The sequence below is a fragment of the Archocentrus centrarchus genome, chromosome 22 (assembly GCF_007364275.1).
Source record: "Archocentrus centrarchus isolate MPI-CPG fArcCen1 chromosome 22, fArcCen1, whole genome shotgun sequence".
NCBI classification, from domain to species: domain Eukaryota; kingdom Metazoa; phylum Chordata; class Actinopteri; order Cichliformes; family Cichlidae; genus Archocentrus; species Archocentrus centrarchus.
The window spans coordinates 16,627,132-16,769,492 of NC_044367.1; the positions used below are offsets into that span (position 1 = coordinate 16,627,132).

At 40.6% G+C, this 142,361-nt stretch overlaps 11 protein-coding genes and 1 long non-coding RNA gene across 13 annotated transcripts in view; 9 read left to right on the forward strand and 3 right to left on the reverse strand.

The window, feature by feature from the left end:
* Positions 1-10,751: 10,751 nt before the first annotated feature.
* lbh (LBH regulator of WNT signaling pathway) lies at positions 10,752-20,217 on the forward strand. Its single transcript, XM_030719676.1, has 3 exons — positions 10,752-10,940; positions 15,260-15,362; positions 18,333-20,217. The coding sequence occupies exons 1-3, from the start codon at positions 10,912-10,914 to the stop codon at positions 18,561-18,563; spliced, it is 363 nt and encodes a 120-aa protein (XP_030575536.1). The 5' UTR covers positions 10,752-10,911; the 3' UTR covers positions 18,564-20,217.
* A 5,566-nt stretch (positions 20,218-25,783) lies between these two features.
* Positions 25,784-39,802, forward strand: lclat1 (lysocardiolipin acyltransferase 1). The gene is given in 7 exon segments (XM_030719223.1): positions 25,784-26,098; positions 33,655-33,822; positions 34,238-34,388; positions 34,391-34,438; positions 34,829-34,975; positions 36,369-36,485; positions 37,414-39,802. Coding segments are annotated over 6 exon segments (1,158 nt in total). The 5' UTR covers positions 25,784-26,098; the 3' UTR covers positions 37,941-39,802.
* Positions 39,803-42,845: 3,043 nt separating this feature from the next.
* LOC115772931 (protein yippee-like 5) lies at positions 42,846-44,281 on the reverse strand. The gene is given in 6 exon segments (XM_030719384.1): positions 42,846-43,848; positions 43,851-43,991; positions 43,994-44,029; positions 44,141-44,152; positions 44,154-44,230; positions 44,233-44,281. Coding segments are annotated over 6 exon segments (363 nt in total). The 3' UTR covers positions 42,846-43,800.
* Positions 44,282-49,553: 5,272 nt separating this feature from the next.
* Positions 49,554-62,932, forward strand: plb1 (phospholipase B1). Its single transcript, XM_030719239.1, has 43 exons — positions 49,554-49,641; positions 50,323-50,378; positions 50,491-50,554; positions 50,741-50,804; positions 50,961-50,995; positions 51,718-51,784; positions 51,871-51,919; positions 52,727-52,792; positions 52,886-52,951; positions 53,036-53,091; positions 53,209-53,281; positions 53,381-53,488; positions 53,635-53,688; positions 53,981-54,049; positions 54,189-54,266; positions 54,360-54,420; positions 54,505-54,563; positions 54,774-54,847; positions 54,957-55,000; positions 55,389-55,497; positions 55,608-55,659; positions 56,866-56,946; positions 57,121-57,186; positions 57,274-57,374; positions 57,453-57,534; positions 57,843-57,947; positions 58,105-58,200; positions 58,285-58,356; positions 58,449-58,526; positions 58,643-58,703; positions 58,782-58,840; positions 59,334-59,401; positions 59,501-59,544; positions 59,700-59,799; positions 59,969-60,020; positions 60,185-60,265; positions 61,088-61,153; positions 61,328-61,422; positions 61,828-61,909; positions 62,011-62,115; positions 62,256-62,351; positions 62,455-62,529; positions 62,620-62,932. The coding sequence occupies exons 1-43, from the start codon at positions 49,581-49,583 to the stop codon at positions 62,899-62,901; spliced, it is 3,312 nt and encodes a 1,103-aa protein (XP_030575099.1). The 5' UTR covers positions 49,554-49,580; the 3' UTR covers positions 62,902-62,932.
* An 898-nt stretch (positions 62,933-63,830) lies between these two features.
* ppp1cb (protein phosphatase 1, catalytic subunit, beta isozyme) lies at positions 63,831-78,140 on the forward strand. The gene is made up of 8 exons (XM_030718340.1): positions 63,831-63,958; positions 69,672-69,803; positions 75,124-75,354; positions 75,429-75,533; positions 75,645-75,716; positions 75,975-76,126; positions 76,879-77,013; positions 77,107-78,140. Exons 1-8 carry the CDS (start codon positions 63,907-63,909, stop codon positions 77,209-77,211), a joined length of 984 nt encoding a protein of 327 aa, XP_030574200.1. The 5' UTR covers positions 63,831-63,906; the 3' UTR covers positions 77,212-78,140.
* Positions 78,141-80,944: 2,804 nt separating this feature from the next.
* Positions 80,945-82,187, reverse strand: LOC115773106 (uncharacterized). The gene is made up of 3 exons (XR_004019069.1): positions 82,091-82,187; positions 81,287-81,462; positions 80,945-81,138 (listed from the first exon to the last, which is right to left on the reverse strand). It is a non-coding gene; the product is annotated as an uncharacterized LOC115773106 (long non-coding RNA).
* Positions 82,188-82,302: 115 nt separating this feature from the next.
* Positions 82,303-88,155, forward strand: manea (mannosidase, endo-alpha). Of its 2 annotated transcripts, none has more exons than XM_030719616.1 (5): positions 82,303-82,697; positions 83,101-83,704; positions 85,291-85,400; positions 85,542-85,618; positions 85,702-88,155. In XM_030719616.1, the coding sequence occupies exons 2-5, from the start codon at positions 83,203-83,205 to the stop codon at positions 86,333-86,335; spliced, it is 1,323 nt and encodes a 440-aa protein (XP_030575476.1). In that variant the 5' UTR covers positions 82,303-82,697; positions 83,101-83,202; the 3' UTR covers positions 86,336-88,155. The 2 variants fall into 2 exon arrangements, with proteins under 2 accessions (XP_030575476.1, XP_030575475.1); XM_030719615.1 differs by having other exon boundaries at positions 82,303-82,566.
* A 469-nt stretch (positions 88,156-88,624) lies between these two features.
* fut9a (fucosyltransferase 9a) lies at positions 88,625-96,359 on the forward strand. The gene is made up of 3 exons (XM_030719497.1): positions 88,625-88,908; positions 92,178-92,411; positions 92,562-96,359. Exon 3 carries the CDS (start codon positions 92,570-92,572, stop codon positions 93,650-93,652), a length of 1,083 nt encoding a protein of 360 aa, XP_030575357.1. The 5' UTR covers positions 88,625-88,908; positions 92,178-92,411; positions 92,562-92,569; the 3' UTR covers positions 93,653-96,359.
* Positions 96,360-101,101: 4,742 nt separating this feature from the next.
* Positions 101,102-103,243, forward strand: LOC115772471 (four and a half LIM domains protein 2). Its single transcript, XM_075074345.1, is given in 7 exon segments — positions 101,102-101,147; positions 101,150-101,245; positions 101,248-101,261; positions 101,436-101,610; positions 102,022-102,207; positions 102,369-102,557; positions 102,690-103,243. Coding segments are annotated over 7 exon segments (858 nt in total). The 3' UTR covers positions 102,842-103,243.
* A 724-nt stretch (positions 103,244-103,967) lies between these two features.
* Positions 103,968-112,704, forward strand: LOC115773054 (transforming growth factor-beta receptor-associated protein 1). The gene is given in 17 exon segments (XM_030719559.1): positions 103,968-104,492; positions 104,495-104,704; positions 104,843-105,037; positions 105,209-105,363; positions 105,896-105,965; positions 105,968-105,977; positions 106,608-106,946; positions 107,091-107,135; positions 107,220-107,379; positions 108,097-108,231; positions 108,306-108,357; positions 108,360-108,403; positions 108,406-108,457; positions 108,539-108,627; positions 108,629-108,961; positions 109,061-109,160; positions 112,646-112,704. Coding segments are annotated over 17 exon segments (2,520 nt in total). The 5' UTR covers positions 103,968-104,020.
* An 18,316-nt stretch (positions 112,705-131,020) lies between these two features.
* Positions 131,021-135,841, forward strand: col10a1a (collagen, type X, alpha 1a). The gene is made up of 3 exons (XM_030718692.1): positions 131,021-131,124; positions 131,517-131,634; positions 133,697-135,841. The coding sequence occupies exons 2-3, from the start codon at positions 131,532-131,534 to the stop codon at positions 135,535-135,537; spliced, it is 1,944 nt and encodes a 647-aa protein (XP_030574552.1). The 5' UTR covers positions 131,021-131,124; positions 131,517-131,531; the 3' UTR covers positions 135,538-135,841.
* Positions 135,842-140,521: 4,680 nt separating this feature from the next.
* The window catches only part of marcksb (myristoylated alanine-rich protein kinase C substrate b), a 2,949-nt gene continuing 1,109 nt past the window's right edge, over positions 140,522-142,361 (reverse strand). Inside the window, exon 2 of the mRNA XM_030718799.1 lies at positions 140,522-142,108. Within this exon, the coding sequence (XP_030574659.1) occupies positions 141,542-142,108 (567 nt within the window). The 3' untranslated portion in view covers positions 140,522-141,541. The remainder of the gene's footprint in view (positions 142,109-142,361) is intronic.

Genomic DNA, 142,361 nt, shown 5'->3' on the forward strand with positions numbered 1-142,361 from the left:
CAAAATAGAGGATTATCTGTGGTGTGAAACCACATGGCACATGTTTCACAGTTAGAACCACTCCTCTTTCAGAGTCATCAAAATGCAGACAGCGGTCTCTCTCATCTCGAGGCTTCAGAAAACAATGGGTGGTGTCATCTTTTAAACCGCCAATGATTCAGTGACTGCAAGGTTTCCAGGCCCCGTGGCTGCAAAACAAGCCTAAATCATCACCCCCTCCAACAATTGGTGCTGTTTTGGTTTTGCCAAACATGGTGCTGTGCAATATGTCCAAACATCTCCACTCTGAATTCCAGCCAATCTTCTGGGATGTTCTTGAATCTCAGTTCAAATCAACGTGTAATTTTTTCCAATTGCAGTCATTTTTTTTATTTTGCATTTGTTTTAAATTTTGGAAAAAGTTTAAGTTTGTGTTATTTTACAATCTAGACACATCTGGAGACTAGATTCCATTTGAAAGTTGGGTGAATCTTTTAAACCGCTCTATTTCTAATTGCATTCAAATCCGCCAAGTTTTGGTGAGCAACCAAAACTGACTGAAACAGAAAAGCATGCAAAGAGAGAAAAGTGAAGTGACTTAGTTTTAGTCTGATGCTTTCAGCTGTATCACATGGTTTTGATCAGTAGATGAATGTTGCTCAATTGCTTTGGAACTTTCCAGAATGAATTATTGCATTATTAATTGATTAGTCCAAAGCCAAAATGAACTACTCAAGTCCTAAATATGTTCAGAATAACGAGGTAATTTGAACTGCTGATGAAGACCATGTGATAAATGGGTCCTAAGGGGAGATTGTTTTGCTGTTGTTTTAATGGTCTACAATAAACTGGCGAGGTCACAGGCAGCATGCTTACTTTGTTAATAGCTTAGTGTTGCACAAAAGTGGCATCTGTGAGAAATGTTTCCACCTTTTCCTGAAGTGTTTAAACTACTTCACTACTCTAAAAAGACTGTTTTTTTTTCTCACCGTCCGTGCTGCCACTGCAGCAGAGGATATCCACCTTTGGTGTATTCAGGTTTGTCTCTTACTGGCCATTAAGTTGTGAGTGATTTTATGGCTCTTCTGTAGTTCTCTGTTTTCACAAAGGAAAATCATATATTAACTTGCTCCCCTGTCCACTGAGGGGTCAAAGTCCCAGATCAGCCACAGATCAGCTTGCCTGGAGCTGCATAAGAGTTTGTGTCTTGCTCAATGACACTTCAGCAGGGCATTTGAAGTTCACATAGGAAAAAAGAGGACTCCTAAGTGTTTTCTGTGGTGATTGTACGTTAGAATGTGTTTAAAGCACCAAAGTGCACTTTGGAAACTATAATGTGGAATTTAAAAACAATCCTTCAGGCCCGGCTCTCATCTGAACGGTACTTTAGGCTCAATGCCACAGTGAGGACTGAAGTCACAATAGGAGACATCACAGAGTCACAGCCTGTAAATGTTAGCTTTAGTTTCTTTTACATCAACAATTTACCCATCCCTAATTGGAACACCCCCCACCCCCTTTCCTCTTCTTTCTATCTAAACACATAGATATGTACACGGACAGGCACACACACACACACACACGCACTCACTCATCCAGATATACACTGCGCTGTGCACATACCATACACAACCGGTGGAGTTATGGGAACATCTGGAGGAGCTCATCCAATGCACAGACAAACGTTTCCTGGAGAGCACCAAAAGAACCATCGAGGCATCTTCAAACAGCTCGCCGCTGCTAACGCAAACATGCTCACAAAGCTATATATACATATACACCTCCTGGCTCCTGAGGTAAAGGTCAGATCAGATGAATCAAGGGAACAAAAAGCATCTCTTTGCACTCTGTGATATTACAGCACTTAAGGTTGACTCTCTGAGCACAAGGGCTGGCTTTCTTCTCCACCGGGGTCTCAGACTCAATAGGATGCATACAAAACCGCGAGGCATGAGGAGCTTCTTGTGAAACAATATGAGTGCATCAGGGTCAGTCTGTCTAGCCTCTGACACTGACACCTCATGTGCAGTGGGGAGGGATAACCGTTGTGCTGCATGCGGATGTCTGATAATAGAGGCTGTTTATCACACATCCACATACAGCATGGGGTAGATTAGAATATACGTTTACTGTCTGTTTACTGTGGAAACAGAGAATGACAATGTAAGAAAGAGACAAGCAATGAGCAAAACAGGAGCATATTCAATGTTCCGTTGGACATTTAAACTGTTCATGTAAATGTCTGTGGCTTGCAGTTTTATAAACACTCATCTTGTAGAGTATTGCCAAAAATTTCCCATCCAGGAGCACTCGAGCTGCCAGTGAGGAATCTGCTATAACAATCCTGGTTTCTAAATATTAAGTCACTTAGATGATCTTGTTCTTTCTTTCCATTTTCTCCATCTGTCTGTCGGGCACGGCAGAAAAACACAGTTTATCTTTATCACCCCCTCTCACCTGAGACCTCACCTCTTGTCTCCCCTCTTGCTCTACTTCCTGACACCCCCTCCGTCCACCCGTTGGGCCCTTTCACCCTTTCTCTCCCCTGCCACTACCCATCTCTTCACACATTCTCTCCTCCCCTCTCTCCCCCTCCTTACCTCGCTACCACCTAGTGAGCACATTTCCTTACTCCCTCCCTGCCAACAAAGGGGAAAAAAAGCTTTTACTCATTAGCGGATGACCTTTGCCCCTAGGCCACATTTTAAGAGGCTCTACTTGACTCCTGACATGGCCGTCAGCAATCAAAACCCGCACATTCAGCGCATATAGACCTGGAAAAACAAGGGGAAAGGCCAGTGTGTATTGACGCTTGCCCCAATGTGTGTGTGACAGCAGTTTGACAGCAAACAGACAGGTTCACGAACTATCGCAAGCTCTGTGGTGGTTCTCCTGTCCCTGGGCTGGACTGTGAAGGTTACCTACAATGGAGACGGATCACTCCTTTTCTCTTTGAGCCTCGTGTGGCTTGTTTCGCAGGAGCCCCATTAGCTTTATCACCAATGTGCGTGTGTTTACTCATTGGGAAAGGTGAAGGGTTTAAGTCTAGCATGTCAAAGTCAGTGTGTAATGTTGTCGATGCTTTTCTAATTGCTCACAGAAGTTGGATGGTGTAAGCTTGTTTAAGATCGGATGTGTTTGTGTTTCTAATTTCACAGACAGGATGCAAACACACACATATGCTGTTAATAGTGCTGTTGTTCTCTTTCCCTTTACCACGCACACACATTCTTCTAGACCCCCCCCCAAAAAAAAAAAATTCAGATTTTGAAACTTTCGCTTCATTACTATAAATAACACCAAGTCAGCAACAGTATGTGAAAATGTGAGCTAGCCTGAGGATTCTCCTGTGCAGGTCAGTCCTTTAATGATAAAGCTGACAGCATATTCCCAAAGGCTGGGTGCTGCTACTACAGTAATAGCCCTTCATTGTTGACAGATTCATGTACTCTCCTCGTTTGAAGTGGCTCCCTCCTTCTGCTTTAACCTCAGTTTGTCTGCTTTTGAAAGGTTTTTCTCCAAGGAAAACTGAGCTTTTCAAACCAAGCAATTAAGGTCTTCTTTAGCCAGTTTTACTGTGTGGTAATGAGACGTACCTCTGTGTGTCGCTGACGCTAATGTAAACATGTCTGCTCTTAATATGGGAACAGAGGGCTGGCATTGTTGCTGATCAACACGTAATTATTCAACTACAGTGCAATCAATAATTGTGTTTTACAGCACTTTAAAGGAGTTTAGATTTGAAGCAGACTCACAACACGAATAGCGAGAACATTCCCAATTATAATCAGATTTCTAAATTCTTAAATATCAGGCTGTAGCACTGCACTAAACCGATTCATGGATATTTTACTGAAATATTGACACATTCAAGTCATTCAGACAGATCTGAGTCGAAAGTTTGAAGATCAGGGTCGATCTTTGGCCCTGAATGCTGACGAAATCTTAGCAGAAGCCTGTCTACATCCGTCCACCACCCCATCCCTGTATTTGGTTTATCTTCGGCCTGTGTGCTGAAGTTTAACACAAAAAACTGCAATATCCAAGCACTGAACACTACCAGCGACATGTGGCCACCAGACTCCTTCGCTCTTTCTTCCACTCCTCCCCACCCCATGCTGCTCCCGCTGTTCCCCTGAAAACACTGTGTCCCATGGCATGAGCAAACATGTTTGGCCATCTTTCCTGTGAACCTGGGGAGTGACTCCCCTCTTTGCAAAGCCCATAAGACATCCTGACCGCCTCTCAGCATAACTCAGAACTTGTGAGACAACAAACCTTGAAGTTGGATTTGGGTGACCTTTTAAAGGTATTTTAACAAGCCTATCTACCCGCTATTGAAATATTTGGTGGGGTAGGGTAATTTTTGTCTATGTGAAGTGGGAAAACAGCTAATCCTGTTTGAATAGGCTACCCTCTAGTGTTTGAAGTCATTATGGCTCACAACAAGGCCATGAAAGTCACCTTCCTCCACACTAACCAAGATTAATCATGCGGTGCCACAAATCAACAACCACACCAAAGCTGCATCTCAGAAAAGACTGTCATAACACTGCTGCTGGCTGGTTGTTCTCTCTTGCAGTAATAATAAGCATACAACTTTTATAGTTTAGTATAGTTCAGTTTTGTTTTTTTGCTGTCTTCGTGCCCTTTAGATCCAGATGCAGGAAAAGATTATTTGAGTTTTACAGCTTTGTTGTTTTTGTTTTTGAGGTCACTTTGCCTAACCCTTGCCTCACTTTCATCCACCATCTAGATTTAAAAGTGTCCACCAGAAGATTGCTTTGCAAACATGGCTATTTACCCATATCCAAAATAGCCAGTGTACAGACACTGCGAAGTTGTTGTGAAAAGATTTTTTTTTTTTTTTTAAATTAACGGGGATTTTCTCTCCATTCCCGTCATGCAGCGGTTCTTAAACTTTTTCTGGCATGACCCACTTCAGAAGCGGAAAAAAGTTCAAGATCCATATGCTGCAACTTTAATAGATTTCTTTTCCTCCAATTAGGATTTTTTTTTTAAAAAAAAGAATCCAGGTTGAATTTTTCGGGAGAAAAGGTCTGCATGGTAGCATCGGCAAATTTTATTTTCTACAAAAATCTTTTTTGTTCCTCTGGTAGTCCACCACCTGCATTGGCTCCACATCCCACATAGAACCATTGTCCTAGTGTCACTGTAGAGTAATTTTAGGGAGTAAAGCTTAAAATAAATCCTAACATCCCACGCAGTCTACATTAGACATTCTATTGAAAAGTTTTATCCCCTTATATCTTTCATGAGGACTGACCTGAGCCGCTGAAGAACAAATAGGAAACTAATACCAGAGCAAATACAGTTCACATAAATTTCGCTCTTACTCAGTGTGGCTCTGACCAGTAGTGGCTGCAAACTGAAGCCAAGCTAGTCAGATTCTTCAGATGATGTAAATAATGATATGTTTGGGGTTTTGATTGTTTGGCTGGTTTTTGGTGCCTTCTATTTTATTTTATTTTGTTTTATTTTTATATGTTTCAGTTTGTAAGGTCTCCTGTCCTGTTATGTAAAGATGAAATCTGGTAAAATACATATCTTTATATCAGCATGCAAAGTGAATTAAAGAGCTATTCAAAAAACAAAGGGGAAAGCCTGTATAATCCCTGGTTTGTGTTTGCTTTGCTTGCTCTCCCATGGATGTTCTCTCCCACGGATGACTGTGTCACATAATCGAGAATCAGGTCTCAAACCAGGTGATGACAGCATTATGGTAGTTAGGTCCCTAAAGGGTTATAGTAAGTGTGTTAAAACATTATATAGTCCTCGACAGCTTGAGAAGTGAGCAACAACTCTTTCACCTGCTCTACTCACAGCTCTTTCTGGAAGCAGCAGACTCCCATGGATGTGTGAGGTCTTGATTTGTCTCCCTAAGCACTGATAGCGGAATACAGTAAACAGCTGAGAGAGTTATTGCTGGGATTGGATTAATTACATGCAATCTTGAGTTTCTGTAATGCATCTTTTGTTCCCAGACAAGTCACACAACATTAACAAGCTGTCAAGCTGTGAACTGAAATGGTTTGTCTCGGCGACTGAGTGTGTGTGTTTCTTTACCTCTGTGTTTGCACCATTAAAGAACACACACTTTAATGGTGCAAGCAACACATATAATCATGTCTTATAATTTTCATATCCAACTGGAGCTCAATTTGTGCACAAGATGGAAAAGAGATGTGAGGAGGGATGGGGTGGAGGGTGGGGGGTAATGGAGCTTGACTAAACCAAGTGCTTGTACATAAATTGACATGTGCAATTAGGGAGATGTATACAGTCCCCCTGGTCTGTTTAAGATCTGGAATATTTTCCTAACAGTTTCAAGATGCCCTGTTTTGGCTTTGGTTTCAAATCTAAATCGGGTTTGACCTTGCTGAATAATGGTGCTGGTGAAGTTCCTTCTGTTCTCGTTGGCTGAAGTCCAAGTCCACACCATACATGACGGCAAAAACAGAACAAGGTTTGCCCTCGCTGGAATGTGACGATTGGAGAAAGAAATTCTGACCTGAGTTTGAAATTCCTGACACTGGATTTTGCGAGGTGGTTATAAACACTTTTGGTTTTGGTTTCCTGTTTATATGGTGTATAGAGGTTGGAGGGGGGCACTGAAACTGTTGGAGCTGAGGGTTTAGCTCGCATGCTCATATACTCAGTCTGGAATCTCTCAAAATGAAATGCTTTGGGGAAACTCTTGCTGTTTTCTCTTCTCTCTCTCTCTCTCTCTCTCTTTTTTTTTTTTGGTCTGGCTTTTTCTTGGCTTCTACTTTCCTATCTCCAGCACACAACTTCTTCTGTCTGTAAACCAATACAAGTTCTGGTAAGTTACCCGACCTTTATCAGCAGCCTTTGCATTTCACACAGGATAAAATGGCAGATTGTGAAAACAGAGCAGCATCTCACGGATTAAAGACAGCTGCCAACATCTGTAGCTGTGGTTAGCTTTTAATTGTGAGGCCCAGCAAGCGAGCGAGCAGTATGGTGGAGTGGGAGCTGGCAGGCTGCATATTTCAGCCGAGTGTTCACAGAGCAGCTTTCTTTTGCAGGCCATGTGGACTCAATGATGGCGTCCAGGGGTGTACTCTGCTCCTATGAAATATTAAATGTGCTCGGCCCCTAAGTGCAGACAGACCACCTGCAAGCAGTGTGGCGTGCAGCAAGCCCGGTGATCGGATGTCCCCAAGCAATACACATACACAAACACACGTGAATGCATACGAAAGAATTATAAGCACTCATGTTCCCAAACAGGGTAAACCTACAGGCACACACATGCTTACACTAATGGGCATAAACACATAATATAAAAAAAAATGTGAAAATGGAAACACTCAGGCTGATGTATGGAGGGGAGATTTATTCTGCTAAAACATATGTCCTGGCTGTAATACACAGAATTGCTGCGCATTCTTAAGACTAAGAAATAAGTCTTATTAGCCTTTTTTTTTTCTTTTTTTAACGCATGGTGTTTCTCCAGTAGGTTTCTGTTCAAAGCCATGTTACATATCAGCAAATGCAGGGAACCGTGATGATGAAAAAGAGAAAGAAAATAAATAAAAGAAGACCATGACAGATGCAGTGTTACTTGGTATGATCATAGTCCAAGAAGAAACCTAAGCCTACTTTGAAAAGCGGCCAGGAAGACAGCGGGTGCTTGTTGACTGCCGTCCCCTTCAGGGCCTCGTTCATTTACACATTGTGCAGTCGGTCCTCAGCCTCCCCTCTGCTCCACTGAGACATCCATGACTGGCCAGATGTGCAGCTGTTTTTGTGGCGCTGTGAAAAAAAAGAAAAAAAAGAAAAAGCAGCTGGTCTGCACATCCAGAAAATTAACATTGGGGGTCGCCATTCTCTTGACTTTGTGGTTTTTAAGGGAGGGAACCGATTGCCATAGACGTATTATCCATTACACTGTGTTTTTGGACTTCTCAAATAATCAGATTTAACTCTAAATGGATGGATGTAGCAAGACAAGTTTATTTAATTAGTCCTTAAGCATTTAAAGAAGCCACAGCAAAATTATGAGAGTTTAGTTTTATAATTAAAGTAAAATTAAAAAACATATTGAAATATCCTAATTACTTTACAGTCAACTAGTTGTAGTTAGTGTCAGTATTGGGGCTAAGAGAGGCATTTCTGCAGAAAAATCAGCAAATATTTTGTTTTACATAGTGTACATGTCAACTAAATCATCTGCCATTATTCATAAACTGTGCTTTATGTTGATGAACAGTGTAATGTTCACTTTACAGATACACCATCACAAATAATTTCCTTCATCTTTTTATTGCAGTTACTTTGATAGGCCAGTTTTCTGGAGTTCTATATTTAAAAAATAAATATTTGTCTATTGTTATAGAAAAAGATGCACAAGGACAGTAATAAGAAAGAACTCTTGTGTGCTAAACTTTAAGAACATTTAGCATTAATGATATTATTTATATTTATACATTAATAAATCAAATTAAAGATTTTTTTTTTTTTTTTTTTTAACTGTGAAAATAATCTATAAATAATCTATAAACTGATTATGACTGCACTGGAGTGTGTTTTACAGCACACCTTCCAGTTTTACTTGCCACCTTACAGATATATTTTTCATGCATTTATTGAGAGGGCTGGAAAACAAAAATTTTGTTTAAATGAGTTCATGCTATGCGCACTCATTACTGAATACGAGTAACAGCATCTCCTGTAGCATCTCATTTCGTTCAGGCCCTCCTGGAGACTTCTTTGACACTGGTGACATCATGTGGACGTTTTGTGTCGATGAATCATCAATTTTGCAATCTTAAGTCTTGTTGTTTCTCGATGTCTCGTTAGGGGGCGCCAAACTCTAGCACTGCTGCTCGTGACATCATGTGATGATGTCAGTGGCTGAGTCACTCACACCCAAGGCAGCTGCTAATAAGGTGCAGTGACACTGAATAAAGGTATAGAATCACAGGGTATTAACTGAAAATACCTGTTTATATTTGTAACAATATCAGTGACATCAGTGACAAATACTGCTAACTTTAGCTCCAGTTTATTCAAGGTTGTGAATTTTAAAATCCATGGCTTTTTATATACATTGATATAGGGTTTTTGATTTTAATATTTACAGTCCAGGCCAAAATTATTTGCTCTATATTGATTGTTTGCGTTTGAATATGTCTCACCCTTGAGTACCAGGTCTAAGCTTTAACTAAAATATAAGTGTGGTGAGATATGCAGCCCTTTAAATACCCATAGTGCCCAAAGTGCAAGGGCTCAAAAGTAAAAAAGTAAGCACTTCTTGAGCAGCTTTGTGCATGCACCAAAGAGCTCCTGCATGGTTCTGCTGATATGTGGTTGGGGTAGATGAGCTATATTGTAATACTCAGCTTTCTATCTGTTGTGAGAACTGGGTATTAGCCTTTACCCAAATCTATTTAAAAAAAAAAAAAAAAAACATGAGCTGACCAATGACAAGTATAGCTTATAAAATTTAAAGGCATCAGATCCTCCAATATTAGCAAATAGGCCATGCCTGTTGGATTTGAACTTGCTTCCGATAAGATGATGGGCCAAGAACCTACTGAACATGGTTTGTTTGTTTGTTTGTGTGTTTTTAATGACAAAACCATATTAAAAATAACTGTAGAAAATCTGGTATGTTTGGGGGGCAGTATGATGGCACTGTTGCCTCACAGCAAGAAGGTCCTGGGTTCTAAATCCACTATCTGGCCTTTCTGTATTGAGTTTCCATGTTCTCCCTGGGTCTGCGTGGGTTCTCTCTGGCTTCCTCCCACAGTCCAAAGACGTAGTTAGCAGGGTTAGGTTCTGTGAATGTGAGGGTGAGTGGTTGTCTGTCTCTCTGTGTTAGCCCTGCAACAGACTGGCGAGCTGTCCAACTTACCCATGACCCACCTACCCGCACGACCCCAGAATTGGATAAGTAGAAGAAGATGGATGGGCTGATATCTTTTGACCATTATAGCGTGATTGGTGCCACTAATGACTGTGTTATAATAGTACTTATTTCACCACCAAGGCAACAGGAGATGTTTTTTCTTTTGAATGAGTGGGGCAACAAAGCACTTGTTCCTAGTTGGTCACAAGGTGGCAGTGGAGACCTACCTGCGTTATATCATTAGCCCCTAAAGCGTGCACCTGCTCTTTCTGAACTAAATGTACAGCACGGAAAAATCAAATAGGCACTCTGTAAGGTGAAGGTCGACCATGTGATGTTGACCAAAACTTGAGCATGGTCAGAATCCTGCTTGTTGTGATTTGATAACAATCTGCGGTGGACACGATGCTCGTTTTGTGCATGCATTCTTTGATATAATATATTAAACTCTTGCAAGCCCCTGCTGCGTTGTTGCTGAAATATCCAGACATTGACTTGCCCTTGGAATATATTTGTGAATGAGCCTTTCTTTCCTCCTCATTTGGATAAATGTCACGAATAAACTAGCGGGCGAATCAGAGTGTTTTTGTCATTCAAGGGGAGGTAAGACTGTCACTTTGTTGCCTTAGAGACTGCAAATCATCACGCAGCATCTCTCCGCTCGTCCCCAATGAACGGCTTCGGTCGCGTTTGCCGTCATCAAGGCTGGAGGCGGATGGGTTCGATTCACTCGTGCTCCGATTGGTTCTCGCTGTTAATGAGCTGCCATTGAGGATTTTTGGCTCGTGCTGTGGGGAGGTGTGTCTCCGGCTGCGCGAGTACACGCCTCTCGCATAAATACTAAACCACAGCTGTGGATCTGATCAGACGCACCAATTTGAAGGGCAGGCTTTGAGACTCGCTGCACAGTGACTTTCGCTTTGCGTGAGCATCCCGTTTTGGTTTTGTGAAGACAAAGAGAAAAAAAAAAATTAGAGAGAAGTCAGCGGCAGTAATTAGATCCCCTCAGCAGAAGTGACGGCAGGTGTGAATTCATGTCTGTATTTTCACTGCGGATATACTGGTGAGTACTCTCTTTCCCACTGGTACCTGTTTCTGTGTATGCGAGCTGTGTATCTTCTTTGTTTATGCATTTTCATGATATTAACTAATCAAATGTCAGACACTGGATTTCCCGACTTTGCACCTGGCAGGCAAGAACAATGAAGGATTTAGTTGTGGTTCATTTAGCATGGTGATTTCCCTTAAAATGAGCCACCTTTTTTTTGCTACACCCACTCATGTTTCCTTTGTGATTTTCTGTGGGGTGTTGCCCCTGAAATTGGAAATGTCACAGCACTCAGATTGGAAAATGAGAAAATTCTAGGTCTCTACTTTTTTTTTCTTTTCTTTTTTCTTTATCAAATAGTTGCCAGGATATAGATTTAAGCACTGCTCAATGCACCAGTTTAGGAAGGTGCATTAGTCACACTGTGCTATTTTCATTTTCAGCTTGTTTCAGTCTATTTGAGAATAAATGTAATTTGATCCCTATATTTTCAAGCCATTTTTGGAACCTCAGAACATGTAGGCTCACCTTACTGCATGTGAATGCAATGAGACTGCACATGCAAAAAAGAGCAACGCACCCCATCTATTACTAATATTTCTTATCAGTGTTAAATTTTCCATAGCTGGCAGTCAGTAGCCTACCTTGACTCCATAATTCACTCTTTGATACACAAATAGGGAGTGTAGCTCTGTTTGTTTGGGCACTTTTAATTCTCTGCTGTCAAATGTTTCTCTTTCTGTAGAGAGGATATGCAAGTTGCTTTGAAAAATTGTTTTGCAAGCACTGTTAAAACCTCAGTAGGCCGCTGTCTGTCTCTACCAGGAAGTTCAAAATCGACCTCTTTGTTGTAACCACATGCTGCTTTCTCGCCTGTGCTTAGTTACAGTAGGCTTAAGTTTCTATCTTTCGTCTATTACAACTGTGAGAAATCATCACCACTTTAGTTTTGTCAGTAGTGTAACTAGCGTAATTGTTTGAGAGCATGAGATTTTTCCACTGAAATCTTTGTCTTTCTACGTGTGAACAGGAAGACATTTTTCTCACAAGAATGCCATCATCTTATTTAATTTACCATATAACATCACATGTATAGTAAAAGACCTTCCAGTAGTTGGGGTTTGTCCAACAATTGCCTGTGAGTAAGCACTTGGCAACAGTGTAAAGGGATCATTTTCCACACACATCGTAGAGGACACTGATCTATGATGTGTTTTCAGTGACAGTCGACCCACAGGAATCTGGATTCAACCCATTCATTCCTGTTCACTCCTGAGGGTCCTACTCAGTCACCCCCACCCACATACCTGCAGAGCTGTGTGACTTTGCCGGTGGAAAGCACAGCACTGGCACTGAATGACATCAGCTTTGCCTTGTGTTTGCCACACTGCCTGAGATTTATGACAGCCATAGTAGTAGTAAGGACTAGGTGGAGTGTCACAGGGGAAACTATGTTAATAATGTAAGTGAGATTGTTGCAAAGACCATTTGGGCTCCAGCCAGCAGCACTACTGTATAGAGAAGTGAGGAACTGGCCTCTTTATAGTCCTGGGACAGTAGGATGAAACTGGTGTCACACCTGCTTAAAGACTTTCAGTTTTTGTTCATGTTTTGAAAAGAGTGATTTTTGACAGCTATGGGCAGGGCTTACACAGAAAATGCCTTTTAGAGACAATAAAAAGTACTACTTTTTAATATGTCACGATATCTGAAAGGCATTAGTATAAGGTCAGTGTTAGGAATTAAAGCAGAGCATAACTGATACAGTAAGCCCTTTAAAAAGCTATACTTGAAAATGAAACAGTACAGCAATTAACTAATTAACTCTGTTCCTTTAAATTTTGGACACATGGTCCAAAATGTATCAGCCATAGTGGCCTGGTGAAGGTACCTGCCATTCATGTGTGGCCTGGCTGGCTGAGGCATTAGGAAGCGGGCAGGACCAGGTATGCGTTAGGCTGACTGGGTCAAGAGATGAGATTTCCTGCCATCTGCACCGTCAGCCTCACCAATTAAACATTTGCGGTCCTGTATCTTAAAATGTGTTTCTTCCTTACAGAACTGGGCAGTCTGGTTCTTAAGTCTGTTTGGGTCATCATCACAGTCAAGGGTGGTAGTTGTATTCCATGCTGAATGTATGCTTGGATAACTGCTGGATCCTCTTTGCTGACAGAGGGACATATTGTTGATCCCTCCTTGACACTTGAAGTGGTAATTCCATGACTATTGGTGTATGTTTGTTTCCTCCCAGGTTGACTTGTTACTTGTGCACCCCTACTTCCTCCTCATTGTGCCCCTTTTGTTTTATTAGCCTGATGTTCTGTTATTCTTAGCAGAGCAGGATGTTTATAGATCCCCGAACAGAAATATGACTGGCAAGTCCTAAGTGTTTATCTTTCTTTTCCTTCACTCCCTCCACTTTCCCCTCTCCTCCTCTGCTGCTCAGGTCTTCACTGTCACCGTTCATCCCTCTGTCTCCACCTCTCCTGTTTTTTGCATGTCTGCCTCACGCTCCTCTGCACCCCAGGATGATATTAGTTAAAGAATAACCTCAGCTGACATTTTTTTCCATGTTAAACCTTGCATATCCCTCAAGCCTCCTCATTTTATTTTTGGATATCCAGCTATTGTTTTTTTTTGCCAGTTGTCTGACTGTTGCAGGAAAGGTTACTTACAGTGATTCAGATGGAAGCGTTTTAATTTTAACATAATCAGAGCCACTCTACACCCTGCCGTGATGCCAGTCTTTCCTCCTGAAACAAGAGGTTCTGTATATTTAGGGATGGAAAAATTGATTAGTTTCTATCCCCCAGGGGTTAAAGTTCTCCTGCTACTGAGTGACTCATATCTCATGATTCAGTCCTCCTTGTTAATTCTCCTTAATTTAGGTTACATGAAAACTGCAGTATACGTAAGTGTGTTACTATCAAAAGTGGATGGTCCTGATAAGGTTGCAGATACACAATGATGAGGCTTAGAAATCCTGGGTTTTTACCAGGGATCAGTGAACTTAGCGTGGTTCTAGCATGCAGTGCTTCTACTTTTTAAAGTTAGGTACTCTCTTCTGTGTGGGGTAGTGTCATTTTGACAATTTGCCATGCAAAAACAATGATCAACAATAAAAATCTTGTTCAATTTAAACATGGAGGTGGAGCCTTGCAGAGGGGATTGTCAGGACACTGCGCTTTGTATGAGTCATACATGGAGACAATAAGGCAGAACTGTACTTTACACAGAAATTCCACAGACTATATTTCATGTAATGGCAGATGAAGTGAAAGTGAGGGTTTGACGGTTTATTGTGAGAGAGACTTCAGTTTGTGTCCCCTATTAGAGAATTCATCAGAAAGCACATTCCCCTTTTTTTTTTTTTTTTTTAAACCATCATTTTCACCCTTCATCTAAAAATAAACCTTTTTTTTTTTTTGGGTTTTCAGATTCAAAGTAGGTTAAGTGAAGCCCACACATCTCATCCCAAAAGATAAATAAATAAACAAGCCCATCGAACTGGATAATGTGAGGATGTGAGTGAGCTTCTTGGCGTGCTGTTTTCTTTGTCTTTTTTAGCCAGTGACCACACAAACCGCAAGCCTGTGGCCACTGACCACTAGGCACCAGGCTTTAAATAGAGAGCGTGAGAAGGCCGCTCAGCATCTTGTCTCAAGCCGGCATCTATGCGAGTCTTGGGACCTGCTTCGAGCGTTACTACGACAATGCTGGATAGTGAATGCACTGAGCTTGGATAAACAACCTCTTGCTACTTTCATCTAAAATGGAAAGTTTGGCCAAGCTTTGATGGAAATGAGTGCATCAAGTTCCTCCCCAGTCAAATACCGCAGCACGCCCCCAGCACACTCTCACAATGACTGTTCTCTGGTTGCTAGCGCAAGAGCACATCACTCTGTATTGAGAAACGGCCACCTTATGCAAGCCACATCACGAGCTGTGCAGCTTTGCAGTGCATTAGCAAAGTAGATGGACTGGATGCTTGCTGTGTTGTGGTGGAGATGTTCAGAGTGTAAACAAAACTGTCAAACGTGTGCAGGGAAGTAGATCAACCATAACTCTCAGACCTGATAAGTGTCGTGTTTTTTCATTATCACATGCTTGTGTTAGTTACGGCTTTTTGTCCTCACTGTATATAACTTGCCCTGTAGTATTTCATACAAAATGGATGGGGATTACATTCATATTAACTGAAAGAAATTTGATAATTCAACACTGCAAATGTGTTTTTGTTTAGTTTTTACATTTTCTCTGCAGATCTCAGGCAACTGTGCTATGATCATTGTTACATCTAATCACATTGCCTGTCTTTTTTTTCCACCCTACAGCCCAGTACTTGTGCCCAGCCGAGATATGACTGAGGTGATGATCAACAGCACCCCCATGGAGGACATGAGGCTCAGTCCCAGCAAGGACAGACTCTCCTTCCAGGTAGGACACACGTACATGCTGAACAGATAAATAGCACTTCCTTTCCAATTCCCAGCAAATTTTATGCAGCAGTGCCATTTTTATATTTTGTATTGCCTTCATCCATTTGTTATCGTGAATTGGACTGACATCAGCATGGACGGGAGGGAGCTGCCGCTGCATGTTGAGATTTGAACACCGTCTGCACTATGTGGTGGTGGACCTAAACACAAGATAATATCTGAGTTTCATCTAATGATGTAGTGATTTTTTTTTTTTCCCTCTCCACTACCATTACAAGCTAACCAAATATTTTGTTGCAGATAAAGATCAGTGTATTAAGATAAAACAAGAATGTGCATTTGCAATTTTTAAAACCTAGATACTGAGATTACAATGGTAAGACAACATTACAGCAAAACTGCACAGCCCTTGTATTTTTTTTTTTTTCCCTTCCATTCTAATATGGTCGGGAAAGGACATTGCAGATTATAATGGTTACAACTTCAAAGTCTGTGTAGAGCAGATTCACATTTTCTGTGGTCTGTCACAAAAATAAAACCGCAACAGATCAGAAATGAGAAAAGCAGCCATCAGGTGGTTTTGACAAGTTGTAGCCAGCAGCTCTCTTTTACTGTCAGCTGAACAGGGTCATCTCGGAAACTAAATTATTTAAATGCACAGCTGCTTAGCTAGCTTAGTGTCAATGAATTAAACAGCCTTCTCTCAATACTCATTCTATGGGGAAAAAAAAAATTAACAAGAAGATGGAATAATTACCAAAGAGGTTATCTCCAGTTAAAATATAATTTTTGATAAATTGCAATTTCATTACAGTGTAAAAGCCTGTGTTCGATGCATTTATAAGCCTTATACAACAGCCTGCACATGCTGTATGATAATACAGACGCTGAGAGGATGTAGACTGACCCAGAGGAAAAGACCGGCTTCCTCTCAACTCAATTCACACCACAGCTGTGAGTCTGTCAGAGAGGGACCAAGAGAAAAGGAGGGTGCCAGTGTGCCACTCCTGCACTCTTTCTATCCTTATCCTGCCCAGTGTCCCAGGCTCGCCGTAGAGAATCCCTGTATGAAGCAGCGATGCTCCACCAGTAACGTCCTCTATTATGAGTTCTTAGGACTTTGACTTCAATAACCATAACCATGAAATCCCAGATGCATTTACAAAAGCTATTGAAATAAATATGAGCTATAATACCAGATGAGAAAAGTGAGTAGATGTTGACTTTCTGAATCATTTTCACAAGGCAATGTCATGATTCAGGCATACAGTGTCCCCCCTCCACTCCTCACCCCCCCCACCCCCACCCCCCCCACCCCAATCACCCAACTAAACACACGAGAAGAGCTTAAAATAGCCAACATTGTGCCTGGGTGATGTGTCTTCACATCCTGTCATTGGAAGAGAAACAAGTGATTACATGTGTTAGCTAGGGGTCCAAAGGCAAGGTCACTCACTGCCCAACTCCCCTTGATGCTGACGCACAGTGAGGATTAGTGATGCTGGCCAGAAATGCAGATACAGTCAAGTATTACACATAAATACGGATGTGCTTGCACACATAATTACATGGCATGTACTTGGCATGGTTTGTTATGCACCTGGGTTTGAAGAATGTAACAGCAGCTAATGGACACGTACAATCTTTTATAACCTGGGAGATTTTCCTCATTCGCTTTTGTCTTGTTTTTCCTCCCCTTCTCATCTGTCTCCTATGGAATTCATGGAGACTTGGACACAGCTGGATCTCCTCTATCTCTTGTCTCACTTTCTCTCTTGCCCCATCTAATGCTTTCTTTCCACTCGGCTCTTTGCCCAGACAGCAACATCGCCCCCACCCCCCCCAAACGTCTAGGAATGAAATATGCAGGTCTAAAAATATTCATCCACTTTATCCAAACAACAGCCAAAAAAAAATCTGCTGTTCTTGGACCAGGAGTGGCAGGCTTTTTTTTTTTCCCCCCCTGGGCCATTCCTCCTGTTCCTGAGAACAGAGAAAGTCGGAGGTTGATGTCAAATCTTGCCAGGACAGGGAATGCATGTAATCTCTGCTGTCAGTCTGTCTCTCATGCCCTTCAGTTCAGATCCAAATATTTTAGCGTGGTGCTCTGCATTTATCAGCATACATGGATTTGCAGATAACTCAACAGATTTCATGTTCTTTCCTAAACCATTTTTGACTTTACATCCACAGAAATGTACATTATTCAAAAGTTGTTACAGGGATGGATATCCTAATTATGCACAAATCATGCCTCAGTGTGTGTGTGCAGGATGTTTATAGTGTGTGTGTGTGTGTGTATATATATATATATATATATATATATATATATATATATATATATATATATATATATATATATATATATATATATATATATATATATATATATATATATATATATATATATATATATATATATATATATAATTGTTTTTTTTTTTTGTTTTGTTTTTTTTTACTCTTGGTTTAAAATGCTATGATTATGCTCTTGTATAATCTTCTGAGTTGCGGGTGACATTCATAAGCAGCTATGAGCTGCTTGGCACAATTCCGTCCAAGACATTGAGATTAAACATTTGGCACCATTTATCCTAAGTCCTGCCTCATTTATCCATACGCAGACACTTGTGCAATATCTATGCGGAAAGCCAGTATAACTGAAGGAATGTGGGATGTGCAAGAGCAGGTATGCCACTGGGATTTTAATCAAACAGTTCTCATCACAGATGTTTAGTCTTCACATCCCTTCCTCCTTCGTTTAACCTTATGATGGTACCTGCAACACTTCTGCAAGACTTAAGTTCTAGAAATCCAAAAGCCTTCATCACCATTCCAAAATATGTTTGCAAATAACTTTTTGCATTAGTGGTGGGATAGCGGACTCTCTCCCACATTTTGGAACCTAATTTGTATTAACTTTCACTTAACGACAGATTAATAACCATTTCTTTACTTGTTCTTATAGATATTCCCAGACCCCTCAGATTTTGACCGTTGCTGTAAGCTCAAAGATCGCCTCCCATCCATTGTGGTTGAGCCAACAGAAGGAGAAGTTGAGAGCGGAGAGCTTCGCTGGCCTCCAGAGGAGTTTCTGGTTAGTGAGGAGGAGGAAGAAGAAGAAGAAGAGGAAGAAGAGGAAGAAGAACAGAATAGCAACATTCAAAATGGACTGCCAGCACAGAACTCGCAGCACTAGAGGCTGTGTTACAGCACCCATACACTCTTCCTTCTTTCTGATGGACTTTCCGGTTTCATACACTGGTTATGCTTCACCTCAGCACTCTAGCTCACTCAACTGACACCATCTCATTTCCTCCGACACCAAAAAAAATTTTTTAAATGAAATCACTCCCACAAGAGAAGCAATATGCACACATACACACACTTTTATGACACAGTAACTTATCCTCCTGGACTGCAAATCCACCAAGAACAGGCTTGAAAAGATCAGCACACCTCTAATCTTCACCTACTTCTTACCACCATGTGTGTCTCGGCCCAAACCGGATGTCCTGTTGGACAGCGGCAGCTCAGTGCTTCATGGACAGGTCTAATACTGCAGGAGGCTACTACTGCTCTGTACTTAACTTCAAAATGGCTGGCGTCATGACCCCAGAAGCTTCCTCCTTGTATACAGAACTATTGTGGTACACGTGGGAATTATTGTACAGTACACTGTCCATGTGTTCAGAATCTGGTTTGCTATGTTGTTGTTATTGTGATTGCCACTGCTGTCTGTAGAGTTGTCTGTTCCAGAGGTTGAAATTTTGTGACTTGTCTTTCGGATGAGTTTTGTGCAAAATGTTGGGAATTTTTATTATTTTATTTTTTTGTCCTTCACTATGTCAGGCACTCAAATTAAAAAGGAAAAATAATAGACGTGATCTAAAAATGAAAATGGTGAAAGCTGGTATGCATGATAAATATATGTGGGTTGAATTAATTTTACCTGTTACGCACCAAAGTCAAGTTATGCTATGATCCCCTTGTGACATTGGCCTCCTTGAAGCCTTATGATGGACAGCGCTTGGATTACTCAGCAAAATCATATGACTCTGAGAACAAAATGTGCCGCAAACAGGCCGCTGAGAAAAGCTGAGTAAGGATGGAAAATGCTAACTTTTGGAAAGCACTTGATAAAGCAGTGTACAGACTCAATGAAGGATATGTAAATACTTGTTTCTAGCAAGCCATCCCCCAAGGCCTTCTAGTGGACTGATCGTGTTTTTCTTGATTTTTTTTTTTTTCTTTTTTTTTTTTTCTTTGTCTTTCTAAAAGGTAAAAAAAAAAAAAGTCACTGAACTATACACATTTGACTGTCTTTCCAAGTCTTCCTGTTCTTTTTGAAAACAGCCATACTTTGAAGCAACACCATGAAGTACAGGTTGTAGAGAATTCACACTGTGGGACGCAGTTTGCAGATATATAGGCAATACCTGAAGAAATGATCTTTATTTGCAGAAAAAACTTCTGATATTAGTCAAAAGCTGTTAATGGGGAATTCATATTGGTTCTCTGGTAGTAATGTCTGTCAATTTATTTGCAAACAGTGGGGGGGTTTTTTTCTTCTTTTTTTCTCCACTCAGTCATCATGACTTACTATTTGTGGTGTAAATTTCTAACTGTTGTAGAAGCATGGCTGAGATATGTCTATTTGTAATATCTCATTTGTGTGGCATTAGGGCTGTGTACAGAGTATCTCTCTCCTGCAGATCCCACGTTGTTTTTGTAAAGCTCAGGGAGATAAGCCGCCATCTTTCTATTTTTTTTTCCTGTTATTTTTGTATTTAGACCACTCTTCTCAGTGATGATTATAAAGGCTGTAAATAAACATTTGAATTTGCTATCCAGCTGTGTGAGTCTGCCATGGCTTCCATGTTTATGGTACAAGTATATAACTATTTTTACAGGTGTAATCCTCCAGCACATCTGAAGTACTTTCCAAGAGGCTTTGCTTCTGTGTTCACTTTCATTTTCCTTTGTCAACCCCTACCCCACTTTCTCAACTCACTTAACTGGCACTGGTTAAAGAAAAGCAGTATTACTTCCTGCTCAGCATCTTTCATACACAGAATCTTTTTCTTTCTCTCTCTCTCTACGAAAACAGATGCATGTATCAAGTGTGTGTGTGTGTGTGTGTGTGTATATATATAGAAGCGAGAGCAGGCCACATGCTACTTCCTGTCTACAGCTTGCACACAGTGTTACACCTAGTTAGAGCAAAACTTCATTCCTGAACACTGAACAGCTTTTGTTTTTCTAAGTTCTTTTAAAGAGAAAAAACAAACAAACTGTGCTTTTGAAATATATGGAGACTGATGGGTTTAACTGCCAGTCTTTTGAAGGACTTTAACATTTCTGAAAAATTAAGGCTAGAACACCATATTACCCTGAGGAAGCAGCTCCTCACACAGTACCCGTAAACACTTCACAATGAAACAAGGCTATAAAATGTGGCTGACTGGAAAAGCTAAAATTGGGGGGGGCGGGGGCTTATGGGACTACACAAAAAGCTTTCTGATCACTGTTACAATGGAAACTTCTCAGGTGATTTGCTGCTATGTGCTGTATTTGTGACCCATGAGGTCAACTTTGATTGTCTAGTACTGGGAATAGTTCATCAGAGTTGCTGCGGTAGGACCTTTGGGGGCCAAGGGCCTCATATATTGGCCAAGGTGGTACTCTCAGGGCCTTAGGGTCACTTCCCGGAAATGGAACAATGAAAGGGCATTCTATCCCGCTTCCTTCTTCCTGGAAAAAAATGGAGCATAAAGAGTTATTAATACCCCCCCAGCTGATAATGGTAGTAGGCAGCAGAATGTGTATGTCTCGCCCAGGAAGCTGGTGTGTCTGGATCTGAATAGACTAGAAAATGAATGTCCTTTGTGACATTCTTAATAGCTGTTCCTTGATCTCAGTGGAAAAAGTCATGAGATCATGGAAAGAAGAAATCACAAGAAGTTAGAAAAGGATAACTACAGCCCTTAGAGAGGCTGACTGAACTTCTATCCAGCTACGTAATCATATGACGTCAGTCAGAGACCTTTGAACTCTACACCGTCTTTCAAATATTGCTGAAGAAAGCAATATACTTCAGGTTTAATAAAGAAAGGTCTTGTGTTTCTGAGGTTAAGGGAAATATGAAAGTGGGCCCTGCGGCATCTTTCCATGGCACTTTGACATTTTGAGCAGTTCTTATTTTCAGCTCTTTTTCTTCAGCCACTTTGCAGCTGATTAACTCAGTAAGGAAACTTTGAAGTCAGACTTTTTTTGCATCCCTGTAAAATGTATTTATTTACTTATCCCTTTAAATCACATGGTGAAAACAAAAGTGAAAGAATTGACAGAACAATTAAAAGCTACCCTCATCTAGGCAAGTCAGGATTTGACTACAGGAATGCTTAGGTGTAACACCTTAAAATGTTCCTTTAAATGAGTTAAAGCTATTTCCTCATTCTTGCATACTCTGGCTAATGCTGAAAGGTAAGAAAGTGACAAAAGCACAAATTTGAATTCAATATTTTGAATCTGTGTGTTTGAATCTCTGTGTGTGTTGCAAAGTCACTGTGAATTAAACCCACCAATAAGCACCTCTAGGGCTGACAAACATCTCAGTGGCTGAATCTGCAGAAAAACAGTAGCTAAGTCAGCCCTGGCTTGCTTGGTCATGTTTTTTGTGGTAAATTAAGGTAAATATTTCTCAAAATGTCTATCTTTTCTGTTAAACTCTAATAAATATATCCCATGCATACATTTCCCCTTACATTTAACAGTGGCTTGTATGAATTTAACCACCTTCATCTTATGTCTCTTAGGTCAAAGTAGTTCCTTTGCACTGCAGATCTTTCTGTTAACTGTAGGATTTGTGGTCAGAGGCGACAGCATTCGTTTTGCAGCTAGTAAGATGACTGCTTGGTGAGAGTCACTGAGAACCCGGTGACACGGGGGAACGGAGTGTGTCTCGCACACCATTGTTGGCATGAGACGCAGTATCTTTAAAAGTGCGAGAGAGCGTGTGTGCCTGCCTGTGTATTAAAACTGCTGTCAGAGTCCTCTGAGTGAAGTCACTGATAGCTCTTCTAGTTCATTCTTGGAATTCTTTCCACTGGAAACAATCCTATTGCTGATCCCGGTGTGTCAGCAGAGTCTGACCTGCCAACCCCTGAGTTCTCCCTGACTCCCATCTACAGTCCATATTAACACTGTTTCACTGTCACTCCTCTGTGCATATACTCATATACCTAACCCCTTTATTTCCTGATACACACGACACCCCCCCCACACACACACACACACACACACTTTCTGTATGTCACGAGGAAAAAAAATGCTTACCGTTTCCCCAGCACTGCTTTATGTTTTCCCTTTTTACTCCATTATGATTGTTTGCTTGTTGTTTTGCTCTCCTGTACTTTTATCCTATTCAGTTGTTTCAGCAACATTCTCATACTTACACAACAGTAGAACTGTTCTCTGCATTCCCACAGTTCAGGTTTTGTTTTATTATAAACAGTGCCCTTGCTATTTTAGCAATGCAACCTTACTGTATAAGCCACTGCATTTTATTCTTTGTGCTCATGCCTAACCGTGCCTGTGTGTTTGTGCTACGCTTGCAAAGGGGTGCATGTGCTTGGAGGTTTTTACATAGAACTGTCTGTTATTGTGAGTGCCATGTGCGTAAGGGAAAGATTCTTTTCCCATGGTTCCTCAAGTGTGAGAAGAAAGTAGAGCTCTCAGGACATGAAGCAAAAACTCCGATAGTTATTTATAACCTGTCTGGAGACGGCCCACCAAGCGTAGACATATATCTGGCACTGTCAGCAAGGGAAGAGTTAGAATAAGATACATGGAGAGGCATACAACAAGAAGAGAGGATTAAGAAGTGAAGGAGTCATGCGAGTAAAATGATGGATGTTGAGGAGGGAGAGCATAATGACACATGCACTATGACATTACTAAATCACAGGTTAAAGACTTTTCATCTCTCTCGGTGGCCAATTTAAATAAGCCTCAGTGAGATGTGGTAATATGCAACCGTAGTAAAAGTGACACCTGTGATCTTGCTCAGCGCCATTATGCCCCAATAAAATGTAACCAGTGTACTTTCCAAATTACACCACACAGATTACAACACCACAGATGCATGTGATACATCAGTTGATAACAAAAGACCATAAATCCTGCATCCCTTCACAGGTAACTGGAATCAAACGTGCACGACACTGAAAATCCGCTCTCTAAAACTCATCAGACAAGACATAATGCAACATTTGGGTTCCCAGCCAAAGCCCACAGGACTGACACTCTGGGGCTCGGCTCTCTGTTTAACAGTGATGCAAGGTGCATCTCCATCTAAAGCTTTTAAAGCTTTGATGAATACAAGACCGCTGGCGTCCACTTTGTGCCATAGTTTTGTGCTGCTGCTCTTCCATAGAGACCGGAGTGGAAAAAGTGAGGACAGGGTCAGAGGTGACATGTAGATGAACACACAGAAAATCAAAACGGAGTGACAGCAATGCGTATGCGGTGTTACAGATGTAATGCTGAGACATGTCAGTGTAGAGAGGAAGTGAAGTGAAAGGGAAGAAGATTTAGGTCTAACCATTCCCTCTTTGAACAACCAAAAAAAGCACAATAGGTCACCAGAGGCAAGAATGCTATATAAAAAACAAACCAAATGGTTTTTTTTCTTTCCAGTAAAACCTAATTAAAGAGCTATCAATAGACTCTATTTAAAATAAACCAAAACACAGCGTACTATGCCTAAAAAGTCACTCTCTCTCTCCCACATGGGCTTATGTAAGTGGAAAGGCATTTCTAACTTAAATCAGTGTTTTTGCTCATGTCAAGATCTATCAGTTAATTTGATCAGAATTTTCACTGTAAAAAAAAGATGATTTACAGTAACCATGTTAGTTGTCTTTTATCAGCAAACAAGTGTTTGTGTTTTAACTTTTCCGTGGATTAAAAATACTTGAGCTCTTAGATATGGGGAATTCTCTAAAGGGAATATGATTAGAAGTAAATGAGCAAAATTCTTTTGCTAAATTTTCTTAAACAACCGTCATTAATCTTGTGGTTTTGCTGCTTTTTATTCAAAGGTGAGTTGCCACCACTCTGAAAAAACACAAAGTTTTTCCACCGTCCTCTGAAGTGATGTATTTGACCCTTGAAAAGTTTATACTGATAAAGCTATACAGTTCAATTAGTCTCTCAGATAGAGTGCATGCCACGGGGAGCAAGTCATGGAAAAGTCTTGAGTTTAACTAAGTGCACTCTCTCTTTTACTCTGTCTGTCAGTCCATCTCTACCTCACTCCCCAAGTGTGCACATGCTCGCGAGTGCACAGAGCATGCTACTTATGCATGCACAGATACACTAAGGCACACTGGCCAATCTGCGCACACACACACACACATACATCACTCAATGCTGAGGTAATTTGTAATAGTAGAACAGCCCATAACTGTGGGTAAAAGAAACAAATGACATATGCTAAGATTTACACTACTTTAAAAGGCTATGTTGGAGGACTTGAGATGTATATCATCAATACCTGAATGAGTTCTGATACATGACTAACAGGAATCCTGCTGAAGAACGATGTAACATGAACAAAAACATTTTAAGGTCTCAAAAGAGATTCAGTGTGTGCAAAGACAGTTACATATTATGCCATTATTTATCCAATGAATATTTATTTTAGTTATTTAGGCTACTGCAAAGGTTCCACATACTGAAAGTAAGTTTGATCCACCTTCAATAATGAACTTCTTCTGAGTGTACTCTGGACTTACCCTGTTTACTGTTAACCTGTTTTAATGTTTAAAGGAACAGTGTTTTGATTTGTTAATCAAGGTGTCTTTTTAAAAATGTTTTCCATTGGTTATTGCTGCTCTGACAGGTTGCTTTTCAAATGATCTGTTCTTACCCGTTGTTGCCTATGACTGTTGGTTTGTTAATAATGCGCTGAGCCTACAGGGAACATATAAGTTGCTTTAAAACATGAATTGCACACTAAAGTGGCTGAAGTAGTTCAAGCTACAAACAAAAAAGACATTAATCCATCCATAATACTGATCAAATAATAGATGCATAATAATAATATATGTGGGGCATATTGTGCACAGAGTACTTTAACTTGCATGGAGTTTTTACCCATTGTCTACCCCTCTCTTTTTATACCTCTTCCTAAGACTTCAAATGTGTAAACTAGTTTGTCTGCTGCTAAAAATATATATTTAAAAAAAATGCGTCAACGAAAGTCATTATCAGCATGCGAAATCTACGTAGCGTTCACTATGAGGGCACTCCTTGGCAAAATCTGCTCTACATGGCGCACATGCGGTTTCGAGACATTTACTCAATGAAAGCCTCGTGTGCAAACAGCACCCCCTGTTGACTCTTGCCTGTAAAGGCAGGTGAGAGGTAACAAGTTGAGAGGTCGGCTTAGCTAGCTAAACGGTAAGGTCGGTGCTGCATGTTTGTGTTTTCATAGTAAGTAAATACTATCTTATAAAGCGAAGTTGCCTCGGCTCCGAACAGGTAATTCCTCACAAAAACAAACCGGGTGCAAGGCATTGTCGGCGGGCGGCACCTTTCATGTTCTGGCGGGGCTCTTCTTGTTAATGTTTGCAAGTTAGCTGCTTGTTGGCTTGCTAGTATGTCGCAACAAAGTGCTTGGACTCATCGGAGCTAACGTAACTTGATTGTGGAGGATAAACACGAAAGGTGGGTATGCCAAAATTGTATGCGTTTCGCAGTACTCTATGCATAAGCCGTCACCATTAAAACTGTAGCAGCTTACGTTAAGGTAGCTTCTTAATATATTTAGCAGTTAGCATGTACGTAATGTGGCTGTGTGTGATCACCTGTTCTGCAGCCAAGTGATTATAAACGCAGTTTGTGAACGACACAGCTCACGGTAGAGATGTGGGAATGATGCTTGCTTGTATTTGATGGTAGGTTATCGCTGCTACCACAGGCATATCCGGTGCAAGAATGTATTCGCCGCAACAGAGCACACACGGAATGTAAACATTAGCTTCTTCATTAGCCAATCCATGTGACTCTGCAGTAATGCATCCTAGTTTATTTGTATTAAAGACTTTTGCTACGTAAAAAATTACGAAGCAGCATGTTTATTAACAGAGAAAACATGGCACATTTCTTAGCTTAAACATAAGCCTAGGTTAATCAGCGCTGTCTTTCTGGGTAAAGTCCTTCTTCTTTACTCGCCCCACCCTGGGATAGTGGAAAAAGTATATGATAAATGACACATTACCTACTTTTATTGTTACATTAAGGTTGCGTGAGTTGCTTATGGGTGATATTCATTAAAAGATATTGCAGTTTGGAAACGCAGGTTCACTAAGCGGTACCTACTCCCAAATTAATAACATATCAGCACTTAGATGTTATCACAACAAGCTGAGGCGATTGAACTTCCTCCGTATCTAATACAAAGACTTGTTTAACGTGCTGTAGTTAATGATAATGGTAAGCTTGCCCCTCTTCTTATCAGTTTATCCATCCTTGTTCCCTTGCCTTAAGTCCTTGCATTTCAGCTGATCCCACCAGAGATGCCAGAGAAGCAAGCAAGGAAGAAGAGTTGAAGCAGCCTGAATCTAATAGCAGTGTCAACTAAATAAACATCATCTGATGCTTATTTAGTTGACACAATCTGTACGATTGGCATAATAGTGATCAGAATGACAACTTGTGTATTTACTAGCACGTAGTATCAAAACTAGTAAGGTTCTTCCTCTTTCAGCTGCTCCCTTTGGGGGTTTCCACAATGGATCATCGGCCTCTGTCTCACCCTAACCCTAGCATCCTCCTCTGTCACACCAACCCTCTGCACCTCCTCCTCCATTACATCCACATTTCTTCTTTGTGGTCTTCCTCTTTTCCTCCGGCCCGGCAGCTTCATATTTAACATCCTTTGTCTATTGTATCCACTATCCCTCCTCTGCACGTGTCCAAACTATCTCAGCCTTGCCTCTCTAACTATATCTCCAAACTGCTCAACTTGAGCTGTGGTTAAGTTTATACTTTGTCTTATTCCTTTTTGAGCTTTCAAATTTAATGGTTTAGTGTTTGTAGAGGCAACTCATTGTCCTTTTTTCTTTGTTTAGCTGTTTACAAAGCACTTTTTTCGCAAATTTTTTTATTGTTTTTTTTTTTTTTGCGTGTTTTAAATAAAGCAATCAATTAATTCACAATGTGGCATAATGTCACAAGCTGCTTGCTACACCTCTTAAATGCCTCACCGGTGTGGAGAACACTTCTGCTTCCTTGTGGTGTGCTGAGATCAGTAACCGGGTGACTGGCAGAAGGACAGGGAAGACAGGAGATGGTGGGGCACAAAAAGAGGGAAGTGAGCAGAACCATTTGTCATTATGTCTTACCCACTTGTGTGAAGAAAGCACGCTTGCAAAAAATGTGGAAGTAGTTTGACACAAAATGTCACTAAATTTTAGACCAGATTTTCCGTTACATCCTTCTTGACAACAAACTCACCAGCTCACTCTATGAAGTCCTCTGTTATCCACAGAGGTTTTGTCACAAACAAATGTATCTTGTGCATTGTTTTATGTTTAGTTGCTCTCCTAAATACTTTCTTTTTCTGCCCTTAGAGTGAACATTTTGGTCACTCTTAGCAAAACCGATTGTGCAAATTTGCTCAGTCATGCAAATGAATTTCAGTGGAACTCCAGTAAAATGTTGGGAAACTTGTTTTTAATCTTGCAAGGTAAAGAAATTGAATCAGTTTCTTAACTTCTTGGCATGTTTCAGCTTGCCAAGTTTGCTCATTGTGTTTTAAAACAGGACCTGAACTTAAATCGTTAGCATTACCTATTTCATTCCTCCTCTTTTCCTCTCTGTCTCTTAACAAAAACACACACCACTTAAGCTCATTGTTTAGCCTTGACATGCTTGACCTCTTCACTCTGCTTTGCTCTGTTGGGATGTCTGGTCTTAGCTTGAAGCTAGGAATGCAAAATGATTGCCAGAAATTTCAAACTTGAAGAGTATGTTGTGCTGTGAGTGTGTGTGTTGTTTCTTTGGGGAAGTGATTTCAGGATCATTACCATAGTGATTAAATAAATGTTAAATCAACCAAGTAGATAAAAATAAATCAAACTCTCAAGTACTGCTGGCCCTGGAGTATGAAAACAAGTTTCCCTGGATGCTCTACACAAATGGTGTTACCAGGCCCCATGTGTATGTGTATACCAAGCGAAGAAAGCATGTTATTTAACAGTTTAATTTTCATAATTCCACTCACTTCTCATATCCATGGCTCCAGGTGTGTCAAGCCTTTTTATTGCATGTATGAATAGCCTCATCTAGTTGTTCCAGCAGCCACCCAAGGGTGTGTGTTTTAATTTGTGTGTGAGTGAAGGGGGACATAGCCTAATTGTGCTGAGCAAGCCTGTTGTCCTCACCTCTCTCATGCTTCACATTTTCCGTTGTTAAAACCAGCAACCCTTAAACCCTTACTGCCAGCAGAATCGTGCACAAACACTCTTGGACTGCTTAAATGCACCTTCTGCCACTTTGGTTGGTGCCATGAGACTTGCTGTGTCATGATGCCGCAGAGGGTGTTGTCAAGGGCAGGGATGATGAAAGTGTAGGGGGGCAGGTAGTCTGAACCAGAGGCTTGTACAGTCATAACAGTAATTGAGGTGTAAAGGTGAGAACTGAAGTTCATGGAAGAGAGGAAAACACCTGCTGGAAAAAAAACTGCTCGCAGCAGCATGAGCTCAGGGGTGCCAGCGTCAGCAAGGGACTTGCTGTGTGTCGCCTTTAAACCTTCTTCTTAATAGTAATTGACCTGCTTTAGGGCTAAACTTAAAACTAGTAAATCTTACAGATTGTCAGGGTTTCTGCACCCTTTTACAGTAATCATTTGACCTTGTTTGTCTCATTGAGTGTCAAATCAGGTTTGCCTCCCAGCATGTAAAGATGCAGCACATCGAAATGTCTGGCACTCAAGTCACTTGCTTAAGTGCAGTTTTAGTGGGTAAAAAACTACTAATACAGGAAAGCGTGTATTGTCTCAACTTGCCCATCTTCAGTAGGCTTGTTCAAGATGAGCAAGGCTTGCGTGGAGGTGATCAAAAGCGATCCTTTGGAATGTTTACTGATTAGATTTCTGTCTGACTTTATCCTGACTCACGCTGAAATCATGCAAATATTGGTGAAGATAACCACCCAGTATCCAGGTGACTGCACCTTTTTTTTTCTTTTTTTTTTGCTACCCAGCAATACCTTCAGGTGTGGTGGAAAATGTCTGACTCAGCCTTGTCAGCAACACGAAGTTTTGATTGTTTTAATCTTTGAGTCCATTCATTGTACCAGCATAAAACTCAAAAAGCAAAATACTCAACAGCTGTGAGATCCCTTTCTATTTCCCCAGCAATGTTTAGTGTACAGCACACTTTAGAAAAATACTTGCATGAGGGGATAACACATCTTTTAGCCAGTACTTTGACCATTTTCCTGAAGCCATCGTTATTCTCTGTGTTTGGTGGACACTTACCAAATGCAATGTGTTGGTGATTTCAGTGTGTCGTGAGCTGTCGCTCTGTACAGGCTCAGTTTTATGGATGTCCGAGTTGATGCTGGCATGTTAGCAACCATTGCAGTGTTTTTCTTGGCCTTCATGCATTAATTATACTGCAGTTTGTTCTGTGTTTTCAGGCGGTTGAATAAGTTAGCTGTGTGGTTTTGCAGTGCAGACACAACTCTACAGCACTCTTTGCATATGATTTGTTCCTGATTAACATCACTTGCTCTAAATCCGCAGTGTTTCCGTACAACAGATGATTCTTTTCGAGGGACAAGCTCGTTTGAATTTTGTCGTGTCTGTCTTTTAATGCAGTTTTACTCGTCTAGACTAGTCTATGAAACTTCAAGCTGCACCGTGGAGGGGACAGCTGTGATTGGCTGATGCAGGCACAGTGACTGCTTCAGGGGACTGCTTGATTTGCATTTCTGTTCTTTTAATTGTGGGAAGCCAAAATTGTGATTGAGATTAAAATTTGATTAATTGTGCAGCCCCTACTGTCAAGTTATGCATAGACTGTATAACATTGTACAGCTTCTACTTTATTTATCTTTTTTTTTTAATTGACACATTTATAGCAAAAGAAACAGGCAGCTAGTGTTAGCTACTCTGAAAAAACAGACACTGTTTGAAGCTTGATATCTTGCAGCCAATCCCCATCAAAAAATGCAGAGACCTCAGATCATAGTGCAGAATTTCTTTTTTAGGCCATCTCTTTTGTAAATGTAATCTGTGCATCTCTGACTGCAAGATAGGCGGAATCAGCCTCACAAGTCATAACAGTCATATAAACTGCCAAATAGGCAGTAAATGCTGCCACAGTTTACTTTCAGCACTATTGGGACACAGTGTTGCTCCTTCAGCATGACTGCCTGACAGATCAATAATGAAAACTCTTGTTTTGTATTTAATCTAATCAGTTTAGTTATGTAGTATGAAAAGGATAGGACCAGCATTTAGTTTGGCCAGGTGATTCATTTCTAGCAACTGGTATAATGCCTGCTTTATGTGGGAATTATAGCCCGTATAAACTTCCATGTAAAATTTTTGTGTAAAATAAAAGTTGTAAATCACAAATGTCATCATGATCATACTGGCTGTGTAGCATAACTGATCACCCTGGCGTTTAGGAAGTGGTCATTAAAATAATGATCTGAGACTGTAAACGAGCTGTTTAGTTTGACGCTATGTAAATGTTGTTGTGAACTGGCTCTGACAGGATTCTTGTTCTGTATGCGCTTTTACAAGAGAGGTTTAGTTAAGCTCAGATTAAACAAATATTTTGGATTGATTTGGATTTGATTGATCAAAAAGCAATAGACTTTTTTCTTTTTTCTTTCCTTTTTTTTTTTTTAAGAAAGGTGTTTCTTTTTTTTTTGTTTGTTTGTTTTTTTTGGCTATATTGAATTGCTATGTAAATGCCCTGCACAGTAGCAGGTGTTTTAAATTATTCAGGCTAATTAAGCCTTTTCTCAAGCTTGATGGAAACATACTAACAAAGGTGGAGGTCTCCAGTCTTGGTACTAATGCTGCCTTCAGTGGAGTGGGAATCCGTTATCTCTAACCGAAAAAAATTGAACAATAGAGCCTTATTCTCATGTCTTTCTTCAGTTAAGTGATGGACCTTTTTATTCATAGAGTAGAAACAAATTAAACCAAAAGGCAGCCAAGAAAATACGTAAATCAGTGAATTCCAAAGAGATTCCTAATTACATGTTCCAACTTTCCATTTCTGAGGTGTCATTAATGCAGCATAAGACGGTGCAACAAATCAGGTGGAACAAAATGAACAGGGGTGGGAGGGAGATTGCAGTCAAGCATTTGATCTTGAAAAAGGGTGTAATCAGGCAAACTAAGTGAAAACACCTGCGTGAAACTTTTGTGGTTAGCAAAGGCCTCGTCAAGAAGCATAAGTTACCATTCAGTTGACAATTACCATTTGAAGCTGAAGTGTTTACTCCCCTGTCTCTGAAAAGACAAGGACCAGATTAGCCCTATTTTAACTTTGTTAGATTAATGTGATTGAGTTCTATATCAACTTTCAGTTTTGCTCGTGTTTGCAACCATGTGAGTGATAGTTGGTACACGGGCTTGGAATGGGCTCCCAGGATAATTTTATCAACACACAATAAAGTTTAAGTGTGGTTCCACCAGATTTTCCATTCGTTTATTACCACGTAATGTTTTAGTGCCTCTTAGCGGGGTCAGTGGCTCAAAGGTTCAGTTACAGCCTCAGGGTACTCCAGCTTCCTCCAACTGTCCACAGACATGCAGTTAGTGGGATTAGGTTAATTGATGATTCTAATTGGTTGTAGGTGTCAGTGTAAGTGTGAATGGTTGTCTGTCTCTTTGTGTTAGCCCTGCGACAGACTGGCGACCTCTCCAGAGTTTATCCTGCTTCTTGCCCTGTGGTAGCTCGGATAGGCTCTGGGTTGCATAAGTGGAGGAAAACAATACAGTGCAGTACAATAAAGTTTAAGTGTGGTTCAACCAGATTTTCCATTCGTTTATTACCATTTAGTGTTTTTAGTGCCTCTTAGTAGCAGGGTCATTGGCTCAAAGGTTCAATAACAGCCACAGCTTAAGATGCAAGTGGTCTTTCTTTCACCATAGAGGCAGATTTTTGTTATTTGTGGAGGGTTTTTTTTTTTTAAATACCACTTCACCAAAAGCACATTTTTTTGTATTTAAATATAATTAACTATAACCACAGGATTGGAAATACACAAATGAGTGTGTAATCCTCTTTGTACCTGGTAGATTAGACTTTCAACATGCTGGATTGCTCCACACAGGAATGAGTAACATGGATAATGTCCCTTCTTCCACTATGTGTACAATATTGTGCAAAATTCTTGAGCCACCCCTCATTTCTTAATATTTTTGCTTTCAAGGAACCAGACTTTCCTGTAATTTTTGAAGTGGTCTTTCTGGTCTTTTCTTTGAACATTGGCTGCTTTTTCACTCCTTTCATTAAATTCCTAATGACTCATTCAAGGCAGTGGCTTCATTATTCAGTATGACAGTGATCCTAAACACACTGCCAATGCAGTAAGAGCATCCCTAGTCTACCTGATCAGTTGGGACTTTCAATCTAAAATTATCAGATTTCCTTGCCTTCTTTTTTTTTCTTTCAGTGGCTTTACACAATTAAATATCAATATTGCCATACTGATTACATCCAAGTTCCTGTTACAGTATTTTAATTTTGTAAATGGCAATGCAGCGTGTTCTCTTCCTGATTATACTTGAACAATAGTTTTTAGAGCTTCACTGGACAGCGCCATTTTATTAAGCATAACGGAAGTTTCTCCAGCAGTACATTCAGTGAATAATTCCGAAACCACAACAAAACGTGATTTAGTGACCATGCAGCCGCAATCTGTCACCCACAGTCCAAAGGTTCCCCTATTTACATTCCACCCTAGGAATGTCTGCCCTGGTTTTTCCACAGTTTGTGGGCAAATATATTAGAAGAGCAACAGAACTGCAATCTTTGCTTTTGCGAGACTGCTGAAAAATCACATTTGTTTCATATTATTGATGATCTCCTTTTTAGCTTCTTTCCATAGCAGAGATCCAAATCTGGAATACTGTGCCTGTTGTCAGTTTTTAATCCTCCAACTTAATACAACAGTGTTTCCTTAAAACCATTCTATTTATTCAGAATAAACTTGTACTCAGCTAATCTTGTCTTGTTCATCTCTTACAGATGGCTGTGTCGGTGCGGGGCCTGTACTTTATGGTGACCCTGTTTTTGGGTAGTTTCTTCGGGAGCGTCTTCATGCTGGGGCCAGTTTTACCCCTCATGTTGTTTTCTCCTGCTTGGTACCGCTGGCTCACTGATCGAATTGTTGCTACCTGGCTCACCCTACCTGTGGTGCGTACACCAGCTTACCCTTTGCTTAACCTACTTCTGTGTGCGACAGATGGTCTTGAGTTACCTGTGCTTAAGCTGATGATAATGTGCGTCATCTCAGCCTTATTTATGCATCCTCAGATTTTAATTTGTCACAAGTACACTTCATTTATTCCAATCATGCCTGAGAACAAGGCAAATAGAGTTCTTGTGTATCATGACCACAAGAATTGATTTGTTTATTTTCTTCTCACTCTTTTTCCTCTTTTATTTTTTCTTACCACCTTTCTTCTTCCCAGTCCCACCTCTCCCTTTCTATCATTTTTATATCATCATTCCTGTCTCCTCTTATCACACCCTCCTCTCCATGTTTTTGTCACTCTCACTTCCCTTTCGGTTCTTTTACACTCCCTCCATCCTTCTCTCTCTTTTATAGTCCTTGCTGGAGCTAGTATTTGGGGTGAAGGTGGTGATAACAGGTGATGGTTTCATTCCCGGGGAGCGAAGTGTGATCATCATGAACCACCGTACCCGTCTGGACTGGATGTTCCTTTGGTGTTGTCTGCTCAGGTACAGCTACCTTCGTCTGGAAAGATCTGCCTCAAGGCTGCACTTAAGGCTGTGCCTGGCTTGGTGGGTATGCAGTGGGTGCCCTGCCCTTTCCTACACACAACAGTCACTCATGCATACTTACACAATCTATAATGTAATATATGCTTTGCAGGGCATTTCCTCAAAGGCAAAGCGGTTTACTGAAAGAGGAGATAAAATCATTAAGTCTGACTTGGCTAAATGTAAAGTTAAGAGGAACAGAATGATGTAAAGTCAGAGCACCAAAGTGGTTGTTCAAAAGCATAAAGTGGATATGATGGAAAAGCTAGATGTAGGGTGATTTTCCCTGCATAAACGGGCCCTATCTATTTAGGTCCTATTTACTTTTTACAGTCTTTTTTTAAGCCACTATAAAGTCTTACAAAGGCAGTTTATCTTGATTAGCAGACGTGAAGACTTAATATGTGCTTTGCAGGTTGGGCGATGCAGGTTGCCTGCTTTGTCTTCATTCAGCGTCGTTGGGAGGAGGACAAGAAGCACTTGGAGAACATGCTGGACTACTTTTGTGACATCAGAGAGCCCTTGCAGTTGCTACTGTTCCCAGAAGGCACAGACCTTACCGGTGAGGTGCAAAACTTGCAGTGCTCCATTCATTCATGGAGCAGTCTGCCCATCTTTCAGTTATTATTCTGAAAATGTGTTACCGACCAATCAATTTCCAGAGCTGAGCGTAGCCCTTACACCTGTTGCATGCCTTTGCACTGACACTGTTACGCAAACACAATTTCAGAGTGATAAGACATTTCTAAATCCCTTGTCACTGTCATTTCCACAAGAATGCTCTGATCTCTTGGTCTAAGCAAGAGTGACACTTGTGCCTAAAGGCCCTTCAGATCCCAATTGAGCCAGTCAAGGTCCTGACTAGATTTACTGGTAGAAGCTTAACATCCATTTACACATCATGATGTCATGACGAGCTGAATGTAGTTATATCATATTAGCCTGTACGCTTTAAATATTATTTTACCACTGGTGTTGTGTTTGCACCCTTGTGTGTGTGTTTGCAAGTAAGCCTCTGAGACTTCACAGCTTAATTTGATGCAAGAAACAAGGGGATATATAGATGTTCTGACTTCTTATGTGGAAGTGGGTCTGGTCATTACTCCCCCAGTGCTTATTCTATCGGCATACAGACCTCCATCTAGAGGATTAAATTCAGGGCACACTTAAGCTGTAAAACTTCCATGACCCTTTTTAATAAAGCCAGTAGAACTCATGAAATGAGTAAGGGATTGTGTAGGAATGATGAATCACAGCTTTGTTTAAGAGAACAGGCCTGATCAACAGAACTGTGTCCATCGCTTTTTTTTGTCTGAATAGTCCGTCTGAATTAGTTGCTTGTTGCATAATATGACTTATGAGTCATGGTATAGTTTACATGTTCCCGCAACAAGTTCCAGAGGAATGTTTTGCTAATAAATAGTCACCTTTCCTGTGTTTATGTCCCCCATGGATTTTTGTAAATGGATAAATGTTTATTTTTAGTGGATATATTTATGAATCTAATCATAGCCTCTAACCCGTGTTGTTATTGTTACTTCTATTTTTATAATGGTACACTGGAATTTTATGATTATGTGTCCCCTGTCAGCCGAGTTCTGCTGTTGTTATTAAGGCTTTCTAATATGGACAAGATTAACTGTTGCATGATTTTTTTGGTTTGACAATAGAAATTTGATTTGTAAAACTGCTCTGCAGCTCAAGCACAAAGTCAAAATGACTATAGACAGCTAATACTCTTAGCTCTATAAAAGAATCCTTAATCTTTTTTGTGCCTACATGAAAGTTTATGCACTTTTCTTCAACTTAAAACATAAGCATACACACTGTTGATTGCGTCCCAGTAAAAACATTTACCCTGGGCAGCATGTGTAATATGAGTGAAACAAACTTTGAAAAGGGAAAAAAAAAAAGGTATTTAGAGCTACAAGAATTTTATCATGTGTCTCCTGCAGAAAATACACGAGCAAAGAGCGACGCATTTGCTGCACAGAACAGCCTGCCGAAGTTGGAGTATGTTCTTCATCCCCGCACCACAGGATTCACCTTCATTGTGGACCGACTTCGAAAAGGTCAGCTTCGAAGCACATTAACAGCTTCTGAAATCATCTGTATTAATTGTAATAGACATGTTATAGATAGTTGGTAGTTAGACAGTGATATTTGTTCATATGAAAATAACCAAGACACAAAGCCTTGTCTCAGGATGGAAAATTTTATCTCTAAAACCAACTGAAAATGACATGCTGCTATGATGACTGTACTTATTCCAGTGACGCTGCTCATACAGGAGGGATTATACCAGTTACTCTTCAAAGTCTCAGACATAGGCTTCATCCTGCTCCCAGTCATTACAGCTACACAATATTCTCATGTTTCTGTATGAGCTCATTCTGGCAGAACTCCAGAGGTCTTAAATACTACCTCTTGTCCTGCTGTCTCACCCCCCCCCTACCCTGCATGCTCAGCAGTGACACTAACTCTCCAAGCAGGTGTTGTGAAACACTGTGATATCATCAGACTAAGCCAATTCTCATCTCTCCTTTCTCTGTCACTGACATGCTCATCCTGCTCATGTTGTTTCTATCCAAGTCCACTGTGCTCCTCTGAGCTCTATTTTTACTGTGAGAGCAGGCGCTTGCAGGTGTCATCCTGTACTTTTGATAATCTATTTTGTTCCTCTGTGTATACAAGGGCACTGTAGATCAGTGATGACGGTAGTTTTGAAGCAGTAAGTCACAGGATAATTGGAGGTGTGAGTAATAGGGCCGGTGAACTGCGCCCATAACTAGTGTGGTTTTGTAAAACAGTAATTTTCCCCACAGTGGCTTGTCTTGTTCTAAAACCGCAGTGTTTAGATTCACTGTTTGTGGGTCTGTATTGGAGGTTGAGTATTTGACATGGTTTTTAATTAATTCACTGCCTTCATTTTTTAAGATAGTAAGTGGCGTTAAAGGATTCTCCTGGTGATAATTTGAAATTTTTATTTTTTTTCTGCAGGTGACAATTTGGATGCCGTCCATGACATTACAGTTGCGTACCCCAAGAACATCCCACAGACAGAACGTCACCTCATACTGGGCCATTTCCCACGTGAGATCCACTTCCACGTCCGGCGCTATCCTGTGTCTTCACTTCCCACTTCTTCCTCTGACCTAGAATCTTGGTGTCGGGAGCGCTGGGCTGAGAAGGAGGTCCGGTTGCGGGACTTTTACTCAAGCCAGCCCCGGGCCTTTGACAGGGATGGTGTTGCGCGCGTGCCACCCTGTAAGTCAGAGTTGAGAGTAACTCTGATCAAAGCGGCCTCACTGCTGTACTGGAGCAGCTTCATTGCTCTGTGTTTCACTGGCCTGTGGCTCTGGGCTCCTTTCAGGCTTTACTTCCTGGTCATGGTCGGAGTGTACACAGCACAGCACAAGCTGTTTGGAGGGCTTGAGCTGCTGGAGATGGCTTGCCATCGATACTGGAAGTCAATGTCTGTTGATGTTAGTGAGAAGAATAAAGTGCTAGATGGGAAAATGCAGTGAAGATGAAATATGGTTGTGAATGAACAGTGACATGTTACCACCTGTACTCAGCAAAGACTGAGGACTCATTTGTCTACACTTGTTCAGTCCGGTGAGCTAAAGGATCCCTTTGTGGAACCTAGTGCTCCATGCCTTAGAAAGAGAGTAATAAGTGCACCCTTGATGGTATGCATGGCTTCAGTGGAAGAAGCTTTTGGGGGGGGTGTTGGTTATCCACATTTATCTGTGTTGGGTTTAGAGAATTCATCATACATGATGTATCACTTGCCCTTTGTATGTCTCTCCTTGTATAGTCACTGTTATTTAGCTTGCTGTCTGTGCATTTTATTAGTTTTACATTGTAGATGTTTATCATGGTTGGTTGTTCAGAACCTCAGTATGAATGTGTGTCATGAAATTATTCTGTTATTTGTTGTACTGTTATTTTTTTAAAAACTGGTTTTATTCTATGCTGTGAGGATTTTTCTTTTTTTAAATCATGAATGGAGAAGAGCCATAGTACAGAATGTGCACATATGATGACTTGACTCTAGCGAATATTCGTACTAGCACTGTTAGCTGGATTACACTGATGGGACTATTTAAATCAGTCAGTTTCTATTCAAAGTGTTCAGCAAAGAAAGAAAAGGACATCTAAAATTCCCAGAGTTAAAGGCATATATGAGTACAGTTGTTTACGTTTAGTGGGTATAATTACCCTTTCTAAACAAATTAGGGAATTCCATTTTTCATTGTGATTCTTAGCCTATGTGGTGTTTCACTGTACATGTCTCCTTTGCACAAGAAGCTTTTCCAGGTAAAAGCCAGAGGTAAGAAAAGCAAACATCAACTTTAAAAACAAAAAGCAACCAAAAAGAATGTAGTCCATTTTATCACGAAGCGGTGGCTCCACACCTCACTGAAGGATTGCCTCTAGATATACTGAGGCAGTACTTGTACTATCAGAATTACAGATCTGACTGATATGTCTGAATTACTGTAGAAGCAGATGAGCTTTCTGCTGCCTTTCTGGGAAGGAAGAGATGCCTTGTAGAGACAGGATGTAGGTGGTGCTGGGGTGGAAGAATGTCCTGTTGGGACAACGTTACCCCTCAATGTGCAGGGTGGCACAGAGAACCAGACTTGGAGTGGAAAACTGGCCCTGAACTTAACCTAATCCAAAAAAGCCCTGTAATGCCCACCTCTGCTGGTGTCCCTCTCCAGAGGACTGGCATTGATGCGCCTGCTAAACTCAATTAGCAAATGACAGCTGAGAAAGCGACTCCAGTTAAGCCAAAAAAGGAGTGAAATTGAAATAAGATTGAAGCAGTGCTTCAGCTGCAGGTTTGCCTCTTGTTCTCCTTGCCTTTGCTCTGGGTTCAAATTGAATTAATTTGTACTTCAGAGAGTAAAGGAACAGTTCAGAGTTTGAAAGTCCATAGCAATTTATGTAACACTGTGCAATGTATGATCTAGGTGACGGCTTCAGTCCAGTTTTGGAGTACACATTTGTCTGCCGCACAAAAGTCGACAAAAGGGTCTTTTTTTTGGTTTTGTTTATGCAAATGTGAAGCCCCTCTAGTTTAGGTGTAAAGGGGCTTTTTCTAGTCACTGTGATATAGTGCTAACAACTTTATCATCAGCATGTAATAGTTTACCAAACATGGTACTATATTTGTCCTTCAAGCCACTTAAAACTCCCAAACCAGCTGGAATATCTGTTTCATCTGTGCTGTTTTGTGTCGGTCATTTTTATTACATTTACTTGCTGATGCTGGACCTCTTTAAAAATCACTGTCCTCAGGTAAATACAGTGGACACTGTTATGAGTCGGTCTTTAAATGCAGAAATATATATCTAAATAAATATGCTGTATCAACCCACTGGCGTCTCCGGTCTTTTTTTTTTTTTGCTTTAGTGCTTACAACTTAAGTACTAGTGGAGCTTTTGATGCTGTCACTTGATTGACAGTTTCATTCATTGCATTTTTTCCCACTGCGGTCCTTGTAATCTTGAATGTCCTGTAACAATCACTATATTGCAGTGGATGAATCAACAAGACCAATGCTCACATTGCACAACATTGAGGCTGGAAGACAGTCTGTTTTGTGCGCGCACGCACACACACACACACACACACACACACACACATTCTAGTCTACCATAGACAACCAAAAAGGTCAGGCGCTTTGAAGGTGAAGTGCAGTCACCATAGTAACTAATGTTGACTCCCTTGTCTCCTGGCAACAGTATGTGGAGTGATGTCAATGGAAAGCATGCCATTTTCTCCCGGTGACAGAATGATGTCACTCCTTTTGTGGTGTGAAAGAGGGATGGAAAAAGAAGTTTATTTCTATATTATACATCTCTGCTCTCCTGTGGCGGCGGGTGGGCACATCCAGTCGAATTAAAGACGGACAAAAAGCGAGGACATACTAAATAGCTGTTCGGGGATGATGAATCATTGGCCAATTACGAATGCTTTATCCTCCCCCTTTTTTTTGCCCCACCCCCTCACCCCTCGTCACCCGCCGATCTGAATATAACTTCAAAATTGCCCTGATAGGTTGACAGTGGGTGGAACGAAGATGGATGATGCGCATAGACTATACGATCCCCCCCCCCCCCCCCCCCCCCCCCCCCCCCCATCCCCCCCCCCCACCCCCCCCCCCCCCCCCCCCCCCCCACACCCCCCCCCCCCCCACCCCCCCCCCCCCCCCCCCCCCACCCCCCCAGGGTTAGATTAGCTTCCAGAAGATGAAACTCCTTATTAGCACAGTACTTTGATGGATGTGTAGGAGGTGCCTTGGGGTCAAAGTTTTCTGGAAACTCAGTGTCCCAAATCTCCCCTAGAGAACTGTGCAAATAGAAATACGCCATCTTACATAAAGACTGTCATATCTAGACTGTCCTATGTCTATCCAATTGCATGCAGACTAATAGGATCAAGACAGCGTAATTATCCTTATATAGCCAGATGGCTTTTTCAATGAAGACAGCAGCAGATAATCCAGAGGTTAGACAGAGCCAAAGTCAAGACTACTGAATTATAAAGTAGCACAGCGAGTTCTCTGGACATGAGTGCCTCCTTTTTGCCTCTGGTTATATCAAGAATTTAAATGATTTCTAAAACCATAAAGCCTCATACATCTGTAAAAAAAAAAAAGAAAAGGAAAACAAGCAGTGGGTTACAAAAATAGCTGTGACCAGAACAGTTTAACTACCTTAATTAATATTGTGTGAGCTAAGTTTAGTGCTGGGTGTTCAGTGCAGTGTGCCTCCAGGAGTGACTGCAGAAAAGCGACCTGTTGTTGATTCCACCACAGTGACACAGACCATAACAGACACACCAACAAAAAAGCCCTCCTACAGGATCCGAGCTATAAAACTACACCTACAGCGGAGCTGCAATATTAGTGGGTGGATTAGAAGTTAGCCGTCACTTCCCATTTATAACAAATAGTCAGATTTTTGCATCGTGGGTGATTCACAGTGAGTGCTGAACAGTTGGGGATTAAAATGGGACTTAGTTTCAATATGGTACAGTCTTGATTTTGTTTTTAATTGCATTTTCTGTAACGGGTTATTAAATTTGTCAAGTGTCAGACGTCTAATCAAATAAATATAATTTTTGAGCTCTCTCATTGTTTCATCTGCTTCAGGGAATAAGATTCCTAACATGTCTTTCCAGACTGCAGTGAAGCTCTACAGATCTTGCCAAGCAGGTTTACGTCAGAGGCAGCCAAGGGATTCAGCGTCACCCTACCAAGGAAATCTTTAACCTGTTTCTCAGTATTCTGCTGCCACCTAGGGGTTTACTCATGATTACAACTTTCCAAATTCAAGTACACTCATGTCCCAATGTGTCTTAAATATTTGGAATTGTTTTTTGTTTTTTTTTAAAGCAACTACAAACACACAATTGTCAAACATCTGCCTTCTAGACGAATTAAGATATTGGAAACTCCCCAGCTATAGATTTAAAATGGTATTCATTGAACACTGTCATAAAGAATTTAACCCAGCAAGACTACATGTTTATTTAGAAATCATATCAGAGAAAATCTTGCCATAGCTATAGAGGAAAACAAGTATCAATTAATCCCCCAAACAAGAAAATATGTCATAAGATAAACATAGACAATCAATAAAACAATAATCATTAATGTAAGTAAAAACATCACTATCAATAAAACGCTTAATCAGAACAAAATTATGGTATTCTATTGTGACCACTAACTCACACTGCACGACTTTGCAACATTGTTTCAGTGTCCTGTATATTTTAAACTTTTGTTTGCTAGAAATTAAAACTTGCATTGTAAAGCATGACCTTGCAAAGACATGCAAAACATTAACAGTGTCACTAGTGAAGGCTGGACCATTTTGGTAACCCTAAGGCATAAATAAAGTAACGCCAGGACCGTGTAGCTGTGCTGCACCCAGTCCCAAATTAACCTCAAATGTCAAGTAAATGATCTATTTTATTTTACAGTTTGACAATATAAAATGGCAGGCTCTGGTCTAGTCCAACAGCAAGGGCTGACTTTGAAGATAAATACTCTATTAAAGCTTGCCTGGTTTTGTGCTCTAAGAAACAATTTGTCTTATGACCAAATATGCCCCAAGCCCAGGATTATAAAGAGGATGGATCACTAACCTGAAAGCAGCTCAGCAGCATCTGCGTGATGAGTTTAAATATATCTAAATACATGTAGAATATTCAAACACAGGATTGATTTTGAAACTATTTTTAGATTTGAGAAAATGCTGTTTACGATGAATGCCCACTGCATTGTGGTTTTTAGTTATTCCTTCAGAAACCTGTTAGCTTGTCCCACACAATCACTTAGCGACTTTCAAATATGACCCATCCTCTAAAAATCCTGTCCTTAAGCTGCCACGCTTAAGGAGAGAATGCAGAGAATGTCTCTATCGTGTTTCAGGCGGCATTGTGTCACACTGAAATGAACGGTTGAAAAAAACATGCTCCTGACAAGTCACTAAAGTGACATGTTGCTCTTCACACCAGAGGCACAGAATCCATGGTAAGGTAAAGACTGGTGGAACTGAATTAAGCAAATTGTCTACTCTGTTCATCTGAAATACATTGTCATCAAAATAATGAGCCTAATCTAAAGAAAACTACGCCAAGCACAACAATGAATACTTAAATATGACATCAATCTGTGCAGTCCTCACTGTATCATTGGGATGAGAACACAATTACATCCACTACACTGCAAGCTAAGAAAGGGTAACTGATATCAACTATCGTGGTCTTGAATGTATTCAGTGCAAGCACATTTACAACACAAAAGCACAAATACCACTAAAGCAGCATGTTTGGCTCATTTAACAGCAACATGGAGAACTGGCTGGTTGCTTTGCCCATGTTTGGATGACAATCATACTAACCTCCGCTGGCTACTGTTACACAGGCAAAAAAAACAACTAGCTAATATTATTTAAAATGTGACTGACCTGCATATTATCATGCACATATTTTAATTACCATGAAAATGTGGCACATGCCTTGTGGAGCTGTGATGAAAACTGTGTGTGACAACGCTTAAACACTTTAGCGAATTCCCTAACAGCATTTCCAGCTGTTTTGAGTGACTGCCCTGTGATACATAAATCATGAAGTATTCTGGGGAAGTCTATTCAGCACGAATAGATCCAGCACACCCAATCTTTAATCAGCAAAGATCTAAGATCATAGGCCAGAGAGAGAAGGGGCGTGGGAGGGTGAAGTCGAAACTTCACTGACCACTAAGTCTGCAGGTGGTGGTGCAGCGCAGATGCAAGGGGGCAAAGGAGAGGAAAAGGAGGGCACAGGCGTGAGCCTTCCCACTCAACTTAATACCACCTCAGGGACTCAGGAGTTGTCTGAGGGCACATGCTCTTCAAAGCCCTCACTCACTCTCCAACCAGTGCTCTTTCCAGGATGACGCGACCCTCCTTGTACCGCTGACTGTCCTCAGTAGCAAATTCGTAGATCCAACCCAGCTTGCTGTTGCAGTTCTTGCAGCTGACGTCCCTCACCATGTGTCTGCCGGTGAGCATCACACTCTGTCCTGCACCTCGCTGTACTGGAGGTTGACCACCTGTGGGGATGAGATACAAGTTTGAGAGCAATGAAATAATGAGTGTGTGCAGCCCATTTGGTTTAAGAGTACATGTCACAGATGGTGCATTCATGGCTAATTTCACTATACCTTATTGAAAAGGGAAAGCTCTGCCTGTGGCTCCGTGAATCGTGTTGGAGATTAGCTCAGACCGGTTAGTCAGGATTGTGTCACAGTTTGGCACAAGAGAAGACGTGTTCCGCCAATGTGGTCCAAGAAGATGCGCCCCATTATCTGATCTCTGGGACTGACTAAATTATGGCTAATACATGAGAGAGAAAGACCTATTAGCAGGCTATTTATTCTTGGAAAGTTAAAAACCAAACTGACTCTAAACAGTACAAAAGATAGCAACCCCTTATAAAACCCTAGAGTTGACCAAAACAATAACTATATCAATCTAAAACCTTTTTTCTGGCATGTCCCACACTCCTCAATTGTTTTAATGAATCATTAACAATCCAAGTTGAAACCACATTAATAAAGATGTCAGTTCATCAAATATAAAAAAAAAAAAAAACCCTCCCACCTGATCATCACATATTGTCCTGAAAAATTCCAGAGAAAAATACACTTTTACTAGGATGAAGGTGCAGCTGTTTTTAGATTTTTGTTTGTTTGTTTGTTTTTTTGAGGACCATTTTAAAAGTCTAGTACCTAGAAAACTACCTGACCTCACCCCTTAATTTTTTTAGGGTAAATATCTGATACTATGCATCTCCACAGCATCATGGTTTACACATTCGCCTAACGAGTGAAAGATTCAGTTCGATTCTGGGAGGAGACACAAATCCCTTTGGGGTGTTCAGGTGCAAAAATCTGCCAAATCAAACATGGAGCTTCCTGCTGTGGCGACCCCTTGTGAACAAGGGAGCAGCTGAAAGAAGGTACAGCTGCTGCATCTGATACGATGCCTCTATGAATGTGGATTCTCAGCAGTGTAGCTCAATTTAACATAGAAGGACAGATGCTTGAAGTACCTAAAATAATAATAATAATAATAATTCTCTCTCATTTCCCCCAGTCTGAATTGGGAAAGATGACCGCATTTGCTTTAGATTCATAATTATGTTTCAACAGTACACATTATTCAATACTTTGGCAAAATTTATGGTATAGTCACTGAAAGAGTATGAGTAAAAGCATGCATGTTTTGGTTAAGGTACTGCTACTGCTTTCTCTGTTCCCCTAAAGCACCACAGCTGCCTTTGACTTAGTATTTCTTACTCCAGCACCAAGAAGCTTGAGATAAACACTGTCTTATAAATAACTGCTGCAGCAGCTTCATACATATATGTTTAAAGAATAGCTATAAATAGTACAGAAACACCTTTTAAGAGTTCACATACTTATTATGGTATACATCGGACTATACTCAGTTTCTTTTTTTTTTTTAGGGCGGAAAAAAGTTGCTGACACTGTTAGTGTTTTGTTTTTGTTTGTTGAGATTGTTTGTTTGTTTTGTTTTTTTTAGAGGGGGGGGGGGCATCATACGGGGCATCAGTGCCCCCAAACATGCTTGAATTCTAACTCAGTCTGTTGAAAAATTAATTGGCAGTCATTTTTTGATTTGCAGGCTTTTAATAAACTGTCATAGTCAGTAACGGTGCAGACTGACTTTAGAGAGGCTTTTTTAGTATTCTCCCTCAGTTTTTACCCTGATTATTATTTTAATCAATGCCCAAATGTTTGCCAGTTCCGATGTTGTTTTTATATTTTTGTGTTGCACAACACAAGTTTTTTTTTTTTAGTGCAACATGTGAAAACTAAGATAGAAAAATACCTTACCCAGAGCGTTCATGTGTTCCTGTTAGCTCGTCTTACCACAGCCGCTCCCTCTTTCAACATTTCAGTTGCTTCAACCATAGAAGTACTTCTTTGTTCCTGGCTGGTTTGTTATGACTAATGCTGACTGTAGATGAGAGCTGGATTTTGAATGGTGATGAATATCAATGCAATTACGAAGAATGGAGACTAAACGAAGCAAACGTTTTCCCCAGCTGCCAAAAGGAAACACTTCAACTGTTTTTCACTGGGGTTTTAGACAGCTTAGCTGACTGATTTTGTACAAATTCAGTGAGCCAGCGAGTCAATGGAAGCTAACGACAGCCTAGCCACTCAGCTAACAGCGTCAACAAGCTACAACAAAACAGATAATTCTGCTAAACTCCAAATGACGACTGCCTACCTTTTCAAATTCGTTCTGGTGGGACAAGATGTCCGTACCCAGCGACGGTGTCACGGATTTTTTTAAAGTAAATTTTAGCCGTACATCTGCTGTTTGTTACCGTCGTCGTTCGTCGTGGCTTTGTTTTTCTTTTTTCAGCTGTTTCCTGTCCTCTGCGCTGCGCCCAAACTAGTATCAACATCCGGTTTGTGACGTATCGCCCTCTGCAGCAGCACAAACCCACGAGTTCTCCGCCAGGTGTCACCAGATCGAAGCAAACCTACACGCGTGCATATTTTTTGCACACACGCACGTCTTTGAGAGCAGGTTTTAGCAAACCAGAGTCAGATCAGCTCCATTGTTATCATAGGATTTTTTTGGCCTTTGTCAGTTTTATCACAGTCAGCCTGATGAGGCATTTATTTATTGTGACTTAGGATCTACACGACTGTGAGCTAACTGCCTTGACAAAATGCATTGTTGCATGTACAATCTATTCTGAACGTCTGACAAATATTATAATCATTAAAACGCTCATTAAAAAAAAACTAAACTGAAATCAAATCCTCTCTGGAAAGAACTGAAATTAAACTGAATTGAAAACAAAAGTTCAAAACCAAAAATAAATACATTAAAGAATAAAAACTAATTTGAAAATATTAAACCATAGTAACTCTGATCGGCTCCTACCAAACTTTTTCTGATTGACCAAACAAGCCAGATACTGTCATAATAGACAATAACAATAGTGGTTATTTATGTAGCAATAGCATCATCAACCTTAAAACTATGGAATATTGTAACATACAGGGGTTGGACAATGAAACTGAAACACCTGTCATTTTAGTGTGGGAAGTTTCATGGCTAAATTGGACCAGCCTGGTGGTCAGTCTTCATTAATTGCACATTGCACCAGTAAGAGCAGAGTGTGAAGGTTCAATTAGCAGGGTAAGAGCACAGTTTTGCTCAAAATATTGCAATGCACACAACATTATGGGTGACGTACCAGAGTTCAAAAGAGGACAAATTGTTGGTGCACGTCTTGCTGGCGCATCTGTGACCAAGACAGTCTTTGTGATGTATCCAGGGTAATGTCAGCATACCACCAAGAAGGACGAACCACATCCAACAGGATTACCTGTGGACGCAAGAGGAAGCTGTCTGAAAGGGATGTTCGGGTGCTAACCCAGATTGTATCCAAAAAACATAAAACCACAGCTTCCCAAATCACGGCAGAATTAAATGTGTACCTCAACTCTCCCGTTTCCACAAAAACTGTCCGTCGGGAGCTCCACAGGGTTAATATACACGGCTGGGCTGCTATAGCCAAACCTTTGGTCATTCGTTGCCAATGCCAAACGTCAGTTTTCAATGATGCAAGGAGCGCAAATCTTGGGCTGTGGACAATGTGAAACATGTATTGTTCTCTGATGAGTCCACCTTTACTGTTTTCCCCACATCCGGGAGAGTTACGGTGTGGAGAAGCCCCAAAGAAGCGTACCACCCAACTGTTGCATGCCCAGAGTGAAGCATGGGGGTGGATCAGTGATAGTTTGGGCTGCCATATCATGGCATTCCCTTGGCCCAATACTTGTGCTAGATGGGCGCATCACTGCCAAGGACTACCGAACCATTCTGAAGGACCATGTGCATCCAATGGTTCAAACATTATGTCCTGAAGCGGTGCCATGTATCAGGATGACCAATGCACCAATACACACAGCAAGACTGGTGAAAGATTGGTTTGATGAACATGAAAGTGAAGTTGAACATCTCCCATGGCCTGCACAGTCACCAGAATCTAAATATTATTGATCCACCTTTGGGGTGTTTTGGAGGAGCGAGTCAGGAAACGTTTTCCTCCACCAGCATCACATTGTGACCTGGCCACTATCTTGCAAGAAGAATGGCCCAAAATCCCTCTGACCACTGTGTAGGACTTGTATATGTCATTCCCAAGACGAATTGACGCTGTATTGGCCTGTAAAAGGAGGCCCTACACCATACTAATAAATTATTGTGGTCTAAAAACCAGGTGTTTCAGTTTCATTGACCAACCCCTGTACTTGTAATGTGTCCAGAACAGTAATTGGGCAATTTGCTTATCATCCTCTACTAATTTGTTTTCCTGTTTTGATACATGTCATAACATTATAAACCTAAAAAAATTTGCTGCTTGATTGAAAACTCCTGACAACTCCAAAACATCAAGATATCTTGATGTATTATTCTGTACTGATTCCAAGGGTCGGCGTTATCTGCAGAGACAATCTCAAACAACAAAACTCATAAAGTATCTAATCTAATCTAATAATAGTAATCTAATCATATCTCAAACATCTCCAAAGGTGAACTTGCTGGCTGCTAGCATAAAATTATACAACCTGGGTGAAACACATGCAGCACCAGGAAATCCCATTAATTGGTCATTGGTTGAGAACTGTCATGTGACATAGTGAAGCATTAGGGTAGTTCTCAATTAGAAGGCAGCATATTGAAATACTTTAAAATTCTCCCCAAAGCTAGAAAAACAAGACTTTAAGCTCTGATCAGGAAACAGAATTTTTCTCAGGTGTTTGAGCCTTTAAACCACATGAGTTTTATTGTGAATCAGAAATGCAATCATCTCCCCTGAAACTCACTCTGGTTACTATCACTGTGTGCACAAGCCCCATCCATGAAATAATGGAGCAGCAGCTGATAATATGAAATTTTTCCTCTATCATTTTAGAGCAATCTGTTTTGTTTGAAATAAGCTAAATACACACAAAAACTAAAATCATCAGATATAGATTTTATTCATTCAGTTAATTCACTAATATGGTCAATATGATAGTCATTGTTACATAAAGATATTTATTCTCTGACCCAGTAGTGTCCAAAAATGTTATTCACATTAATCATTAATTATTATTTTCACTCATTAAATCTATGATCTCAAGTTTTATTTTGTGTTATGGTAATATAATTGCCCTTTTGCATGGTTCTTTGATACAAGTACCCTAAAGTGATGCAGTATAATGACAGCTACATAGATAGAAGGGGATATGATTGATTGTGCTATCGATAAACTGATAAGAGGGAGATATAAAAGAGAATAAAACCAGAGGTGTAAAGGACAAAAATAGCAGGAAGGACTATTTATTTCTCTACTTGAGAAGTTTTCCTCTCTTTTTTCTTGCCTTTTTTGCCTTTTAAACATTGCTATCTTGGGACCCTTTGGCTTTTCCACACCCTTTATTGGTACGTTGCACTTTTACAGCCAATGAAGGCTTTGTTCTTTCAAGCTGAGAGGTAAAAGAGGAAGGAGTTACACAAATCCCCCCACCCCAGTGTGGACAGCACTCAATATCTGAGCACATCATGGCTAGAACTGCACTCCTGATTCTGGCTGTCCTTGTTGGATCCTGCACAACATTTTCAGGTAAATACTGGACAGGTTGGACATGTTTAATGAACTCAATTATTCAGTGTAGTGGACTTTAAGGGCAAGAAGGCACCGCATGAGCTTAAATCAGAATGATCCTGTGAATGGGTAGTCAGGCTGCTTTTTCAAGAACTTGTCATAGTCATGTTCACACTGCCGGTTGATGCATGATTTACCTAATGTGACCATTTGTCCACATGTAATTGAAAGCTTTTAACAGCAGACTTTCTTTTACAGAGAGCCATTTAGTTTAGACATTTATGACAGTGTTTAAACTGCATTATCTCATGTTTACTGATGTGCACGTTACAGGCTAAGTGTACACTGTGGGATATAAATGTTCAAGAACTTCTGGCTGCAAATGCAAACAGAATAAACCACACGGAAATTTTGCTGCATTGCAGTTTTGAAATCTGCGAAGCACCAAGTAGGGAACTCAGAGAGTGTTTTATATTTGCAAAGAGCAAATATAAATTCAGTTGATTATTCACAAGGGAGTTACAAAATTAGAATAAAGAAAATGTACTTTTTTATTGTTACCTGCTAATTTTTAAAAAAATCTAATTAACTCTTTTTAATTACAAATTTGAAAATACAGTTTAACAATGGTTGGTTGGTTTAATTTCAGTGTTCAGTAGGCAGTTTAAAAAGCTAATTTTAAACGTACATCACATGTAGATGCTGTTGAAGGTGATGTCCCAAAAGATGACCTTCCAAAAGAAAAATCAGAAAAGGTACTGTGTGTCAGTTATCACACCTTTGTATCTACACATTCATATTTTTATACTTCACTCTATACGTATATTCTTATATTGTGCTAATGGAAGTCTTTCTTGTGTGATACAGACAGAAATTTACATGCCCTTCCTTTGCTCACCATTATCTCCCCACTTGTCTCCATCTTCCTCAGGTAATGCTCTCTGTAGTCATAATCAGTGCGCATATTAATGTATTATGAATTCAAGGGATTACTTTGTTTAAGTATAAGCAGTATGTTTATTCTTCTATAATACTTAAATGCATGCTCTTAAATATATTGTCTACTGTTGCATCGAGCCATTGCTGACATTTCATTTCCTTGCTTTCCCAACATCAGTTCATGCTCTGACACCTGCTGATGTCTCCAGTGTTTACACCTTGGGAATACCACATTCACACAGGTATACAACAAAAAATAAAATGCAGAAATGTAATTAAGCGATACTAAAGACTGAATTCTGGATGGGTCAGCTCGTACTGCTTCTAGACTCACTTTAAAACTAAACCTAATTGAATACAGTCGCAGACCTTTATGACATGTCTGTCTTCATTATCAGGGATGAAGCCTCCAGAATTGTCAGTAGACTAGCTGGTAAGTCTGAGCCCCTCATTCACAGCCAATCTTACCATTTTCAAATATTAAGAAATGTAAATATATTATTTTAATAATTGTACAATGCAATATTATCTAAAGGAATCATGTTGGTTACTAAATGTTTTTCAGTAACATTTGAAATATATTGCTCATTTTTACATGCATTATTTGTAATGACAGGACTGTTTTCCTAAAATACTTCTTTATTTTTAGAACTGAATTAAAGTTTCATGCTTTTCTAACTTAATACTTTTTACAAATTAATTGCCCAAATTTCCACATATACATATTGTTTCCCTATAATTATGTTGTCAGGCCTTAAACCTGATCATTGATCTTTTTTAGTTATCCACTATAAAATTGCTCTGTCATTTCAGCTTTCGCTGCCAACTTTGAGTGGGCTTATCACATCGTTAGGGCCCTTTTGATTATGGATTTGAAAGCATTTACAGTTAATATTGAGTTCAGTTCAAGGTTGGGGTAATACATGTACAGTGATTTGTTTTTTATTGTCTTCATCTGTAAGGATAAGATAGTGGGCCATAAATGCAGTGAACTTGATTTCACATGAAAGTGGACTAACAACATAAATGAAAGCTTTCGACCATTGTCCTTTCCCATCAGCGTTGCATAATGCATAATGCACACTGTCTGTACATTATGATTGTATGATAACACATACCACGGTCTTTACATTTATGTCTGTGTGGTTTGGATAGAGTTGCTGTCCATGTTTAATCCCAAGGTGATTGCTCAACAAGCAGATCAGACCTCACTGCAGCCCAGGTATCACACGCATGCCCATTGCACAGATAAATGCTGTTTAAGACGATTGCTGCAGGATTCTTCACATCAGAGTGTGTGTGTTGCAGGAGTTTACTGCAAGAAGCTCAGGACCTTTCTCTTTCCCTTTCACATCAGGTACAATTAACCTCCTGATAACAACGCATTATGCATTTAAACATCTTACTGTTTCAGTGACCTTTAAAATGCGGAGTGTATCCAGGAGTGTGTCCCAGACTGAGTGTTATGCATCTCAACAAGAAGATATGGTGTCCTTGGGTACAACCATAGTCACTTATTAATTTTAATCACCTGAGTCGTGGTTGGTGAAGAACTTCTCTAATGATGAAATGTCATGGGTGTTAATTAAATTCAGTTGAATTAATTGTTATGCCACATAACAGTTTTCATTATTCTCATGTTTTTATATATATATATATATGAAAACATGAGAATAATGAAAACTGTTATGTTGCATATGGTCTGTATTTACCAGATTGTTAAATGTGGTTGAACTTAATAGGTACAGTACAGCTGTACCGTGCTCTGCTTATTAAGTTTAAGCAGTAGCTAAATGCCATATTTGGAAAAAGTGTGAATTTCTTGAAATTATCTGTAGAGTTTGTTATGAGGTAGACTGTTCTAGAGTTTGAAGGCATTAGAAATAGTTCTTTACATTTCTGGTCATTTTGAGTCAGGCTGTCTCGATGTTTCACTCTTTATTTGTTTCAGCTCACAGCAGGAAAGTCATGGTAATATGTTTCCCCCATTTTCACATAGGTTTTCTCTGGGTAGACATGCAGGTCAGGTTAGGTTCATATGCAGCTGGCATTTACCCAACTGAAACACACTGTGTTATCCAAGAAAATCAAATCTAGCACAGTGTGTATGAAAAACAAATAACCTTGTTACTCATGCAGTATGCTGCACTTTACATCTTTTCAGGTGACAGACTGGAAGCTTGTGCTGCTGTTTGTCCCTGCAGATTTCATGTGTGCCTGTTCATCAAATGTAAGATCTCCTGTTTAATTTCTGCAAAGACATTATGCTTGTTGCTCTATTTGATGCCACAAAAGGAGAGCAAAACATTTCTTTGTTCTTCAGATTGTTGCTGATGTTAAAACTGTTGTGCAGGAAGTAGAAGCAGCCCTGCAAATACTACAGAAACGGGTATGGTCCTGTTTGCTGAATTTACTTTTTTCATGAACATATAGAATGGCAATTAAAAATAACACTGTGGGTGAATGCTTACAGCTGCATCGTACTTTAGTTCATGTGGTTGTCTGGAGTGGATATCATCAGGAAGACACGTGAGTGTTTCAGATGAAAATCCACCAAAATAATTTATTAAAAACTAGCATAAAAACTGTTTTAGGACTACCCTGTTTCATACATGTACAGTTACGTGCTTGTTTTTCATTTGGTAGCAGGTGTGAGTGTATGAAAGATGAACTCGCAAACCAACACCTATATAAAGCAACTCTTCTGAAAGTACTGCAGGTAAACTACTTGGAAATAAATGCCTTTTGTGTGCTTCCTCTTCTGTCTGTGCCATATTTTACTTCCTAACTTACCATTTTCCCTGTAATTTGCTTTCAGGACAACCTCAGCCATGTCTTGAAAAATCCAAAGTGGGACAACTGGGGTGTAGACTTCACTTCTATGTTGCATTCAGCCCCAGCTATCCTTGAACCCCAGGCAGACTCTGTAAGTAAATAAAGTCTATCATCTAATGTTATCCATAATCAACGATATTGCTCTTATCAGTTAAGTTATATAATCTTCCCTCTATTAACAATTCATGAAATACTGCTGGCTAATATGTACCTTGCATACATAATGTTTCCTTGAAGGAAGACACATGGTCTGGCCTTGACCAGTTGACTTTTCAGCTATGGACAAACCTGGTGAGTTCTTTTACAGTTACAGTTACACATTAAATTTAAAGGACAACATGTACACACACACACATACATACACACACACATACGGAAATATGCCTGACAAGAGATTGATAAGAGATTTAAAGATTTACTTCACGGGATTATCTACAGGATGATTCTCGTCACCACTGCTCAGTCTGAACGTGCATATGAGTGGAAAAATTGTAATCAGAATTGCACTTTGTAGTACACAGGATGCACAATAGCTGCACATATAACCCCAAATTTTAACCACTCATGACCTTTCCTTCTCCAGCTTCAGCCGCTGACAGGTGAGGCAGAGGTTACAGACAGCGATATCATCACTATTCCTTGTCCTACCCAGGTGAGGCATCACAGTCTGTTCAAAATTTGCCTATGAAGTGATTTAATGTGTTAACTCATAGAGCAGACGTTCACCCATTTTAAGATGTAAAATCTGATAATAAACTGTTAAAACTGTCAATTTTCTATTCTAATCCCAGGACCATCCTTTTCTACGGACACAGATAAATTCCCCTGCTCAAACAGAGGGGGAGGCTTACAGCAATACAGCAGTTCTAGTAAGAGTATTTGATTAAAAATGTTCAAACAAGCTATGTAAAAAAAACAAAAAAACAAAATGTAGTTAAATTCACATAAGTACATGTTTTTAGGCACTGGGTACTGAGATACCATGCACAGACCGTAGCCCATCTCCTACCACACCCACTTCAGGTAAGAAATTATTTTTAAGCTCCACTAATAAACTGAGGGAAATGTATTTCACAACCCAACCACATTGTTCTTTCCACTGTGTAGTTCATGAGCTCAAGCCTGGAGACATCAAAGTGGTGGCTGCTGTTGGTGACTCTCTGACGGTGAGTGTTTCCCTTCTCCTGCCTTTTTGCATTATGGCAAAAACCAAAATGCATTAATCTAAAAAGGTTTTAATATGCATTTAGACCTAGTATCCAGGAAACACGGCCAGTTCAGGTCCAGGACCTGTAGAATAGTACCTTGCAGGACCAACAACTGCTGCATAGTTGTTGGTTTAATTAATATTGTCTTGCATCTGATGTTTTCTGCAGGCAGCCAATGGTGTAGGTGCGAAATCAAATAACATTCTGTTACTGCTTAATGAGTACAGAGGACTGTCGTGGAGGTAAGATGAGCTAAAGTACACATCTGTTTAAATTGTGGTAGTGTTGGAAAATAAGTAAGTTCAGTAATTGCATTTAAAGCTAAGTAAAGGTCATTTCTGCAATTTTCAGCATTGGTGGTGATGAAAACATAACCACTGTGACAACTTTGGCAAGTATGTCTCTCTCTTGCTCTCTCTTATATATATACAAATGTGTTTACAAATGTGAGCCATTCACAAGTTATTTATAAGCTCCAAATTGTTGCAGACATGCAAAAAAGTTTAACATGGGATTTTTTTTCTCAGGAAAGAGTAAATCCTACAAAAAATAAAATAAAATCTTATCTCTAGACCATGGTTACTAGTTTATTTCCAAAGATTTTAACCAGAATAAATAAATAAGTAATTAAAATTACCTGCTTTTGTATATTTCTTTTGCCAGGCTGTCAAAGGGCACTTTTGAATACCTAAAAGTCAAAATGCTGACACAATGACCATATTACAATGTGAATGTGTAACAATTAAATCCTTGTTTTCCTGAACCTCTAATTTATGTTTTCAGACATCCTGAGAGAGTTTAACCCCTCCCTGACGGGATTCTCTAAAGGAATCAGTGGAGCGGACACTCCAGCAGCCTTTCTCAATCAGGCTGTTCCAGGAGCAAAGAGTGGGTAAGTCAGCTTTTTACTTACTTTCAGTTCTGAACCTCAGCAGAACTTGCAGCACTCTTTAACAAAGAATCTGTGCCAGTTTTAACGATAAAATTTGTTCCTATTTTTAGTGACATGGTACAGCAGGCGCGCATCCTAGTGGACAAAATGAAAAGCGATTCGGTAAGGCAGTGACAACTACAGGAGAAATACACATTATTAGGTACACTTGGCTAATACTGGGCTGGACCCTGTTTTGCCTTCAGAATTGTCTCAATTCTTTGTGGCACAGAGTCAAAAAGGTGCTGGAAAGATTCCGCAGAGATTCTGGTCCATATTGGCATGATGGCATCACACAGTTGCTGGAGATTTGTCAGCTGCACATCCATGATGTGAATGTCCCATTCAACCACATCCCAATGTTTTTCAATTGGATTGAGATTTGGTGACTGCAGATGCCATTTGAGTGCAGTGAACTCATTGTCATCTTCAAGAAACCAGTCTGAGATGATCTGAGCTTTGTGTCAAGGTGTGTTATCCTGCTGGAAGCAGCCATCAGGAAATGGGTATGCTTCAGTCATAAAGGGATAAGCATGGGCCGCAACAATACTCGGGTAGGCTGTGGCTTACCCGAGCTCCTTAGCTTGCACTAAGGAGCCCAAAGTGTGCCAAGAAAATATCCCCCACACCATTACACCACCAGCAGCAGCCTGAACCACTGATACAAGGCAGGATGCTTTCATGTTGTTTACACCAAATTCTGACCCTGAATGTTGTAGCAAAAATCGAGACACAGTGTATTGTAGTCTCAGTTTCCTGTTTTTAGTTGACAGGACCGTCACCCGGTGTCGTCTTCTGTTTGCTGTAGCCTGCCTACTTTAAGGTTCAATATGTTGTGTGTTGATAGATACTCTTCTGCATATCTTAGTTGTAATACATGGTCATTTGAGTTTGTGTTGCCTTCCTATCAGCTCAAAGCAGTGTGACCATTCTCCTCTGACCTCTGGCATCAATAAAGCTATTTTGCCCAGGGAACTGCTGCTTACTGGATATTTTCTCTTTTTCGAACCATTCTCTGTAAATCCTAGAGATGATTGTGTGAGAAATTCCCAGTAGATCAGCAGTTTCTGTCTGGCACCAACAACCACGTTCAGCTTGTTTTGATCAGCAGGTCACCTTGACTATGTTTACATGCTTAAATGCATTGATTTGCTGCCATGTGATCAGCTGATTAGATATTTGCTGCTTTGCAACCTGCTTTTAATAAGCAGTTGAAGAGGTGTACCTAACAAAGTGTACATTCAGGTATGATGCCATGTGTACTTTGTCACAGCTTTCTGTTACAAATTAACAAATTAACAACAGAACCTCACCTCTTACGTCCTCCAGCGAATTGATTTCTACAATGACTGGAAAGTTATCACCATGTTCGTTGGTGGAAATGACATATGTGACTACTGCACCGACAGTGTAAGCACTCCACCTATTTTATTTGCTGTATTATATATTGTACTAACTGCTATTATAATATGTAAGTTTCAGTCAAATAACTAACTAAATAATTGAACAAATATTTGTTTTCACATTTATGTATGTTTCATGCTTCAGATCTTTTGTACTACAGAGTAATTTTCCCCCCCACAGACCTTTTTCTCACCCAGGAATGTGGCCCATCGGATCAGTGAAGCTCTAGACTTACTGCATCGTGAAGTATGTTTTCATCTTCTTGCACCTCACTAACACAACCATCCAACATTCCTGTTTGTTTTCGGTGTCAAAGTAATTTGGATCTTCCAGGTGCCTCGTGCTGTTGTCAATCTGGTGGAGCTGTTTGACATCAGAGTATTGCGTGACCTGCACAAAGATAAATCTTTGGGGTGTCCAACTTGGTTTGTTAAGTACGTAATATTTTGTTGTGTCAGACAAACGGATTGGCCAAAAATCACCACCTGACACTCTACACGTTTACGTTTCAGTTTGATTTGCTCTTGTGTGCTGAAGCCTAAAGACGGATCATCTGAACTCCAGAAGCTTGATGAGTACAACAGAGGCTATCAGGTGCAAAATAGACACATATTCAAAATAAAGATTTTCCACAGTTTTCTTATGTGCAATGCAAATTTTGACACTGTGCAAACACTTGGAAAAATGACTGATTTTTAGATTGGATTTTTTGGAAAATGGGATAAAATTGTACTACCAACTGTACTCTTGGCTAATTTCTTCATTTCTTTGGTTTGAAACCATATAGTAAAGATTATTGTAGTATTATAATAATAATGGAATAATCATCACTTAGTATTTTATCACTGCAAAGTCAAATGCTTTTTTTTGGGTGGTTATGTTATGACTGTCTGTCTTTCCAGGTTGCCATGCGACAGCTCATTGACTCTGGGCGCTATGACACGCATGACAACTTCACTGTGGTACTGCAGCCCTTTTTTAGAGAGCTTTCCCTCCCCAGGTTAGAGGTAAAGGCTCACAGATTTAGAACACCACGCTTGAAGATTTTTTTTTTTTTTTGATTGTTCGAAATAAATAAATAATTTTTAAAAAGATAATGTTTTCATTTGGTTATTTGTTTCAGTTTTTTATTATTTCGTCCTTTCTGTGGCTTTGTCTTAAAAGGACGGCCGGCCCGATCGCTCTTACTTTGCACCTGACTGTTTTCATCTCAGCCAGAAATCTCACACACTCATGGCTCGTGGTCTTTGGAACAATATGGTACGACCATTACTGCATTGATATTTTGCCTCATGTGTTTTTTAATTTCCTAATAATAAATTTCTGACTTTCATGATCTTTTAGCTGGAGCCACTGGGCAACAAGACTTATGCAAAAAACTTCACAGCTGGCATTGATTTGATGTGTCCCTCTGAGGTAAAAATTAATCTCAAACTCTATATTCCACATTGGTATTTTATTACTTTTGTGTTTTAATGAGTGTTTCCCATATTGCTTTCTGCATACAGACAATCCCATTCATCAGGACTGCTGTTAACAGCAACTACACCTTTCCAGGCCCTCCACCCACTTCTGCTCCAGTCACAGTAGGTTATACTTTGTGTTTCATTAATTATTATTTATTTGATGCACAATGGAAAAATAATAGATTCTGTTTGTTTGTTTGTTTTAATCCATGAAACATATCTTTATCTTTCTGTAGAACTGGGGGAGTGACTTCTTCTGTGCAAACACAGCGCCATCCAGCGCTGTGCCCACTTCAGGTACTCATCCTGTGTTCTAATCCAGATATGAAATATAGCAATTAGATGTAAAATATACTTATATTGACCTTCTATTAGCTCACAAGGTACGACCAGCAGACATCAAGGTAGTGGCTGCTCTGGGAGACTCTATAACGGTAAGCTTGTGCACAAGAGCGTGACTGTTATTTTGAAGCAGCAGCATATATCTTTTAAATTAAATTAAATATATTGTTTTTTTCTCTTTTCCTGAAAATGTAATTTATTTGGAAGTTTCCAAATAAATCAAACATGCTTCCTTGTAGACTAAAATTGGATGCCGAAACAGCCTGGCATTCATATAATATTTCATAAATGGCATCACCAATAGACAAAATTAGGACTAATTCTCTCCTTTAGATCTGAAAAATACTCACTAGCGCTTTTTTTTTTTGTCATCATTGGGACCTACAGCATTGCTTGAACTAATGTTGTGCAGATTGATTACTCAGTAATAATGGATCAATAGAGTTACACATTGCACTTTTTCAAGACACCTATAAATCAGTTCATTTATAAATTGTGATATCTTTATGAGCTAGAGTTTGAAACAGGAAGACAAAATGAGGCTGTAAATGATTCAGCTGTAAAATCACCTTTTCCCAAATGCAGGCCGGCTTTGGTGCTAAAGCAGAACGTCTGCTGGAGCTAAGGACTGAGTACAGAGGAGTGTCATGGAGGTGAGAGGCGAAAGCAAAACTGTACTGTATAAACTACAAATAGTGCACTGTGAACATTTCACTCATTACTTACCTGTTTTTTGTTTTTTTTTTAATTAGTATCGGAGGGGATGCGTCTCTTGAGACTGTCACAACATTACCCAGTAAGTCAGAAACCTCCTCTGTTAAATTGTAATGCATATAATCACCACTAGATGACAGAGCTGGTCTGACAAAAAAAAACAACTTTTTTTTTTCTTTAACAGACTAAAATCCCTACCCTAACTCTTTTTTGTTTTGTTTTTTATTTAAACGTTAGATATCCTTAAGAAGTTTAATTCTAATATCAAAGGAATGTCAAAGGGGACAGGAAAATTGCAAACTGGCTTCAACATGGCTGTGTCAGGAGCTAAAATACAGTGAGTTCTGACATTGATGTGCTTTATGTGTGTGTTTATATATATATATATATATATATATATATATATATATATATATATATATATATATATATATATATATATATATATATATTACTACACTATATTGGGAGCATTGTATAAGCTAATTATATACAATTACATACAGGCAAATCCCAGAGCAGGTCACACGCCTGATTGATGCCATTAAAGCCAACTCAGTGAGTTCAATATACATTACTAAGTGATTTTTTAATATATTCACAAACTCAATTTGTTGCCACATTTTCTGAGAGAAAAACAAGAACATAATTGAATCTTTTTTTCCCCATCTCTCTATCTGTCCATCTCTTTGAATCTGTCACCACCTATTAAATCAAAATAGGCTGTGGATTTTCAGAATGACTGGAAGCTTGTGACCCTTTTCATTGGAGGGAATGACCTGTGTCAGTACTGCAACGATCGGGTGAGCTGCTTTAAGAAGTCGTTAGAGGAAACGCAGGACGAAGGATGTTTTTAAGGCATTCCCCTTAAGAAAAATGATTTCCCTCTGCAAGGCCACTGGTTGTGTAGCGCTGTCTCATGATATCATCACTCCCCAAATGGAACTAAGCACAGGAGCAGAATAATTAAGCCTTGTGAGCAGCAGCCCCCCACCTTAATTGTTTTGTTGTGTCAGAGAGGGATGAGAGCAGACATGGTTTCTTTTCAATGAGCACATTCTGTCATTTTACTCCTGCAACACAGACACCCCCCTCTTCCCTCCTCTACCCTGGCCTCTGTCTGCATTAAACAAGCACACAGGGCACAGTGACAGGCCTTGTTCTCTAAGAGGCATAAACAACACAGAAGTCAACCCAGACTCTCTTCATCCTGTCTCTGTCTTGCTCACTCCCTCTTTTTCCTTTCTCATTTTAACTCCCTTCGCCCCCTCCTCTCTCTCCATTACCGTCCTCATGCTCTGCCGTCAGGGTAGTCTCTCTCTTTTAATGTTTGTGCTTTGAAGCAGAATATCAAAGAGCGGCATCAATTTAAGATGAGCTCTGAGACTCTGGTAGTGACAGCTTAGGGTTAGTTGTTGCTTGTATGCTCTTACATGTTGCATGGCTCTCTTTATGTCGATATGTAGATTCAAACTTGGCCACATTCCCCTCGTTCCTGTCTTAATTATACTGCTGTTATCTGGCCACAACAAAAAACAAACATCAATGGAAAAAACAAAGTCATGGATGAACTGAGTGCATGTGTCAATAAATAGCCTTATTGATTGTGTCTGTCCAAACTACAGGTCACATACTCACCCAAGAACTACAGCTATCATATGATGGAAGCCTTGGACATGCTGTACAATGAGGTGAGATGATATTATTGACTGAATAAATAACAAATTATTATCTAGTAACTAACTATTTTCCATGAGATCCTGATAAAATATAAGTTCGCCCATCTTTACTTTCCCTTAAGTTCTCATTCATCTCTAATAGGGTCATTATTTTAGCTTTACGCTTTCTTTGATTTCTGGCTGCAGGTTCCCAGGACGATTGTGAATGTGTTGGGGATCTTGGAAATTGAAGGCCTTCGCAGGATCAAAAGGAACAGTCTAGGGTGCAGTGTGTTGCAACAGTACGTTTATTAATCCAATCATAAGACCTCATAATGAGGCCACTGATTCCAAAGGCATTCAATATATGGAATTGCTTTTATATACTCACTCCTATATACCTAGGGACTCAATCACAGAATATCAGGTATAGAGCACCAGTTTAGCTCACAAATTGAGTAGGCGACTATATGCCGTAATGCTAAATACAGCAGTCTGGGTTCAGGTCTGATCTGAGGTCCAAATCTTCTCCTTGTCTTCTCTTCATTGCACTATGTAATAATAAAATAAAAGGTGAAAAGCCCCCCAAAAAAGAAATTATCAGGTATAATATTTATTTTGTGAAAGGACTGCCTCATCTGAGAACCAGTAACAAAATCAGTGAGGACTGAGCTTTTATCCACCCTTTATCCACCCTTCATCCACAGGTTTGTCTGCCCATGCTTCTTGTTCCCAGGAGAGGATTCACCAGAGCTGGCTGAAGCAAAACAAGTCAATCGTGAATTCCAGGTTAGCAGAAACTGTGATACCAAAATGTTTGCTTTCGAACAAGTCTTAATGAAACAGGATTGTTACATTACCTTAATAACATCAATGTTTTTTTCTGCCAGACTGAAACTGAAAAACTGTTGTATGGAAGCCGCTATGATGGCAAAGAGGACTTTGCTGTGGTTCTCCAGCCTTTTTTTAAAAGCACCATTGTTCCTTTGAATGCTGTAAGGCTTCCATGTGCCCACCACCCTCCACTACTCTCCACATATATATAAACAGTCAGCTTGAGGACAGTAACAAGTCTGTCTCCTCAGGGTGTATTTTACCCACAAACAGTGATGATGGTGTATTTTCCCTCCCGCAGGATGGCAAACCTGATGTCACATACTTCTCTGAGGACTGTTTCCACTTCAGTGAACGGGGACATGCTGACATGGCTGTAGCTCTGTGGAATAACATGGTGAGTCTAGAAATGTAAGCAGTAAAAGGATAACTGTATTTGACCTTATAATTACAACATCTCCCTGAGCTGAACAGAGATGTGTTTGTGGTTTTATCTCTAGCTAGAACCAGTGGGGGAAAAACAGACATATAACGTGTTTTCAAATGACAGAAATAGAATCAAGTGTCCAACTGAGGTAAGAAATCTGCCACTGAAGCACTTCTCACTGCAACTGTTGACCTGCAAGTTTGTGGAATTGAACTTTGGCATTATATTTGTGTTCCAGGAGCAACCTTACATCTTCACACAGGTGAACAGCATGTCTGCTTCAGTCACAACTGCACCACCCAAAACTGACAGCACATCGCCACACACAACAGGCAAAACAGCTGCCCCGCTCACCCCAAAATGCTCTGACAGCGTGCCGATATGGTTGGCTGCCTTGCTGGCTGTTCTTGGTCTTCTGATTGGTTGGGGTGTCACCTTGCTCCTCCTTTCCTACAAAGCCAAGAAGAACAGGAAGAAGATGATGGCAACTACAGTGCAGATGGCGGGCACAGCACTTTAAATTTCTACCTGTTATGTTTTTGCATTGGACTATTCAGGGAAATATACTACAATATAAAAATGAAATATTAATACACTACACTGGTTTTCATATTTACACTATATTACATATGATCCTATTTGCTTTGAGAAGTTAATATATTATAAGTTAATTATTAGTTACAAATATACAGTCAAATAAACACTATGAACAGTGAAAAAGTTTCTGTGGTAATTTTGTGCAATCAATAATACTTTAATGTATTTTTATTTTGTTGGTCTACAATCACGTTTGATTATAAAAAATACCTGTAGGATTATATGGAGTGGGTGGTGAGGAATAATGGTGTGTGTGTGTGTGTGTGGCGGGGGGGGGGTCATCAATAATTAATGAAACGGTGTAATGTAGTGTGACTGCTCAATCGTGACTCAGCTTAATACGCCTGATTTGTCCAGAAAAGCATTGCAAACCACTCATGCTCACATTCACTAGGTTGATTATTACCGCCAATGACAGAGCCTGCTGATAAAAAATACACAAGAATGGTTTATGATCTCTTTACAGTGATGAAAGACACCGACAGCTTCTGTTGATTATGTCACAAACTTGTGAGAGGGTGAAAAATACATTTACTCAAGCACTGAGGAACATTTTCTGCTACAAACGAGATCACTTTACTATATGGCACCTGATATACCCTTTCCTTTGTATTTTTTGCATCACTAATAATAATATAGGTCTATATAGGGGTTGCTGTTTATAGCCTACGGTACCTTTAATACTTTAAATACATTTTTAGATTGCATTCCAACTCCTGCTTAAACAATTTTATCTTTAATTATTTTTTCTTGCACAAATATAGTAAATGGTGTCTGTATAAAGGCGGTGAAACAGAATTAAAGTGGGTTATTCTTAATCTGCTCCCTGCTCATTGTTTTTGGCAACTGGTTTGTGAGCAACAGCTCCCCCTGGTGTCGGCTGAGGGAACTGACGCAGGCAACGCTACCGTACAACAGCAGTGTGAAGATGGCGGAGGGTGAATTGAACGTGGATAGCCTCATCTCTCGGCTTCTGGAAGGTGAAGAATTTGAATTCATTTTACGGTGTATGATATTGGAAAGAGATGGAGGGATTCGGGTTTAAAAAGCGGGTTTAAATGTTATTCTGTAACTGCCGCGGTTGCCTCGCAACATGCAGGAAAGTGTTAGCTGGCACGGCTAATAGTCCATTTTAACGGTGTGCCCGGCTAGCTTAGGCTAACGTTCCCGTTAGCTGGCCGTGTTTATAAACAGTGTAAGCACTGAACGCCTAGCTTGTCTCAGCGTGCGCAGCAGTAATATGCGGTTACGTTTGGCAGCTAATATATCCTGTCGTGCTCTTTACTTTAACGGGTAATTAAACTTTCGGTCTGGTGTATTTGCGGCATTTTTTTTTTAGCTCATTTGTCAAATTATGTGTGGCTAGTGTCGAGAAGGAGGGGCTGGGGCGCTTTTTTCCCCCCCCTTCTTGTACGTTTAGTATAAAATCGGTCTTACTGTTGTAGGTTAAATCTCGTAATATCACAGTAATATTTGGTTCAAATTTTGTGAATTTTGTTCCACATCCGCGATGCTGACAGTTGTCCTTTATTTTAGTTGCTGCTCTCTTTCTATTAGTGACCTGGTTAATAAATCAGACATAAAAATAAGCGTAAAATACGACTATTAATAATAAACACTACTAAATCGCAAACCCTTTTGTGTCATAGTGCTTGTCGTTTATCAGCAGATCCTGGTTGAATCAGAGCTATTAGTGTTGGATTTTTGAGTAATTTTTACCTTTAGAGCTGACTCGGTTTGGAGGTGTCTTTTAGTGGGCAGGTTGCTGTGACTCAGGGCACTCATGCTCACGCATTCCCTTTACATTTCTTTGTTGCACTAAAGGTACAAGAGAGTTAAAAACACGCTTGTGGTTTAAAAAAAAAAAGTCAGAGAAATGCTGTGTTTCTCTGGCTCTACCAGAGATGTAAGTCATTCTGTGTTCACAATCACATTGTTTGCTTTCATACTTTGGGGATTTTGGTGATGTGTGAGGACCACGTTTTGGACCAAACTGAGAAGGACGATGGCTGACCAGCTGCTTCAGAGAAGACTTGTTCCCCAATGACATATCCTTTGTGTCACATCAGACCACTGCTGCAGGTTCAGCTGTCCTTGGCATACTTTCCACTGCTATCTTTGACTGTGGTAGAGGATGCTAGGATAGTTCTTGGTGGTAACTAACATCACACTGCAGCTCCCTGAGTTTCTTACCATTTCAGATTTAAAGAGTTATTATGGAATGATTCAAAATAAATACAGCAGAATAGATTAGGGTAACCCAAGTCATCAGGTGATTACTTTGAGACAGCTGTGCCTGTGACTTTTGGTCAACCATTTATCTCAGCTCAAAAGTCCTCTGCTGACGCACTTTTCTTTGGCACTCAGCGCCGACTGTGACTTGTTGATTATGTTGCTCATATTTTCAGTGCCAGTTGAACTTGGCATTTGGCTTCTTTCATAACTGATTTTTTTTTCTCATAAGCTTTGTGGTCTACCAAAGGCATTTTCTGTTTTTTAATTAGGGTGTTATTGTTTCGTAGATAAATATTTGTTTACCCTGTTAGTTAGTGGTGTGAGCATCGTAAATAGTTAGAACTGGGCATTAAAATTAAGCAATTATAAATACATGACACATCTTATTTACCCAAAGGTTTTTTTTAATACGTCAGAGCTTAAATGATTAGAATAACATAGTGATACAAAACACGACCTCTTTTAATGTGTTTTTATTTTCCTCTGCTCTGTGTGGGTTAAGGGTGTAGGGGAGGTAAGATGTCTGGAGAAAGCAACTGAACTGAATAGATGAACAAAAAAAAAACCCTAAGGCTTGTGATATTGTTGATAGAAGTGGAAATGGTTATTCAAGAAAATAATAGGCATATTGATTGACAATGAGAAAAATTGTTTGTTGCAGCAGCCCTAAAATGCACATTGTACCTTAGCACAAACAAAAGCTTAACATTAGTTTGCACCATTTGTTGTAGTCTTGTTTATTTACTCAGTGTCTTTCTTTAGGTTCCCTTCAATAAAACAATGCTCCATTAGTTGTACAGGCCTCTATAAAGTTCTGTCTGTCTGTCTTTGATGAGCACGTTAGTGTAGACTAGTAGTTTTCCTATACTCCTGTACAGTTGTATATCAAGAGAATTGTCCACTGCCAGGTTTCTGAAGAAAACTCTTTGAAATACCTTTATTCTGCATTCCAACATAACACAGTAGGTTACTGTGTGTTTTTCTGTGTGAGAAAAAGTGTCAGTGAGAGTACTTATTCATTCCTAATAGGACACGTGTACGCTCACAGTTTCTCACAGACAAACAAACAAACAGTGATTCATTTTATGATTGTTGCAAAATTCTTGCTATTGCTTCATTTCAGCCTTTGCCCCCTCAGTGTTCTCAAGTACATAATCTCTTTTAAAAGTGCCAGCCTGCAGAGTGAAAGTGCGAACAGTGAAAGGTTCAGTGTTAAAGCTGAGCAGGCTAAACATTCAAGCTTAACTTGCTCTGTTCTGATGAGGCCTGGCTGTTGAGTAAAGAGCCCTACTTCTGCAATTTCATGCTTCACACTCTGCGTAGTACATGGGAAATGTAGCAGTGCTGATACAGTAGATGGAGGATAAACAATGTTGATGGTGCAAAGTCTGTGGAACCCTTGAATTGTCTTTGACACTATGGATCTGATCTATATTCTTGTGATTTGCTTATCTCAGATTTGGTTGGATTTCTTGACTAATGACACACTGAGTCAGTATAAGTAGCATCCAGTTAGGGCTGCAGCGATTCTTCGACATAATTGATGATGTTGACTACAAAAATTAGTCAATGTGGAATTTTAATTTTGGCACGTCATATTCTAAAACCACGTACATGATTTTGTAACTGCAATATACTACAGGAAGATATGGGGGCAGTATTGCCTCCATTGTCTACCAATAACAACCATACTAACGAACAAGAAAGTAACGCGAACAACATGATGGTGAAACAGAGATGAGGGTGGAGAAAATGAAAGAAAATCGAGACAGACTGTCAAAGGTGTGGGAGCATTTCACAGAAAACAAAAATAAAGCTAAATGCAGACTGTGGAAAGTGCTTCCACTGCAGCATCACTGCAAAGCGTAAGTGTTTAAAATGCCAGCACCCTGGAGCTGTGACGTCAGCTCTGGATGGGTACATTTTAGAGCAGGAGGTGCCCAAACTCCCGACCCGCGGGCCGCTTCCAGCCCCACCCCTACTTCCGATCCGCAAATTGATGTCAAAAATAACACAATTTGGCAAAATGTCAAAAAAGTAACTTAAAGGGCCAAATTGTATGTTATTTTTGACATCAATTTGCAGACCGGAAGTAGGGGCGGGGCCGGGAGTTTGGGCTCCCCTGAGTTAGTGTGTCGTGTTGATACCCTGTTAATGTTTGTACAGTAACGTTTCTGTTAGTTTGCCTGTCGGAAACAAGGTCTCATGGATGATGTTTGCTAAGTGGCACCATTTCAGTTATGTTAGCTAACGAGTGAAGCTACGTTGGCTCCTATTTTTCTTTTCTTGCATTAATATTGGCATTTATTCTGAATAGTAAACCTCTTCATCAGGGGTGTCCAAACTTGCGGCCCGCCCACTTCCGGTCCACGAATTGATGTCAAAAATAACATACAATTTGGCCCTTTAAGTTACTTTTTTGACATTTTGCCTTCTCCTCCAATTAAGAGGGTTAAGTGAAATGTCAAATAAGTAACTTAAAGGGCCAAATTGTATGTTATTTTTGACATCAATTTGCGGACCAGAAGTGGACGGGGCCAGAAGTGGGCCGCGGGCCGCAAGTTTGGACACCCCTGCTCTTCATGAACTGAATTGTCTGTAAACTTTTCAGTTGTTTTGGACAGAAAAGATCTTTTTGATTTAATTTGAAACCTTATTTTAACTTTTGGACATTTTCATTTACTTATTTGCACATTATATTTTTATTTAAAAATAAAAAAATTGCATTCATTTAAAATGCATTGTGTATTTGATATTTATTGTGACGGTCACATTAATGTTAAAAATACATTTGATTAGTTTCAAACTCGTATTTTTATTGGTCATTATTTTAATTGTGAGAAGAGACAACAAGGTGATTATTCACAGGTGGGAAGACTTGAACAGGTGAGGTAAGATTGAAATGATCGTTGACTAATCAACTAATCAAAAAAAAAAATTGACAGATTAGTCGACTACCTACATGCAATCATGAATGTTTGTATATGTAATGAAAAACAGGCACTAAGCTTCAGAAATTCCACATATATACATCATTTTTTGAACTGCTGCCTTGTGTGGTCATTCTGTAATTTAGCATCCATTAAATACAACAAAAAAAAGGTAAATTGAAAGGGCATAGAAACTCACTCTCTGACTAACATACATTTACTTCACTAGGCTCAGCTACCCTTTATTAGGCTGTTTTGTGGGCGTCTAGCTTAAAGGCAATAACAAAATGGTTAGTTATTACATAATTCCTCAGTTGTGGATTTGTTCATCAGTTTTGTTTCCATCCACAAAATATTTTCACACAGTGCTTTATTTGCTTTTTTGTGGTGTCAGACTAGGACTTAAAAGAGATTATTATGAGATTATTATTGGGTCTGTTAGTTATTTATTTGTATTTCAGTGTTTGTTCACTGTTACTACCATCACAAATAGTTTTTCCTGCATAAAGAAATTTGTGCCTCCCACACAGGAATTTTAGGCAATGCCAAAGGAAAAACGACGAGCACCAAAATGATAAGAACTGAGAATAAAAATAGCAACGCTTTGAATGTGTTGTGTAGCAGTCACCATTTAACAAGCGGAACTTACACTTAAATACTTTGTATCTGACTTTCATCAAGTCTCATTTTAACCATAGCTGCTAACCCATATCCATCATTTTAAAAATCATTTTAACTAGTTTTGTTCATTGGGGTTTCATTTTTATCAGGTTGTCAGTAATAATAGGAAAGTGCATGGATTTCTGTCAAATAAGATATCACAGCCTCATTGCCTTTACTTTACATAGACTAGTCACACTTGTCGTGCATAGTCATCTCCCACAGACTGATTCAATGCCAGGGAAAACCATGATTACTGGTATGATTTTACATAGCTATAATGCTGTGTGACTGATTATGTGCTCTTTAGAGATCATCTTTAAGAAATATTACACTAAGCTTTCCAGACCAGAAATTGAAAATGTCAAATATATCAGACACAGCCTATTTCAAACAATATAAAACTTAACTTTTGTATATTCCAGCCTCCAGATAACATGAGAAGCAAGTAGTTCTTAATATATAATCTCACTTTTTGTATCTTTGACTGTTTCAGCTGCTGACTGTAGCCAGAGTTTGCATTTCTCACTCCTATTTTTTATCATTATAAGATAAATCTTCACCCAGAGCTGTGGCGGAACGCCAGAAAGTAGGCTTAAGCTAGTGCAGCTACACAGCCAATAAACCCACACTAGTGCTGAAAATTCAAGCTGCTCTCACAGTATAAGCAGTGGGTTTCTAAAGTATGGCTGAGTTTATCAGCTTTTGTGATACTGCCATAAGTAATTTTCCCTTAAGTGAATCATTATTCTGTCATGGCCTAATTCTAATTAACTTTGTGTCGCTGATGTTTTTTTTTTTTTAAAAAACACTGATTATTGATAAATTTAGTCGATAGCACTAACTGTATTGTTTCTCTCCTCTCCAGTGCGGGGATGTCGCCCGGGGAAGATAGTCCAGATGACAGAGGCAGAGGTGCGGGGACTTTGCATCAAATCCAGGGAGATCTTCCTCAGTCAGCCCATCCTGCTGGAGCTGGAGGCGCCCCTGAAGATCTGTGGTCAGTATTTTCTGCCCCTGCGTCATTCTCAGTTAAATGGTTTATTAGCACAAGAAGGAAAGTTAAAGGAATAGTATGAAAATAATTGCATTAAAAAACACACATTTCAGAAAAAAACGATTCTCTGGAGTGAGTGCAGCGCTAATGTGAATTTGAATCACTTGAACTGATATACTAAAGCTTAAAAAGCTATGATCTGTGCCCTAAGGAGAAGGGAACCATTGGTATGTTCTGTTTGTTTTCCCTTTGGCCCAATAATTGGTTTAACAAGTACTGTATAGTTTTTGATTGTTTTCCTGTGGCCTTTTTCAAATGTCAAACAACAACATAATCTGAATTTTTCATGCTATAGTCTGACTGCGAAGGGTTGGGTACACTGATGGCAAACTCCCACTCTGCAAAGCACAGACCACAAACTCTGCATAGCCCACAGCAGCAATCTATTTCTTTGATACAGCTCAGAGTTTACTTATGTAACCACACCGGATAACACTGTCTCAGCCTGGGTCATATAGTAAGTCACTGTGACTCTCTTGCCTCAGCTGCACCGTATATAACGGGATATATGCAAATTGTAAATGGTGTCTTACACATTTAATAAAGATAAATCAAAGACAAGCAGAGTAACACATTTTTACAAGTGCGTTTCGTCTCTCAGCAGTTGAAATGGATATCACTGCTGCTATGTTTAGCTGGCTCCTGCATATCTCTGTACACTCCCACATGTTTTATCTCATTCCTTCAGTGTAGCGCAGCAACTGCAAACAACCCTGAACCGTCTAATATGTGTGCCAGTCCTTGAAAATAATATACTGCATTACTGTATACCACCAAAACACTCAGCCTCAGATGGCACCGTTGATATTGTAAGTGAAGCAGCAATTTACTAAAGTCCAGTTCATATTTTTTCTTGTCAACTGAATGCTGGCTTGTTAAAAACCCAGCATGCCTTCCTCCTTTATGTTTGTAACTCTTAGTCTCTTATAACACTATTTGCTTAGTGTTTGGAATTATAACCTCAGGCTAATTGGCTGCCTTTAACCCACAGCTGTGATGACAGGCAAGCACTGACTATAAAGACCAAACAGTGAATGTCTTTAATTATTTACTAAGGTCACATAGATCAGGTTCTGAGCTTACTCGCTCTCTATTTCATCTGTTAATTGTAATTTTACTGGTGAATTTTTCCAAGCTTGCAGCTTTGCCAATGTGTGAACTTAGACATTAGGCATAGAATAATCATCATTGTGACAATGGGGATTTTGTTGTGTTAGCAAAAAAAAAAAAATGTATGATGAAAAACATCCCATAATCACAGTTGTCTACAAAGTTACCAAGGGGTTAGATTTGTTAACCTGTTGAATGAGCTTAAGAAAGACCACAAACATCCATTCTGTGTACTCTGTAAATGAGTGGGCCTGAGTTAAATAGTAAAAGTGAAACAGTTCTCCAAAACCTTGGTTTATACTGTGGTTTCAGCCTCCGTTTCAGAATTATTATACCTCTAGTAAATAAAATACCTTCAATTAGTTCTTGACTACAAATAGTGATTGAGAAGTAGCACAAACAGTTCACAAATTGAAGAGAAAAAATGTGAAACTATAGTGATATGAACTTTGAAACAGGGTTTGCTTACAGTAATTACCTCTCATTTTCAAGACATGCCATCCTTATGTGTTTTTAATGGGAGTGACAGAGGATAGTGGAGTCCCTGCTTAGTTTAGTTTACTGTTTTTTCCCTGCAGCTAGTATAAACTCAGTGTCCAAGGAAACATAAACAGGAGCTAACGGTATTGGAACTGCAAATCATCTACTCAGATTTTACCAATTCTGCTAAGGTATAATATAAGCTTCACTTTAACTCAGTGCATTTATGCTGTTAAGGAGACTGTGGTATTTGTCCCCAGTTGGAAGCACATTAGGAGGGTGTGTGTTGATGGCTAGTTAGAACAGAACACAAGATTACAGCACAAATCAGTTTCAATTGTAAACCTTTCCTTTAATTAAGAAGTCTCTAGTTTTCTTGATTAAAGAGCCTGGAGTAAGTTGATTGCAAGTCTGTCTGAGGCACTAAAATAGATTCTTTTTTTGCATTTACGATTATTACTGTTTTTGTTTTTTTCTGTTTGTTGAAGGGACGTGGTAAAGGACAGACTTAAAGAACAGGGGAAAAAAGCCTCTGACAGGGTTTGGCTTCAACCAATAAAGCAAGGCAAATTTCTAAAAGCAGGAGAAAACTTTACTGTATTGTATCTAGCATAGGATACCTTAATATAAAAAATAAAGCACTTTGCAACTAAAGCTGATGATATACTAATAATAGATAAATGTTAATACACATCAGCTATATTTTTGCAGAATATCACTGGCAGCCCGAATTCATTTCTCACCCTGAAATAATTTGTGTTATTTATTTATTTTATATTCCTTGTTCTTATATCAGACCTCTGTGTACAGATCCTCTTTTATTTATGTTCACAGTTTTTCTTTAAATTTAAGCATGCATTATGATCTCTATGGTGATATTGTTAGTGAACATATTATACTGCAGTAATGGACAATAGCCCTGTTAGCTTAGTGTTTAAAAATATGCTCTGAGTGGTAGTATTCAGTATTCCTCATGCACTTGTGCCCTAATAGTTGTCGAATAATATGAATCTCTATTTGTATACCACAGATGGACGACATAGCCCATGCTGCAGTATACTTTTGTTTTTGTAAAGCTGTTTTGTGAACTTTTATATTGTGTTCTCTTGTAAGAGAAATTCTGTTAATTTATGGTTCAGCGATCTGGGTTTTTTTCTGTTGTTGTTGTTTTTAGCATTCCAGTTTGTGCACTGGTTTTGAACCCATAATCTCAGTGCTGCTACTGTCTGATTTGACAGAGCAGAAACAGACCAAGTAAATAATTCACTCACTGTCATCCTAGAGTTTTTTGTAAGAGGGCAGGCAGAACCTGCCCAGTTTAAAAAAACAAACCAAAAAATCCTGCAAATTCACATTCATAACAGTAACTTAGTCATACGGCAGCTCTTAGTGTGGCGTTAATGATACTGAATGTAAAACTAACCTGGCAGCCTTTTGTGAGTACAAACAGACAGCCAAAAAAAAAAAAAATACTGGCTTTGATGTCTGGTAATAGTATTTTAAATATATATTTAACTTTTACAGGTAACATCTAGATAGTCAGCATCACCAGTACAGAATGGAGAAATAAAAAGTAGCTATAGTACCACAGTGCAGCAGCCGTTAATGCTGCTCTCACAGTAACAAGCTATAGTTGACCTCCAACATCCGTTTTCTTCCACTTGTCCAATCCAGGGTCACAGGGATTCTGAAGCCTATTCCAGCTGTCACAGGGAGCGGCAGGGAACGCTCTAAACGGACGTAGAGACAACCAACCATGCACACTCACATTCATTCTAGACTCACCCGGTAACCTTAGATGCATGTGTTTGGATTGTGGGAGGAAGCAGCAGCACTCAGAGAAAAGTCATGCAGGCACAGGGAGAACATGCAAACTCCATACAGAAAGGCCCCAGTCAGCCTGTGGATTTGAACCCAGGACCTTCTTGCTATGAGATGACAGTGCTAACCACTATATCACCATGCCAACCTCCACAAAACTCAAATGGGGAAAAAACAAAAAAAAAAAAAAACATGACAGCCCTCCCTTGTTTCCACCGACCATCACCTCAGCACTCTCTCATGAGAAGGTTAAACTCCAAATAACAACATGCCTGTGTAGGCTCTCAGTCGGCCATGTCATGGTAGTCTCTGGAGGTGAGAGGTGAAATGTCTAAGAAACAGTCCAGTCACCTTTTTTCAAGCTCCAGAGATTATGAAAACAATTAAAGCAATAGTTTGGACTTTTAAGAAGCTTTGCTAAATTCATACTGACAGCTTGTGACCTGGATTTTATTTTCTTTTATTATTATTATTATTATTTTTTTTTTTTTGCATTAATGTCTGCATTAATACTTCAACACTTGATTCGCTGAAGTTTTGATGTTGTATTATTAATGTGAAGGATTGTGAAATTGTTGCTATTACAGTATGAAAACCTTAGATGGTGACCTGGGACTGCACGTCTGGGGGGAAAAAAAGTAGTAGGCTGTGAAGCACAAGCCAACGAGCTAAGTACACCATAAGAACAGAAAATAACACATAGCCAGACTTAAAGCTATTCCTTAAATTATTTATTTGCATGGAAAAATGTGCCTTTGCATGCTGTCCTAAGACAGTCAAAAATAAGTGCAGGCCTGTAGCCATATAGGGTTTGGTACCAGTCCTGGTTTGGGTTTTGGTGCATAGATTCCTGTTGGGCACCATAAAAAAGAAAAAAAAGAAATCATGCCAGCCAACCTCATGACTTCAATATAAAGTTGCAATTTTCATTGGTCATTTTATTTTAAGGCCAGACAGCTGCAAAGCTTAACAAGGGCTGTCATTTCATTTTAATTTGTGCCATGTTGTAATGAGTGTGGCGCATGAATTTGCTTTCCGTTTTGGTCATAATAAAGTCTGTTATTATTGCAACGTGTTTTTGGTAGGCTTCTCTGTAGTCATCTGTGTCTGGAGCACTTAGCCCAAATTAGAGCATCTCTTTAGCTGGTGCAAGAGGATATAAAAGGAAGCAGGTCTTGGCTAGGTGATGAAGTGAGTCTCCTCTACAGAGACTCTGTGCTTTGGTGAGAGCGACTCCCGCTCATCACTGACTGACTGAATGTCAAATAGGGAGGAGGTTGAGCGCTAATCCTGAGAGAGTGGTTAAAATTAAAGTAAGTTTGTGTGGATGCGTGTATGGATGTCCTTTTTTTTGCGATTAATGTGGATTGTGAGCATTCTTTGCCTCGTTTAGCTTACTTTGCGTGATCTGGTGACAGTTGCAATGGTTTTTGTGTGTGTGTATGTGTGTCTCTGTCTGTGTGTGTCAGTGTGTGTGTCAGTGTGTCAGTGTGTGTGTGTGTGTGTGTGTGTGTGTGTGTGTGTGTGTGTGTGTGTGTGTGTGTGTTGTTTGGCTTGCTAATGCAGTCCTAACATAGGCACAGTCATATGTCCCAACCAAACTACATGTCTGGCAGTGAATCAAAACAACTTCAGTGAGTTGTGTGTGTAGGAGTGAAAATGTGGTCAGGAGGTAGAAAAACAAAGTATTTGGTTTCTTTTGTGTTAACTCCTGCTGTTGCTTTGATATTCTGTTTACAATTATGTTCACCGTTTTTTCTCTAAGCAGAATTCCCCTCCTGCCTATCTTTCTTTGACTACAACGTTGTGACTTTTCTTGGCTGTCCCCTCATCCTGTTTACCTCTTTTTCAGGTGACATTCATGGGCAGTACACAGATCTACTGAGGCTGTTTGAATATGGTGGGTTCCCTCCAGAGGCAAATTACCTTTTCCTGGGTGATTATGTGGACAGAGGCAAACAATCCCTGGAAACCATCTGCCTTCTGCTTGCCTACAAGATCAAATACCCAGAGAACTTTTTCCTGCTCAGGGGCAACCACGAGTGTGCTTCCATCAACCGCATCTATGGGTTCTACGATGAGTGTAAGTAGAATTAAATTGAGGTTACACACATATGCAATATGGTTCTGATGATATGTTCTGATGTGTTTCATCAGGCAAGCGCAGGTTCAACATCAAGTTGTGGAAGACTTTCACTGACTGCTTTAACTGCCTCCCCATTGCTGCTATTATTGATGAGAAAATCTTCTGCTGCCATGGAGGTGAGGGAGGGACTGACATGCACTGCCCTAAATCTGAACTGCAGCTTCCTGTAAAACCTGCGTTAAATATGTCTGTAGTATCTTTAAATCAAAAATGTTTTTCCGTTTCAGGGCTATCACCTGATTTGCAGTCAATGGAGCAGATCCGGAGGATCATGAGGCCAACAGATGTGCCCGACACAGGTACTGTGTGTCTCTGTGTTCTTGGATGTATGCTTGACACTGAACATGTTCACTTCCTCTGGATTCCTCCCAGGAATTTAAGTTTATTTTTAACTGGAAAAAGCAGCCTCTCTCTTCCTGATCTTCTTTGTCATCATCATCAGCTGGATTTTTAGCAGATTTTTTTTTTCCATTTGTCTGTTTATGCTCTCCTTTCAACATTTTTCCTGCTTTGTGTGTTCCTCATGTCCATCTGTCTTGTAACTGTCTGTATCCCAGGTCTGCTGTGTGACCTGTTGTGGTCAGATCCAGATAAGGATGTACAAGGCTGGGGAGAGAATGATCGTGGGGTCTCCTTCACCTTTGGAGCAGATGTGGTCAGCAAGTTCCTAAACCGCCACGACCTGGACCTCATCTGCAGAGCCCACCAGGTAATTGGAAGTGGAATTAGGTCCAAGAATCTGAATGTGTAATGAAAATCCCTACAGGCACAAAGCTAGCGTATTGATTTGTTTTTTTATTCTTAGAGACTTAAAATTGTTTATCCATTCGCTTCAATTATGGCTGTCCTCCATGTTAATTGTTGTTGTTGATGAGAAGACATAGAAACCAGAGCTAAAAAAAATCTATGAATAGCAGCTGTGTAGCCTCTAATTTCCTGCTCCCATTTCACACACACACACACACACCCCCCCCCCCCCCCCCCCCCCCCCCCCCCGGATTGTACATACAAGCACTCAGTTCCTATTACAATATTTTTTGTTCCTTCATTACTATGGTGTTCCAAGGTGTATGGAGAAGAGCAAATGCTTAAAGAGGTTGAAGCTCCAGCAATACTCGGAGTGTGAAGAATGCTTGACCATTGGATTTTGGCCAATAGCCTTCGTCAGGGTCATCCATTTATGACACTGCCATCAGATACATTTACCTAAAAACTGAACTAACACTGTTGATTTTCACATATAGGACTTATTGGTCATACAAGTGAAAAGTCAGGAGAGTTGTTGCTAAATTACCCACAGTTATTTCAGCTCTGCATTGGGCGTTTCTTATTGATTTCAGATGTAGGTGGTTTTGTGTACTCAACCTTGATAGCAAACTTGGATTGTGAAACTAGCTGAAGACCTGCTTCTTGGTATTGATTCCCGTAGGCGTTGGAATAATGTCATCTTTCTTCTAACAGGTTGTGGAGGATGGATACGAGTTTTTTGCCAAACGCCAACTGGTCACACTTTTCTCTGCTCCAAACTACTGCGGGGAGTTTGATAACGCAGGCGGCATGATGAGTGTTGATGAATCCCTCATGTGCTCCTTCCAGGTAGTGTGAAAACCATACATTTGTTTTATTTGCCTTTTTTGAGCTCTGTGTGTGAACTGACAGTCACATTTCTCTGCGCTTGTGTTTTTAAAGATCCTAAAGCCCTCAGAGAAGAAGGCCAAGTATCAGTACGGTGGTGTAAATTCTGGCCGGCCTGTCACCCCACCACGCACCACCCAAGCCCCCAAGAAGAGGTGAACATACAGCCGTGGCTCTCCCCCCTCCTTCTCACCTCATCCAGCCCCCGTCTGCCATCATGGCACCCCCTGTAACTCCCCTGTATAGTGAAGATACAGGGCTTATCTAATTGCCCAAATCTTTCTCCTCCTTCTTTCCCGCTCAACCAACCCGTCGTCAACTCCACTGACAGCTCTTTTCTTAATGTGTATGTGTACATAAATTTGCTGTGACCAATCTGTTTCTGTTTTCTTTTCTTTTCTTTTTGCTTGTTTGTTGGTATTTTTGATATTATTAACAAATGATCTTTTTGGTGGCTTTACTTCTGATGTTTTTCTTTCTTTTTTTTTCTTTTGGAGGTTTTCTGGGCTTCTGTGTTATGTAAAGAAATGCCTTGTCTGTGCAAAGGGGCAACATGACCAAGTCACAAGAAATCTTTTTCAAAACAAAATGAAGGTTCAACATTATTTTTTTGCCTTGACCTCTCAAAAAAAGCCGAGAGACTCTTTTTCTGTGTATTTCAGTTCAGACTGCGGTTTCTGTGCAATGCTAGTTCCCTAGACACAAATAACATTTCTTTTAATCCAGTTTAACATTTTAAACTCGTTACAGTGTGCGGTGCACTTTGTGGTTGTTGTGCACAAACACATTTTATATAGTTAACTATTGAGAAAGTGCAACTCCCCATGAGTAGCAGAGAATGTGAACAGACCGGCTTGAATGAAATATAGAGGCTAAATCAGATGCTGCTGGCAGTGACCCACTCTACCCAAACACAACGCCCTCTGGGCATTGATTTCTCCACTCTGTTATGCCTCCCTGTGCTTCTATTCCACTCCCACACAAAAATATGCCACTCTCCACAAAGAGCTGGGCATTAATGTTTTCCTTGGTGTATTTGTTCTCATTAGGATCATCACCCCCCCCCCCCCCCCCCACCCCACCCCACCCCCCCAATATATAAATTATCTTGATTTATAGTGAAAGATGAGAGCGAATTTTTGAATGTGCTCTGCAAAGTTGGATCTTTCTATGGAGAGAATATCATTGGATGCAATTTTGCAGGATTCTAACTTATTAAAAAAAGCTTGACAAAATGCCCCACAATATTACAAGTGTGCATGTAACACACTGAAAACAAACACAATAAAGACCATTGTTTTTTAAAAGCTTTGTGGTCAAATGCCAGCTGTCCTGGATAAACTGATGGAGTTGGGAGCCGGTGGCAGGAGCAGGCAGTTTTAGCATCACTGTATAATTGTGTTGCCACCTGGTGTGTAAATACAGTACTACAGTAAAAAAAAAAAAATATCTATATAAATCATATGATGCAAATTTCAAATTAGACCATTCAGGATGGAGCTTCATCAGATTGCCAGTACACACATGTGCTGTCCTTTACTACAAGGAGGTACTAGACACTGGCCAGCAATAAGCCTGGTTAGTGAATCAGCTTTAGTGTACTGCACATGAGATGCAGGAAAAATTTTGACAGTTGCCTCTTTCATTCTTTCTGCTTTGTTTTGCTCTTTGTTGTATTTTTATGTTCTTAGTTCACATTGTTTACTTTCATTTCACTTAATTTATTTCCTAATAATGATAAGAATAAAATGAGGTGTTACCAAAATCTGTTTTGCAATTTGTACAAGTTTGTTTGAAAGTCTATAAATTCAATAAAATGGATGGAACCTAAAAGCTGTTTGTTTGTTTTTTTTTTCCTTCTAGTGTCCTGACAGGAATGTGTGGGCTTTGTCACAGTTTACAACTAATATTTTATATTCTGCTGTCTTGGACCAGAAAAGGTCCACATTTGGATTATTCTTTTGGCTGCTCATTTAGTGGTTGCCACAGTGGACCATCTGCCTCCATCTCACCCCATCTCTAACCTCCTCCTCCTTTGTCACACCAACCCTCTGCATGTCTTCCTTCACTGCATCTATGCATCTTCTCTGTGGTCTTCCTCTTTCCCTCCTGCCTGGCATCTCCATACTCAGCATCCTTTGTCCAGTATATCCACTGTCCTTCCTCTGCACATGTCCAAACTATAACAGCCTTGCCTCTCTAACTTTTTCTCCAAGCATCCTGAGCTTTCGCTCTGATGTACTTGTTTCTAATCATTATATCTAAACATTATGGTTACTCCCAATGAAAATCTTAGCATCTTCAACTCTCCCACCTCAGCCTCTTGTCTTTTTGTCAGTGCCACTCTCTCCAAACCATATGTCATAGCAGGTTTCAAAACCATCTTGTAAACCTTCCCTTTCGCTCTTGGTGCTATCTTTCTGTTACAAATCAACCCTGACACTAGTCTCCACCCACTCCACCCTACTTGCACTCTCTTCACCTCTGTTGTGCGCTGCCTGTTGCTTTGGATGGTTGATCCCAGGTATTTCAGTTCATCCATCTTCACTACCTCTACTCCTTGCCTCTTCACTGTTGCACCTGTCTCCCTCTCATTCACATACATATTCTGTCTTGCTTCTACTGACTTTCATTCCTCTTCTCTTCAGTGCATACCTCCACCTCTCCAGGCACTATTCCACCTACTTCATACTCTCACTATAGATCATAATGTTATCTGCAAAGATCTTAGTCGACAGAGACTCCTGCCTGACCTCATCTGTCAGCCTGTCCATCACCACTGCAAAAAAGAGTCTCAGAGCCAATCCGTGATGTAATCCCACCTTCATTTTAACTTATCTGTCACTCCTAATGCACAACTGTCGTCATACATGTCCTGCTCCACCCTCACATACTTCTCTGCCACTCCTGTTTTCCTTTTAGCAGCATATGATATACCTTCTTTAGTTCCACAAAGACACGGTGAAGCTCCTTCTGACCTTATTTATAATTCTCCATCAATCTGTAGTGCACTTTCTCAGCATGAAGCCATACTACTGCTTGTTAATCATCATCTCTCTTCTTAACCCAGTTTCAACAGCTCTTTCCCATATCTTCATGGCATGGGTCATCATCCCTCTGTAGTTCTGTACTTACTACAGATCTGCAGCTCTCCAGAATTGTGTTAAACAATTTGGTAAAAAACTCCACTGCCCTTTCTCCTAGACATCTTCATAACTGCACAGGTATGTCATCTGGATCACTTGTCTTTCCACTATTCCTCCTCTTCATAGTCTGTCTATCTATCTATCTATCTATCTATCTATCTATCTATCTATCTATCTATCTATCTATCTATCTATCTATCTATCTATCTATCTATCTATCTATCTATCTATCTATCTATCTATCTATCTATCTATCTATCTATCTATCTATCTATCTATCTATCTATCTATCTATCTAAATCTAATCCTCTGCATTTCCCTAACTTTTCTCCATTCATCCTTCTCTCCCTCTCTCATTTTCATCAGCTCATCACTCTACTCCTTCCATCTTCTCAACACACTCTTCACTCATTGGTACATTTTTATCTCCATCCTTAAGTACCCTAATCTAATGCACATCGTTTCCAGCTCCATATCTCTGTCTAGATTGATGCAAGTCCTTTTCTTCTTCCTTAGTGTCCAGCCTCACATACAACTCACTATAAGCCTTTTCCTTTACCATCTCCCTTTTTGCTGTATACCTTGCCTCCCAGTACTCCAGTCTACTTTCTTCATCTCCCCGATTATCCCACTTTTTCTTTGTTAACCTCTTCTTTTGGAATACTTTCCTGAGAAAAGGGCCACATTTGGATAAAATCCAGTTAATTGATTTTCCAAATTTATGTGCCGTTTATTTGAAGCAGAGGTGTTTTTTTTTTTTTTAAATTTTAATATTCTGCAGTGTGACAGTTTAAGCAGCTGAACGTCCCAGATGCCTCCTAGCTCATTTCAGAGCATTCAATACCAGGCCTCAATACAACAAGTTCAGGAACAGGAGAAAACATGGACTGCCGACGTGGAGGTGAGCTAAGGCCCAAACAATGTTGATCCACAGCACCACCTTCAAAAAGAGGAAAGTGCAGTAGATGAGCCTCTGTGGGCTGAATGTTGAGTTCTCCCAGGAATCAAGGAACAAACCATTAAACAAATTGCAATGCAGTATTTATTCTTTTGTAACAATGTGCATAATTTTCCCTTTCTTTCCTAACCTGTGGAACTACTGCTGGAAGCTCCATATCATCACTGTCCACACACCTCACATGGTCGCTGGTCTGATAAGGAGAAGTCCCCTGTGTCTCCTCTGGGCATCCAGAAGATGGTTGGGTCAGCTCTTCTTCCATTGTCAACTTGACTGCCCAGATAATTTTGGGATATCTTTGAATCCCTTCAAACAAGTCATTGTAGGTATTAAAAATATTAAGATTATTCACTGAAAATAAATATAACCTATCAAGTTAAACCATTGTTTAAATAAGGTTTGTTGGCTTGAATACTGATGTTGCATTCACGTGAAAGCTTCAATTTTAACATTACACGATAATATAGTTTACAAGATGGTAGTGAGACCTGCTATGATGTATGGTTTGTAGAGAGTGGCACTGACAAAAAGACAGGAGGATGAGCTGGAGGTGGGAAAGTTGATTATGCTAAGATTTTCACTGGGAGAGACCAGAATGGACAAGATTAGAAATCACAAAGTTAGAGAGGCACAGCTGACATGGTTTGGACATGTGCAGAGGAAGGATAGTGGATATATTGGTCAAGGATGTTGAATATTTAGCTGCCAGGCAGGAGGAAAAGTGGAAGATCACAGAGAAGATTCGTGGATTTAGTGAAGGACGACTTGCAGAGGGTTGGTGTGACAGAAACGCTAGCGATAGGGTGAGATGGAAGCAGACGATCAGCTTTGGCGACCCCTAAAGGGATCAGCCGGAAGAAGGAGAAGAAGAAGAAGACATAATAACATAAAAACTTACAATACAACAAGACTGATATATCTGTAGTCTACTTACTTGTTGTGTAGCACTGTTTCCTTTTCAAATAAATGCTGCAGGCTAAACGAATGGAATGTTTAATTTCAAAAATGGAAACAGGACCAACAGAATATAAACCAAGATATTCTGTGACAGCAGCCGCACATTATAATGCTTTATAAACATCCATCCATCCATCCAGATGTTATATGAACACATAAAATCAATGGTTTTAATTTTGTTCTTTTCTGTAATTCACCCTCCAAGGGAACGGGGGCGCTATCTGTCAGTGTCATTCAGTTAAACCGTTTCTGTGACTGTTGTTGGCTAAAGTGGACGCAGCTTCCTATACAACGTGGATGGGTCAAACCGCTGGTCGCGGGGCTGATGCGGCGTTTGCAGATCATTGACGTTTTCCAGGACAGGCAATAAACCAGAAGTGCAGGTTGTGCCTCGTCCTCTGCATCCCAGCAGCGAAAATTATTTATGAGGACTCGATCGAGCCATTGGACTGGGTGTGTTTCATGTGAAATGTAATATTGTTATAGTTTTAGTGTAAAAAGAAGCTGGTGGACTTTAATTAAACGGATATTGTGTCGGTCCTGTCGTGCCTGTGTGGTGTTGACAAGTCTGAAGTTCAGTGCAGGTAGAGTTCAAGTGGCTAATGCTGTTAGCTTTTTAACTGTGTGGTGCTCAGTTGCAGCAATGGGCGTACTGTAACCAGCTATTGCTGCATTGTTGATGTAGATGAAGTATGTTATTTTCATTTTTTTTTTAAATTTGCTTCTATTAAATCAATAGCTAGGACATTGCTCAGGAACTATTTTGGTCCCTAGTTTAATGCTTATAGTCTCTTGCTCAGCTTCACATTACTGTAAATGGAACTAAAGTTGCAACATTTTGTCTATTAATTGGTCAGTTAAAGATGATCTGGGCAGATCATCTTTAACTGACCAAACATTTAGTTAATTAATCAAGAAAATGATCATCTGCAACCTCAATGTTCTTTTTTTTAAACATACATATATCTTGTGTCATTAAATCTCTAGGCTGATCAGATATTCTCTGGCTGAGCTTCACTGGCACCTCATCGAACCACTCACTGCTGTCTCAACAATGAACAATGGAAAGCCTCAAGTACTAACTGAAAAATGGCAAGATTTAGGCGCAAATCTTGCATCACATTAATTGCTTTGGTATTGCTCGTACTTGTCATAACGGTGGTCTTAAAGGAGCTAACATCACGGGACTCTCCGTTCAGCAGCCCATTTGATGTAAAGGGGTTTCCCAACCCTGAGATCCGGGAAGACCACAACAATAAACCTGATGAGGTCAAAATGAGCAACGCTGCTCAGTCAGAAAAGCGTGCAGAACTGGAAGCGATACTGAGGAAGTTCCCTCCTCCAAATTACTACCTCCATGCCTTCTACTACTCATGGTATGGAAACCCAAAGTTTGATGGAAAATACATACACTGGGACCATCCACAGCTGCCACACTGGGACTTTAAGATAGCTCAGGGATATCCACAAGGGAGACACAGCCCACCTGATGACATCGGATCCAACTTTTACCCCGTTTTAGGGGTTTATAGTTCCAGAGACCCCTCTGTTATAGAAGCTCATATGCAACAGCTGCGTACAGCAGCCATCGGTAAGACATCAGGCCATTTTATTTATATAGCTCATTTAAAACAACAGGAGCATTTGCATTCCAGGTCTCCAAAAACCTAATTACAAAACAGTAAAAATCAAAACCTAGCAAAAAAATACAGTGATGATAATATATGATAAAAAGTACAAAAACTCTGTAATGACATCATAAAATAAATAAAGTAACTATAGAAACAACAAAGAAAGAGTTTATGGTGGACTTGTCTAACAGTAAGTGAAAGTATATACAGGTGGCATAGTGGTTAGCACTAACACAGCTAGAAGGTCTGGGTTCAAATCGTGCCTTTCTTTGTGGACGTCACGTTATCCCTGTGTTTGTGTGGGTTTTTTCCGGGTTTCCTCCCACAGTCCAAAGACATGCCGTTAGTGCGGTTAGGTTAATTGGTGGTGCTAAATTCCCCATAGGTATGAATATGAGTGTGAATGGTTGTCTGTCTCTGTGTTGGCCCTGTGACAGGCTGGCAGCCTGTACAGGGTGCACCCTGCCTTTCGCCCTGTGACAGCTGGAACAGACTCCAAACTTACCTGCCCCTATGTGAAAAACCTGTCAGTATGGAAAGGGTTACAAAACTATTTATTAAGCTTTGGGATTCCAGCAAACCACGGCGAGAGCCATTATCCACACATGGAAAGAACTTGGAACTTGGAGCAGCCAGCCTACCAAAATTACTCCACCAGTGCATCAACGACTCATTCACGGGGTCACAAAAAAAAAAAAAAAAACCAGAACAACATCTAAAGAACTGCAGGCCTCACTTACCTCAGTTAAGGTCGGAGTTCATGATTCAACAATAAGAAAGAGATTGGGCAAAAATGGCATCAGTGGGAGAGTTTCAAGGCGAAAACCATTGCTGACCAAAAAAAACACAAAGGCTCATCTTACATTTGCCAAAAAAACATCATCCCCAAAACTTCTGGGAAAATATTTTGTGGTTTATTATTTTTTTAAGGGGCATTTACTTTTTGCACACAGAACCAGAAAGTCATCATTTAAAAACTACATTTTGTATTTGCTCGGGTCATCTTTGTCTACTATTAAAATCTGTTTGATGACCTAAAACATGTGAGAGTGACAAATATGCAAAAAAAAAAGAAGTACTTTTTCACAGCACTGCAGGTCTTTAGAACTGATTTAATATCATCAGCTGTTGGACAGGTGCTTATGTAGAATGGCAGAAAATTCCAGAGTCTTGTGGACAACAACAGCAACGGCTCAGTCACCTTTAGCTTTTAGGCGAGAAGGTGGTGCTGAGAGAAGTTGAGGGAGGATGACCTCAGAGACCTGGAGGTAAAATAAGCAGTTAAGCCAATGCAATTAAATTAAAACGGGAGTGATGGATTGCCTTTCCTTAGAAGTGTTTTATTGAGATTATGTGTCAGTAGCTATGATAATAGTGGCATTTTAATAGAAGGAAAACCTAATTAATATTGCTCCAACCACACATTTAATATAGATTTATTACACGTTTACACTAAATGAATCCCATTAGCTTTATGAACCTCTATTTGGGTGTTTTTCCTTCAGCTTTTGGATTTCATGTTGATACTGCACCTCTTTATTTTAAGGTGTCATTGCTGTTTCCTGGTATCCTCCCAATATGAAGGATGACAACGGGGACTCAACAGAAGAGATTGTGCCTTTGCTGCTTGAAATGGCTCATAAATACCACATTAAGGTGTGTATGGAAATTGCAGCAGTTGCTTGACTCAAAGGAATTTTTTTTAAAACATCTTTTATTAGGAAAAATTATTTGTTGCTTAATGATTCATGATTATGATCCTGTGTCTTTTTTTTTTTGGTAATTTTTGTGTTATAGGTAGCTTTTCACATTGAGCCATACAAAGGAAGGGATGAAGTCAACATGTTCACTAATGTTAAATACATCATTGAGAAGTGAGTAGTGATTTTTATCCTCAGAGTCATTCACATGTCATTAATATTACCTGCATATTTGGACTCGTCTTTCTCCTCCTCAGATATGGAGAGCACCCGGCTTTTTTCAAGTACTTGACAAACACTGGCAAACTTCTTCCACTCTTCTATGTGTATGACTCATATCTGATGAACTCGGAGCAGTGGGCCAAACTGCTAAAACACACAGAGCGCGGCAGCATCAGGAATACCCCGTATGATGCCATCTTCATCGCCCTGCTGGTGGAGGAGAAACACAAGAGGGACATCCTGACGGCAGGATTCGACGGCGTTTACACCTACTTTGCTACTAATGGTTTTTCCTATGGGTCCACGCAGCGTAACTGGGCCTCTATAAAAGCTTTCTGTGAAGATAACAACCTGATGTTCATTCCGAGCGTAGGCCCGGGGTATATCGACACAAGCATTCGACCCTGGAACTTCCAAAACACTCGAAACCGCATCAACGGCAAATACTATGAAACCTCGCTGAGTGCAGCATTAGAAGCCAGGCCTGATTTTATCTCCATAACGTCCTTTAATGAATGGCACGAGGGGACTCAAATTGAGATGGCAATTCCAAAAGCAAGCCAGACGGTGTATCTGGACTATCTGCCTAATAGACCATCAATCTACCTGGAAATAACTCGCAAATGGGCCGCGATATTTGGTGGTGAGAGACGAAGGTGGCAGGAATGAAATGACTAAGAGCCATAGCAGATGTTTATTCACGGGGGTGTAAACAAAATGAAAACTAAATGGACTTCTGCTTGCTGAACACAGAACAAAATGCAAATGAAGAATAAGTTTATGAGAAAAGCCAAATGATTTGCAAAGCCAGAGGCAAGTGAACCACTTAATTATCTTAATTTTGGCTTCGCTGATGTATGTCATTTTGTTGGACTTGAACGAATTATTGTTAATTTAACTGATGTCTTATTACCTCTTGTTTGCACACCCCATATGCATTTTGCTATTATTGGATTTTGCCAGCTGAAAGTGCACAGGCATGTTTTTTTCCCCATTCTGTTATCTGTGACTATATTAAACCTGAGCAGAAATAAAGCGCGCTCTGGAAGGAGGCAGAGACACGAGAAAACAAAGCAGTCTGGTGGAATAAAGCTGTTGCCTCATTCTGCTTTCAACTCGGCTTCAGCCCAAAATACAGTACAAAAAAAGAAGGAAAAAAAAAAAAACAGCATACATTGACATTTCAAAGACATGTCAGTCTAAAATGTGGGATGAGTCACAATGATGCAAACAGCGGCGGGATAGAAGGAGAGCAGTTGAAACAGATTTGTAGCTGAGGGAATGGAGGGCAAAATCAAGATTGGTTTTTATCTGCACAGTAGATTGCCTCCTTATTTACGGGCTGTTGCCATGGTATGAGTAGTGCACGTATCACCTAAACAGACACTTCTCGTATTAGATTGTGCAGCTATGGATGCATACAGCTCGTATGGCCTCAGCTGTTTGGCCGCATCTGCACAAAATCATGCATTTTGTTGAACTGTCCCTGCAGCAAATGGTTCTTTAAATTGAACAGATCTGCGAGCTAATGGTGAGCTTTCTGTTGTCGTCTCTTAATATTCAGCCAGGCTTCCTTCCAGATCACTTGAACTTCAGAGAATTTTTGTTGTTTTTGGCTTTCTTGGATATAGAGCATGTTTACTCACAGATTTATAAGTAAGTGGGCTGTGAGAGTCATTCAGCTTCAGCTTGGATTCCCTGGAATAGTTCACTGCAAGTTTTAAGGACTGCTATGGATCATTGTCCAATTGTACAGCCCAGCATCTTTTCAGTTGTACTTCCTTGGCTGGTTGCAAGACATTCGTATCCAAAATTTTCGGACTTTCATCAGAATTTATTCTTGCCTCAATCCAGGCAATTTTCCCGACACTAGCTCCCAAAGCAGAATATTTCTGCAGCAGCTTTCATGCTTAACAGTTGGCAAGTTGTTGTTGTTTTATTAAATGATGCTCCTCTTTTTTTATTAAAAGGTACCTTTGGTGATTGTGACCAAAAAAGCCAAATTCAGCTTCACCTGCACACAGCACTTGTTTCCAAATTGGCTCTGGCTTGTCCATGTGTTGCTCTGCCCACCGAAGCCAAACTCAAAGATCTGTTACTCCAACTGGGCGTCCTCGGTGTATTTCATGTCTTCATGTCTTGTCTCTTTGTTGATGTGCAGGGCTGTCTTTGATCTGACAGTGTAGGAGAAGTCAAGATTTTTGGAGTTTGACCCATGCAAAATCATGTTATCTCAGCTGATTCAGCTTCGAATATAATTATTAACTTGAAAACGAGCAGTCACGAGTCCTCCGACTGTTTGGAATTACAACTTTAAACCACTGGACCAACCCTGTAAATGATTAATTGACTGGCTAAAAGAAATCACGCGGCATGTTTAAGGTTTAATGGGGCAAACCACATCTGTGAGCCTCTGTAGATAATTGAACGTCCTTATTTAGTGAATTGTTTTTGCATGTGATTTAAGAATGCAAAAATTAATGAATAAACTTGCTGAAAATTATCATAATTGCACTTTTGGTTCAGTCCGTGGTTGTGGTGCATTATCCTCACTAACTGGCAATCATAGTTCAGCTTATGGTACATCAGTGAAAGCCGGCCATGCAACACACAGACCTCCCATTAATTTGTGCAGACCAAATGAGGTGAAACCTTTTGATCCCGTGCTTCCTGTCAGCAGAGATGACTGACCTGTTTATTCAAATGACAACCTTAAGCAGTTGATTAAAGTGTGATATGCACTAAAGCGGAATCTCAGCATCCCACTCACACTAGCGCTCCGCCACAGCCTGCAGCTGCAGCGACAGTAAACAGAGCAAGGTAGCGCATGGGCAGCCAGCAGGGAATTATTCCACATCGCATCACATCCCTGAGCATACATGGCGCCCTCACACACCGAGGCATGAATTTAGTGTGCAAGCAAACGAGGTAGTCGCGATTTTTTTTTAATCCCCCCCCACACACACACCCCCACCCCCACTTTCTTGCAGCCATCATTCTCTGCGTCGGTGTGCAGCAGTGGAGAAGATTCAACGCACATTGCTACAGTAGGTATCATCATTTTTCGGGATCAAGACGATGGATGCGGGCTCCCCCGAATCTATTGCTGCAAATACGGCGTGCGGGCTCGATTTTTTATTCCAAACGCATCCGCATCTTCCATATGTTCCACGGTGTCTTTGAAAGGGACCTCTGGAGGAAATGAGAAGAAAGCTTTATTTTGATTCACGCCTGTCGCGATGGTGAGTAAAATGCATGGCTGTGTTTTTGGGTTTTATTTCCCCTCCGCATCCTATGCCGGAGCTTCCACCTGATTTTAATGGCAAATCCTCCCTAGCTGGATGGAAACGCAAAAATTGCGCAGAAAATGTCACAAATATGCACTGCTTCTCATTTTCCCTGGGGTGTTTGATTGTACACTGCATTTTTAAATTTTTAATGGACTAAACAGTTGGCACACTGCATGGATACATGGGTGTTTTTCTCCCATCAATGTGACTGGTATTTCCAACTCAACAAAAATCTAAATACTATACCCTCCACGCTGCCATTTATATTCTTTGCTGAAAGAGGGGTTCTGTTAGTCACCGCTGGAAAATATTCCAGTGCATCTTTACAATTCCCATCAACTTCAATGCGGTGTCACGCCGAAAGACAACCATTTTAAAGAATGCCTCCACTACGTTTTGAAATGACCTTCAGTGCTCGGTGGCTGGAAATTAATTCTCACCTGAGACTGTCCGTTTTCAGTCAGATGCTCCTTCCAGAAATCCAAATAAAAAGACAAGATGTACATTTTGGTGAACATGTGCAGTTTTCCCTTTACATACCTGTTACCAAAACCCTGTTTGGGATTTGATGCATCCCTGTGACTGATATTGCAAAAATATTGTCGCTGGAACCCCCCCCCCCCCCCCCCCCCCCCCCCTCCCCACTGCTCTCCAGCCACTTCAAACGTGGCCTCGCTGCAGACTACTCACCCATGCGGTGCTCTTTCTGTGTCCCAAATACATCACAATGCATTTAACAAAAGCCCAGCTATGCTTTTTTTAAAATGTGAATGAGCTGCATGAGTTTCTCTGTTGTCTCATTTTGTTGGTTCACATATAAAGAAGGAGAAAAAACAAAACATTGTTCTCCCTCTTATAATAATCACAGTGGAGACACTGTAACTTAGTAGGCCTGATCTGATCACTGCAATACAGGTCAACCTCCTTCACATGAGGTGTTTTATATAAGTGACACCAGCACATGGTGACATGTTCGGGATGCATCATCTGTTAACCAAAAGAGCTTATCACTGCAGCTGACAGAAAGCACGTTTGAGTGCCGTAAGAGGATTTTCCTTACACGAAAATGTATTGATACCATAAGCTTTTAAAAGGAGTCGCACTCATTTGGCTCTTATCTCAATCCATCTCCGGCTCATGTTGCCTTTGGGTGCATATCTGTGCACCAAAGTCAAAGATTTTGTTGAAGCATTGATGAATGAGGCAATGGCCGGTGCTCTTCCCTGTATGTCACATTGCACAGATGATACAGAGCATGTCACCGCTTCTTTTAGTGTTACTGTTTTTGATATGCTTCAGGGATGCGTGGAAGAAAAATCATCTCTACAGCTTTATTTCTGCACTTGGCACGTCAAGCTTGTGTGGCCTCTGTGGCATATGCAGGTGTGTTGAGCCCTAGAGAGCCCTTCTACTCTTCTCAGCCTTAAGATGGCAGCATTCTCTTACAGCACATATTGAATGCCCAAAATAACAACCTACACCAGTGCTTAATTGGAAGCTTTTAGAAAATATCTAGGACTAGCTGACTATTTTAACCCTAACTTTTTTAGTTTTGTGTAACACCTTTGTTTGTGGAGATTAAGCTCATCTCTGCATGCAGAGTGCATATAAAAGCTTCTTTTGTGGTTTTATGAAGTGGCTCAAAGCTCAAACAAAATAGGGAGACCACTCACTTTCACCTAAGACCTTTTTAAGAGAATTAGCCAGGTAACGACAGGTATTGTCCTCTTAAGGCCTGCCTCTCACACCCTGCCCACCTCCTATACCGAGAAGGCACACATAAGCATGGCAACCAGTCAGGTACCCCACAAAAAGTTTCAGTTTTACCCAAACACTGAAACAGCCAAAGTACTAAAATTCATTACTCTAACACTTGCCATATTAAAGATTCTAGTTTGACAGACACTGTAGGCCTAAAAAGTTTTAACTCAACTCTGCTAGTACTGTCAGTTATCCTTTCCACAGCCTTGGCAGCTGTAGGAGCATATTTAAGAGGACAGACCAAGAGAAAAGCAGGTGCAACTAGAACGCAAACAGTGCTGTGCTAGGTTGCTTAACCGGACAGCCATGTCCCAAACATCGCCTCCATATGGTTGCACCTGTGAATAAAACTACGTCCACAATGGAAGTGATTTGCACCAATGTGGTGACCAGAGACCACAGCAAGTCGAGGACATTCAGCAACTTTGAGTGACTACGGGTGAAATGACTCCTGGTGACACGAAGTGAGTTGGACCTGAGATAAACTTTTTTCAAATCCCAGGCAAACGATTGAGACGACTGCCAATGAGAACGCAGGATATCACTGATTGACATATGACGTGGTGGTAAACATGTTAGAGGGTTACCTAGGCAACCAGAGCCTGGAACGTCCACAGGTGACCAGCAATTGGCTACAAAGCAATGCGCAATGAGCAACTCACTCCCAGTGTGTACGCAGCTTAAGGGTTACATACAAACAGCCACAACCCAAAAAGATTATTCAACCTAAGTTACCAAATGTCAACCAAAAGAAGAAACAAATAATCCTAAAAGTGTTCTGTTGTCCCAACACAAAGGCCACAGGCAATGGTCCCATACCACAACAAGTTACTAACAGAGGGTTTAGCAATCTGTAAGAAGTAGTCCTTTGAGCACTGATCCAGTGACTCCAACTAAGGGGTTTCCACCAGGGAAGACGTATTCCAAACCACAAAAAATTTACACTAGTGATAAAAAATAAGAGCCACCTAATGGAAAAGTACAAAAGCAATACACTGTCACTAGTAACTTGGACAAAAAAGCCACTAAACTAGTTTGTTAAGCCAAGTTTGAAATCAAAATCATTAAACCCATGAGCCGGATCAAAGCTCAGATAGAACAGGGAGGCCACACTGATAATGGAAAGAATGGATTCAAAAGAAATGTAGAATGACTAGAGATCAGTGATGTGAATGCAGGTATGTGATAAAGGTCTTTAATAGAAAGAAAATTAAACTGAAACAAAGCCTACACAATCTGGACCCCTGCCTGTGTGGAAGGAGAGAGAGCAAGACTGTTTAGCAGAAAGCCTTTTTTTAATTATGTGCTAATTACCACCAGGTACACTATCAAATCTGCTGGCCGAGTAAGGAGAGAACAGGCAGAATGGGAGGGGTCATCACAGTGCTTATATTGTTTGCTTTTGTCTCTTTTCTAGCCTAATTGATTCTCTCTCATTCTCTCTCTTTGCTCATGTAAAGGAGGCATCATTAAGAAGACCTGTAAATTCAAGATCAAACACAGTTCGTTAGATCATTAAGGATCATTATTATTCTGCCTAAGAGGAAAGAAGCTGCAACCTGCAATTTTTCTCCTATGAGCACTGAAACACAAAGGAGGTCGATCCGAACTTCGATCCGATGTGGGAGCTGTTCCCTTAAATTCCCACAACCTCTACTCTTGCTTGGATTTCAACATTCAGTAAAATCCACCAGGTTTGTACAGCCATGTTGTGCAGAAGGCTTCACATTTTTTACTTACAAGCACTGATGCAAACTATTGCTGCAAGACATGATCTGTCTTGCTGTTGTATCCTGCTGACCATGATTTTATTGAGTTTTTTTCTCTTTGGTTTGCCCTTTTAGGACAGAGTATGCCATCTGCACCTTTTCACAGAATCCTGCGACCCCTTCTGCTTGGTACTTTTATACTGGGATGCTTTGTGACTCTGTTTTTGATGTATTTTAAACCATCTACAAGCTGGTTATCAGGTCCTGTAGAGTCAACAGTATCAACAGACCGGGTCAAGAACCTCTTCTCCACCAAGAGTGATAAAAACGTCACCACTGTGCTGATCTGGCTCTGGCCCTTCGGACAAACATACGACCTGAGCGTCTGCAGCTCTCTCTTCAGTATTGATGGCTGCTTCATCACAGCAGACAGGAACTTCTACAATAAGTCGGATGGGGTTGTCATCCATCACCGAGACATCAGTACTGACCTGTCCAATCTGCCGCCACTCCAGCGACCATCATTCCAGAAGTGGATATGGATGAACTTTGAGTCGCCGTCACATTCATCCCAGTTGGCTGGGATAGAGAACCTGTTCAATCTGACTCTCAATTACCGTCAGGATGCTGACATTGAAGTGCCTTATGGGTCCATCGTAGCAGCAGAGGGGGAGGAGGATTTTGTACCACCCAGCAAAAACAAGATGATCTGCTGGATTGTGAGCAACTGGAACCAGGACCATGTGCGAGTAAAATATTACAATGAGCTGTACAAACACATTGAGGTTCATGCATATGGACAAGCCTTTGGGGAGTACATCTCTGATCAAGACTACTTCCCCACCATCGCCAGCTGCAAATTCTATCTGGCATTTGAGAACTCCATCCACAAGGACTACATTACTGAGAAACTGTACAACCCGCTCTCAGTGGGGACAGTGCCAGTGGTTCTTGGCCCACCAAGGCAGAATTATGAGAACTTTATCCAGGGAGACGCCTTCATTCATGTGGATGACTTCAGCTCGCCCAAGGAACTGGCTGATTACCTGCTGCTCCTGGACAAGAATGAGGAAATGTACCTCAGGTACTTTGAGTGGCGGCGACACTTTAAAGTAAAGAAGGCCTATTTTTGGGCAGAGCACACATGCCTCGCCTGTGATTATTTGCGTAGGCACAAGGAATACAAGGCATTCAATAACCTTGACAAGTGGTACTGGGGTGGCTAGAGATTTGAAGGGCTGTGCAGTTCTTGTTATGTTGTTGAAGGCAGTGCTTTAAGATTTTTGTCCTTCGGTTAACACGAAGGTTCATTGCTGTTCCATCCTGAGCAGCTGAATGGTGTTTTTCTATTGGTTCAGAGGCCCACTAAAACATTCACTTTTTTTTTCTTATAATTTTATTTGCTGTCAAATTTTGCTAAGCCTTACTTTGCCTTTTGAGTTATTAAATTATAATTTTGTATTTATTTTTTATGATTTACAAATGCACTACTTTTTTTATTATTTCCAACCATGTTTTGCTTAACATGACCCCATCTGCTGCTATTTTCTTATGATTTTGTTTTATTTTTTTTTAGTGTGATTGCATGATTGTATAAATGTTCCTCTACACCAGATAACATTCACGATGCAAGGTTGTTGTTTTTATTATTTTTTTTATTTCTTAAATATTCATAAAGTGTCACACAGCAGACATTGTAAAAACGTTGGCTGGAGAAGGGGGCTGACATAAAAGTGAAAATATTTATCTTAAAATTTTTCAAATGAGGCATTATATGATTAAAAAAAACCAATCTCATCTGTGCTAGTGATGAAGTCACCTATGCATTGTTTACTACACTTCAATGTGAAAATGGTTCAATAGGGTCATGTACATACTGTGTATTTTTGGAATTAATGTAGCTACTTTTTTTCCATATTTTTGTAAGTTTGCATTTGCACTGCTAATCAAACTGTTACTTATCTTCACATACCTACACTAAGACAGATGGTCATTATTTATGTGTCGTTGCATTTGGCGATCTTTACCCTGCTGGTGTCTGACAGAAGAGATCACTGCTCTGTGAGAGGGAGGTTACTATTTATTTAATATTGCTGTGAATCGTCTCTTGTAATTTTGTGACGGTGTTTTGGATACCACGTGGATGATGATAGCACAGCACAGAGCCATTGTACTGCAATATGAAACTCCCACACACCGCCTCGCATTGCATTTTAATTTGAAAGGTCTGTCATTTTTGACTGACTGCAGTAAGAAGAAAAAAGCACTAAATGAACACGCAACATAACCATTTGATTAAGCTATTTACTTGAGTGCTGTATTCTCATCCCACATTATGACCTCAGATGAATACACTGATATTTCTTTCATGGTTTCAGGCAGATTTTGTCACATGGGTAAAGTGAGTGCGAACTAAGATGAAATGAAACTGGCCCAGGTGTGAGAAAACAGTGAGAGATGTGATCTGTTTTCACGCTTACTGCAAAGTTATCCACATTTTTGTCGTACTCATCATATGTCAGTGTTGTTCGGGTTGTAACCATTTGCATGTGAAAAATGTGATTGTGGATTTTTTATTTATTTATTTTTTAAAGGTCTACACCACACCCTCAAAATCACGCCACAAAAAGACAGCACAGTATCTGTAGATATCGCATTGTATTCAGATGTCGTCGGAACAGCTAATTCACTGAGCAATGCATTGCAACAGCACTCAGCAGCTATTAACAGAGATTTATGTTTTTTAACAGAAAGTACTGTACAAGTTCTTGTCAACATTTTATGCAAGATGAGCTTCTGTGTCAAAGTATACACCGTGTGAGGTTGTCAGATTAATATTTCTTCAATTTCAAAGGGACCATTTATGTAAAATAGGATGAAACCAATTATTTTCTTATGGAGTATGGTTCCAAATGCCATAGTGAACCCTGTATATAAGCACTGTAGTGAACTGAAGCAGAAATTGGATCAAACCAGCCCACTAACACAAATCATTCCTTTATGTCCAGCAGACAGAGGGAACTCCAGCAGAGTTGTATATATTTTTCATGTTAAATCTCTTTATATCATACAGTTGTTGTCTGGAAGTGACCGTGACTGCGCTGTACCTTTGTAAGTAATGCCCGGTGCTTCAAGTGGCTGTGAACAGAGTTGAACGGAGAGACGCTTGAAAAAAGGATTAACAGCGTCAGAAATGACGCTTTTACTTTTGTGAGATGGACGTTTTCATCAAGAGAGGCACTTTTACATTCAAGGAGTTTTTCTTTTTGGTTTTGTTTTTGTATTTGGTGGTAATCCTGTTGGCATGACCTAATTGAAAAAAAAGTTGTGCCAAAATGCAGCAGAAATACAGCACTTTTATTCATGTCGAGTTGTGTGACTCACTGTGCCGGTGGTCGTCTTAGATGAAGCTATTGTGAATTTATAAACTGTCCTCCAAGACCTCGGCCCATCCCACAGGTTAACTATGAAACTGCCAGTCATGGTTTCATATTGTACAGTCCAATTTCATGTATGAAAACAAAAAAGCTTTCTTGTCCAATGTGGTTGGTGACTTTAAGAAACAAAAGTTTATTTTTTTTAATTTGATCTTTTTGGGTGGTGTCTGTCTCCTCCATCGTCTCTTTCTTTCTTTTTTTTTTTGCACAAAAACAAAGACAAGGAGCTGCGGCTTCTCTGTCCTCCTGCCTGAGTCTGTGAGTGGGTCACTGCTGCACCAGAGAGGAATTCTCTAGATGCTATATGACCTGGTAAAAAAAAAAAAAAAGCTGTATCCTAGGTGGGATGTTGTTTCTCCAGAAATGCTCATTTGATACCAGTTCACTGAAATAATCAGTGAGTCAATCAGTACTTTTATTTTTCTTTGCCAAATCATTGTATTTTGCCAAATGTTGTTTAACTGTATATGTCTTATAGTGTCAAAATGAAAATAAAGATATGGACAAATGAGCAAATATTAGTAAAGCATACAGTGTTTTGTTTTTTGTAAAGAGATGCCTGATAATATATTAAATGACATAGGATGGCTGGATAATGCTGAAACTATTTGCAAAAACACATATGATGCTTGCGTTTACATATTTTGGAATTCTCCTTATATACACACACACACACACACACACACACACACACACACACACACACACATATATATATATATATATATATATATATATATATATATATATATATATAAACATGGCTAGCCAGCATAGGTTAGCACAAAGAGTGAAAACAGGAAAACTTTTGTAGGGAAGCTAAGCTGTACAAAAGCAGCACAGCCATTTTAAATGGGGTTAAACAAATGCCTGTTAAATCCCTATACATCTGTATCCCCTGTAACTATGCTAAGCTAGGCTAAGCTAAACAGCTGCTGGCTGTAGCTTCATATTTGTTGTACAGGCATGACATTAGTATCTTAGCAAGAAAGCAAATGAGTGTATTTAAATTTATCTTTTAAATATAGTGTCAGTATTCTCATTTCCAAGTTAAAAACAAGAATTGGCTTAAAACAATATGCGGGATGCCACCTAATATTTATTTTTCCATCTATATCAAATGTCATTTCCACACTCAATGCCCACACTGTTCTACATTGCCATGTAATGCCGGCGGGGGTAGAAATAGCCATCCAAAAGCCTTGATAAGTGATTGATGAGAGAGTGTTGTGATGGTTACAAATCAATCTTCGGGCTGTTGTTAGTTACCCCATATCCTCACTGGCACTTTGGTATTTCCAGTCATCCAATACACCACGTAGAGATGACACATCTTTGACAAGTACCTCCACTCAACGCTGCAGACATGTGTGATAAGTTTGTGTGTGTTGCTCGGATCAGTGGCACCAATAATCCATCTATGTCACTTGGGGATTAATGTGAAAGTTCAGATGGCTGGGGGGGGGGGGGGTCACTCCAGTTTGTAGAACTCAAGACCATCCCACAGACGAGGTCACTGTCCTTCACATTTGCTGTTACATGCAATACAGAACATCGCACAATGGTCATATGATTTTGCTCAAATATGCAAAGAGCACTAACGTACCCCCATACCATCAGAAACGCAGGCTTTTGAACTGAGTGCTGATAACTTTCTTTGGAATTGGGGTTGTTTTCTAAACATTCACATACTGTTTCTAGTCACAACAAGCTGATGCTTCCAGTAGAAGCGGTTGTAAAATCATAATGTATCTGCTCAGAACTTCAGCTTCAAAGGTGATAATGATGTCAGATAATGATGCCTGTGGCAAAAAAAAATCAGTTAATGCAGATTTGTGACATTGCAATTTCCTATTAAAGGATACGTCACTGATGTTGTAAAAATGCCAGTAGACATTTTGACATTTACCTCCTCTGTTATTTAAATATTTGAAATGTAAATTTGAATCCTAGAAAGCAATTAGCCAAAAAAAAAGTCAAGCGCTTAGATTCCTGCCACACTGACGAGTGTGTGTGTAAGAATCTGGAGCATGTTTACCTTACTCTTGTTTATTTATGCTTCACTGTTTGTATATGAGTCTTTCATTATGTTTGAAGCTATTATTTCTGGACAGTGTTGCTGAATGCTGAAGAAAAAAAAAAGTTATTTGGGATCCTGTGGAAGGCATTTTAGAATCAGATCATTTAATTAATTAAATAAATGAAAATATTTACTTCCAAATGCTGACAAAAATTGTAACTTTCAGTGCTACACTGATTTCCAGCTTCAGTCATCTAAAGTAAACACTAACTTTGTCTACAGCCGATCCAAATACCGCAAAATGAGGAGAGCCAGCTGAGAACATTTCAACGGGTTGTAGCAAAGTCCTTCTTCTGTAAAGTCTCTGGTTGTGCATGCCTAAGAGGTGACAATTCTGTCTCCTTTAGTAACGAGATCAAATTTCTGGCTCTGTAACACATCTTGTCACTTGCTCATACCATGGCTCACTTTGGTGAGACCTACAGTGGGAGTCGAGGAGCAGAGTTGCTGAAGGCATTACCCAGGCATTCACAGGGCCTCCCTGAAGGGGTGTAATGTTTTGTGAGATTGTAGACTTAGTAGATTGTATCTCCTTGCCCCCTGCGACCCCCCCCCCCCCCTGTGTAGCTATCCTGTTCAGTTGAAAATACTGTGCTGAAAGCAGGCTCTCCACATGGTAGAAGAGCACAGAGGCCTGCTCAAAGGGCAGGTTTCTGTGAGTCCTCTTATTAACTACTGGGACAGCTCTTCATCTCAACCTAATGGATCCCACTTATGCTGTCATCACCATGCCAACCAGCTGTCAGCTTTGGTGCAGTGAGGCTTTTGTGCTTCAGAGAGAGATGCAACTGTGTCGTGTTGATCTGTCTCAGCCTACAAAAAGTCACCACCTCAATGAGCCACCAAAGTAAATGCTTCTCTTCTTTTCTGCGATCATTTGATTAAGGGGGGAAAAACAGCTACTGACACCTTATTGTAAAGCCTGAATACATTAAGATAAGAGGATACTTGAGCCCAGGTCAAATAAAGGCCTATTTATTGGGGCTTGACAGGCCATATAAGAAATCTGTTGGCAGTTGCCCACTAGCTGACTTCAGAGGATTAAGCAGGCAAAAAGGAATATGCAAGATCAGCAAGCTTTTTGCTTGGCAGAGTTGGCACTGTCTGCTCTGGAAGTTAATAATCCAACAACCAGCACCTGCTTTCCATCAGATACAAATCAAAGCCATGATAATAAAATCACAAACATGCTTGCACAGATTACCAGATACAACCGCAATAAACAATAATCTCCACTTTAATATCTATTGAATAACACTGGCTGTTGACACGCAATTTATTTTTCATGACTTTCATATTATGCCAACACACTCAGAGAGAGGAGTTAGAGTTTTTGTTTGCTGGAGAATATAGGTCACCTCCTCCCTGCCTGCATGTCACATGATGACAGACATGCTGAGCAGCAATGCAACTAAGATTAGACGTTTTCAGAAGGCAGTGGCTGCACTGGTGCTACAGTTGGTTTTTGGTTTGTTTACATTCTGCATGGCTTTTTTTGATTTGAAGTCACCGATATGAAGAGCAGCCGTGGACAAGGATTCAAAACAGTGATAATTTAATCTAGAGCATCAGATAACTTGGTGTAATCCAGTCAGTCTGCTTAGAATTAAGAAGAACCTGAATGATGGCATGACTTGAAATCAGAAATATAAAAAAAGAAATAAAAACATGCCTGAATTACTGACATAAAATTGTTTTTTTGTGCCTAAAGCCTAACGTAACACATATAAGGTAGGTCAAAAATAACATGGTGTTACATTATCCCTCAGAGGTTTGTAGATACCGCCCACATACGCTGCAAAACCATGTACCAACATCATCTGCTGATCCCAAAATGGATTTGTTACAAGAGTGCAATTCTAGATGAATTTCTTCACAAGGAGTGGTGCTGGAGTTAATGGAGAGAGAAGACAAAAGGGAATAGAGTTCATCTACATAAAATTACATTCCTCTCAGCCTCATCACTGTCACTGACCTTCCTGTGTGCATATGTGTGCATATGAGGGATTAAGCCAGTGGGCCGGGCTGGTGGTCTTCCCAGGCTATTTTTATGAAGATGTCTGCTCCCTGATCCTTTGGAAAACTGATAGGAGCATGTGTTCCATGATTCAAATGCAATTAGTTGACTGTCAGTCAAAGATCCCGATGATTTTAAATATTTAAACAGGTAGAAAAGAAAGAGCGAAGTAACAAGAGTATCACTATTAGCAGGATGGTCGCCCTTTAAACTGTCATTACTGCTCTTCCTCTTTTATTTTGCTGGGGATGGATTGAACATCCACAAGCCCACAGCTTCACCCTTCTGAAGTGCTGCCAAGGTGCTCTCAATAGCCACTGAGAGGTCCTGGCAATATAGTTCAGTACCTGGCAGCCACAAAGCTGCTGGCACCTACTTCTCATAAGCCATCTGCAACTGCTTGTGTGTGTAGGCGGTACTGACAAAGGCCACAAGTGTGTCCAGACATGTTACAGCATCCAAATGGCTAACTATCTCTGCTGTGGTACCACTGTCCAAACTGATAATGGTGTGTTGAAAAGCTTTAGTATTTTTAAGCTCAAATCATCTCTTTTTCAGCATCTTCTGTGTATATGTGAAATGGATTTGGAAGCCTCACATAGGTTACACGGTGGTCTGTCATGTTTCCCAACAATAATCTTCTTGTGCTAAAGTTGCAAATCTCTCTGGTTTTTGTATTTGGGAGCTCAGACAACAAAGATTAAATCAGTCCAAAGGCTTAGTGATCAGTGCACCATCAACTCCCTTAAAAGGTGCAGAACGATGCAGTGAAGTATGTCCATTCTCCCCAGAGATCCCTGCTAATAAGAGGGCCTGTATTTATATAAGAGCCCCCCTAGTGGATACCCCATAATCCTGCCTGACCCCTTTTCATCCCTGCCCCATCCTCGTGCCTCTCTGCAGTCCCTGGCTTCAGTCTCATCCTCACCCCAAATCAGCAGAGGTAAAGAACTCTTTAATACACTTTTTTTTTTCTCAAATTATTTTTGAAGAAGGGGAAATTGCTTGTCCTCCTTACTTGCTTGATGAGAAGGAGAAGAAACTGTTGGACTATTACACATGCCATCTCTCCTATTCTTCCTTGTTGTCCAATTTTCCTCCTTCTTTTCTCTTTGACCTGCAGCTAAGAAAAGCAAACAAGATGCCCACCAGCGAGCGTTTCGACTGCCATTACTGCAAAGACTCCCTGCTGGGAAGAAGTACATAATGAAAGAGGACACGCAGTAATGCACTAAGTGCTATGAAAACTTGTTCGCTAACAGCTGCGAGGCATGCTCTTTACCAATTGCTGTAACTGCAAGGTAAGAAAGCAACAGTGTAGCACAGATATAGTATAGTGCAAGATAAGAATGTAACTGGTTATGTTACTGTTTTGACTCTGTAGATAAGAAATGTGGATGTATTTTCTTTTTTAAATGTTTGTGCTCATTAGCCTTACAGAATATCAATAATAATCACATGCTAAATATTTGCAGGATCTGTCCTATAAGGATCGCCACTGGCATGAGCAGTGCTTCAAGTGTGCCAATTGCAGCCGCTCACTAGCGGAAAAGGCCTTTGCAGCCAAGGATAATTTGTTGCTCTGCACTGAGTGTCATGCACATGATTACTCCTCCAAGTGTACCACCTGCAAGAAAACCATCATGCCAGGTACATGCAGTGATGACTAGTAATGGATAATGTCACCAGAAAGCTAGATCATTATATACTGCTATATCAATGTTCTGAGGTTATGGGGGATAACCTTGGCCAACATATTGGGGGGGGACCTCTTCAAATATCAATTTCGAAAGTACAAAAACCAAAAAGATACGCCTGGAAAATGTAAATTAACAAATATTAAGGTCTTTTTTTATACGCATTATTATTATATGTACAAACATATATGTTGGGAAAAAATAGCAAGGAATGGAATTCTTCCTTTTCATTAAATTCTTTCCAAGATTATTTCGATTGCATCATCCCCTCCCTACAGACAAAGCAGGACTGCTCTGGGCCACGGTGTGTTTCTGTCATAGAGGGACCATATGCTGACTAAGCTGCTCTCATCCCATGTGCCAGGTTCCCGCAAAATGGAATACAAGGGGAACAGCTGGCATGAGACCTGCTTCCTGTGCCACCGCTGCCAGCAGCCAATAGGAACCAAGTCCTTCATCCCTAAAGACACAAGTTACTTCTGTGTGCCCTGCTTCGAGAAGCAGTTTGCATACCAGTGCTGTGCTTGTAAGAAGGTAGGGTTACAGCTGAGTGGATTACATATATTGACTGCTACAGTAAATCCCCCTGACTCTGGCATTTTAGTGTTACTCGCAGTGTATGAAGAAAGTAAAGGGAAAAAACAGGAATGGCATTGTGTGTTTCTTAGTGTTAAGCTCTTTCTTTCTCTTGCCTCTTTGTGCTACCTCTAGGCCAATCACAAACAGGTGGGGTGACCTACCAAGACAAGCCCTGGCACCGCGAGTGTTTTCTATGCATTGGGTGCAGAAAGCAGCTGTCAGGCCAGCGCTTCACCAGCAGGGAGAATTACCCCTACTGCCTGGAGTGCTTCAGCAACCTATATGCTAAGAAGTGTGTGGGCTGCACCAAGCCCATTACTAGTGAGTGTTCATTTAATCTAATACCAATCACTCTCCTCCTCATATTTAAGCCCTTGAGTTTCTGTTGTGTAGGGACTGGACAATGTAATGAATTTACATTTTCATGAATACATGGATCTGTGATGCGTGCAGGTCTGGCAGGGGACAAGTACATCTCCTTTGAGGAACGCCAGTGGCACAGTGAGTGTTTCACCTGCATGCAGTGCTCTGTGTCACTGGTGGGACGCGGCTTCCTCACCCAGCGTGACAACATTTTGTGCACTGACTGCGGGAGGGAGAAATGACCTTTACATGACAGGATCACAGCTTTACCCAAATAACAACAAAGCTGGCATTCTGATACAAATACTGTGGATCTATGAGTTTCCCGCAAGAATGCCTGGTACATGCACAGCCTCCAAGTGTCATTATTTTGGTGTGTTTTTAAAAGGGAAAACATTAGTTCTTGCATGTGACTCACACATATGCACACACACACATACATGGATTGCAATGAGTTTCCATGAAGATACATTTTTAAAGTTAAGGTGGCATGTGTGCTTTTCTTGATGAGGAAAAACTGTCTTTAGCTGCAGCTTAAAGAAAACGTCACCTGTCTGATGCAGTTTATTGTGCATTTGTTGTGCCAAGATAAAAATGTATTCACACTAAAGAAACAATAAATGATGCATGATTTTTGGATTTGCCTGAAGCAAATATTTGTTGCAATAAAGATTTATTTTAGTACTGCTTTAATTCACCTCATTATAACTTAATCTTCTTCCCCAAGTCTTTTGTATATTTAACTCAAATTCCATAGGGAGGACAGAGGACACAAAGTTCACTGTAACAGATATAGCTGTGGTGGTAGTTTTTTTTTTTTTTATGGCCACAGTGTCTTCTCGAAGTTATACTTGAGGCAATCATTGCCATAAAACAAACCCCCTTGCTGTGTTTCTGTTGCCTCTGGACCTCATCAAACCCATCTCATGGACGTTGTAAACAAACTCAAAGAGAACATATATAGTTTGATCAGAAGATCACTTCTACTTGTCCATTATCCACTGACCAAAGTGACCACTTAAGTCTGCATACCAAGAACACAAGTAGCCGTAACTGTGGCCACCTCAAAATATCCATCTTCCTCACCATGAACTTGTAAAAGTTGGTTTTCTTGGTGAGGCTGTTGGATGAGTTGTGTAAGTGTCCTCACATGGCAGGATGAGCGGCACAAAATGCTGACATAGATTTCCTGTCAGGATATAGTCACATGGGGGGGGGGGTTGTAACTATTTTACAGTTCATAAACTTGCAGAGGAATTACAGGAAGGTTGAAGAACAGAGAGGTAGGAATGTCTTACTGCACTTTTTTCATGCAAAAAGAAGTGTAGCTTTGATTTAAGCAGATATCAGTGAAATTTAAAAGAACTCTTTTCCTCTTTGCTTGAACTGCATCCATTTTCCTACATCAATTAATTCCTGCAATGGCTTTTAGTGCTTTCAGAAGAGCTCACATATATGAAAAGCGAGCAGTCTCAAAAGAGGACAAGTCCTGCATCCAGTGCCTTGAGTGCTATGACCGAAATATTTACATAGGGACCAAAGATGCAGCAGTCCAACACCTCATTCTTACAAGCAGCACAAAGGGAGATATGAGCGTTGGCCTGACCAAAATCAGAGAAGGTAGGGCAAGAAAACTAGGCTCAAGCAACTCTGTAACTCAGCTGAGGGCAGTCCCACTTTTCAACCATCTGCTGGTCCTGTGGGACCGGAGCGTTACTGCCCTCAACATGTTTTCCTTAGAGCCTGTTCCTGCTCTGAAGAAGATCCAGCACGTGTCTTTGTTTGAGGTGTGCGACTCATCGCTCACATCACAGGCAACATGTGTGCAGATGGTGACATCCTCCAGCCGCAGGAAAGTGCTCCTGATCCATGTGGTGGGAGTGGACAGGTGGGAGTTGTAAAGGAAGTCTCTTTGCTCCAAGACCCTGTGGCCTTGGCAGTGGATGGTGCAACTCTGTGTCTTGCTACCAGTGACAGGTACCTCCTCTGTGATATTCAGACTGGGAGCTGTGAGGAGCTTTTTCCTCATAATCACAGCAGGCAGTATGTCATCGTTACCTCACTGGGACAAGGTGAATTCCTCCTGAATGGGCCTGAATATTTGGGTAAGAGCTGCATGTGTCATATGTCATCTTTCTTAGCTTCCAAAGCAGCTCATTTCATATCACTCATAAGTCATTAATCCATCTAGCCAGAGGATATTTATTTTGCCAAGATCTTATTTGTCCATCCTCATCCCTCAGGCATGTTTGTGATGAAGACGGGGATATGCCAGCGCCCTCCCCTGCAGTGGCCTCAGGAGGTGCTGGGGGCCGGGGTATGTTTCCCTTACATCCTAAGCCTGCAGCCCGAATTGTTGTCTGTCTACAGCATGTTAGATCAGCAACGCAAACAGACTGTGAGTCTCAATGGAGCAAAGGGTCTGCTTTCCACTTCAGGTAAACCAGGCGACATCAGTTTATCATCTAATCCAGGTCAGACTAGTCACACAGAGTCTGACGTTGCTTTGAAAAGACATAGCTGTTGTTTGTCTCAGTTTGTACCAATTCTGTCAGTCATTCTTGCACCTACTGAGAGTTTCTAAAAGCCGAACGCAAATCTCCCCTCAGACGGTGTGTTAGTGTTCACAGACAGAGACATTTTCAGCCTGACCCTGGTGCCATTCGAAGAGCAAATCCAGGCACTTGTAAGACACGGTAGGGTTGAGGAGGCCTTACTGCTGCTGGAAGGAGCTCAAAGCCATCGTCCACTTGACTCATACAAGGTGAAATAGAATGTATAGACACACTGAAGGATGCAAACATGGCACTAATTTTAAACTTTAGATTCAGCATTATCTGGTTGGCATCTCTAAACCTTTTTGTTGCTTTTATTAGGATATATCTAGTACTGCTATAACTCCATTTGCAGATCCATGCATTACAAAATCAAATGCACAATACTGTTTGAATTAACATTTCATTGCTGCAGATCAGATTGTCAAAGCATGGACTAGTTACACCAAAGTGAATATATTGTAGGTGTATTCGATGTTGATTGCAACTGAGGACAGCAGATAGTGTTAGACTTTTAGTGTAATATGTGCCATATCTCAGCTTACAGGTTTAAGGTGAAGAGGTCAGAATTACAACGTTGATGAATCATAGTCATTCCTCATTTTTGTGCTACTTGTTTTTCTTGAAGTGTAACATTTTAGCCTCCAGAGAGTCACAGTGTCTTCTGCCATCAGCTATTTCAGTTCACAATTTTGGCACATTAATTATGTTCATTACAATATGTTCCCTTTTCCCTTGCAGGAGCTACAGAAGGCCATCAATTGCCTGGCTGGATTTGCTCATTTTACCAGGATGGTCTTTTCCCAAGCCAGATATTATTCATGTGAGAAGTGGCCCCCCCCCCCCCCCCCCCCCCCCACCCCCCCCCCCCCCCCCCCCCCCCCCCCCCCCCCCCCCCCCCCCCCCCCCCCCCCCCCCCCCCCCCCCCCCCCCCCCCCCCCCCCCCCCCCCCCCCCCCCCCCCCCCCCCCCCCCCCCCCCCCCCCCCCCCCCCCCCCCCCCCCCCCCCCCCCCCCCCCCCCCCCCCCCCCCCCCCCCCCCCCCCCCCCCCCCCCCCCCCCCCCCCCCCCCCCCCCCCCCCCCCCCCCCCCCCCCCCCCCCCCCCCCCCCCCCCCCCCCCCCCCCCCCCCCCCCCCCCCCCCCCCCCCCCCCCCCCCCCCCCCCCCCCCCCCCCCCCCCCCCCCCCCCCCCCCCCCCCCCCCCCCCCCCCCCCCCCCCCCCCCCCCCCCCCCCCCCCCCCCCCCCCCCCCCCCCCCCCCCCCCCCCCCCCCCCCCCCCCCCCCACACACACACACACACACACACACACACACACACACACACACCCCTCGACATAACACTCCAAATTCAAAACATGATAAATTAATCTCAGAAAACTGCTCCAGAAATGTGCCTTTCCTGCCAATTCTACATGAACTCTAAAACAAATCAATACTTATTACCCACTTCAACAGCAAAGGTGAGCTGGACCCCAGAGAAATCATTCGCCTCTACCCTGATATATGTCTCGGTGTGGACTTTCAATCTCATCTTGATCAAATAAACAAGGGCAGAGATCTCCAGGTGCTCGAGAAGGAGGACAGAAACAAATTTCATCGTTACCTGGCCTTCCTGGGAGATTTTCTCAGAGCAGTAAAAGGGACAGAGCAAGGCCTGAAGTGCAGTAAGGCAGTGGACAGCACCCTCTTGAGGCTGTATATAGAAATGGAAGATGGTGAAAAACTCCAACAGCTTGTGGCCTTTCCCAATAATTGCAGCCTGGACCTCTGTGTTCCTCTTCTGGAGCAAAACCCAAAGGTGAAAATGAAAAATTATTAGTTACACAAATGACCTGCAATCACACCAATATATTTTGCTTAGAGCATAAACCTGCTTTTTGGTTTTAAAAGAACTGTTTCAAATACTTTAATTTTTTGAGAATCTTTCTTTTTTTTTTTCAGGTTTTTTGCTTTAGGTTCCCTCTATGAAGTCATGGATGCTAAATGATGCAGTAAAGGTCTTTCCCCCCCCACAAAACATCGCACATCAGCATACAGAATTGATGTATGAAGGTCATGTGTTGTAACTGGTTATATTCTTCCAGATTTGGTGAAGATTACAGACGGCTTCTATAAGGATTCTTCCTGCTCAGATGTATATGGACACATAGTGAGGACCCTCAGTCAGCTCAGAGACAAAGACAACCGTGTGGGAATTGCAGATTGGATTTTACAAAGAAACCAAGAGGTGCCCTTTCAATTTTTCACGCTCACTGCTAAACTGCAGAGGGCAGAGTTGTACAATACAACTATGTATTGCAGATACAGACAAATTAAAGGAAAAAACTGAAATTTGATGCCCCCTATAGTGAGGGGATCTGGTGGGTCACTTTCTGTATGCTGGTTGGGCATTTTGCTGCCATGATTTGAGTCTGCTTGTTTTAAGAGGAAAGCTTGCAGTCAGTTGTGCCAAGTGAATGGCCACCCTTTGTGCTGTGAGGATGGTGATACCTTCATCTGCAGTAGAGTCACTGAATAGTTTAATAAGTATGAAACTGTCTGAATCATATGCTGTGGCCTTTTAAGGTCACGATATCTCAGGGACATTTGGACTGTCGTATTAGACAGTGTGTTTGACAAACATTATCAAAACACCAAATGAGCAATGTCTTTCAAAAGAATCATATTCCATCCCTCCAGCAGAGTTCAAGAAACTTGTATAATCAATGCAAAAATGCATTAAAGCTATTAAGGTGACATGTGTGTGTATATATATATATATATATATATAATTTTTTGTTTTAAATGCTGATAAATCTCATGTGATTACTAGAGTGTAAATTATGTGTAAATGAGGTAAATGTGGGTATATCAACAGTTCTAATCCCAGAAACAATTTCTGTGTAAACTGCCTTTGAGCCAATTTGTGGTCATTAATTGAACCAGTTTCCTTTATTTGATAAAGACAGGTGTGCAGATTTTCACCAAGCGTCCACCAGATGGTCAATTTGAAACACCAGATGTCCTTACATTACTGGAGAAGTTTCCACTGGCATTGATTTTCTATCTTGAGTACTTAATCCACGATTTAAACAGCGAGGTGGGTACAGCACAGCTTCTAATCTAATAGCCTAAATTAAATGCACAAACATGATTGATGTAATCTGCCCTCAGGAAGAGAGCCATCACAACCGTCTGGCCCTGGCATATGTTACTCAGATGCTGCAAAAGAAGATGAAACAGACTCAAATGTGAGGGTGACCAGAGGGAAAGCTGCAGGCAGCTGCTATGGGAGTCCAAATTCTATAACATCTCCACAGTGTATGGTGTGTGTATTCCTTGTATTAAAATAAATCATTACAGAATTTGCGACAAATTAAATATCATGATTTTTTTACTCACTGCAGACAGCATAAAGTCAACAACCCTACACCCAGAGAAAGCTATTCTCCTTGGTAGAGCTGGTGAACACTGCCAAGCACTGCAGATGCTTGTACCATGAGGAGAAAGACCTCCAGGCTGCAGAGGCCTACTGCTGCAGGGCTGTCCAGGACCAGGGTTCACAGTTCAGGCAGGTCCTCCTGCTCACTCTTCTCCAAATCTACTTGAGCTCCAAAGATCTCACAGGTGCAGCTGTGGATCTACTCAATAACCACCCTCAGGTTTTTGCACTGGAGAAGGTACTCCAGCTCCTTCCTGAATCATGGTCTGTTCAACTGGTCTCTCAGTTTTTAATTGGATCCCTCAGGGAAAACTTCCACCAGATGCAGATGGGAAGACTGCAACAGGCTTTGGCACGGGCGGAACTCTTGAGGCACAAGGTCATTTGGGTGAGTTTAATGATATAGTTCACATTTTTACTGCAGTGAACACTGAATGTATTATTTTTCTTTATGAGCTCTGTTACACTTTTACTCTCTCGTCTGTAGATGCGGGCATCAAAAACAAAGTTCAGAGTGGACAAGGAGCAAAAATGTAGCGTTTGCCAGAGAGACCTCACAGAACCACACTTTGCCCGTAACCCGCAGGGTGAGCTGATGCACACAGGCTGCATGGGCCACTCTGCATTGTAGAAACATAGATATGTCTGTCTTTGTTTTTAATTTTGTTTGTTTGTTGTGCTTTTGCAAAACTGCATGCTCTTTTTCAGAGTCTCTGCACTCTTAAGAATCACATTCATTTCTAGAAGGCTACATTTCTGCTTCCTACCTGATGATTGTTCTAAGCATAAAGGCAAACCCTCTACAAGAATTCAAGATTACAAAAAAATATATTATTTAAATAAAGGGATGGAAAAATGCAAAAGACCAAGCGCTGCACTTTTTGGAGGCAACATGTCGGATCCATTTTTAGACAGATTGTGGACAGCAGGGCAATAAAGTGAATTGAGAAAAACTGTCAGGGGTATATTCACTGATCAGACAGTGGTATTTTACATGGAAACCACCTGTGGTCACCCTGATGACCAGAAGAATATGGCCATCCTCCACTGCTGTATATATACATGTCTGCCATCATGGTTCCACTGTGTATATTTGTCTACACAGGGCTGGAAATAGACAGTCAACAACTGAGAGGCTGCATGTGAGAGACTTTTTTATTCAGCACAAGCATTAATATACATTTATTACATCCTAAAATAAAAATCACAATTGCAGGCTTAAAACTGAAACGCAAACACTGAGGTCAAAGCTTTGGGTCACTTATTTAATAAACTAATTTTACAAGCAGCAAAATAGCATGTCTGTGCCGTGTATAGAATATGAAATCAGAGGTAGTTTTTTTCCAGCATCATCACTATATCATTAGAGAGCATCCATAAAACACAAACTCCAGTGTGTCCACATGTACAGCATGGAACTCGTCTGAATACTTAAACATATATCATTAGAGTCATGAGGTATTTGTCTATTTGTGCTGTTAATTTTGTCATTAAGGCTAACCATACCAATTTCTTTATTCTGGTGCATTTTGAGACAAGAGCTCAGGAGACGCCTAAAGCAGCAAGAACACTAACTCAGGCATTTGGTTGGACTGCTTAAGTTTGGGCTGGGGTTGAGTGACTAATTGCAGTGCAGATAAATACTGAATTAACACTGAGCTGCTCTTTGCAGTTGCCTCGCCAAGATTTCTTCACTTTTCTCCCCTGCTGGGGTTTTTGGGGGAAGTTTTTCATTGTTCTCACTGCAGGCCTTAAAGTTCATTTGATGTCCCGCAATGCAGGTCTTAAAAGGCATTTTGAGAGTGTAACTAGGATTAAGGGCCACACGAATAATACACTTGACTTAAGCTTTAACTTGAAAATTGTCACCTTGGGTGGATATATTTAACCTCAGACACTTAAAAATGAAGTGACTCACGAGACCCAATAAACTGTATTTTTAGCTTTTTACTTTATGTGGATGCAGGAAATTACCACATCTCCTCCTTCATATCGGCTCCTTATAATTTTGACAACCTAGGCATTTACTTTTCATCTTAAGCAATCTTGGGTGAACAGCTGAAAGATATGAGTGCTCCCCCACACACCTTTTTTTTTTTTTTTTTTTACTTGTTTTGAGATGTGAGGGAGTCTCTCAGGTTATTTACACTGACAGGGAGGGCTGCTTCTCTCGCACTGGCTGCTCTTTGGGTCGTGCTTGATGACCAGTAACCACTGGGTGGACCTGGGGCCGTGATTACGTCCACTCCTTCCTTCTCACGGATATCCTCAGGGACCATTAATGTTGTTTTGAGCACTTGTGGTGATGCTTTACCTCAAAAAATGTTTTTTCTCACTTTGATTGTGTTTGACCAACAGCCATAAGTAACCAAAAGGTAAAAATACACAGGCACAAATATGAAACACCTTCCAGATAAATTAAGGCTGCAGAAAGAACCTGTTGTGCATTTAAATGAATTAATTTAATGTAATATTTCCAATATGGAGTTCAATGCGAACCTACTGGCACCTTGGATTGCAACAGGGTGCTCCCTGGATGCTGCAGGGTGCAGGCCTGATGATGATTTTACATGTAAGGGAATGGACTAGATGCAAACATCAGCAGTTATGAAGGAAAGAGCGGTAGGTATCCAGACACTGGTCTCCCATTATAAATATCCATGCCACCACAAAGTCAGCACTAGAGAGGAAAACAAGGACATTTTCTGCTTTTCTAAATTTAAAGGAAAAAAAATGTCTGATGTCTGGATTGTTGCATGTAACTGTGTACATCATTTTGGACTTTCAAACACTGTTTTTAACAAATTTAAGAAGAAGAATTGTAATAAGTGTTTGGCTGTGAAATACTTTTCACAAAAAAAAAAAAACTTGAAAATGTTTCTCATCATGCATGAAGTTTGAGGTCACTTAAAAAATGTAGCATATAGCTATTGATATATATAAATATTGATCAGAAAAGTTGTAGCTGACAGTAATTAGAGACATTGTTCATCATAAACCATTTATGAATTTCCGCAGACACACACAGACCAAGTTTCAGAAGTCGTCACGCTGAAAACTGCTGATTAAAGAAGCAATAAATTCTGCCAGTGCAGTGTCTGGTGCACCAGCCTTTTGTGAGTTTAATCATAGTCTGAAAATATACCGCAAAAGAGGGGGAGAAACTGGCAAATGTTTTCATACAACAAGATATACCACTCTGCAAACCAGTGCAATTGTGCCATTGTGGGTACCATTTGATGAAACTGCCAGTGAAGGACCTGTGAGGCATCTCTGTTTCGAACTACTCGCCCTCTGTCACAGTTGTGCAGCGGGGCCTCCCACTTCTTTCTCTTCTTGTAGGAGCCAAATTTTGCTGCTTTGTGATAGAGAGTAAGAAATCTACAGTTTTGAGGAAATTTTCCCCATTTCTTTCATGAGTTTCCGAATAAAATACCTTTTAGGGGGCATTTTGAAACTGGCTGATGCTCCAGACAGTCAGCTAGTCAAACGTATCAGCCATCCTGCTTTCTTAATGCTAAATTAATTAGTTGTTTATGCATCCATGTATCCACCAACTTTCTTGTACACTGTACCCTGCTTCTCATATGGCGAGAAGCAGGGTACACCTGCTGCTCACCTGTCCAATCACAAGACTACTTAGTTGTTTTTGTTACTTTAAAAGTTATGAAGATGTCTCTCCACTTTGGCACTAGACCTAAAAATACTCTGTGGTGCATGATGTCTTTAATGTTACGAAAATTGCGTCAGGTACCTCACTCAACAAAGCTGCTGGGGAAATGAATACACAATGTTTCTCTATGTATCATGCATCATATTTATAGTCAAATCCACAAATTACTGTATCGCATCCCTTATGACGCATTTTTCTGGCTTGGTGGTTGACAAGAGACAAGGAGAATCTTAATTTGCAACCTTTTTGGTAGCAATAATGGTAAGGTAGCAGAAAACCTAAACGATTGCACTTAAATTCCCATTTTACCCAACAAAACTAATTCTGTAGATAGCTGAATAAGCATGGGAATAACAGCCAAAGAGGATGATCAAAGCATAACTTTTTTTAACTCCTAAGGCAACACTCTCATTTTCATGACTTGCTACCTTGGGGTTTGGCAGAGTGCCACTGGGTGAAATGCGTTGGGGGGCCCACTGGAGTTATAGAGAGCAGGGACAGTGACCACAACCACCCACCCTGCCCTGCTGCTCCGAGGCATGGGAGGCATGGGTTATATGCATCATACTATGTGATAGAGAGTCTACAAAGCCAGCGCTGTTCCTATTTGCCTCGTTCAGCATTTAAGTGTTTTTTGACAGGATATTTGAGGGAGCTATGATATATCTCAATTTTGTTAATAACTGTCACTTTTATAATAATCATGTTTGCTGCTAAACTCTCAGTTATTGCCTCAAGATAATTAGTTTACCTAAGAAGTGAATAAAATTAGTAGAAAGGGACTGTACCAATATTTAGCAGGGGTAAGAAAACGGTGGGGGAATTGTAAGTTTGTGGGAAATGAGGAAGAACTGTGTTTTTTAATTAATTTTTTTTTAAATTCTATATTAAAACCCTGGATTCTGCATGCATATTTTTGGTCCATGAACAATTTAAGCTCACACACTTTTGTTCACAGTTAACTAAAGCAAAACACCTGGTATAATGTAAGCAAATGTTTTCTTCTTTATACAACCAGCTGATACAGAGGCAAATGTACAGTACTATGTCTTGAACCCCTCCTACCCCTCCTTTCTTTATATTTGCTTCCAAGGAGGCAAATTTGGATCAGTAGTTCTCCAGGCTTTCTGAAGGTCTGTCAATTTTTTCTCTGGACATTGGCTACTTTTTGAATCATTCTCAGTCCAGCATTGTACCTGAATATTTTCAGAGGAATGTACTAACAAGTAAATCCTGTAGAATATGCACACTTACAGCCTGGGCGTGGGTTATATTATAAAGCGTTACCTTTTTTTACTCCCTGACCTGTAAATCATTGAAGCAAAAAGCCAATTAACTCAAGGGCTAAACCAGTGTTGTGTCTTCACATAACAGACAACTTAACAAAGAACCAGTTTTAATTGTATCTTTGGGCACTTGTTACTAGCGGTGTTTTTACAAAAATGCATAATGTGTCAAATCATCATCAGTATGTACAGTCACTCAGCAGCGAGTGTCTACAGTCATCTTAAAACATGGTGGAGGATCTGTCATGGTTTGAAGCTACATTTCGGCCAGTGTGTTGGAGATCTTGACAAATTTGATGATATATGAACATCACGACACCGCAATGCCGTAAAAGCATACCTGGATAGAAAAACACATAATGGAACACTATCAGTCATGGATTGGCTGGAGAATCCAGATTCAGCATTACTGAAGCAATGCGAGCTGTGTTGAAGAATAAAGGTGGTCGTACCAATATTTACTTTCAAACTTGTTAGAAATTGTACAAACTCTGTTTTCCCCTTATATACTATATTTCCATGTTTGCTCAAGTTTCAATACATTGCTGCATCTATTTCCCATTTTCCTGGCAAAAACTAAAGAAATGAGAGCGCACAGTGCTTTATCATTTGGAGGGGTTTTTCTGTCTATCTGGTGAGTATATAGTTCATAATGAATTTCTTTAGGCTCTCTTGTTGGTCTTTACCAGCTCCTGAGGGCTCCTTATCAAATAAATCGAAATTAAAAAAGATATCTTTCAATCCAGTCATCCTATAATTTTATAAAGTCTGACACTTTTATGCTCTTCTTTTGCACTGAACTTGCCAAACATTTCAAATAAACAGAAACCCTTTTCAAACACTTTATTCACTGACCTGAAGTCAACCATAAATAGATATATTCTGGAAAAACTTAATTGGCATTAGCTTAATGATATGTACTTTACAAGACTAATGGCTCAATCTTGGATGGAGAATGCGAGGTTTTGGAAAGTGTAAGCTGTTTGGCTGCTGCATGTGTTTACACTGCTCTTTTCTAATGAGAGAATTTTCAAGTGGAGAGTTAAGTACTCAGCTCAGGTCTAACTGTGGCCTTCCACCTGGTCTGTTGGATTTAGAAGTTTGTGTCTCATGTCCAGGTCTATCACTTTTCATGTGTGCATCATTTGGGTTTCTGGGAACAGAAACAAAGGACCTGCTGAGTACTCTAAAAGTTGGCAATAAACTACAATTTGGTCCAACTGCTTCACTGTTACACACCCATTTATGTAAATACATTTAACTATCCATCAATTAATTGTATGTACAAATAAGCTTAATTCACATTTTGACACTTGCATATTAGAGCATTGAGTGTCTGACAAGAGCAAGCTGGAGGTGATCAATTTAGTCCCACAAAAATGGTCTTTCCTGTGTGAAAGGAATATAATTAAAGTGTCAACAAAAGAAGGAACGTGTGTTCTGCACCACACTGGAGATTTATCTGTGAGACTGTGCCCTTATGTGGTCTTTGACACTCCTGATTACAGAGCATGTGTTGCATCAAGTTACTGTTACTGTACCCTGGGAACACTGAAAAGTAAGGACACACATAATTAGACATTTAGCACTAATCTTCCCCACACATGAACACTCCCTTCACCACATCATATAGGCCAGGGAGTTAAAATTGTCCCAACACCCCCGATTTCATCTGCTGGAGTCTGAAACACTCTGTCTCTGCTATCAAGGACTGAACTTACTGTAATCCACACGATAAAATCCCAAGAGGAGTATGAAATACAACACTCACCCCAAAAGACCTCATTTAATTTAGTGAAAAGTCTGCACAGTACTGCTGCTCTAGTGACCTATCATAAACTTATATATAGCAATCAAAGTTCAAGTCAGAGCACTGACAAATTAGGGGTATATTGTACTTAAGCATAGAATTACAATTCTATTTCTACAGATCGAACATCTCCGCAGCCATCGAGAGAAGGTTATTTCAAGGCTTTCATTAAGTCTTTCACGACCCGATTTTCTGCTGATGTGAGGCGGTACAAAATCTCTGCAGTTTGTGGTTTCATGCACCAACACATGCCCATACTTGAGAGTATTTCAAGAGTGACCAAGCATCACTTTGCATCTAAAAAAAAATGCAAAGAACAATTCCCAAAGAGTACAGGATGTACTCTGAAAGAGAAAACAAAAGGGAAAAAAGAATACATATAAAGTTAATATTGGCCTATAATTTTTCATTAATTTGTGTTATAGTTTGCATTTTTCCTTCTCATTTAGTTGTTAACTTGGTCTTTGCTGTGAACAGTAACTTGCATTGTACTTTAGTGCATTTACTGAAGTGCTTAAAAGAGAAATGCAGATATCAACGTCTGCTTATCAGTCTTGGAAAGCAATCCGTTTTGAAAATGTGGTTTAATTCAGATTATTTCAGATTTCACTTGAGTAGCTTTGGTTGAGCCCAAAAGACTGTATGTCCATCTAGAAGCTAAATTTAAATGAAGTTAAATGAAGAGCGATGCTAAATCAGTGCTGTAACTACTTTAAAAAATATTTTGCAGTATTTGAATAGAACAACATATCAGAAAAAACTACTGTGCAATTTTACTTATTACTAAAATTTCAGTGTAAAATCTTCCCTAAAATATAAAAATTTACTTATTTGAATTGTTTTTTTAGCTTTTAAGTGCATAGAAAAGCAGTATCTTTGGGTCAACATCTGTTTACACGTTTATGCGTTGCTGAAGTTAAGAGGTCACATTATAGCGATGCAGAAACACCTTTAGCAGCAATAACTTGAAAATTCTTTTCTCTCTGATTTTATCAGTGTCTCACAGGAATTTTGGCACACTCTTCTTCACAGAGTTGCTTCAGTTCATTGAGGTTGCTGGCTATGCACAGGTCTGTTAAGGTCCCACCACAGCACTGGGCTGGACTCTAATTGGGCCATTACAACTATTTAATTCTTTTCTTTTGACCCAGTTTGGGCCAAGCTTTAGCTGTCGTACAGATGGCCTCACATACATGCACATACTCCTCATATACAGAGGAGTTCGTAGTTGGATCACTGACTGTGATATGCCCAGGTCCCGTGGTTGCAAAATAAGCCCAAATCATCACCCCTCCACGACCATGCTTGACATCTGGTATGAGGTGTTTGTGCTGATATGCTATGTTTAGTTTTCACCAAATGTGGCACTGTCCAGTGTGGCCAAACATCTTCACTTTGGTCTCATCTGTCCAAGCACATCATTCCAGAAGTCTTGTGGTTTGATCAGATTCAACAAGCTAAGCCATGCTGACATGTTCTTTTTAGTGAGAAGAAGCTTTCTCTTGGTAAACCCTTCCAAACAAGCCATACTTGTGCAGTCTTTTTTCTAACTGTGCTGTCATGAACAGAGGCCTGGAGAGTCTGAGATGTATCTTGGGTTTATTACAGTTTCTCTGAGCATTGCACTGACTGATCTTTGGGTGAATATTCTGGGGCATGGAAGAAGACTGGGAACTGATTTGAATGTTTTCCACTTGTGAATAATCTTTTGTAAAATGATGGAAATGACCTTATAACCTTCCTATTTTGGTGGGCAACAATTGTTTCTTCAAGGTCATTGCTGATGTCTTTCCTTCTTGGCATTGTGTCAACACACACCCGAATGCTCCAGACCAAAAAACTACCAGTGTCTTATACACTTGCTCACACTTGCTGATGATCAATTAATCAAGTGCAAGCACATACTGCTTCCATAATGACAGTGTAATACATATGTTATGTTTTATTGTTCACCTGAGGGTGTTTGTACCTCATTTTAAGACCTAGTAAGGACTAGATGTTTTTTTTATTATGTACTAATAGGTCAAACCTTAGAATTGAAGGAAAGTGTAATTTCTTTTTACCATGATTTTATCTATTATGTCACAAAATGACTTAAAGAAAATAGAAGAAAAAATACTAATTTGAATATCAGGCATGTATTTGTCCCTCATGTTTTTGGATGAACTGATGCCTTAATTCAGTCATTCATTGCCACACATTTAACTGAACTTTTTTAAAAGGCCTGTTGCATTTTGCTACTTAAGTATAACATCCAATCACTTCTTCCAGCTTTCTCTCGTCTATCATCTGATCACCGTCTACTCTGTCTATGATTGATTATTTGTTGAATGACGTGTCCACTCTAGCTTTCAGCATGTGCTCAAACACTGTGGGTTCAGATGTAAATCAAAGAGCGGCCATCATTGTGGGAAAAGCACAGTGAATCACAGCATCCTAAATAAAGCTCTGTCGCTTTCCATTGTCTAAACACCAAAACCAGCTCTCAGCTCTATAACATAACATTGTTTATGCTTAACATGTTGCTTAACGAAGCAACAAAACCATGGCAACAGCCGCTATTATATGTATGAGTAACCAGAGCAGGCTTGTTGTTAAAGCCCATAAAATCCAGGGAAGTGCGTTTGCACTGTGTTTAAATCCTGAGGCGAAAACTCCTTCATATTTTCAGATCTTTGCCTTGAAACTTTTGTGAATGTAAGATGAAATAAAAAACACAGTTTATCTGTATAAACAACTTTACTGTGAGTCTGTGTCGCATCATCTAAAATTCTTGCCTATGGCTCATGTTGAGCTGCTTAATCTTACAAGACATGTTGAAATGTACAGTGTGCCAAATCTGAATAATATTTGAATTATGTATTGAGCAAATTCCTTACATAAAGCGATAAATAAAACTTTTTTTTTATATCTCAAATCATGAATAAAAATAGAACCGGTCCACATTTAAATAAAATACCTCAAGTGCGTGATGAATAAACTGAGTTATCTGTAACAGCTATGATTTGAAAAAGCTGAGAATACCTTCCAGCTAAGACCTGGTTTGAAAATGTTTGACAAAAACTCTGCGCACCTCTGTATGACTACACATAACAGTCTCTTTTCTTTATCCTCCAGGTGATTACTGACATTTAGAGTTTACTGCTGCATTTCATCACAGAGCAGAAAGCCTAAAACGTCTGTGGAAGCATATTTCAGCTCATATTTCATTCTCTCTCTCTGTGCACAGGCTGGAGGAAAAGGCAGATTTTCATAGACTGCAGCTTAAGCTAAGCTCTCACTTGGCAGCCGATGTCAAACTGGTACAGACTGACAGACTGGAGCGACTGGGCAGCTTTTAATTCTCAAAAAAGAAAAGAAAAAAAAATGCTACTCAGCTTATAATGTAAGGTTCTGGCACATTTCCGACCTTTAATTGGAATAGGGTGTTTCACAGTCATGAAATGCTAAAGAGATAATCGCTGGTGAAAGTATAGCTTACAGTAGCTGCGTGTGTACAGGCGTGGGAATATAATTAGTCTAATTTCAATGAAGCAAACCACTTGTCTGTGAGGTTACAAAGGGATCAAACTCAACAGAGGGGCTTCGCACTGTGATAAAGTGAAAGTGAAGGGCTTTGAAATGAAGGTACAAACATGAAACTTACCTCATTTAGGCTTTAAATCTCTTATTTCAGCAGGGAAAGGAGCAAATGTTTGCAATTTACACCAGTGTGGCAGCAAAGCAACAGAAGAGGCCAAGTAAAATCCACTCAGAGTCCACTTTATTAAATATACCTGTTCAACTGCTCGTTAATGCAAATATTTAATCTGCCAATCACATGGCAGCCACAAGATGCTTGTAGGCATGTAGGCACAGTCAGGATGACCTGCTGAAGTTCAAACCGAGCATCACAATGGGGATGAAAGGTGACTTTGAATGCGGCTTGGCTGTTGGTGCCAGATAGGCTGGTCTGAGTGTCTGAGTCTTTTAGAAACTGCTGACCTACTGAGATTTTACCACACAGCCATCTCTGGGGTTTACTGAGGATGGTCAGAAGAAAAAGAAAATAGCCAGTTAGTGGCAGTTCTCTGGGCAAAAGTGTCTTGTTGATGCCAGAGGTCAAAGGAGACTGCTTCAAGCTGATAGGACAGCAACAGTAACTCAAATAACCACTCGTTATAACCAAGGTATGCAGAAGAGCATCTCTGAATGTGACAAAGCTCAAATCATCTCAAAATGGGTTCTTCAAAATGAGGTCAGTGGCTCAAATGGCCTCTACAGTCACCAAATCCCAATCCAGTAGAGCACCTTTGGGATGTGGTGGAACAGGAAACTTTCTTTATGGATAATTCAATTCAATTCAATTCAATTCAATTTTATTTATATTGCGCCAAATCACAACAAACTGTCGCCTCAAGGCGCTTTGTATTGTGGGTAAAGACCCTACAATAATACAGATACAACCCAACAGTCAAAACGACCCCCTATGAGCAAGCACTTGGCGACAGTGGAAAGGAAAAACTCCCTTTTAACAGGAAGAAACCTCCAGCAGAACCAAGCTCAGGGAGGGGCAGTCATCTGCTGTGACCGGTTGGGCTGAGGAGAGAGAAAGACATGCTGTGGAAGAGAGCCAGAGATTAATATCAATTAATGATTAAATGCAGAGTGGAGTATAAACAAAGTAAATAAGGTGAATGAGAAACAGTGCATTATGTGAACCCCCCAGCAGACTAGGCCTATAGCAGCATAACTAAGGGATGGTTCAGGGTCACCTGATCCAGCCCTAACTATAAGCAGCCAGCAAGTCTGTAACAACTGCATCATGCCATCATCATGATCCAAATGACCAGCAGGAGGTGACCTCAGTTACTGCTAAAATAATTCAGATGGTATTGCAGCCTACAGGAAGGTGACTGCACTTTTCCTGATTAATGACCTTGATGAACTTTTTCCTAATAAGTTTATGGTCTCAGTTGTTAGTTTTAAGTCTCCTTCAAGGTGGTATTATGTTAATTGTTTAAATGATTGGTCCACTGAGAGCAAAATAGAGAATAACGCAGGATAGGCTTTATGGTGTGGCTGCTCAGTGATTGACAAATCACTATCATCAACACGGTGAAGCCCAAAATGCCAAATTAAAAGCTTTAAAACAACAACCCAAACAAATGGGTGATGTGACAATGGTTCTCTTCATCTTTTATGATGACATCACTCTTATCAACCAGGTTCAGCAGACAGCTGCTTCCACCGAAAAAGCTCAACAAAACTCAAGCATTGAACAAATAACAAATAGGTCAGAAATACTGCAATAAATAAATGCAAATGTTACACTGCATATTGTGCAAAAATGCAACTGCTTGTCTATTTACTCATCAATGCCATTAATTAATTCAAGATATGTTTACAGCCTGTGAGCACAAAAATTTGATGTATCTGGTTGCTTAAGCAAGCTTAAGATCTGTACTGCTACTAGTTTTCTAGTTTCAGTTCACTGAAATTAATTGTTGGAAAAGAAGCTATAATTATAGAAACATACAGAGTCTTAAGAATAGAAAAGAATGGGTGTCAGATGGACACTCATTCAGTTCAGATGAAACAGTCAGATGGCTTAAAACAAAAAAATATCCACTGCAACAACCAAAGTAGTTACCACCTGGAAATGGATAGGTTTGGCACACTGAATGACATACATACAGCAGCACAATCTGCTACTGAGGAGGTTTTCCATTTTTGGGAAAACATGTCTGATCAAATGTTCTGTCCCTTTATTAGAAAGCCACTTGAAAAGGATGTTGCCATTTAAATGCGACTGCAAGAGTTTCCAGACACAGTCCACCTGTCTGTCTGGAATAAGATGGGTTTGAAGCAGCAGCAGCAGCGACAACCACAGTTTTTTTTCAACCACATGCTGTTGCAATCTGACCAGAAAGTGACTAGACCAATGTAAACACTGTAGCAGAAAAAGTGCACCAGTATTAGGACTGTACCTCTCTTTTCCTTTACCACAGGACCTCAGACTTCCACATTTGGAGATTTTGTTTGAAATACAGAACTGTAAATAGCTGAGAAAAATACCAATTGGAAAGTCTTTCAAGTCTTATATGTCCTATTCAGCTGAGTTTGCAGCACACCTTGTGCTACTCGACTTTCCAGCTCCAACTCACTGTCATAGAGGAAGACATGCATTTACAGGCGTTTACATGTGTCTTAAAAGAAAAGCCCATAACCTTGGAAAATGGTATTTACAGTAGCTGCATATCCAGAAAAAAAAAAAAAAAAAAGATTCAGTGCAGGAATTATAGAAGAGATTAACAGAGGCTCTTTGTCGGGAAAGAAGGTCAGAGACCCAAAATAGTCATCAGGCCTGTCCTAGAAAGATCTTGCAGTAAGCTGTCATTGCAGTTAAAGCTATACATGCTGCAATTGAGGGAGAGCGCTCTGGGAAGTGACATTATAATTATTACGTTAACAGGAAAGGAAAGTTTTACATGTGGATCGGGCTGGTTAACAGGTCTCCAGTCGTGGTCCCTTAAGACAGCTGCAGTGTGCCTAAATTACAGAGCACAATGACTCACGCTTTTTCTGTGTTTAAGACCACTTGGCTCTGCTCGCGAGGGGACAAGCCCTCACAGTGAAACAGGCTCTCCAAACTGACGGCTCAACAAAAATGACAAACGCCTTGTTCTGCTTTGTAATACTGGTCATGCAGACCACCTGGAAGCTTTTATTTTATTTTTTTTTGGTCAATGTTTGTTGATTTGACTTTTGAAGCTGTGTGGATAATAAATCATCGAGGCCCCCCAAGAAGATTATAAAATCCCCTTTCCATAGCTTTAATCTACTGGACGTCACAGAAACTTGGCTAAAAGTCCGCCCAGTAGACACCTAAGCTGTAGTCACGCAACAAGTAAGACTTTTATGTGCAAGTGCACAAAAAATGTTGTATGGCTAGAAAGTTCATGCCTTGTACAGCATCCTGAACTCAAAGTTACCTGCAAAGCAGTTAGAGTTTCAACAGCTCATTTCATGTAAATGCAGGTCTAATAGCTCCTTTAAAGATGTGCTAAACCATGTCCTTTTGTCATGAAAAAAAGTTTAAATTGCTCACAATTTCTCAGAATCACGCAGAACTGCAAACACAGGCACTACATCATCATTTCTGACTAAATGTCCACATTTAGTCAGAAATGTCCATTTTAAGCCATGAGCTTTCATACAATTTGACTACAGATTTGTTTTGTCTAAATGTCAGGGACGGTCTCACATGACCTGTTGTTAAGCAGGTTTAATGCACTATGGTTTCCTTCTATGGTAGGCGATCAAACGATACACTGGAGGAAAGAATTACCTCCAGCCCATGCTGTGTCAGACAGCTTTCCATTTCCACAATCCCAGGCTATGTGAAGCTCTGGATACACTCACTCAACACAAATGTTTTTGCACTCGGGATCCATCTTTGGCCCGTCTCTTCAAAATGTCCTGCAAATATGAAGTCTGGTCCCAAAAACCCCTTGAACAAACACAATGAGACGCCAACAACCAGCAAGTGCACCGTATGTAATGAAACTTCAGATTGTGTGTTCTCCTCCTGACTTATTCTGGGATGTTCTTGAGTTTGTGGATTACCAACAACAAACTCCAAAACATCTGCAGCGAGCCAATCGTCTGAGTGACTGTTTTTCAAATAGCAAGCCAACCGAATACTTTCACATTGGTTTTATGGCAACACTTCAGACTTTTTGGTCACATCTGAGTTCAGTTTACAAACCAGCCGCATATTTGCCATTTTTATAATATTTTGCAGAGGTTAGTATGTGTCATTCATTATCGGTTTTTCTGATGTTTCAGTTTCCGTTTGATTGTGGGACTTTATTTTTGATTTTTTTCCAGTTACAAACAATAAAACTCAACTAGCACAACAACATCACTCAGATCCAATGCTGCACTCGCCCAGAACAGCTAGAGGAGCTGAGACTGACTGTACAGTATATAAAAGACTGGCATAGCCACCATGACACCACCCACTGGTTAAATGAAGTCCTGTTGGGGGCTGGGGATATAGCTGGCTGAGGGACTCAAGACATTGCAACCGCATACAGTTTGACACTCATAAGATAGCCCTGCCAATTGCATATCCTGCCATATGTACCTTCCCTTTTGACTCTAATGGACACAATCCTTTTTAAAAAATGTTGCCTTCAATAAACCTGAAATTAGCGACTAAGATCATAAATTGATCAGGAAAAATGTTTACAGAAGCCTTAGCTCAAGGGAGTGAGAAGTTCATTTTTTCATATTATTGACTTATCATTTGGAAACTGAGAAGTCACCCACTAGCTGGCCACAAGAAGTCCTGCATGTTTAAGACGATTCTGAATTCACACTGTTCAGACCAGACACTGTATTTTCTTTTTTTATATACAGTCTATGGCTATCACTAAATTGGGTTTAAACCAATAATTATTAAGAATTAGTGTGCATGTTTAAGCAGGCTGCAGTGCGCACTGCTCCCTTCAGACAGCAAAGGTTATTAATTCTAAGTTTGTACTTAAAGTATAAGACAATATGAAACTCATTTATTAGCTTCTTTACGATATACTTAACAGCTAAAGGGCACAAATAATATTACTGTATACAGTACCACTCAAAAGCTGTGTCCAAACTTCTGGCTGGTACTGTATGTCAAAAGCAACCTCTTTAATTTATGACCACCAGTAACACTATTTTTGTTTGTTTGTTTGTTTGTTTGTTTGTTTGTTGGGGGGTTCTTTTTCATGCCCGTTGCAATGTAATTTTTGTCTTGTGTGCACAAAGACACTCACTAATGACCATACCAACAACAGGTGGCAGAACATGCCAGGAAAAGAAATTGTCAACTTTAAGAATATAGACAACACACCATGGGAGGACCACAATCCAGTGTGCTCCTAGTGCTGGTCCCAACCTTCCCCATTTATTCCCCGGATAAATGGGGATGGTTGTGTTAGGAAGGGCATCTGGCATAAAATCTTTGCCAAATCAAACATGCGGATCATCAAGAATGAGATTTCCATACCAGATTGGTCAGGGGCTGGGTTAACAAAGACTGCATCTGGTGCTGTTGGCCAAGAGGGTGCTGGTGGAAACTATGCCACTGTTGGCCAAAGACACTCCTGAAATAGGAATTCAGAGAAGAAAGGCAGGGGTGAGAGTGGGGACTTAAATTTAGGGATTATGAAGCTGCCGGGCAGGGGGGGGGGGGGGGGGGGGGGGGGGGGGGGGACAGAGAAGATTCATGGATGTAGTGAAGGAGAACATGCAGAGGGTGGGGCAGAGGAGGATGCTAGTTCAATTAAATTAAAATGTATTTATATAGCGCCAAGTAGAGCAACTGCTTTTCCACATTGAAAGGAGTCAGTTGAAGTGTATCAGGCATCTGACTAGGATCCCTCCTTGGCGCCGCTTGGGTGAGGTGTTCCGCGCATGTCCTACCCAGAGGATGCCCCAGGGCAGACCCAGGACATGCTGGAGAGATTATATCTCTCAGATGGCCTGGGAACGCCTTCGGGGTCCCTCCAGATGAGCTGGTGGAGGTGGTTGGGGAGAGGGAGGTCTGGGCTTCTCTGCTTAGACTGCTGCCCCCAGGACCCGGCCCCGGATAAGTGGAGAAAAATGGATGGATGGATGGATATATAGCAAATCACAACAAACAGTCGCCTCAAGGTGCATTTTATTATAAAGTAAAGACCCTGCAATAATTACAAAGAAACCCAACAGTCAAAATGACCCCTTATAAGCAAGCACTTGTCAACAGTGAGAAGGAAAAACACCCTTTTAAGAGGAAGAAACCTCCGGTGGAACCAGGCTCAGGGAAGGGCAGTTATCTGCTGTGACTGGTTGGGGTTGAGGGGAAAGAGACAGGACAAAAGACATGCTGTGGAAGACTAGGAAGACTAGTGGCGAGATGAGTTGGAGGCAGGTGATCTGCTGTGTCGACCCCTAAAGGGAGCAACTGAAAGAAAAAGAATATAGACAAGACATTTTGGTAACACTGAATGTAAACATAAACTTTGATTGTTTACATCCATTCATCCATTTTCTGAACTACTTGCCCAACCAGGTTCACAGTGGAGCTGAAACCTATCCAAACAGACATTTTGTCAAGAGTTTATCACAGATCAACCAAACCAAATAAGCATAAACTTTATTAGGTGAAAGCTCTATATGCACTATTATTTTTACTGCGACTATGCTTTATAGAAAGTAGACAGGATGGTATTGTTTGTGTGCATTTTATAATGTGGGCTCACTCCCATTTAGACACAGTTAGGGTTACTGTTTCGGGCCCAGTCAAAGTGTCAACCCACACAGGGTTCATCAGCCAGCAAAACAAACCTCAAAACCACAGCGGCTCGAGCCATGGCCCCAGCATTGTTCTGGACATACTGTACATTAAACTCCAGCTAGCTTCCTGTGGTCAAGTCTTTATATATAAATGTCAAAGGTATGCAAATTGTGTGGGTACTAACTAACAGGTTAGCCCCAACAGTTATTTTGAGACAGACATGGCTCTTCATAAATATAGTGTACAGAAACAACACTTGTCCTGTCTCTCCGCAGGTCATTATGGTGCAGTGCTAACAATCTGCTCCAGCAAGCGAGGTGACATTGTGTTGCATAAACATTGTTCTTGGTTGTCACTCTGCATTTGAGGCACACAAAGTGTCATTCCCCACCACACATTCGTCGGCAGCGTGTGCTTCAGTCAGATGTAATTATGAACAGACAAGTCAAATAAATCCACCTCTGCTCCTCCCGTCTTTCACAAGCACTTCTCCACACACACACACACACACACACACACACACACACACACACACACACACACACACACACACACACACACACACACACACACACACACACACACACACACAAATTAAGCGACTGAGGCTGCCTGATACAGACAGAGAAACCTTAAATTTTCACAGGCACGATGTAGCGGATTAGTCATTATCCTTAAATACAGGACTCTGCCACCTATGCTTAAGCGCTGAAAATCCCATTAAGGTCGTTTTTATTTTGCTTTGATATCTTTAAATGATCCCACAATAAACAGATACATTCAGCAGTCTGGCCTCTGTCTCACTGTTTTTTTTTCCAACTGAAGAAATTTCAAACAACACAAAATGATCCAAAAACTTACAATAATAAAACTAATAACAAGCAAAGATTGCATCCTTGCTTGAAGACACAACAAGAGTGCAAAAATATCTGTGTGTTCCTTATGACCTTTTTACCTTTGAAGTAAATTGTGTGCTCTGTAGCACCCCATAAACTGTCTGGCTGAGTACTTCTCATTAAATTAGTTTCTGGCTGCTGCATTTTCTGAAGGCCTGATTTCCTCTGCTAAACTAAGAAAGCTGCCTGAAAATCACAGCTGAGTCAGACCTTTCCATAAATAAACTTACAGCACTCTGAAAAAATCAGATAAAGTAGCATTCGACTTGACTGGCAATAAGCAAGTCCTCATTTTCAGAAGTGTGTCTAGCAGCAGCTTCAACAGCCAGACCAGCGATAACAACACAAGCAGGGAGTGAGCACAAATTTCCAACTTTCCAACTTATCAGCTTTAATTACACAGCAAATGTGGTGTGTTTACACAATGAAACACCGTAAAGGCCAAAAATTTTACGTTAGAATACCATGTGGTGTTTGGCTGGATAAAGCTTTCATGTCAACGCACAACTACAAGCATTCACACCCGGGAGCTGTCAAAGAACACCCATCTGGCGCTCTCTCATCCATCCCTCCGCTTTTTCTGCCTTTCTGGATTTCAAACTGGTGACCTCCTGGACCAGCCCTCATCTCTAAGGCTACCACTGCCATTTTTCAGTTACTTTTACACTTCCGGCACCGTTTGGGTCCATGTTTGTTTTCAGGACCCTATAATTTCCCCACCAATCACTCACAAGGGCCCCTGTCAAGGCTGCCATTCATAAAGTTTAAAGTAGTTTTTAGTGGTCCGTGGAGTTTATCGAAACATTAAATTTGTATCCCAGCAGTGATGGTGTATCTTTAGCCTGTAACTCACGTGCTCGGCTGGGCCCCCTTACATCAACCGCCAATTATGTCCCTCTGCTGGGTGTGGATTGTGCCTCGGCCAGCATCTCGAAGAAACCAGAAACATCGATTCCTCGGCAGTGGAGCGAACAAAAACAGACAAAATGCAAAAAGCTCTCTCTAAAATACTGTTATCATTGTACAGCACAAGCGCAAACATCACTAACATTGCCAGTAATGTTGTTCAGCTACTCTCTGGGGATTTTTGTGAAATCCACAGGCTGTTGTTAGATACGGCTGAAGGCCTGAAGAACAAGTAGGGCCTCAGAGTGCAAGCTCATGTCCTCTGCAGGAGGGTCAGAAAAGAAACTTTGCCCTGTCACCGCTTCCTATGCTTGTTTTTTAATGCTTCTTTCAGTCTGTTTTTGTGGAGCAAATGAAGAATTTGCAGTGAGTTATGCTCCTAAGTGAGAGCTTGTGATTGGAGACTGTACTCAGATCTGGTAATTTAGTGAAAGCAGCAATAAAAACATTCTGTAAATCATTCTGTTGTGAAAGTATATTCTGCACTGAAGAGCATTAACATATGTTGGCATTAATAATCTTAAGCTGGAAAAAAGCAAATATTCACAAAGTACCTCAAAAGACTTAAGTACAGTGCTTTTGTATATATATATATTGTATATATTTCTACCACTAACAGGTGGTGGCTGTCACATAAACGACATAAAAAAACAGTCATAAAATCTGTGCAGTCCTAAAACAAGACATGATTCAGCTTTCACTTGCTCTCAGTGACTTTGGGCGTGTGCATAATTAGCCATTTTCTCTGTTTTCTAAATTCAGTAAAAAATATTTTATGTCATATATCAAGGGTATGAAGTGGCATGAAACTGAAAGCATGTGTGTATTTTACAGCGAGGGGCTCACAAACAATATGAGCGCGAAGCGACGTCACTACCTTGAAGACTGTTAACCTAATTCCTAATGGTTATTACAATGAGGCTTGCCAACCACATCAAGCTGCTGCGGGAAAGTAATGAGAATAGCAGAGTGAGCTCTGCCATGTACTTTTCACAGCCTTCAATTCAGCTGCTAGAGGCACAAGGACACAGAGTCCTTCTCAAATAAGTGCAGTGGCGTGTTAAGAAAAAAATATGCTGCAAGGTCATAAACAACATCCAAATTGTATTGTCAATTCAAGTCTTCCTCAAGCCAAAATGTGCTCTGGTTCCAAGGCACAGCGTGAGTCTTCCTGCCTCTTCACATGCGGATGCATGATGAGGTTTTTTTTAATGCATAAAAAGATGAATCATTGTTTTCAGAACAACAGACTAAAAACAGAGAACCTCTTCTGTTTTGGCTTTGCTTTGTTTGAAAAACATAAACTGAAATGATCTGAACCTAAACATACAAAATCCTAACTCCACCCTCCTTTGCTCTGTCATTTCATCTAAATCCGACTTAAACTGGGAAGCCTGGGCGTCCTCTAAGGGCACAAGCATAAAGAGATTTTAAAATAATAGAGCATAACTTAAAAAAAAAAACAAAATAACAAAACTGCTGGCACACTGATGTGGCATTGGTGTGGCATTCACCAGTAATTTAATCAAAATAGAAACCTTCAGCTGTATGCTTGCAGGAGAAACATGATTTTCTAGACCTGATGAAGCAAGACTAAACATGCACATTCAAAAGGAAAACTTGCACTAAGTGATAACTGGCTGGAATACTCTGGAATACTGTGTTCCTAACTGAGTTACATGTCAAGTAAATGTGACTTCTCTCTATCATTTTACTCTCTCCGACAGTCCGTCTACACCTTTGCCGTGAGCGATCCCTCCCAACTCTTTTATGAATAAAATTTCAAATATTTGAAAATGAAGATTACAAATTGTGTTTTATTTGACAGGAAGAGTGAACTTAAACAATGCTTGCCAAACATGATGAAGTGATATGAGCTGGGGAAGGCAGCACTTTGGAAAATTGCAGATAATTTGGTCTAATTTACAAAAAAAAAAAAAAGGGGAGGGGGGGTCAAACAAGCCATGTTGTAGAGTCTTTAATTATATATGTGGTGAAAGATGCCATTCACAGTCACGTGTAATATAGATGCCTTATATAGTAACTTGGTGAAGGCCTCAATCACGCAGTTCATCATAATTTCTGCAAATATACGCATGTTGTCAGTATTATGTCTATACATTATAAGAACACAGGAAGAACATGCACCATAACTGGTTGCACCATTTACCAAGGAGATTTTGGGATGGGCCATGTACTACCCTACACATCGTTTATGGCTACTTGTGTGTTTGAGAACATGTGATTATTTGGGTGTATGCATTTCCTATGTGGCTGGGGTGAAATTGAGAAATTACAGTTGGAACATCTCAAAGTAAGCAACACAAGGTGGAGGGTAAAGACGAGGGAGGATAATACTGGAGGACAGAAGTGAGGAAATACAACATCTTGACAGGAACTAGCTTTTATTGTAGGAATAGGACTGAAACCTCTGATGATGCATTGAAGTGGCCAAAAATAACAACTGACCACAGGGGCATGGCCCCTTCTCTGCAGTACCAGCACCTCACTCCATGGATAAGCACTGTACCTCAGTAAAACCTGCCCTCTGGTGTTTAAACAAGAGTAGTACACTTGAAAACTGCCACACTAGATTGCATTTACAAGACTGCACAGAAACAAGCCCAAATGCCTTTTCCAGTGGCTCTTTATATAGCTTTATTAGCTGTTTTGAGGGTGAAACACTTGCAAAAATACACAAGTTAAGAAAAAGTGTTCATCTTGAAATAGAGTCTGAAATCAAGGCCACTTTGTCCTCTGTTAGTCACATAACAAGCTGACCAAATAATAATAGACAGGAAATGTACTAAACTAATTATATGAAAAATTAAATAAATGAATCCCTTAAATGATGCCTCTACATCAGCGAAAAATCATTTTTAGTTCATTTCAGTCAAAGTCAACTAAAGCAACTGTAGCCTCCTGTACCTTTCATGATGGTAATCTTTCTCCACCACTTCCCTTGTTTATGTTATCATGGCAGGCACAGAGATGCCCAGACAGTCAAGCAAGGTAAAGGCAGGTTTCACCAGCCGGCTGGAGAAGATGTAAATTTGGAGATGAGACATGTGCTATACTATACATCCTCAAAGCAAGCTTTGTGAAGCCACACAGGTGCCGTTAACTGTCTGTTTTTATAACTCTGTTTTGACTATTTCAAGATATTTTCATATTTAGAAAGGGGCATTTTAACATAAACATGTCCAGAGTACTAAGATTTTAAATACTTCTTTAAAAACTCAATGTGAATTCTGCCAAGATGAAAATGAATGGTGTCCTTAGTCCTCTTGTTGGGATTGTTTATGCTCTTTGTATGTGTATCCATTTATTTATTTATTTTTTACTTCTTTTTTTTTGCTTTGATTGTTTTACAGTTCAGAAGAAGACAGAAATAAGTGATAATCATGTGTCTGGATATTCAAGACATGAAGGAACCCTGATGTGACATGCCCGCTTTGGGCAGATCTGTCTGCTAATTACAGCCTAGTTGGAGGAGGGAGGTACTTGAGTGGTGGGGGCTTTTTTTAATGATGCGCAGGGTAGATATGGTATAAATACCCACATCATTGTACTGGAAGGCAGCATATCCTCAGTTGTGCTCCTACCCTAAGGATATACAGCAGCACCGGGAGCTCACTGGTGCTGAGGAGATTGGTTCTTCTCTTTGGATGCCGGTATGTGTGATTTCCTCTTTGAATGGTTCTGTCTCTAGAGGAGTGTTGTCAACATCTAAGCTTTGTGTAGGCCTTCAGTCATCCCTATGACAAGATGGGGGGACAAGGGCAACTTTTGCTGCCTTGTAGCTTCATTTGTAATATATAAGTACTGACTGGGGAAATAGAACTTTGCACTTTCTTTTACTTTTGCTTACCCTATCTCATTTGTTGTCTACTATTTTTCTGTAAGAAAGGGTACCGCATGTTCTTGTAGCAGAAAAGGTTTTCAGGCTCTGTAAAATTCACAAAGCCAAATTAAAAGAAAAAAAAACAAAAAACTAAAGCTTGAAGGCACTTGGTACCTTGAAAACAGATGTGCTAACTGTCAATTTCTCCCTCAAACCTCCCAGGTTTGATTTTGCAAGATGGACATACGCGTAGCGTGCATCCTCCTCTTCATGGTGGCCTCTGCAGCAGCCCACGGAAAGGGTTATGTAGTGCGGAAGGTGATGCCTGTGAAAAGCCATGGTAAGAATATACAGCATTTTGCCCTATGTTCAGTTTTAAAGCTGCTCCTGCAATAATAATTTAAAAAAAAAAAAAAAAACAGCCCACCAAGTTAGAGTTTCTTCCATAAAGTTAGTCGTAGTTGAGCAACATTTTATGGCAACGTTTCCTTACTTTCAGTGAGGGGAATAGCTGTTTTGTTCTGGCCCTAACCAGCCATGCAGATTGCTTGCCACAGCCGCACTTTGCTTTGAAAGCTGAACCCCACCTTGCGCTGGGACAGTGTTGCGCTCTGATTGGCTACAACAAGTTGCGTTCCTCTCCAATCACGCAGCGCGCTCAGTTATAGGGCTGAAATTACATCTTATTTACACGGTACACAGCGTGCAAGTTTCCTTTTTCTCTAAATCACAAGATTAAATCTACCTTTATGATGTTTTTTTAGTATTTCTTGGAGATTTGTAACCATTTATTCAACCAAAGTAGTGACTTCTGTAGTGTAGTACTTTAAACATTCCCAAAACAAGCGAAAGAACCATGGGGGGTGGGGGTGGGGGATACGAATCCCTTGGGGGGTTGCGTGAGGAAGGGCATCCGACGTAAAAAAAAAAAAAAAAAAAAAAAGTCTGTCAAATCAAACAGGCGGAGCTTCCCGCTGTGGCAACACCTTGTGACTATGTGAGCAGCTGAAAGTCGCTTTATTCGGCCAAGGTAGTTACATTAGCAACATTCTTATGATTTGATTTTATTATGCATCATGCTTAATGTGAAGAAACCGTTTTTAGCTGTCTGCTGGTTTATATTAAAGATCTGAAATTTGGTGCATTAGAGGGATTCACTCTGGCAGATTTGCTGCTTATTTTAGTTCCTGTTCACTCATTTGAGTCAGCACGCAATTTATTTAATGATTAAAATCCCTTTGCAAAACACAAAGTGATACTTAATAATCTCTTCGTGTTTTGGGGGGGAGTTGTGTGTTTCCCATACAAACTGTGAAGTGTTGCTTTTGTGTCATCAGTTCATTGCTGTTTCTATTCGAGAAAGTAGCTGTTAGGGGATTATTTTTAGTTTGACACCGACAATTAGAGTCCAGTCACCCAGCAGTGTGGTTTGTTTGGGTGTGCCTGTTTAACACAAAAGTAGAAACATCTGTTTGGCTTTATCCAAACTAAGCTAGAGTAAGCCAAGCAGTGAGCCTTTTACACTCAAACCCATGTGACCACATTAAGGCAGCAAATAAAACAAAACACCCTCTTATTTTGATCAGTAGCTCTTGAACAAGTCCCAAGATGCTTCTTAAAATGTTAAACCTGTACTGTGTATTAAAAACAGTAATTCAGCAGGTTAAATGCAGCTTTTTCTTTACATTTAAACTTTTTTCTGTATTGGAGTGAATTACATTCTCAAATAAATATATACTAAAAATACATTGTTTTTTTTTTAAATGAAATATTATATGTTTTATGATTTATGTAACATATAATACATATCAGTTGCTGAATCCTATGTGGGCATTTCTCACAAACTACACCATTGCTTGATTAGAATTAAACCTGCCCTACCTCCTTCATGAATTAGTAGATCATGTTTTGGCCATTTTGAAACAATAAGTGCAAGTTTATGCAGAGAACTGTTCTGTTGCTGAAGAACCATGTTGCTTGTGAACACTGCTAGACTACTAAACTGATGTACACTCAAGCAAACTAAGCTCTGAGAGCTGCCCAGTGCACACATGTCCCTGCACTTGTCAATTGAATGGAATGTAATTAGATTTACTGAATATGCTAAACAGACCCTAATTACATATCACTGATATTTATGCACAGACTAGAGACATTCCATAAATATGCAGTAACAAAACTAGTGGTTTTAAACCACACACTTTAACACACACAACAATGTACTTCAGTAAACCAATACATAATAGTTTAACTTTTAAAGTGGCAATAAATTAAAATTGCAGGTACACACACAGTTCTTGCACTTTGTCATTTTGTGTCCATTTTTGTTTCTTTGTTTGTTTGTTTTGTTTGCTCATTTGCTAAGGTGGAACTAATGCTGGCCTCTCTTTGACTCTTCACAGTGGTGTCAGTAGCAGGTGAGCCTGGTCCTCCAGGTGAGCCAGGCCCCGAGGGACCTTCTGGCCCTCCTGGCCCACCAGGTGAGAATGGCGTGGGCTATGCTGGACCTCAAGGACCTCCTGGACCCCCCGGAGCTCCTGGACGCTCCATCGCTGGCAAACCTGGATCTCCAGGTGGACCTGGCAAACCCGGCAGTCCTGGAGAACATGGTGAGAAGGGAGATACTGGAGCCACTGGACCTCAGGGACCTAGGGGAGTTCCTGGATCTCCAGGAAGCCCTGGACCTGCTGGCCTCTCTGCTACTGGCAAGCCCGGACCTTCAGGTCTTCCTGGAGCAATGGGACCTAGAGGAGAACCTGGTCTGAAAGGACATCCAGGTATTCCTGGATTGCCAGGTTCTAAGGGTGATAGAGGGGTGGGAGCACCAGGAGCTCAAGGTGAGACAGGACCTGAAGGCCCTATGGGTCCACCTGGAGAACCAGGTCCAGCTGGAGTTGGAAAGCCAGGAAAACATGGTGCCCCAGGTGAGCCAGGAAAATCAGGTAGCCCTGGTAGCGATGGTGCCCCTGGTCCCATGGGACCTCAGGGACCCAAAGGACACACTGGTGCCCCAGGTGTTGGTCTTCCAGGTAAACCAGGTGAGAATGGTGCCCCAGGTTTGCCTGGTCCAACTGGCCCTAAAGGCAACCAGGGACCTGCTGGAGGCCCTGGTGCCCCTGGAGTGCCTGGATATGGAAAACCAGGTGCAAATGGAGAGAAGGGAGAGAGGGGAGCTCCAGGTAGCACAGGTGCTCCAGGTGAAAAGGGTGAACAAGGTCCAACTGGATATACTGGTGCTACTGGTGCAACCGGGCCCACTGGTCCTAGTGGACCTCAGGGTGAAAGAGGTTTCCCAGGTGAACCTGGTGCTGTTGGTGCTAAAGGTGACACAGGCCCAACTGGTTCTCAGGGACCTAAGGGAAACAAGGGAGATCAGGGACCACAGGGTTTCCAAGGTAAGCAGGGTTATCCAGGAGCAGCTGGTCCTCCTGGATCCAGAGGGGCCACAGGACCCACAGGTGAAAAAGGAAATGTGGGTGCCCCAGGTACCCCAGGAGCCCCAGGTATCCCAGGCCCTGCTGGCCCCAAAGGTCATCCTGGCCGCCAAGGTGAGCAAGGTTCCGCTGGATCTGATGGGGCAACAGGTCCAAGAGGACCTACTGGGCCTCAAGGTCCTGCTGGTGCTACAGGCGCCAAGGGACACCCAGGTCTCCCTGGTCCTCCTGGCCCTGCTGGTTTGTCTGCTAAGGGTGCCACTGGACCTCAGGGTCCCCCTGGTGAACCCGGTGAGCCTGGAAGTGATGGAGAATCTGGTCCAGCTGGCCCTCCCGGTCCACCTGGCCCTCCCGGTGAGGTTGTATATGAGAAAGGCAAGGGCATGGAAGTGGGTGAGATTATGGTCAAGTCCCCCATGTCTGCTTTCACTGCAGCTCTGACCACCCCCTACCCTCCTGCTGGCAGCCCCATTAAGTTTGACCACATAGTGTACAATGCCGAGAATCACTATGACCCCGAGACAGGCATTTTCACTTGCCAGGTTCCTGGAGTTTACTTCTTCGCTTATAGCATCCATGTCAATGGAGCTCATGCCCTGGTGGCTCTGTACAAGAATGGCCAGCCTGTTATGTTCACTTATGATGAGTACAACAAGGGTTTCCTTGACCAGATGTCTGGTAGTGCTGTCCTCTTGCTTGATGAGCAGGACACAGTTTACGTCCAGATCCCTGATGATGAGGCCAATGGCGTCTTCGCTGCAGAGAATGTCCACTGCTCTTTCTCTGGGTTCCTCATTGCTTCAACGTGATAAATTGATTCAGTAGTTCCCGAAAGCCAACCAACTAAATTTGCTATTTCTCAAAGTAAACTCCCTGTTCATTTTTCTTCAACCTAAAAGACAGGTAGTTCGCCCTTTATTGAGGAATAGTAGCATCTTGACTTGAAAACTACAAGAAATGGGTGCTTAGAAGAAGGAAAACTAATTTATGAACACAGGTGATCAGGGGTGGGGGTAAGCAATCCACAATGTTACCAGTGAGCTTTTGTAATGGAGACAGCATGTGAAATTGAGTTGTTATAACTGTGTTGTGTCCTGACTTTTTCTTTTCCACTCTGTTCCTTTTATACTGACTTCAACTGGTGACTCTTAATTTAGTGTTTTTCTGTTTTTGTTTATTATTGTACAACCTTGTTTTTTTTTTTTTTTTGTTTTTTTTTTTTGTTTTGGTTTGGTTTGGTTTTTTTTTTGGGTTACCAATAATCTTATTAAAAGTACCCTAATACTTTTTCTGTGCAACATGTTGTAACTAAATGTGACTTGAATATATTGTGAAATGGTGATGGTCAAATTGACTGTTATGACGAACTAAGTCACCAAAATGCTGTCATGCAAACACAAACTGTTATAACAGCAACATTGTTATATCCCTGGACATGCGTTGTGTCATGTAAAGCATAATGACCAAAATAAAGATGTCTTCCTGAAAGTTTTGTATCAGAAGCATTTTTTTATATATAGCATCTCATTTAAATTGAACAATGGACTTAATCTCTATAAAATAAATAACTCATAGGCACTCATAAGAAACATTAAAATTGCATAAGAAGACACACAGTCAGAAGAGTCAGTTCACTTTGAGTGTTTTGTGCACACTGGTTGAGTTCTGCATTTACTGAGACTTAAACCAGTTTCCTGCACATTAATGGATTAAAATAATGGTGTCAATAAGACACCAGGAAACCAGTTAGGATTTCCAAAGTGATCTGTGACAGGTTCAACGAAAGATTAAGTTGTTGTGAAAATAAGCAAAAGTAATAACACTATAAATAATAATAAAATTATAATTATTTAAGATTATGAGAAGAAAAATGATCAGGAAGAACTGATAAATGTATTAGCCCCTTAAAAGAAATATTATATTTTAAAGGCTAACAAGCCTTTCACAATCAGGTTAAACCTTAACATTAACATTGCACATGTTAATATTGTCAGCGATAGACTTGGGAAAAGTTTTAGCGTAAGAAATGAATGATTCCTTTGAGTTTTTTATGAAGTGAAGTAGAAGTATAGAGTAATATAAAATGGATAACAATGGCTGGATAAAACTGGGGGTCTTGCTACCAAATTTGCTATTGGACTTACAGCTCTCAGTGCAATGGGCATGCAGCAACACATTAATTTAGAAATATTACTGTAACTGTAATCATCTGTGATCATTTTTAAACACAACACTATTACAGCAGTGTTGTGTTACACTATTAATATATTCATAGATTACCCCTCATTTCTTTATATTTTGCTAGGAAAATGGGAAATAGGTGGAGGGATTTATTGAAACGTGCAAACATACATGGAAATACAGTATATAAGGCAAAAACAGAATTTGTACAGTTCTAACATGCTTGAAAGTCAATTCTTCAGCACATCCTGAACTGTGTTCGACAAGCTTTCTTACAATTGTCTTTAAGTAGTCTTCAGGAATAGTTCTCCAGGCTACATGAAGGACATTTAAGGTTCTCCTTTGGATGCTGACTGTTTTTTGATCTGTTCTCTTTCAAGATGATCTCACACGACTTCATAAGGGTCTGGGTCCTGGGGTGGCCAGTCCATGTCCGATAATGTTCCATTGTATTTATTTATTTATTTTTATCCAAGTGTGCTTTTATTACATTGGCAGTGTGTTTGCAGGGGGTTGCCACTGAATTTCAGTCCACTTCTTGTGTAATCTGGCAGACCTGAGCCTTCTCTCTCCCTCCTCTGAGAAGTTGAAGTTTTCAGCTGATAGTTCTGTGGTACAAAAATACTATTTTATACCTGTCAAACTGTGTCGTCTTTGGCATTTTCCATAGGTTCAACTAGAGAAATGGGAACAAATTATGTGTTTTTGTGAAAGGCTGCTCAAAAAAATTCACACATACTTCAGTACAGTACATATTGTACGAATGGTCCCATATAGAGGCTGAGATGGATAAAATAAAAATCTCTCCACATGATGGCTACCAGTTGCCTGTTTGGCAGCCAGAATTTACAAAAGCTACTCTACCATGCAAGCCTCAATATGAGCGTGCTGAATATAGTTTGGGTGTGGAATGAGGGACAGGGATGGTCCCTTGGCAGGGCAGCCGCTATTTGATCTTCCTTGGGAGAGAGAACGAGACAGTGGTTAGGTGAGGGGCCCCAGAGACAGAAGAGAGAGAGGAAGCTGGCTGAAAGAAACTGGTGGGGATTGCCATCTGAGGGTACTGCCATTTGGAGATGGCCTGTGGTTGTTGCATGAGGTGGGACAGCACAGATGGAGAGCTGCCTCTGGTCAACTCTTCAAGCCGCACTCTAAAATTATCTGCTGAGACTAAAAAGAATATTTCACTTTGAAATATTTTTGTTTGCAGGCTCACCTTGCATGTTTATCTATACAGCTGTGCATCTATTCAAAAAGAAAAAAAAAGGCCACGCAAATAAGAACCAGGTGTTTTTGAGTAGGATGTAGACTGATGTGTGTGGCAGCATGTGAGGCACACTGAGAGCTACAAGAAGCAGCACATCCCTCAACAACATGACCAAGATGGACAAGCAGTTTAGGAAGCAGAAATAGAAATATTATGTGTAAAACACATCCTTTTTGCGGTGGTCTGAGCTGCAGCGTCCAAGGATGGAGTGGGTGCAGAGGAAATAGAGGGTTTGAAATGCGCACGGGTAGAGCTGTGTGCTCCTAAAAAACACCCTGCGGGAGTGTTTTGATTTCTCCTCCACTCTTAAAACCATTCTGGTGTTTATGGTGTTTCATGGAAGGAATCTTGACATGCTGATGGTGAGCACAGGCATCAATTCGGTCTGCCCTGCAGTTGTTTGCTATAGACACTAAACCTCCAGACATCGTAAAAATGTTTGTTTCAAACACTGTTATTTATGGTAAAAACCCAGAAACTCAGTGTTTGAATGCAACACAACTGACCCTGAATTTTGTGACACAATTATGTTGTGCGGTTCCTTCATGGATAGATCACTAAAAATACTGTTGGGCAGAAAGCATATATCACTTTAGGTTCACTGCAGATTAAGCTGGTTTAGGGAAAGAAATGTGCCTGTCCAAACCACAACAAGATCTTCAAGGGTGAAGTTCACCAGCTAATTTATCATAAATGAAGTGAAGAACTGACTGCAGCCTCTTTGTTACAAAGACTGCAGTTTTCTTCTAATGTCATTAATGCAAATGCACAATGTGCAAAATTATTTCTGGCAAGCCTTTTGCAGAATTGAAGTTAAAATCCTTCTCCTCAATCAAGCCCCATCATATCATATTTTAAAGGCCTCGTAGTACCATTATCTTAATAGAGCACTTCTTTCTCAGACTGAAGCTTACTTGTGGTTCCTAGAGTTTCTAAAAGTAGAATGGGAGGCAGAGCCTTCAGCCATCAGGCCCCTCACCACACACATACACCCACATAGTCCCATGGCATGTAGCAAGCCCTAACTATAAGTTTTTATCAAAAAGGAAAGTTTTGAGTCTAATCTTAAAAGCAGAGGAAAGTCAAGTGTCTGTTGCTGCCCTCTCTCCCTCTGTTTCCCTCTCCACTCTCCAGGACCCAGCCGCCGCTCATTTTCCCCAGTCTGCACCTGGGCTGACTTGGCAATTAGTCCTCAAACATTGTAAAGGCTAGGTGAGGGCCACTTGTGAAGGCCGGTTGTTGTTTTTCCTCTTATTCTTTTCTCTGTCTTCCAGTATCTGAGACCCAGTGGTGTGTTTTTGACAGTTTCTGATTTTGGGGAGCAGTGTAGTAGTGTGGGTCTGTGGGCCACAGAAGTGCATTCCTTTGTGTGTGTCCCCTCCCCCCTTAGACAGGTTAGTTTGTGTTGTGACTGTTCTCTTTTTGTTCTCTTACTGATATAGTGGCATCGCTGTCTCCTTGTAATGAGACCTTTTAAAATAAAGGTTATTATTTAACCATGCTGCTCTGTTTGGCTCCTTTTTCTTTTCCTGGCTCTAGACATCATTGTGGGGATGTAACAGGGCTGGATGAGGTGATCCTGCACCATCCCTTAGTTATGCTGCTATAGGCTCAGGATTTTGTGTGATGCACTGAGCACTTCTTTTTCACTTACCTCTTTTCACTCCCCATGTGTTTATACACCACTGCAGTGTGTCATTACATTGTTGTCTTCTCTCTCCTTTCGTCTGTATTATTTTTGTCTTGCTCTCTCCTCTTTCACCTAACACCTCAACCGGTCACAGCAGATGGCTGCCCCTCCCTGAGCCTGGTTCTGCTGGAGGTTTCTTCCTGTCAAAAGGAGTTTCACAGTCCCAATGTTGTAAAGTGCTTGCTCATGGGGGGTTATTTGATTGCTGGGGTTTTCTCCAATACTGTGAGGTCTTTACCTTACAGTATAAAGTGCCTTGAGGTTACTGTTGTGAATTAGCGATATATAAATAAACTTGAATTTTCTCTGTGAGAAGGTATGCCGTTCTAATTGTTGTAAGGTCTTTACCTTAACATGTAGTGTTTTGTGATCTGGTGCTGTTGAAATTGGATTACACAATGTAGAATTCCAAATACAACTTTTTGCAGATTTATAAAAAAAAAAAAAAAATGCTTCTGTATGTGAGCTAATTGAAATCTCTCAGTGCACCACATGAGGGCGCTGTAAAACAAAGAATCTGTGCATCTGTGGCTACAGCAGCTGACCTCCGCTCTCAACACCAGACTAAGCTCTCCCTGTATTTCTGTAACAGACAATATTAAAGGGCGGCGGTGGTGTTTTTATGCTTTCTAAACATAAATAAATGAGCTCAGAGTGCCAATCCACATTTTGTTGCTTTATTCTTCAGCAGTACTCACATATAATAAACTGAACACCTTAATACCAGCTTGCAGATATTGTTACATTTCATGTTGAATAAGGTGAGTCTCGTATACAAAAAACAAAAAAAACAAAACAAAAAAAAAACAATGCTGTTTAAAGACAGTACCCCCAACCATGGATTTATGTGCTTTCTAGTGTAGATTTTCAGTATTGTAGACATTGTAGTCATCACAGCTTGATGCAAAACTTGCTTAAAACATCTCCCAATTTTATTCAATCTTACAAATGGTGAAAAACAAGAAAACTTCATTTACAATGGGTAATCTGTTAAAAACTTCAGTCATTTAGGTACATCTCAGTCATAAAACCAGTAATATCAAAGTCTATACAACGTGCATTACTACAGATGTTGGAAACAGTGGAATCTAATGGAAAGTGATGAGCACCTACTGTTTTAACAGTTGACTAAATCTAGTTCATTCAGGAATGGTTTGTGTCCACAGGAGCATTGAGCTTCAAGAGTTGTAAACAACTGTGCACTGCAATGACAACATTTAAGACTTGGACTTTCCCTTTAAATACCACAATGTGTCAGATCTTGCAGACACAGCTTTAGCTGCTACATCCAATTGCCCAGCACCAAACACTTTTGATTAAATATGTGTCAAATTCAGCAACGTGTTGACAGTCACGGTTTCATGTAAAAAGAAAAAGGGAAAAAAAAAAAATAATAATTCCCAATCACATTTGCACTTTCACACTCACCCATGTCACAAATGCAAGCACCAATAAGCAGTGAGGAAGCAGCACACTCTCCGTTACACCTCCTGTACATCACTGCCAGGGACATTGCAGTCATTGTGGATGAGATGGTTGCAGAGCAGTAAACAAACACCCCAAAAAAACAAAAAAAAAAAAAAAACAAAAAAAATCCCTGGTTTTAGACAAAGTCCTCGCATTCCTTCAGATGAGCTACATCGTCTCCTTCATTCTGTTGTCTGGTTCAGCAGGATTACTCGGCAGCTGCGGCGGCAGCCGTGGCCTCTGGACTGGCTGCTGTTTCTGGCTCAGTAGGTGAAGCTTCAGCTGGCTTTTCCTCTCCTGCTGCTTCCTCCGCCTTCCCCTCCTCAGCCTTTGGCTCCTCGGCTGTAGCTTCCTTGGCTCCCTCGCCAGCCTCATCTGGCTTGGCCTCTTCAGTAGCTGCCTCAGATGTCGCCTTCTCTCCTTCAGCCGGTTCTGCTGCTGCTGCACCGTCCTCCGTTGCCTCTTCTGACTCCTTCTTGGTCTTCTTGAAAGAGAAGCCACTGAGCTTGAACGAGGGTTTCTTGAAGGAGAAACGCTTTTTCTTCTGCTTGCCATCCTCACTAGTGGATGGAGTGCTTTCCTCCGGTTTGGCAGAAGTTTCTCCATTTGTGGCAGCAGGCTCTTTCTCACCATTGGCTTCAGCACCCTCTACTTTTTCGCCTTCTTCTTTTGGTGTCTCCTCAGTAGGAGTGCTTCCATTGGCCTGCACTTCAGCTTTGTTGGCCTCCTCTGTACCAGGAGAGGTATCCCCATTAGTTTTGGCATGGCCATTTTCCTGGAAGGAAACAGAATAAAAATGCCATTAACTGAAAAGGCACATGCATTTATTTGAGCAAGTTCATCAAGCCAAACACTCTCATATAAGTGTGTGTGTGTGTGTGTGCAGAGCTATCCTAGTGTCCTGTGATATTTAATTACATTCTCTGACTAGTAGTAACCAATAAGAAAATGGTCCTAAAACTGCAACAGCATCTGTTACCAGGAGAGTGACGACAGATCTGTGGCTTTCAGCAGTAGGCTAGTTAGTT

What these genes read in the sequence shown, in the direction of transcription:
- lbh (XM_030719676.1), top strand. Translation starts at nt 10,912, where the DNA reads ATGTCTGTATTTTCACTGCGGATATACTG. An exon ending in TTTTCACTGCGGATATACTG is followed by an intron (nt 10,941 to 15,259) that starts GTGAGTACTCTC and finishes TCCACCCTACAG; the next exon opens with CCCAGTACTTGTGCCCAGCC. An exon ending in AGGACAGACTCTCCTTCCAG is followed by an intron (nt 15,363 to 18,332) that starts GTAGGACACACG and finishes TTGTTCTTATAG; the next exon opens with ATATTCCCAGACCCCTCAGA.
- fut9a (XM_030719497.1), top strand. Translation starts at nt 92,570, where the DNA reads ATGCCATCTGCACCTTTTCACAGAATCCTGCGACCCCTTCTGCTTGGT.
- col10a1a (XM_030718692.1), top strand. Translation starts at nt 131,532, where the DNA reads ATGGACATACGCGTAGCGTGCATCCTCCTCTTCATGGTGGCCTCTGCA. An exon ending in GATGCCTGTGAAAAGCCATG is followed by an intron (nt 131,635 to 133,696) that starts GTAAGAATATAC and finishes GACTCTTCACAG; the next exon opens with TGGTGTCAGTAGCAGGTGAG.
- manea (XM_030719616.1), top strand. Translation starts at nt 83,203, where the DNA reads ATGGCAAGATTTAGGCGCAAATCTTGCATCACATTAATTGCTTTGGTA. An exon ending in CTCATAAATACCACATTAAG is followed by an intron (nt 85,401 to 85,541) that starts GTGTGTATGGAA and finishes TTTGTGTTATAG; the next exon opens with GTAGCTTTTCACATTGAGCC. An exon ending in GTTAAATACATCATTGAGAA is followed by an intron (nt 85,619 to 85,701) that starts GTGAGTAGTGAT and finishes TCTCCTCCTCAG; the next exon opens with ATATGGAGAGCACCCGGCTT.
- plb1 (XM_030719239.1), top strand. Translation starts at nt 49,581, where the DNA reads ATGGCTAGAACTGCACTCCTGATTCTGGCTGTCCTTGTTGGATCCTGC. An exon ending in ACAGCAATACAGCAGTTCTA is followed by an intron (nt 54,267 to 54,359) that starts GTAAGAGTATTT and finishes ACATGTTTTTAG; the next exon opens with GCACTGGGTACTGAGATACC. An exon ending in CCATTGTTCCTTTGAATGCT is followed by an intron (nt 62,116 to 62,255) that starts GTAAGGCTTCCA and finishes TCCCTCCCGCAG; the next exon opens with GATGGCAAACCTGATGTCAC.
- ppp1cb (XM_030718340.1), top strand. Translation starts at nt 63,907, where the DNA reads ATGGCGGAGGGTGAATTGAACGTGGATAGCCTCATCTCTCGGCTTCTG. An exon ending in AACAGATGTGCCCGACACAG is followed by an intron (nt 75,717 to 75,974) that starts GTACTGTGTGTC and finishes TCTGTATCCCAG; the next exon opens with GTCTGCTGTGTGACCTGTTG. An exon ending in TCATCTGCAGAGCCCACCAG is followed by an intron (nt 76,127 to 76,878) that starts GTAATTGGAAGT and finishes TTCTTCTAACAG; the next exon opens with GTTGTGGAGGATGGATACGA.